Source organism: Panthera onca, chromosome C2, assembly GCF_046562875.1.
Source record: "Panthera onca isolate mPanOnc1 chromosome C2, mPanOnc1 haplotype 2, whole genome shotgun sequence".
Taxonomy (NCBI): Eukaryota; Metazoa; Chordata; class Mammalia; order Carnivora; family Felidae; genus Panthera; species Panthera onca.
Window position 1 is genome coordinate 4614535 of NC_138347.1, and position 142727 is coordinate 4757261.

Sequence of the window (142727 nt, forward strand, 5' to 3'; positions counted from 1 at the left end):
CTGGTCCAGTGAGCAGAGCAGATGGCTGACCCCCCCCCTCCCCCACCGCGATGTAGCCTATTCTGAGTATACGTGACGGTCCAGCCAGAGCGGAAACGCCAGTTAGCCCTCCCAGTAGGATTCCTGCATCCACCCAACTCACCCCAATAGCAATGCAAAGTGAACATGGACTTGGGCACCCAAACAAGAGAGGGGATATTGGCTTTGAGCTGTGAACGCTTCTAACTACATCTGATCACAGCAGGCTGACTACAGAGCATGAAGGATTTCTTTCTTTTTTTTTTTTTTTTTTTGGCGAAGAAATTAGTTTATCAAATAAATGATAGCAAGAGGGAGGTTCCCCAAATAAAGATCGCACTGCACACCCACCTCGTCGCCGGAGACCGAACACGCCGAAGGAGAGCAGCGCGCAGGTCACGGATTTGTTCTCGCGGGTTCAGATGGCTACACTGGAGTCTAGGGGTTCTGCAGATGCGGACACATGGTCTGGAAGCACGGGAAAAGCCGAAGTTCCTTCAAGTCCTCCGCACATCTTGTGTCTTCCTTCCCCCTGAGTGTTGGTCACCAGGATGGGCATTCGGCCATTTCCCTACCTTCCTAAAAGGTAATAACCCAACCTACCTTCAGAGATCTGGAAAAAACAAACAACCAAGCTGGCGAAATAGGATCTGTTTTTCTCACCCAAACCCCACGTGTTAATTTTAAGTACGAGTACGCCTGTGGGATGATGGCCAGCTGGGTGACAGAACAGCACCTGTCACTCTCACCCAGCGGGGATGATGATTCTTCCAGCCGAGGGCAACAAGGGCAGCAAGCAAGCTGCCTGCGGCCCCCACCCGGGCACGGGGGGCCCCGGGCAAAGTCTCAGCCGAGGTAGCTTCTTATTTTCAGACCCACGGTACTACACAAGTACGAGCACAAAAGAGGAGGCTTCCCTTGATGGACAATACGCTTCCCGTCTTCAGAAGAGGCTGGTGAAGACCGTGGAGGGATGTTCTTCTCCCGGAGGATTCGCGCTCCCATTCAGACCACAGAGAGACCCAGAAAAGGGTTCTGTTTCCAACTCCGAAGCGGGCAGGATGGTCATATCATCAGGCCCCAGGTTGCTCCTCCTGCCGCCATATTGCAAGGCTCCCGTACACTCTGATCCAGGTTGAGGCCTGGCGCAAAATACCCTTCCATGCAATTAATATGAAAAGCTTCCCATCAGCTAGGAGGAGTTACGAACCATACGTACTCCCTTCTCCAGAGACGGGAGGAAGGGGAGAATGAGCCAAAGCGGGTCTTGGCCGCACACTTAGCCAGTCTGGCATAACCAGTCACAGAAAGCCTGAAGCCCAATTCACTCTGTTTTGGTTTAGAATGAGGTGTTTTTTATTATAATTTTTCTTGGAAGTGAGGGAGAAGAAGGAAGCTTTAAAATCAAGAATCAAAATACAGTGAATCTGGAAGGCATCTGGGAGCAGAACAGATTTAAGACTAGTGGTTACAGGAAGGAACCCTGCCTTATGACCCCGGCTGCTGCACCTGAAACGGAATTCTCCTAACAGAGAGTTCAAGGTCGCGCACGAGCTCGGACCCTGCTCTTCATTTCCAGCGATGCCGGACGAGCGAGGACTCGTCATTGACAACCTCGGGGTCCGGGGGCAGGCGCCGACACCGGAAAGGAAGTAGCAGCAGGACGATCAGGGTAAGAAGGATGATTCCACACACGCTCATGAGAGTGTAGGAGACAATCCACAAAATGGGCTCGTTCAAAGGCAGGGCGGGGACGCAGTTGCTGGCTATGTCGTCTGTTGAGAAAGGCCCAGAAATCTCAGACACTGGAGCACCGGCAATTTCTGGGGAGACAGAAAGGGGGAAAATCCACAGCTGTGAGGGGCGCAGCCCGTCTCCGCCGTGTAACGAGAGAGAGAACGCCTGCTCTGTGAGACCGCGGCCTCACGGGTCAGGAGCCAGTGGCTCAGGCAGGGGACCTCTGCGTCAGCACATTGTCACGGCGTTCAGTGCCCGCACCGGAGCACGGCACGTCCCGCGGTCTGCAGGTGCTGCACCCACGTGGGGGAGAGCGATGGGCAGAAGGGCACATCCAGAAGCCTCGGGGGCCCCGGCGAGGCCTGGCAGGGCCGCGGGGCCCGGCGGGCGAGGGTGCATCGCCCAGCGCCTGGGGAGGACGACCGAGACGGGGCGGCCGGGAGGGGAGGAGGGGAAGAAGTAGGGAGGACAGTGGTATCCACGGCGAGGAGCTCGGCAGAGCCTGCCCGAAGCTCGGGGATGTCCCCGGTGCAGTCCACCTGACTTCATGCCGCCTTCACGTCAGCCTGCCCCACACTCCCGCTGGGCTCCAAGACCAGCCGGCCAGACCGGCCTGCCCAAGAGAGTCTTCCCTGCCCCGCGTCCCCCCTGCAGCATGTGAAGGGCCCAGAATCAGGAACGGTATGTGAGTGCAACACTGAATTCGCACGACGTCAGGAGGGTTCGTTCGTTCGTTCGTTCGTTCGTTCCTTCCTTCCTCCCTCCCTCCCTTCCTTCCTCCCTTCCTCCCTCCCTTCCTTTTTCTTTTTTCTTTCTTTTTTTTTTTTTAAGTAGGCTTCATGCCCAGGGAGCCCACCCAGGTGGGCTCAGTCAGTTAAGCGACCAACTTTGGCTCAGGTCATGATCTCACGGCTCGTGAGTTCAAGCCCCGCGTCAGACCCTGTGCTGACAGCTCGGAGCCTGGAGCCTGCTTCGGATTCTGTCGCTCTCTGCCCATCCCCCGCTCGCTCGCGCACGCTCTCTCTCAAAAAATAATATAAACATTAAAAAAATTTTAGGGGCGCCTGGGTGGCTCAGCCGGTTAAGCGTCCGACTTCGGCTCAGGTCATGATCTCACGGTCCGTGAGTTCGAGCCCTGCGTCAGGCTCTGTGCTCACAGCTCGGAGCCTGGAGCCTGCTTCGGATTCGGTGTCTCTCTCTCTCTCTGACCCTCCCCTGCTCATGCTCTGTCTCTGTCTCAAAAATAAACGAACATTTAAAAAAAAAATTTTTTTTTAATTAAAACAAATTGTAGACTCCATGCCCAGAGCAGAGCCCAACACGGGGCTTAAACCCATGACCCTGAGATCAAGACCTGAGCTGAGATCAAGAGTCAGATGCTTAATGGACCGAGGTACTCAGGCGCCCCGGAGAGGATTTCTCAAAGCAAGCCTGGGGGTTATCAGTACTTCATTTCTCTACCATCAGATTTATCTGCCCCTTTCAGAAGCACAGAATTTATGTGGCACTTTATGTTTTACTTGGAAAAAAAGAAAGGTCTTGCCACCCACTTCACCCATGTTTAATCGCAGAGATGCATATTGAGGCCCCAAAAAACACTGTCACTAAGCATTTGATTTTTCTGTAACTGGAAGCCTCAAGACCCTAAGGTCTGCCACATAACATCTTTTTTTGGTGAGGAAAGAAAAAGTCAAACTAACAATGGAATGATGGCCTTAGAAGAAGGGTTTAAAATGGGGGAAGAAACAGACGTGATTGGAACATTTTCCTGCTCATGGGGATTGTGTGTGTGTGTGTGTGTGTGTGTGTGTGTGTGTGTGGACTGACAGCGTCCTCTGAGTCAGCTGGAAGAGTGCAGCAAGGGACCAGAGCCTGTGTGTACCCAGGAACACAGGGGCGCTGGCCTCCTGTCCGTCCAGACAGCAGGTGCCGCGGCTGTGGTCACCGTTTAAACAACAAACTCTTTGGCCATTTATATTTCTATTATAATTTCTGCCTTTTTCTCCTGAGCCGTAAGAATCCTTCATGTAGCAGAAACAAGTGGCAAGTGCCTTTCCAGAGCAGGTCCTCTGTCTTTTAAAAAGCGTGTTTACTTTATAAATTGGGGCTTAGCGCAGGTACCAAAACCAGCACCAGTGCAGAATGTGAGGCGACGAAAATCACCTAAAACCACTTTTGCTTCAAGATGGAGTAAGAGGGGCCGCATTTACCCCCCCACACACCTGAAACAACTAAAATACTGGACAAAATACGTGATGAAACAAAGATTCTGAAGATATTGCAAACTGCGCAAGGAGCCTAAGTCCCGACGGATAGAGGAAAGTGGCCTTGAGAACGTTTCTGGGTTGTGGTGCAGGGAGGGGGACACGGGCAGAGGTGGGCAGCCTTCTGGGCGGGGGCGGGGCAGGGCTGGGAGGTCCAGGCAGGACTGAGGGGAGGGGCAGGGCAGAGGGGCAGGGCTGCGGGGACAGGGCAGGGCTGGGAAGCAGGGCAGAAGGGCAGGGCTGGGGGTGGGGGGCAAGGCAGGGCTGGGGACTGCTGGGGTTCACAAGGGCAGTGAAGGGCAGGAGGCAGCTGTAGACAGAAATTCCACACACCTCCAGAGGGCCCCCGCTGAGCCTTCAGCAGAGAGCTGACAAAATTGAGCGGAGGGCCCAAGATCCACTTGAAAGGCCTAGAAGGAACAGGGCTTGGAGCTCCCGTGCAGAGCTGACTACTGTATCTACCGCCAACCGCTTTCTGTCTACGCCGTGTCCCAGTGGAAAAAAACCCAAACCCAACTCGCAGGGCATGAGTCAGAGTACTAAGGGTCTCTCCTCCATCACGGGGAAAGGAACCATAGACTGCACAGCGCTCTGGTCTGATCTTAGAGGCTTAAAAGCAACACGGGCCACGGGCGCCTGGGTGGCTCAGTGGGTTGAGCGTCCCACTCTTGGTTTCAGCCCAGGTCATGATCTTGTAACCGCTTTTCTAAAACGCGGGGATCGCGTTATGGCAGATGGAACCCACGATCAGGGCTGACAGCAGTCCTGGCACCTGGTTGATTAGGTCGAGAATGAAACCAAAGGAGTCTGGCTACCCGGGAGGGGCTCCTCCGCAGGAGGCCCGTTTAGACAAACATCCAACATATCCGGAGGCAGTTTATCAGCCTGATTAGTAGCCAAACACATTCTGCAAGAGGCCCTGAGATCGGGAGCCTACTTTAGGGCCATTCACAGCTGGACGCAGGGTACCTCAGTCTACCTGTTCTGTTTCCTGCAGAAGAGAGGACTTCAGTAGTCAGTAGGGGACTCTGATGAAAAATAGTAAAGGCAGAATTCCATCATGGTCCAAGCCACGTTCCGACACATATATAGTCCTTACAGACCACTTCCTAGGAAACAGTCCTTGGCTGGGTTTTAAGTCGGTCGGGTCCTAGTTTCGGCCGGCTCCCAGTGGAGGTCCCAGAGCCAGAAGCAGCCAGACCAGGGATGTGGAGGGGATCACATCAGACCAATGAGGAGGAAATCTCTTACGGCAGTCGTGAAGGTTGGCAGCCGTCCTGGTGACTTAGGTGGCCGTCCCGTGCCCAAGACAGACAACGTCGTACAAGGACAGGAATAAAGAGAGGGCATCCAGCTCCTGGGTCTTACTACCAAATCGGCCGGGGTCCTAACTTCCAGCCAAAGGGCGGGCTTTGTCCTCCCCGTGGAGCAGCCCTGGACTAGAGGATTACAGCCCGAGCGATTGACATCAAAGTGTTCCATTAGGACCAAACTTCTCAAAAAGCCCCTGAAATGAGAGTAAAGGAAGAAGAGAGAGGACTCACTTGGTTCACACCGAGGCGCAGAGCCCAGAGGATGGAAAGACTCACAGCCCCACGTAAGGGCACCGAAACGATGAAATTACGGAGTGGGGTTCGTGAGCAAACGGCTAAGAAAGAATTCTTGCGACGTCTCTGGTGCAAAAGGTGATTTTCTTCCAGCTCGGGGACAGGACCCGGGGGCAGAAAGAGCTACACCGGGCTTGTGAGGAGTGAGTGGCCATATACTTCTAAGTTAGTGGGGGTGAGGGGCGGCGTAAGTCTCTAAGGAACTTGGAAGCTAGGATTTCAGGACCTTGAGGGGCTCGCTGCTGCTAAGATGAGGTTACCTTCGGTCTTTGATAAAACAAAAACACCAAGGCAGTAAGGCAGCCAGGAGCTCCCTGAGCAAGGTCACACTCAGCACGTGTCAGTGTCAGCGGGCTGCGAGCTGTAAGGAGATTTAACTTCAGCTACATTTCTCTTGCCTTTGTTTCCCTCATCAATCTCGGGGTTCCCGAGATCAAGCCCCAGGCTATCAACACAGAGCCTGCTTGGGATTCTCTCTCCCTTTCTCTCTGCCCCTCCCCTGCTCCCGCTCTATTTTTTTTTTTAATTTTTTTTTTTTAACGTTTATTTATTTTTGAGACAGGGAGAGACACAGCATGAACAGGGGAGGGTCAGAGAGAGGGAGACACAGAATATGAAGCAGGCTCCAGGCTCTGAGCTGTCAGCACAGAGCCCGACGCGGGGCTAGAACTCGCGGACTGCAAGATCATGACCTGAGCCGAAGTCGGCTGCCTAACCGACTGAGCCACCCAGGTGCCCCTCCCGCTGTATTTTCTAAAATTAAAAAAATAAGCATTAAGGGAAAAAAAAAAAAAAAAGCAAGACAAGGCAGGACTCTAACTTAAATGTGACCCAGGAACAGATCTCAAGCATATTTGCAGGAATACAGGAGTATTCAGCACTGTTTTGGATACCTGGAGCCAATTTTAACATGCTGGGGCTTAAGTCACCAACAGGCAATTCTCACACCCCAGCTGGGTGTCCACGAATTCAACTCAATTCTGACACTGTCTACCCGGAAGCAGCATCAGATCCCACAGGTGAAGGGCTCAGTCCTACAAAGCTGTCCCCCAACCCCCGACCTTCAGACATCAGTTAAAAGCCCAGGTTGTTACCTATGCTTCTGACTGATGAACTACAGACCGGAGGTACCAACCACCCCCACCTTGAGCTTCATTCATTTGCTAGAGAGGCTCAGGGAACTCAGAGAGACTGGGTACTTACTGAATTACTGGTTTACTAGAAAAGGACAAAACTCAGGGGCAGCCAGATGGAAGAGGTGGCCAGGGCGAGGTGTGGGGGGAGGGGGAGGAGCCTCCGTGCCTGCAGGTGCCGCTCTCACCATATTTCCACACATCCACCTGCCCCGAACCCTCTCCTTTTGGATTTTCATAGTGGGTTCGCTGCACAGACCTGATGGATGAAGTCACTGGCCAGTGGAGATGGCTTCGGTGACCAGCCCCTCCCTCCCTGCAGGCCAGGGGGAGGGACGGGAAGTTCCAACACTAATCACAGGCCAGCCCCACCCTTCGATGCTTTCCAAAGTCACCTCACTAACATAACAAAAGACAACACTCCTCGTTGGAAATTCCCAGGGTTTTAAGGAGCTCTGTGCCAGAAATGGAGGCAAATACCAAACACATATTTCTTGTAACCTGTAACATCACAAGCATCCAACAAGGTGGAATTCACAATGTCTGGCCTCCAATAAAAAAAAAAAAAAAGAAAAAATCACCAAGTGTGCAAAGGAGCAGGAAAACACAATTCATAATTCACACAGAAGTAGAAAAACGCAGTTCATACCAAGGGGGGAAAGAATCAATCCTATGAAACTTGGCAAAGGAATGACACCCATGGTGGAATTCGTAGACAGGATATTGAAACAGCTACTATAACTGCGTTCCACTCAGGACGCTGGAGGGAATATCGGGCGTGAATAGAGACACAATAGCTATAATCACGTCAGACGTGTTAAACAGACAGACAGCAGCTATAAGACCTAAGTCAAATTTCTAGAGATGAAAACCGCAATGTGCAAGAGGAGAAATGCACTGCATGATATTAATGGAATATGTATCCGCAGGAGAAAAAGACCAGTCAACTCGACAACTTGACACTAACCATGAAACACAGAGAGGGCAAAATCCTGAAAACATAAACAGAGAACGTCGGTAAACTGTAGGGCCACACTCAGAGGACCCAGATGAGGGGAGGGATGGGAGGCAGAAAACATATCTGAAACAATGATACCCCAAACCTTTCCAAACTTCAAGGAACCAGCAAGGTCACAGATCCAAGAGGCTCAGAGATCCCCAAGCATAAGAAGCACGAAGCAGATTACACCAGTGAACTGCTGAAAACCGGTGACAAAGGGAAAATCTTAAAAGCATACAGAGCAAAACGAAACATTCTGTACAAAGGAACAAACAGAATTAGAGCGACTTTCATGTCAGGAGTAACACAAGCGACAAGACTGTGCGGTGACAGCTTTCAAGTGCCGGAAGGGAAAACCTTGTCAATCTAGAATTCTGTACCAAGCAACAGGGTCTTTCCAAGTGAAGATAAAGATGTTTTCTGACATACACCAGCTGCAAGAATTTATCACAAGAAGAGACACGCACAGCCTTAAGAAAGAAGGAAATTCTGGGACACCTGGGTGGCTCAGTCAGTTAAGCATCCTAACTCTTGACTTCAGCTCAGGTCATGATCTCAGGGTCATGAGAACTGAGCCCCCGCATCAGGCTCTGCACTAGCAGCAAGGAGCCTGCTTGGAATTCTCTCTCTTCCTCTCTCTCTCTCTCTCTCTGCCTGTCCCTGGCTCTCTCTCTCAAAATAAACTTCACACACACACACACACACACACACACACACACGGATAAACCTGGAGGACATTATGTTAAGTGACATAAGCCAGACAGAGAATCTGGCTGGATCTCACCTACACGTGGAATCTAAAATAGTTCAACTCAGCAGCAGAGAGTAGAATTGTGGGGGTAGATCTTAAGTGAAGGAAGGAAGGAAAGAAAGAAGAAAGGAAGAAAAGAGAAGAGAAAAGAGAAGAAGAAAAGAAGGAAGGAGGGAGGAAGAGAAGGAAAGGAAAGGAAGGGAAGGGAGGGGAGGGGAGGGGAGGGGAGGGGAGGGGAGCAGAGGGGAGCGGAGGGGAGGAGAGGAGAGGAGAGGAGAGGAGAGGAGAGGAGAGGAGAGGAGAGGAAAGGAGAGGAAAGGAGAGGAAAGGAAAGGAAAGGAAAGGAAAGGAAAGGAAAGGAAAGGAAAGGAAAGGAAAGGAAAGGAAGAAGGAAGGAAGGAGGGAGGGAGGAAAAAGGAAAGGGAAGGGAAGGGAAGGAAAGGAAGGAGGCAGTACCTTTGTGAGGTAGGTGATGGATATGTTAGCTTCCAGGGATCATTCCACAACATACACATCTATCAAAGCATCAAGGTGTATACCTTAAATGCATATAGCTTTCATCTGTCAATTATATCTCAATAAAGCTGACCAAAAAAAGGAAGAAACCATCACAGGCAACTGCACCAAAACCACGGCAAAGCCAGCCCTTCGAGCAGAAATCGGTGATGTCGGATGGAAACTGGGATCCACACAAAGGGAAGACGAGCCCAGACTCGGTGACCACACGGGCAATTATAACGTCTCTCCTTTTCATTTTAAACACTGAAGAAGATAACTGGCTGAAAGCAAAAATAACACCAGTGTAGGGGGCGGTTTCTAACACATGCCTAAGTAAAACGTGTGACAGCAACATCGGGGGACAGGATGGCGAGAGACCATGCAAGAACACTCTAGGTCCCTTTCCTACCCGAAGCGGTCCCCTGTGTCAATCAAAGCCGCAGGCTACGAACCCTGTGGCAACCACCACCACACAACAGCCACAGCTCATAAACTCGCCGAGATCAAGAGAAACAAAAATATTCAATCCAAAGGCAGCAGAAAAAGGCGGGGAAGGGAGAGAAGAGGCCAACAGAAAACAGGTAGCAACGCGGGAACAGCATTCATTCCCACATGAATCATCACATTAAATATAATCTAAGCCGGGGGTCGGCAAACACTTCTGGGAAGGATCGGATAGCAAATGTGTTAGGGATTTTGGGGCCGCCTAGGATTCCTGTCCCCTTCTGTCCTGATTATTTTCACACCCCTTTAAAAATGTAAAACCGGGTGCCCGGGTGGCTCAGTCAGTGAAGCGTCCGACTTCGGCTCAGGTCACGATCTCACGGTCCGTGGGTTCAAGCCCTGCGTCGGGCTCTGTGCTGACAGCTCGGAGCCTGGAGCCTGCTTCGGATTCTGTGTCTCCCTGTCTCTCTCTCTGACCCTCCCCCGTTCATGCTCTGTCTCTGTCTCAAAAATAAATAAAACATTAAAAAAATAAAAAAATAAATTAAAAAAATGTAAAACCATCTTCAGAGGTCGTAGAAAAGACCTCCACCCGCCAGATCCGGCCTGCAGGCTGCCATCTGCCAACCTCGGGTCTCAACGCCCCAGCGACAACGCAGACACCGTGGAATTAGATATGAAGCAAGACCCGACTACTCGCGACCCGTAAGAAGCCCACTTTAAATACAAACACTCAAATACGTTGCAAGTCACAGGGTGGAAAAAAGACGGGTCAGGCTAACGGTAATCAAGAGAAATGCAGTGGCCGTGTCAGTTATCAGACGCCACAGACTCAGAGCAAAGAGGACTGCCAGGGACGAAGGCACTCATTTCCAAAGGGTTCAGGTTCAACGCACCAACAGGGCACAGCCATACTAAGGGTTTACACGCCTCCTAAGAATTTTGAAATGTAGGAAACAAGAATAAGGAACCTGCAGAAGTTTAGGGAGACCCGCCCTTACATTCTCAGCAAGAGCGGAAGCGGGCAGGAAGTGAGTGCGGGTAGAGGCCACCCCAGCAGCACGACCCGCAAGCTTGACGCAAGCTTGACGTCACTGGCAATTACTCCGCCCACGCAGCGAATATTTTTTTTAATTTTTTTTAACATCTATTTATTTTTGAGAGAGAGGCAGAGAGCGAGCAGGGGAAGGACAGAGAGAGAGAGAGGGAGACACAGAATCCGAAGCAGGCTCCAGGCTCTGAGCCATCAGCACAGAGCCCGATGCAGGGCCCGAACCCAGGAACCGCGAGATCATGACCCGAGCTGAGGTCGGACGCTCAACCGAGCTGAGGTCGGACGCTCAACCGAGGGAGCCACCCAGGCGCCCCGAATATACCTTGCTTTCGAGAGCACATTTAACCAACACAGGCTACATTCTGGGCCACGAAACAAGTTTCAAGACATTGAAAAGAATTCAGTTCAGGGGCGCTTGGGTGGCTCAGTGGGTTAAACGTCTGACTTCAGCTCAGGTCATGATCTCACGGTTGGTGAGTTCGAGCCCCGCGTCGGAGCCTGCTTCCGATTCTGTGTCTCCCTTGCTCTCTGCCCCTCCCCCACTCATGCTCTGTCTCAAAAATAAAAACACTTAAGAAAGTTTTTTTAATAAAAAAAAAAAAAAAAGAAAGAAAAGAATTCAGTTCATACTGTGTTCTCTGACCACAGTGGAATTAAGTAAGAAGTCAGAAACAGAGGGGCGCCTGGGTGGCTCTGGCAGTTAAGTGTCCAACTCTTGACTTTGGCTCACTCGTCACGATCTCACAGTTCGTGAGTTCAAGCCCCACACGGGGCTCTGCTTGGGATTCTGTCTCTCTCTCTGCCCCTGCCCCGCTTGCGCTCTCTCTCTCTCTCTCTCTCTCTCTGTCTGAAAATAAGCCTAAAAAATTAAAGAAAGAAAAATCAAAAGAACGGGGCAGTCAAAAAAGTATGTCAACGAACAGCACACATGATATGATTTCACTTAGGTTAAAAGAGAAAACCAAACAACAACAAAACCAAAACCAAGCCCAGATCTCCTAGGTATTTTATCTGTAAAATGGGAGATGGCAATGGTACCCACAAATCAGTCTTAGTGAATGGGGACCAAGCTAATAGAAGGCACTTAGTACCTGGGGTAAGGGCAGTGCTTCCTAAGCACCACGTGTTAATATCTTGTTATTTTAAATCTTTCATCAAGATCATATACATTTTTCATTTATACACAGATACAATAAAAATACATAAAAACCCTCAACCAACTCCTATTTTCTGCCATGTACACGTATTCCTTTTTTTAATCAAAAAACATTTTTTTCAGTTTTTGGAAAAACAGCCCCAATGTAAGGCTGCCAGTCAAAATGTATCATCTGGAAACAGATGCATCCTCACGTATTCCAAGCAGCTGCTTCCCGTTAAAAGTCGGGCGCCCCTCTGGCTCAGTCAGTCTGGAAGAGACTGCAGCTCTTGATCTCGAGGTTGTGAGCTGGAGCCCCACGCTACGTATGGAGATTACTTACGTAAGTCCATTTTTTGTTTTTAAATGAAGGGACGGGGCACCAGGGTGACGCGGTCGGTTAAGGGTCTGATTCTGGATTTCCGCTCAGGTCACGATCTCATGATTCATGAGTTCAAGGCACACATCAGGCTCCGTGCTGACAGCTCGGAACCTGCTTGGGTGTCTGTCTCTCTCTCTCTCTCTCTCCCCCCCCACTCTCTGTTCCTCCCCCACTCGTGCTCTCTCACTCAAAATAAATAAATAAACTTTAAAGTAGTTTACAAAAATTAAGGGAGAGTTGATTTAAAATTACTTCTGGAGGGCATTTTCCATTCACTGGATGATCTGTACATTTCTTATATATACTAATTATTCTATGACCATGGAATAGATTTTAATTTTTTGTACCGAAATTATGAGGCCATCCTACGTACTGGTTAAGAGCATGGACCCTGGGGTCAGACTTCTGGGGTTCAAATCCTACTTCCCACGTATGAGCTGTGTCACCTTATACAACTTCCTTAACTTCTTTGCCCCTCAGTTTCCTTATCTGTAAAATGGGAGATGGCAATGGTACCCACAAATCACAGTCTTAGTGAATGGGGACCAAGCTAATGGAAGGCACTTAGTACAGTGCCTGGGGTAAGGGCAGTGCTTCCTAAGCACCACGTGTTAATATCTTGTTATTTTAAATCTTTCATCAATGTCTTGGGTTAAAATTGTAACTATGTGTTTTCTCGGTTCTATCTTCCAGAAGACCCAGTTGATAATGAGCACCTGAGGAAGATCCATCAACTTACCAACTATAAAAATTATCATGGCTGGGGTCTTTTCTGCCACGGCATGTAAAATAAAGTGATGGTACCGAGACGCCTTTCGAGCAGCCGTGGTTCACTTGAAGAACATTCTGGAGCTCCAGGACAGGCATTCTAGACCCAGGGCCATTTTGTGCTGCAACTACACGAAAACCTCTTACAAACTACCCCAGGCCTCGGTGTTCTTTTGAGACTGCATGATTCATGTCTTTGGGGCCCCTTGGCTTTGCAATCCTTTGATTATATTCTAAGTAGACGGCAGAGGCCTCGCTCTGAAACTCTGTTCTTAACAGCTAACTTTCCTATTTTTAAACATGAATATGTACCAGATGATCCACTTTCAACCTGCACAAGGAAATTCACAGCGAAACGACTGCCACAATCCATGGTACGTCTCAAGTTGTAAAAGCTCAACTCTATACAGCTCTTGGGTGTTAAATGTCTCAATCTATAAAAAGACATGAGTGGTATTTCAGAAGCTTTGGATACATTAAGAGAGATCTGTCAATCTTAACGCTCTGTTATCCTTCTAGCTCTAGGACACTTGGCCCAGCCAACACAGAGGCATCTGAAAGCGCACCGGCCTTGAACGTCCGTCTGTCTGTCTGCTGCTGACTTGTGAGACTATCTGTACACTGAAGCCCCAGGCAGGCCAGCACTATGACACGCGGTGACCACCGCCGTATTTATCCGGCTCCGATCTGAGACCAGAATAGTGATTCTTTGTAGGGGTTGGGGGGGGGGGGGTGAGGCGAGGAGAGGCAGGGCAGCACAAGAGAAGCATCTGTGGATCTTTTTCCAAAATAACCATCACCCTCCCACCTACCACCATTCTGATACACCCTGGCTGAAAAAGGAGGGGAGGGTGTGGGCCATCCTGTATTTTAAAAAGCTCCCCGGCAAAGTCCTCAAAGAGCTCCCACTCGCTGCTCTCCTTCCCACCCTGTCCCAACCCTTAGAGACAAGCCGAATCCCATGGCGGAGTGTGGTGTGACAAACACCAATTGTTACGGAAACCCAATAAAAGACATCAAGAGAAAAGGGAAGCTCCCAAAGGTTTGGGCTCCATCAAGTGCTAGCTGGCACCGAGAGAGAACGTCCTCCTCCTCCCACACAGAGAAAAGATGATAAACTCATATTTTTAAATATGTAGATGAGCCCGGAAATAGGTGCTAGGACTGGGGATCCAAAGCCCAGGGACAGGGGTGCGGAGGGGGATGGGAAAAAGACTTGACCCCGGCACCACGGAGGGGGCTGGTAGAGGCTGGCTCGCTGGGGGAGGGAGCCGGGAAATTTCTGCCAACCAGGAAGCCGGACTCTGCCCGAGGTCTGGGGGCCAGAAGGGCAAGGAAGAACCTCCTGTGAGAAGCAGAGCTTCCCTGCCACCGCCTGGAGCAGGGCTGGCATCGAAATTTACACAGCTTGGTGTAGAAATCCTGAAGTGCTCATCGCCTCACACTCAGCAGAAACAAATGCAAAATTGGTTTATGGCAACATTTTTACAACCCAAGGTGCACTGAACTCTCTCCAAAGGGAAAAAAAAAAAAAAGCTTTCCCACTAAAGATAAGCTCACAACAAGTAGTTGCAAACCAAGTGAGAAGAAAATCTGCCACGAGAGAACAGCAGACACAAAACCAAAGAGATCAGCTCTCCGTAAACGATAGGAAAACAGAATATGCTGGAGATTACACAATAGCGGTGTTTAAAAACTCACTAAAATACTACCAAGGCTTTTTAATCAGGCTGATTGAAAGGTTCATAAAGGAAAATAAAATTGAGAAAGAACAGCGGGGGGAGAGGGGGTGCGCCTGGGTGGCTCAGTCAGTTAAGCGTCTGATGCTTGATTTCGATTCAGGTCATGATCTCACCGTTCACGAGATCAAGCCCCTCATCCAGCTATCGGCGTGGAACTTGTTTGGGATTCTCGGTCGCCCTCTCTGCCCCTTCCCCACTCATGCATGTGTGAGCACATGCGCACACACTCTCTCCTGCTCTCTCAAGAGCAATAAATTTAAAAAAAAAAAATACTGTAAGATATATCGATTGAACAGAATAGAAAATCCAGACATACAGACCTATCTCCCCAAATACTTACTGGAATTTGTTATGTGATAACATTCAAATCAGTGAAGAAAATGTGGATTATTTGGAAAAACGTCATAGGAACATGGGATAATCATATGGGGGGGAGGTTTAATCCATACATACTATGTCAAGGTAAATCAAACATAGAAGTACTTGTACAAATCACGAAATAATTTCAATAAACAAGGTCATTTAAAATGTGGCTTTAAACCTAAGGGCCTTAAAGGAAAAGACTGACATATTTAAATACATGAAAGCATTTCTTCAATAAAATCCATTATCAGGGGCGCCTGGGTGGCTCAGTCGGTTAAGCGGCCAACTTCGGCTCAGGTCATGATCTCGCGGTCCGTGAGTTCGAGCCCCGCGTCGGGCTCTGTGCTGACAGCTCAGAGCCTGGAGCCTGTTTCGGATTCTGTGTCTCCCTCTCTCTCTGCCCCTCCCCCGTTCATGCTCTGTCTCTCTGTCTCAAAAATAAATAAACGTTAAAAAAAATTTTTTTAAAAATCCATTATAAGCAAAGTTTCTAAATAATGTAGAATTGAAATATGGATTATAGCTTTTTTTCCCTCCAAATAGCTAATTACTCCATTACACCACAGAGATTCTACAAATCAATAGAAAACAACTAAAAACCCGACAGGAAAGAAAAGGGGAAAGGATATGAGTGCCTAGTTCACAGAAAATGAGAAACAAATGCCCTAGACATTTACTTATAAAAATAAACTCCACCTCGCGCATACAAAGTCATACAAATTAAAAACTACACTGAGATAACCTTCATCCATCAGACTGGCAAAATTCCCAAAGGGGTGACAACACCTTGTTGGTGACGCTGACTGGAGAGTCAGGCCACAGTATACGTTGCTAGACAAACGGTACAGCCAACGCAGAAAAGAGCACAACCTCCTTAGAAGGCGATGTGACGATACCCATCAAGATGACAAAATCTTAGGGCACCTGGGGGGCTCAGTTGGCTGAGCGACTGACTTCGGCTCAGGTCACGATCTCACAGTTCGTGAGCTCGAGCCCTACCTGTATCGGGCTTGCTGCTGACAGGGCAAAGGCTGCTTCAGATCCTCCGCCCCCCCGCCCTCTCTCCCCCTCCCCTGCCTGCACACTCTCTCAAAAATAAACAAACATTAGAAAGAAAAGATTCTTATATGTTTATACCCTTTAACCCAGCAATTGTACTTTCATATGTGAGAATAAACACAGACAAATGGCATCCACTGCAACACTGTCTATAACAACAGGAGACTGGAAACAACTTCAATGTATCCATAAGGAATTGTTAAATGAATTAGAGAAGAGCGACAGAAGATTATGAGGCTCAAACAATAATGGGGAGAGGGGGCGCCTGGATGGCCCACTCGGTTAAGTGTCCGACTTCGGCTCAGGTCATGATCTCGCGGTTCAAGAGTTCGAGCCCTGCATCGAGCTCTCTGCTGTCAGTGCAAAACCCACTTTGGATCCCCTGTCCCCCTCTCTCACTGCCCCTCCCCTGCTGGTTCTCTCTCTCTCTCAAAATAAATAAACTTAAGAAAATAATGAGGGAACACTTGAAGTCTTTATAATTGCCTCTAACAGAGCGGGGCGCTATCTAACGCATTGTGATTTGAACACGATCTGGCCGTTTTCAAAAATTAAATAAAATAATGGAGATAAAGGGAATACAAGTCACAACAATATTTACAGAACAAAATTTACAGAGAAGTAAACGTGTCTATTTGAAAAAGTACACAGTGGAATTGCCAGAAATGAAAAATACAGTCGATGTAATTAAAAGCTCACTGAATAGTTTAAGTGGTCGACTGAACACAGTTGAAGAGAGAACTAGGGCACTACGGGATGTATCTGCGGAAAACCACACAGAATACAGCAAAGGTAAAGAGAAGAAAGTATGAGTGAGAGGTCAAGGGACATGGAGGAAATAAGGAGAAATCTCGAAATTTATCTCAGGAGATCCAAAAGAAGGAACTAGTAAAAATGGCTGTGAGGTAATAGTGAAGGAGGCACGAGCTGAGAATTCTCTAGGATTGGTGATAAAAAACACGAATGCTTCGATTCAGAGAGCACAATGAGTCTTGAGCAAGATGAAAAACCATCTATACCTACATACATCATGGTGAAACTCCAGAAGACTAAAAAGTTAACCTAAGTCTGAACAGCAAGCAGAGGAAACAGATGACCCCTTTTGGTACCACAACTGAAAGTGACTTTTCATCAGCAGTAATGTTGGCCAGAAGATGTTGAAATACCATCTTCAAAACACTAAGGGAAAAACGGTCACCCTAGAATTACACACATAGTTAAATTATGAGTCAAGAATTGGGGATGAATGAGGGGCATCTGGGTGGCTCAATTGGTTGAGCATCCAACGTTGGCTCAGGTCGTGATCTCACGGTTTTTGAGTTCGAGCCCCACATAGGGCTCTGTGCTGACAGCTCAGAGCCTGGAGCCTGCTTCGGGTTCTGTGTCTCCCTCTCTCTCTGCACCTGCCCTGTTCATGCTCTGTGTGTGTCTCTCTCTCAAAAGTAAATATTAAAAAAAATTTTTTTTAATTTTTATTTATTTTTGGAGGAGAGAGAGAAACAGAGCACGAGCGGGGGAGGAGCAGAGAGAGAGGGAGACACAGAATCAGAAGCAGACTCCAGGCTCTGAGCTGTCAGCACAGAGCCCAACATGGGGCTTGAACCCACAAACTGTGAGATCATGACCTGAGCCAAAGTCGGACGCTCAACCGACTGAGCCACCCAGGCGCCCCCTAGAAATTTTTTTTAACTTGGGGGAAAAATGAAATTTAAAAGAAATCCTAAATTACATTCTTCAGCATAAGGAAAACTGCTGTGTCATAATGTTTATCCATTTTCCTTTGTTGAGCTTTGAACAGTTTTTAGTTTGATGAAAATGGCGGTTTTATGTAACAATGTAATTAGTGAATGATGTGCTTTAGTTTGTTTTATGAATAAAGCTGCTTCTGGTCAGGTCTTTGGGTGGAAAGACACATTCATTTCCTCACTGCATCTACCTAAGAGTGCCGTTGCTGAGTCATAGAGTAGGAATATGTTTAACATTAGCAGAAAATGTCAAACCGTTTTTCCATTCATACTAAACAATTTCAGCAAAGTGAGAATCCCTTAACGGAGGATTAGAAGGGAACTCCAAGAGCCTACTCCATGCACCAGACTATAGGACTGCTCTCACAAAAAATCCAAGTGACTAACAACTATTTTAAAAGGAGAATTTTAGCAACGTGACTGGATAGAAGATTAATATACAAACAAACCCTGTGTTGCCCGTATACCAATCAAAATAGGTATCTAAGCAAGAGGTATATGCATAAGAACTTCTTGAAGAAAACTGCAAAAACTCTGTAGGATATAATAGAAGACCTAAACAAGTAAGACTTAGCACATTCAGGAGGAGAAGACTTGTATAATAAAGATTTGATTTTGGGGGCGCCTGGGTGGCTCAGCCAGTGAAGCATCTGACTTCTGCTCAGGTCATGATCTCGTGGTTCGTGAGTTCGAGACCCGCGTCGGGCTCTCTGCTCACAGCTCAGAGCCTGGAGCCTGCTTCAGATTCTGCCCCTCCCCTGCTCGCACTCTTGTCTCTCTCTCTCTCTCTCTCTCTCAAAAATAAATAAACATTAAAAAGTAAATAAAGATTTGATTTCTTCTCAAGTTAATCTGTACATCCAGTGCACTTGCAATCAAAATCCCAATAAGGTTCTTCAGAGATCTTGACAAGCTGAACAAAAGGACAAAAGTAGCCAGGACCATCTAAAGAAGAATAAGGAGAAGAGGTGAGCCCCTGCTGGATATTAGGTCTTATTATAACTACAGATATTAAACTATATGTTATACCACAGGGGCAGGCAGCTACACCAGTGGGATAAAAGAGAATGTTCAGAAATAAGAGATCCAGGGGCACCTGGGGAGCTCAGTTGGTGGAGCGTAAGACTCTTGGTTTCGGCTCAGGTCATGATCTCACAGTTCGTGGGTTCAAGCCCTGAGTTCAGCTCCACACTGACAGCACAGAGCCTGCACAGAATCTCTCTCTCTCTCTCTCTCTCTCTCTGCCCCTCTCCCTCTCCCACTTGTGCTCTCTCTCAAAATAAATAAACTTAAAATAAAAAAAAATAATAGATCCAGATTTATACTGGGTCTTGGTATACAACAAAGATGCTATTAAAATTATTTAATTATTTAACTTGAATCCAAACCAAGCCAAGTTTATAGAAATGTGAGGTTAAATGAACATGTTAAATGATACCATTAGTAAAAATCCAGACAAATATAAATATATCCTACAAAATAACTGGCTTTTGGGAAAAAAAAAAAAAAAAAAGAACAGCTAAGAATACCATTTTGGGGGTAACTGAGGAAATCTGAATATGGCCTAGATACTACACAATATTACAATGTAAATATTGTTAGTTTTTTAGGAGTCATAATGGTATTATGGTTATATATGAGCCTGTCCTTATTTTTAAGAGATATTTGTGGATGAGGTATTATGGAGTAAAGTATTTAGGAGCAAAATGTCATGATATCTGCAACCTATTTGCAAATGGCTCAAACAAAAACTACATATACACATATACTAATATATATCAAAATATAAAAATTATTAAATCTAGATAGTGTGTATTTAGGATGTCATTATTTTTAGTCTTTTCTGTATATTAAAATTTTTTATAAAATATTGAAAATATCAGAGGAGAAAATATATTCCATAAATGGTACTGAGAAAATTGAATGCCCTTATAAAAATCAGATTCCTACTTCACATTATGAGAAAATGGGGGGGAGGGGAAGTATACAGTATCTTTAGAAAAAAAATCTCTATTTTCTTAGATTAAAGAAAAATTTCTTAAATAAGGTACAGAGTAAAAGCCGTAAAGAAGAGATTGGTACATTTTATTTCCCTAAATGTCGATAAATGTAAGTGAAAGCTAATAAAAACAAGTAAGAGAAATCCAGAGACTAGCAGATATTTACCACACATTAGCCCCCCAGAATTAATGGATCAACTATTAAGACTGTGTAGCCATCAATAAAAAAGATGGTAGAAAAATGTCCATGGGGCGCCTGGGGGGCTCAGTCAGTTGAGCGTCCGACTTCGGCTCAGGTCACGATCTCGCGGTTCGTGAGTTCGAGCCCCGCGTCGGGCTCTGGGCTGATGGCTCAGAGCCTGGAGCCTGCTTCCGATTCTGTGTCTCCCTCTCTCTCTGCCCCTCCCCCGTTCATGCTCTGTCTCTCTCTGTCCCAAAAATAAATAAACGTTAAAAAAAATTTAAAAAAAAAGAAAAATGTCCATAAGCTATTAGAAAAATTCACCATAAGAGAGAAAGCTCAGACACCCCGAAAACATCCAAAGCTGCATCATCTCAGAAGTAATCAAACTGTGACACTATTTCACACATATAGATTGGCAAAAAGCGAAAACAAAAATAAAACAAATAGAATAGTTTGAGGAAATGAAAACTCCTGTAGAATCCTGATGGTCCAGCTACCTTGAGGACAAAGCCAACAGCAGCCAGTAACTCCAAAGACTGACATACCAAACCATCTAGAAATTCCATTTTCAGAAGATCTCATTCACAGGCAGAAAGATGTTCGCTGCAGTAGTGTTTATAACTGCAAATATTAGAAACGATCCAGATGTTAATCAAGGCAGGACTGGGTAAATAATCTGGGTATATTCATACAAGAGGATACTATTCAGCAGTCAAAATGGGTGATCTCCCATCAACACGGAAAATCTAGTAAATGTAATGCTGACCGATAAAGCAGGTGGACAAAAGATATATATTATTATATACAGTATTGTGTAGCATTCACATACATTTCATTTTATTATTTTTCAATAATTGTTTCCTTAAATTTTTTTAATGTTTATTTATTTTTGAGAGAGAGAGAGAGAGAGAGAGAGTGTGAGTAGGAGAGGGGCAGATTGAGAGGGAGACACAGAATCCGAAGCAGGCTCCAGGCTCCGAGCTGTCAGCGCAGAGCCCCACGTGGGGCTTGAACCCACAGACCGCGAGATCATGACCTGAGCCGAAGTCTGACGCTTAACTGACTGAGCCACCCAGGCGCCCCCGTATACATTTTAAAACACCAAAAACCCACCACCAACCAACCTATGTTGGTTGTTATATGGTACTTATTTACAGGTATAGGGGAGACAGCTTCTAAGGTGACGCCGACGATCCCCGCTCCCCGGTGTTTACGCTTGTGTAATCCCCCTCCCACAGTGCACCAGGGTTGTGCTGTGCAACCAACAGAATAGGGCGGAAGCGACAGTATGCCCTTTCAAAATTGGTTGGAAAAAGACTGTGGCTTCTGTCTTGGTTGCTCTATTGCCCTTCTACTCCCTGCGATCGCTTGCTCCCGGGTGACCAGACGACTGTCCTAAGTGTGCTCGGGGAAGCCTGGTGTGAGGTCCAAACGGCAAGTAAGGTCCGGTTGGCAAGGTCCAACCACAGGAGTGAGCTTCCAAGAGTCCCCTCCAGCCTCACGAGAGACCCTAGACCACGAGAGACCCTAGACCAGAACCACCAGATAAGCCACTCCTCGGCTGCTGACCTTCAGCACCTGCACAAGGTCATCAAGTACTGCTAAACTGGGGGCTAAGTTGTTACCAAGCAAGAGATGATGAATGCAAGGTACTCATACCTGTGTAGTGAAATGTTACGTGCGTAGTAATTATAAGAACGTACACCGGTTTCAAGCTAAAGGGTAATTCTCGGGAAGGCAGTGGGGTGGGGCTCTAACTCCATTTACTTTGTTTCCATGACAAATTTTTGAAGAAAATACGACAAAAACGTTAGCATTTGTTAAATCTGGGTGTTCCAAAAGTGTGTACAAAGCACATGATTTCCTGTGACTTAAATCATTTTCTTTGTTATTTAAAGCAGGTTATGAATTAAAAATAAACACTTCTAGAAAGAGAAAAAAAAAGCGGTGTCTCTCTTCCATTTATTACAGCGCCACAGACCACTGTCTGGCTCCTAATTGCAGCTTGGAGGGAAGGAATTACTTTAATGGCTAAACGGTTTGCACGGGAGAGGAGACATAGCTTCGTGTATTCCCATGGCTGGTGAAATCAAATGTTTAAGTACCAAAACCCTAAATATATATTTTTTAAATAGTAACAGAAAAACTTCTTTAAGCACACCTACCAAAGGATTCATGCTGAAACACAGGAACGAATGTTGCTTTGCCTGGAGACGCTTCATACTAAACTATTTCCAACGGCAATTCACTTAGGAGACACGGTGATTCCGCTCCCTGCGGTATTAAGTGGACGATACACGGCTGTTGCCATAGTAGCCTCTACTTTAATGGTATTTAACAAGAGAACAGAAATTGTGAGGCAAATTGCTTTCGTTCTTAGTTCTCTGGGTTATAAGCAGTAAAACATTCAGGGGCGCCTGGGTGGCTCCGTCAGTGAAGCGTCCGACTTCGGCTCAGGTCACGATCTCACGGTTCGTGAGTTCGAGCCCCGCGTCGGGCTCTGTGCTGACGGCGCGGAGCCTGGAGCCCGCTTCGGACTCTGTGTCTCTTTCTGTCTCTGTCCCTCCCCCACTTGTGCTCTCTCTGTCTCTCAAAAATAAATAAATGTAAAAAAAAAAAAGTAAAAAAAAAAAAAGAATATTCACATCCAGGAGACAGAGTAGCATCTCAGATTATACACTCCCAGGTAGTGCCCAGAGAAAGGTCTCCCCCAGGGATACCTCACAGGCTAAAAACAGTTAATGCGCTCTCAGAGATAAACATTATCTCAAGGACTCTGAGCCTGCTCACCAATAAAGTCAGAGGAATCTGCGTTAACGTTTAAGAAGGTATTTGCAACAAATATGTACGTGGTGTTGGGCATTTTCTTTTTTTTTCTTATGTTTTATTTTTGAGAGAGAGAGAGAGCAAGCGGGGAAGAGAGACGAGGGCAGGGGGGCGGACAGAAAATCCAAAGCGGGCTCCATGCTGAGAGCAGAGAGCCCACTGCGGGGCTCGAACTCACAAAGCATGAGATCATGACCGGAGCCGAGGTCGGACGCTTAACCGACTGAGCCACCCAGGTGCCCCAGGGTGGTTTTTTTTTTAGACAGCACATGAGTAGGGCCAATATTCCAGATGTAAGTTCTCCTTTCACTATTTCTCTTCACCCACTCTCCAAATTGTTTTATGTTACCCTTCGAGAACGCCAATGTGTCTAAACGAGGCTGTGATGCACCGTGACGCATCGCTGACCTGCCTTCTTAACCAGGATCCCAATGTTACGACCACGATTTGGGTAGCAAGTAAGAACTGAAACCTCCCTCTCCGGAATAGATCAGCGGAGATGGTTCGACACTCTCCCCCAAATTCTCCCGTTGGTTTTAGATCCCAGGGAAGGTCTGGTCAGGGTCGAAGCCACCAGCACAGTTAGTCAGCCTTCCTGCCCATCCTGTTGCTACGTCTAGTGCCTAAGGATGCTTTCATCTAACCCACACACCTCCACCCCTGCACTGCATGGTAGTCTTGTATTTCACCCCAGCCTCTAATTTTCTTCGGTTCCACCTCCCTGTTGCCCACTCTTTGGCTGCCTCACGTCTGCTTAGTTTTTTTCCTCTCCCTTGGCATGTTACCCACCAACTCTGAATCCAAAGTGCCAGGATTTGTGAGTTCCCTGGAATCCTACCCAGAAGCACCGTGGCACCCGGCCACTGCCTGCTCATGCGCTCTCCATGCGTCTGGGCGATTCCATCCGAAGCCACGTCCAGCCCTGGCCTTTTCCACACCAGCCTGGGCTACTGCTAGACGTACTCGACCCCCCGCCCCCACCCCGCTAAACCACGCGCTGTGCGGACACCCCATTCTAGCAAATTGTTCATCTACAGACATTCTCGAGTTTGGGGGGATTACCCACCCATCATCTTTCCTGTCCTCTCCTCGTTTCTCTGAACACCTGCCCCACTCTCTCAAGCTCAGCTCTGCAGAGCCACGCTGCTGACTCACCCTCAAACCAGCTCTCCAAAAGAATTCTAGGAGAAAAACACGCTCCTTGATCTCATTATTTTAGGATTTCAAGAAATAGCAATGATAGGCATTGACTTATTTCACAACGAAGATTTCTTGGAGGGAAAGAAAAACACACAGCTTACCCATGAATCTGCTTTATTTATTTTGATTTCACTGTCAAAAACCCTGTAATTCATCCCCAAGGCCGCGTATGTTTATTCTATGGTATGAGATACCCTTTTTTTTAATGTTTATTTATTTTTGAAAGAGAAAGAGCGAGAGTGGTGGGGGGGGGGGGGGCAGAGAGCGGGGGAGACACAGAATGTGAAACAGGCTCCAGGCTCTGAGCTGTCAGCACAGGGCCCGACGCGGGGCTCGAACCCACGAACCGTGAGATCATGACCGGAGCCGAAGTTGGAATCTCAACTGACTGAGCCAGCCAGGCGCCCCTTTGAGATACCATTCTAAATTTAACCGGAGAGACAACTATCACGCTAACATTTACAAGCACTCCCCATGTGTCAAGCACAGGACTAAACGTCTTACGTGGATTGTCTCGCTTACCCCTCTCCACAATCCTACCGTACGTCTTACTGATAAGACCGATCAGTGACGACAGGCCCGCACCGAACAATTCAGTAGCAACTGACACGCTACCAAGAATCGCTTCCAATAAAGCGCTCCGGTTAGGGTCCTCTGCCCAACGCATGCGTCGCTTACCTGCACAGGGGCTTGCTGCAAAGCCCACCCTCTTCCGAGCTCTGTCAAAGACCACGTAGAAGCCCTCCATCACGGTAGCACCGATCACCAGCGCGTTGGTGGAAGGTGAAATGCCGAATCGGTAACATTCATAGTTCAGGCCAGCCCCCATCATGGGCTGGATGTAAAGCTACATAAGAGGACAGAGCAAACAAACAAGGAGGGGCATGAATCGGGCAGCGTCGCGGAGCTGTCGAGGTCACGCCGCGTTCGGGACCCCCGCCCCCGCCTCCCAGGTGCTGTGGGGAGGTACACGGTGGGGTGGGGTGGGGAGGGGTGCGGGGGACATCACCCTGCCCTCCAGAAGCTGCGAGCACAAGCGTGGCGATAAGCATCGCTGAAAGGGACGAAGGCTCCACCTGTAACTCCACGGGGGCGCCACGGGGGCGCCACGGTGATGTCCTTCCGGCCAGCCAACCAGCCAGCTCTTACTGACAGAGCACTTGGCATGGCTTAGATACTGCCTCAGGGCCAGCACCACAGGGCTGAAGGACACCCCGTGCCTGCCCCCTTGAAGCTCCCCGTCTACGGAGGAGGCAGGAGGTAAATGTGGAGTCGGGGGGAACCGCTCCGACAGGCCCCTCCACGGCAATGTCGCCCAGCGAACTCTCCCCCTCAGACCTCTTCCTTCGCTTGGCTTCTGAGAAAGGGTTCTCTCCTCTTCCTCCCAGCTCACTGGCCGCTAATTTCTTCACTGCAAGCATCGGAGAACTCCAGGGCTCTGGCCTCTCCTTCTGGCTGTCCCCCCGGGTGACCCATGTGGCCCCGTGACCCTAAGCACACCCCTGGGCTCTATGCTGACCCCCGAATCTTGACCTCCAGGCAGATCTCTGCTGCCGTAGCCACACTCTTATGTCTTCCTGCCCATTCGCCACTCAACCGGCATCTCAAATCTAATATTAAAAAAACTGAACTGGGAACATTTCCCCCAAATGTGCCTTTTGTTTAAGGTCTTCTGTCTCAGTAAATCCGTGATTCACCCAGTTACTCAGGCCCTACAACACCGGGCCAGGATCTCTTTCCCTACATAGCAGGCCTTCCTCTGAAATGGAATCCGAATGCAATCATCGCTCCCATCCCCATGGCTACCGCCCAGTCTGGACCATCGGCATCATCTTCTCTCCCGAGCAACAGCAAAGGCTCCTAACTGGCCTAGGACACTGTCCTTGTCATCCTCTGCCAAAGGGAGCTTCCAAGGAGGCAGCAAGGCAGAAGCAGGAGGATCTATTCCCTCAGTCAAAGAGAGAGAAGCCGTCAGAGTCAGAGAGAAGATATAGCACGCCTCGTGGAAGAAGGGTCTGTCATGGCTGAGGGCCATTTCTCGCAGGGGCTGTGAAGTTCAATAAACACAAACATGGCCCTTGAGGTCCTTGGGGGGGGGCGGGCAGGGCACGGAGGGGTGGGGCACCAGTTCCAGAGGAAATGAGTCAAAACTTAAAACAATCAGAGAGCAAATCATCCTTGCATCAGTAAGAAGGCTCCCTTTGTTCTTTTAACAGCAAAGTATTCAAATGCAGGCAACCAGAGAATACAGTGGCTTAGTAACACAAAATACCAAACATTTGGAAAATAAAGCGTAAGATTACAACAGAAGTAGGAAGAAGGACCTTCTTGTGAGTACTGACCGGCCCTAAAGGGCAAAAGCAGGAGGAAAGATTTGGAGGGAAAGGTCTCGAGCCCAGGGCTTTGTTGCCAGAAGGAGTGTGTGTGGGGGGGGGGAGGTATTTTCAGAGGGTGCAGCAGGGAGGGGCTGTCCCAAGGAAGGAATGGTTTGCCTCCCGGCTACACCCCTACAGCAGGAGGCAGGACAGAGCACCAGCCACAAGGAGTGACTACACGAGAGCAGGAAAGGAAACCAGAAGTCAGGCTGCAGAGAGAGGATCTGATCAAACGGACCCCTGAGGAAGAGGAACATCACTGCCCCGGTCAGTGCAGAGAAGGCGAGAGGGAGGGCGGCTGCAAGGCAGGGAGGCGAGCAAGGACATCGCCTGCTAGACAGGGAGCGGCTGCTGCGTCCAGGAAACAGCCTTGCCCTTAGAACCCTGCCCGACTGGTCTGTCTGTCTCCAAGCCCTCCTTCAAGACAAGGACCCATTCATTCCGTTCCTCACTGTATCCTGGTGCCTAGGCTTCTAGGGTACGACAGGCACACAGGAGGACCTCAGGAGGTGTGTGCTACGTTGAGTGAGAGGGGCTAAGCATCATCAACACCAAATGGAAAGCACGACTTCCCAGGATCAACTTAAATTAGGCAAAGGCAGGGGACAGATACACTTACCTGCCGTCACAGCACCTTCACCTAAGGTTCTGTAAGCAAGCCCTAGGAAAGTACACGAACACGCACACACACACTCCCCCAACTGATTCTATAATAAAACCCAATCAATCATCACGTTGTCCTGTAACAGACGCTACCGATACAAAAACACGCAGACTGAATCTGGGATCTTTTACTCTTCCTGCGCGTCTCCCGGACGACTTCCAGTAAAGGTTCCAGACTGTAGATGCTGGAACATGCTAGGAGAGCTGCAGTATTGCTAGATCTCAGAATAAACTGTCTGCCTCACGCGAAAATAGCACCCATAGACCAATCAGGGGTAGACTGGCATTATTTACATTTTTAGGGTTCTGGGGAAAAGAAAACCAGAATTCGCCTGTGGGCTGGGGTTGGGGGCCGCTTTTGAAAACTGGCCAAAACAGATTCAGCCCATGTGCTTTTGGAAAAGAGCGCCGGAGACGGACAAAATTTCAGGGATGCCTCTGACACAACTCTTTTCTGCCCTAGCCAGCATATGCCCCTCCAGTACTGCTGTTACCAGAGGTCCTAGGCAGGGGCCCCCCATTGTAAAACTTTGGGGACAAGGAGCCCTGATGGCTGCCCTAAATGTTAGGAAGTGGGGGGCAGGAGTATTAGGAGATGCTCCCCCCCCCCACCCCCAGCGCTGACCCTGAGGGGTGTGTCAGTGGCACCCAGAGCTTGTGACATTCTCAGCAGGCGACAGTTCACAACTGCCCATCCAACCGCCTGCTGTGGACATAACAGATTTTCCGCCAAATGCCTGTTTTCTTGGTTTCTTAGGAGTCCCTGATTCTGGCAGCCAACCCCATGCCATTAATTTACCATTTCGTGCTCACCTTTGTCCTGAAGCTAGGATTCAACTTTAGTTACAAACCACGCTGATGAAATGATGCCTACCTCTCGAGGTGTGCCCAAAATGCAATCACGGCGCGCAATTATTTTAAAGACACAGAAAACACAGCACCGTATGCAGTGAAAATGTCTCTGGCAAGTATCATGAATCCTCTTTTATAGTCAAAGGGACAGACGGAGAAAGGGCGAGGCGATCTGCTCAAAGTTACAGTGTGAGTCAGGGGCAGAGCTGAGAACGTAACCGAAGCCTCGGGCTCCGGCCGCGTGCATCCTCTGTGGAGCCTTCTCCCGAGGCTTCTGGGCTCTTCCCCACTAACCCTCCATTCCTGGAAGGCACGTCCCCCCTCCCCCCATATACAGTCGAGAAGGAAAAAGGCAATATTATCACTTCCTTTTTTCCTCTGAAATGACTCTTCCTTCCTTACCCCCCCCCCCCCATCCCATCCTTTATCCCCAATTCACCAAGTCACAACAAAGGCACACTCATCCGGTCTGTTCAAAAAAGTTACTACCCACTAGCCTCCCCGGCCCAGTCATTCCTGGGAAGGAACAAGGTCTTCAGTCTCCTGGTTCTTATCTTCGAGGAATTAATGTAGCTGAGGGAGAACTGTAAGGGTGTGTGTGTGTGCTTTTAAAGAAAACAGAAGTCGAATGAAAAAGGCAGCAGCATAAAACACACCCTACAGACACGACTAAACAACATGCATTATGAGTCTGAAGGGCAGCCTCACAACGGGTTATTCTGCTCAGCGGAGGGTCAACAAAAGAGGGTTTGTCTGAGTTGGATCTTGAAGGATGGGAAGAATCTGGATATGCAGAGGGAGTGGGGAGGAGAGGGCATTTCAGGCAGGGGCTTGGCAGGAGCAAAGGTTAAGCGATTGGAGCGAGCACAGAGCCCTAGAGGACGGTGACCGGTGAGTGGTGGGTCAAGGGCGTAGCAGGGCGCAGGCTGGAGGGCGAGGAAGGGTCCAGCGAGGCCCAGAAAGCCACCGGGAATGAGGACGTCAATACGCACGGAGCGGGGACTCACTGATGGCTCACGGCAGGCAGAGCAGGCTCGGAGCGGCCACGTAGAAGATTACGTGGCAACGTTTTTAGGGGAGAAAGAAGGGGGCTGGGGTACATGGAGGGCACTTGGGAGGTTCCCGAAGGGGGACCAGAGCGAGAGCCAGAGCGAGATGGACCAGGGCACAAAATGCTGTTCGATTAGAAGCTTAGGAAGAGGAGGGGGCGCCTGGGGGGCTCAGTCGGTTGAGCGTCCGACTTCGGCTCCGGTCATGATCTCACGGTTCGAGCCCCGTGTCGGGCTCTGTGCTGACAGCTCGGAGCCCGGAGCCTGCTTCACGTTCTGTGTCTCCCTCTCTCTCTGCCCCTCCCAAGCTCATGCTCGCTCGCTCTCTGTCTCTCAATAATAAACATTACAAAAATTAAAAATAAAGTAAAAAAAAAAAAAAAAAACACCAAAAACCAAAACACGTACTGGTGCTTTGGTGGATACTGCAAAAATGTCCTCAATTCCCGACCTTCCCTTGTTGCCGGGCCCTTGCGATGGCACTGAGCTGCCCCTCCTGTTGGGAGGTGGGCGCACTTCCCCCGCCCGGGCCCCCAGGGGCAGCAGTGCAAGGGAGGTGATGGCCAGCTGTGCGCCTGCTCCGGGGGCTCCTGCGTGTCTCCCCTCTCTCTCTGAGCCCCGCCACCCCCGTGCGTCAGCCACTGGATGGTGGGAGTCATCTGGGAGCCACTAGACTCGTGAGCGAGGCCACCCTAGACCACCCAAGCGAGGCCCGGCCAAGCACGCCGGCGAGCCTGCGGAGACCAGGCAACCCGCCCAGACTCACGCTCGCGGATAGGGCTGCTGGCTTGTGCGGTCACCTGCCACACGGCATCACCGTGGCGATCGACACCCCACACAGACGTGCTATCTGCACCGGCACGTCCCGCACCAACTGCCTGACTTCCACACGGGCCGCACTCCGGGAGAAAAGCACACGGGCCGGTTCGTACCTGAGGCAGGATGGTTAGGCGGAACGATCGGCTGGAGTTCTCGTCTCTCAGGTAGATGGAGATTTTAGGGAAGTAAGACCAAGGCGTCTCAGAATTCGTCCAGCAAGCCAGCTGGGACCCAGTCCAGAAACCATCAGAGAATTCTGGAATCTGGACAGAAAGAGAGCACGTGAGAAACCATGACTCGGCTGGCGCGTCAAGAGGAAACCGCTCCCAGCTCTCCTCTTCCCCTCGCCAGATGCCCGCGGCGGTAAACAACGTTTCCTCGGGACGGCCTGGCCGAGACGGCAGTCTTCTGGAAGGCGAGCGGTGATGACGAATCCCCAGCTATTAAGATCCCGCAGGCACACGGAGTCCTAAGTATCAGGCGCTGTTCCGAGCCCCCTGCAGCAGTAATTCCTTGAATTCTCAAAAAACCCCACCAGCACAGTATCACCCCACCCCCCCCAGCACTTTGTGGACGAGGAAACCGGAGCACAGGTGAAGTAACGCGCCCAGGGTCACAGCAGTGGCCAAGGACCCTTTAGGAGAGAGAACCTTCCGAGCCTTTCGGGCATCGCCTCTCCTTTGAACTCCAAGCGCGGAACTCATCCCGGTGCGCAGCCCTGTGGGGGGCTCTCTGCTCTCCGGCGATATCGTTCTGCTCCCCCAGACGTCAGCTCAGACGCCCTCCCGTCCAGGAAACCGTCCCCACCGTGCTGCTACCCCGTCATGCAGCTCTCCCCCTCGCTCTTTCTTCCTGCGGTGGTTAGAATTTGACATTCGTTGGTGGAACTGCCGAAATTCTGTTTCCTGCACCACAGTCCGAGTCCTTTAAGGACAGAGGCCTGCTGTCTGTCCCACCTGGCAGTTCTAACACCGGGCCCCCAGGAGAGACTCAGGAAGCATTCGCGCGAAAAGCGAACAGCCAAGGCCACACAGCGCCCACCTGGGCCTCCCGCCCTGGGTCTGGACGGACAACGCCACCGGCACATGCCCACCAGTTGCCGAGTCCACAAGTCAAACGCAACTAACTCCCATCAGCTCACCAGGGCTAGCGTAGGTTCCGGAGGACATCTACCCGCACCTGCCAGCTCAAAGAGGGAAGAACCGTGCTGGGTGTGTCTCTTCGAAAACGGCCGGCAGAGCGAGGGCCCAGCTCAGGTCAGAACGAGAGAAGTGTGCGACAGAAAGAGCTCTAGGAGTGTATGTGACAGGAACAGATCTAGGAGAGCCTGGGACAGGGGCACGGCTGGGACTGAGTGCGATGGAGCAAAGGCAGGAAAGCAAGGGAGGGGGCGGAGCCAGGAGGCATGGGAAGGGGCGGGGCCAGGAGGGCAAGGGAGGGGGCGGAGCCAGGAGGGCATGGGAGGGGGCGGAGCCAGGAGGGCATGGGAGGGGGTGAAGCTAGGAGAGCACCGACTTGGAGTAACAGGTGACTGTCAAGAGAGCATCTCCAAGAACCTGAGCTGAGCTAAGGGCGGGGGTGGGGGGCCAGCACGAGATGTGTCTGAGGGAGGGAGGACGCGCAGAGAAGCTGCCTCAATGGGTAAAACCGAGGTCAGCAGTGGAGGCTGGTGGGGCGGATCGGAAGGAACAGAGGGGAGACAAAGGAAATGATAGTGCCCTGGCATCTTCACCAGAGGCCATTAAGAGAGATCTGAGCTTTGTGGCAAGCCAGTAAGGGGTCCAAGTGGGATTTGCACAGGCCACTGGTTCTCGAGTCTCAACTCCAGGGGGCGGGCCTGGCTAGAGTCACTGATGGGTGGTGATGCGGCGTAGGTGGAATCCCTCCGAGAGAACACAGGGAGAAGGGAGGGGCCTAGGACCCACCCTGGATCAGGCTGGCAAAGGAGACCCCATGAAGAGGGTGCAGGGACCAGAAGTCCAGGAGGAGGGTGTTATGGAAGCAGAGAGGAGGTAAAACAGGTAAGCAGGGATGGTGTGCAGGCCAATCGGGGCAAGAACTGAGAAAACTGGGTGTTGCTGCACGAACCCTGAGTGCCGTGTACTATAGGACCACACCCGGCAGGTGCAAGCCCCCCTCCACCCCATTCTGGGCCACACAATGGGGAGAAAATGCCCCAAAGTTTTTCGTCCTCCCACGGAACATCCATCACGAAACTTAGTGACTGATCTGTAAAATTTCTAATGTTGGCGTTAATATATTTTCACCTTTTATAAAAGTTAAGTCGAGTGGAACTGTGTATCAGAGGGCAGAATCCCCTGCCAGTGCAGCTGAGAAGGGTGGGGCTGTCATCTGGTGGACCCAGGGATGAGCGAAGACAAGGGCGGCCGGGCCTGCACCCAGGGAAGGGGGCCCCACGTCAGTGCTGGGAGCAGCTCCGATGTGCAGACGGAGGGATCAGGCCCAGGGGCGTGCCCAGTAACTCACCTAAGGGGTATAGCTCTGAATCGGATGGGGGACCATCTACCTCCAAAGAGGTGTCTGTGAGTCCGAGGGCCTCCCGGAAGGCTAAGCTACGTGTCCTCGGGGGACAGTTTTGACCCTCAGATCACAGAGTTTGGGGTCAGAAGTCATCCAAAAGCAGGTGTCGTCCCGCTTCTGGATTTTACAGATGGGGAAGCGCTGGGCAGAACACAACGGCACTTCACCTAGGAGGACGGGGAGCCCAGGTCTCTGCCATACACGGAACTCCCCATGAGGCTCCTCTCAAATTACAGACCTATAAACCACACATTCCTAAAATCCCAGCTGAACAATCCAGGCCACGAGCCCAACATCTGCACTGCGTCTAACTCCCCAAAGCCGGCCATTTCCTGGGGCGCCTGGGTGGCTCAGTCGGGTAAGCATCCGACTTCAGCTGAGGTCATGATCTCGCGGTTTGTGGGTTCGAGCCCCACGTCGGGCTCCGCACCGATGGTGTGGAGCCTGCTTGGGCTTCTCTCTCTCTGCCCCTCCCCCACTTGTTACACACACTCTCTCTCTCAAAAATAAATAAACTTAAAAAAAAAAAAAAGAAGTCAAGGAGTTAGCAACAGGGAGGGCCGCGGGCTTGGCTGTAGTTGTGGGGGAGGAAGTGGCCAGCTCAGGGAAAAAAAAAAAAAAAAAAAAGAAGTCAGCCATCCCCTCAACTGGAAAGAAACCCTACGCCACGACAGGCGAGAACACTGGCCACCTGTGGTCCACGTGCGCTGACCCAGGGACCCCGTCTGCCCTCCCTGGACTTTCTCGGCCCAAGACAGAGAGCCTGCCCGGGTCCTCCCCTCCCTGACACAGGCTCTGAGGTCACAGGGTAATTTTAGACACGGCAAACACATTCTGTAATCTCATTCCTTCTACCTCCTGCTTTTCTCACAAAGTCCGTCGCCGCTGAACGGGGGCTGTGACGCCGTCTGGGGTCCCAGCGCCTGGCAGGCATGGCTTGCTCTCTCCCCGCGGGGCTCACACAGGGGCTGGGGTCGTGGGCCCCGCGCAGGTCGGGGCTGGCCACAGGCTGGCTGGGGTCACACGTACACACGCATCGAGCATTTCTGCAGGATAAGCCCGAACACATTTACGGCCCAGAATACTCCGTCTGAAGAGGCTCATGTCAGGTCTGCTGAGGACATTTTCACTACTGAAGAAAATCAGCATATGGCTCCTTATTTTAAGCATGGTCTGATTTTCAGCCAGCGTTCTGAATTTAGGGCACTAAAAACTTTACTTGCCACTTTTTTCTGATTCAGCAGATACGAGACAAGAGAGGAGCTTTACTCTGGCTTTTTGACCGCTGCTGCCTGGAAATCCTCTCAAGCTCAAAAAGGGCCTCGGCCCGACGTCTGTTTCACGGCCCCTCTTCGTCCTCTCGGATCACCTGCCGCTCTTCCCATGACGGTCTCGGACTCTTGAAGTCTGGTTCAGGACAACCAAAAGCCCCGTGCTCCTCCCCATGCTTCTGCGAGAAGCTGTCACAAAGCAACTGCTACGCATGTTCCGATCACTGGTTCTTCGAATCCGGCCACTGGAGCAGTGGGACGGTCGGGCCGGCATTCGTACCAGGAGAAAGACTCTGGGTGGGAGACGCGCGCTTTTGGTGACCTTGCGAGCGTGGCCCTGTGCAGACAGAGGCTTAGGAAAACACCCAAGAAGCTGAGGGAAACGTTTGGCACGCGTCCGAACAAGGAGCAGCAGCGGCACCGTGGTTTGAACATGAAACAGAGGCTTCCTCTCCCCGAGCATCACCGTGTGGGGGCTTTCTACCTCGGCCCTCACGACAGCCCGGCGACGAGGGCACGGAGACTCCGAGGGCCCGAATCCCACCCCGGGCACCTAGCTACGTTCAAGCGCATCAGACCCCTGAAGCTGTGCTCTTCCCCAGTCAATGCCTTTGGTCCATCCCGTTGCCCCGAACCAACTGGAAAGTTGGAGCCATACTGGAACACCCGTCAGCCAGTTCTCCAAAATGCATGCCGCCCTTGGCCGTGGTTTTAATCATGATTATGCGGGCTTGATTTTGATTGACCTTCGTCTTCTGTGAATCACATTCTTTTACAGAAGTAAGGAATTAAAATTCCAGCACAGCTTGGATGAAGGCCAAAAAAAAAAAAAAAAAAAGAGTACAATTTTTGGTTTATTTGTTTTGTTTTACAGGCTGCAAATATATCCTTGGTCTACCGTGTACTTTAATACAGAGTATTACCAAGTGGATTTTTTTTTCTTAGATTAAAAAAAAAAAGTCCTACACCCACCACACTATTATTTGAAACACTAAACAGCATTGCACCTTCAAATCCAAGTCCTCTGAGGTTAAAGTGAAGAAATTCTTTGCTGGTTAAGAGTAAGACTGTGAATTCAATAAGTCATAGTTTAAAAAAAAAAAAAAAAAACCCAGCCCCTCAAAATCCTCGGATGACGACTATTGGGAGTACAAAGCAGTACCCCTCAGCACGTGGTCATGACCTGGCGGTCCCCGAGATTTATCAGCGCCCCGAGGACTCACCAGAGACGTGCGGGCCACGGCTTCAACGACCGCATCAAACACCTTCTGGGGCAGGCGCAGAAGTGTGGTGCCGCTATCCACGATGGCTTTGTCTGCATTGTACTAGAACAGAGGAGAGTTGGCGGGGAAAAGGCACAGACATGAAACTCCATAATCGATGCGTGGCTGCAGCCTGCTATTGCTGTCATTGCTACATACAGATCCAGGCAGCCGTGGTCCCTCACTGGTGGCTAAATTCCTTTCCTATTCTTGGAACTTGGACACTAGCCCAAATGCTCACTTCCCGGATAAGGAAACTGAGGCCAGGAAAAGGAAGTGACGTGACGGCCGTCCACAGCTCTCTCCATGCAGAAATTCCCCCATTTGGGGGCGCTCAAATGTCCTCGGAGGAGCCCCCGAGGGCAAAGACCCACTTGTCTTTCCAGACGGGCGCGACATGTTAATTACCACGTATACAAATCCTACAGTCAAGTGTTATCCCACAAATGGAGAAAGAGAAGGACAGACAGTCTTTATTTAACAGACACCTGCTACCTGCATTTGACGGAAGCACAGCCACGTTCAGGAAAAGGCTCTCACACCCACACGTGGAAGTTGTATTTTATTGTAGGCCCTCCCATTTGGTTCTACCGCCGGATTCTTTGGACGGCAGATAAGGGTCTCTGGCGACAAACCCGGCTTTGGGGCCTATCGCAGTGCAAGGGAGCACCGCTTTATCGAGCTCTGACGGGCGTGCGTTTGGGAACTGGTGGCGGAAGGCACGGACCGTAAGGAAGCGATGGCAGGTGGGGATTTAATGAAGTGCTGTGGTTTTTATGAACCATCCTGAAAGCTCGTTTGGTTTTGTATTTTTCATCCTGAACATTCTACAAACCAGGCCCACCTCGTCACGTTGTCCTCCTCATAATGCCATCGTGGCCACAAAGGAGCCAAACGCAGACAGGGTGTGAATACGGCTCATATGTGACTTGGTGCCCCAGCTCTACACGTGTGCCTCCCGCGAGGACAGGCGAGGTGCGCCCCCTCGAGTGACAGCTGAGCGCTGGGGGGGGGGGGGGGGGGGGGGGGGGGTTGGCGAATGGAGGATTAAGCTGATGATCTGAGTTTCATTTTGCTTATTTCTAGCCCCCACCCGCCCCCCCGCCGCCTTTCCCCGTCGCACTGACGAAACCTGCTTATTCCATTCTCTTCCAACACAGTCCAGTCACCATCAGGCCCAGATGAACAGTGAAAGCCGTGGCCCCTGGACACTCCTCCGCACACACCATTTTATGCTAATTTTCCCCTGCGAAGCCAAGTGACTGGAAGGAAACAAATTTTCTGGAAGGAGGAGTTCATTATCATACAAAAAGGCCCTGTGACTTTTAATGTAATGAATCTTTGATTTATCTTTTAATGTAACGGACCTTCTATTTTTCTCTTCGGGTCCCAGCGGTAGTATTTAAGCGACCCAGCCACACAAGGGTAGACACAAAGAGATCACGGTGCAAATACCTCTCTGCAGTCCAGATTAAGGCTCTGGCCTCCAATTTCCAATTTCAGAATTTCTATCTGGTAATACCACTCCTCCTTAATAGGGGTATACCAGATGTCTCCTTTGTACAAACTTGGTTCAATTCCACCCAGGACCTGAGAAGAAAAATATTTACGGGGGTAAGGAAAAATAAGTAGGCATAGCAACACGTTACACAGAGAAAGCATGCGATCAGAAGGTGAATCCTCACTGGGCTCAGTACCTTCACATTATTGTGATGTTACAAAACAGATAGCTATGCTTGAAAATTAAACCGGGAACGTTTGGGGGCCATGTATCCAAAGGTCCAACAATATCATACCCTAGTCTAATCGAGATGCTCTGGGGGTTTCCATTATGTAAAGGAAGTACACACAATTTAGCCTTATGGTCTCGAGACTTCGCTTCCTCCAAACACGTGAAGCGAAATAGTTAACTGCGTTGATTGACGGGAATTTAGTTCCTCAGAGGACTTAGACTTACTGTCTTACAATTGTGCGTGGAAAGCAGAACAGAAGAGCTTCCCTACCCCAAACTGCGTGCTGTCAAACTATGAAACATCGCCCCATGAATCCTAGGCTGCCCTCTATCCAGAAAAGGGGCTACATAAGGTATTAAGATCGTGTGTACTCGGGGCGCCTGGGTGGCTCAGTCGGTTGGGCGTCCGACTTCGGCTCAGGTCATGATGTCACGGCCCGTGAGTTCGAGCCCCACGTCGGGCTCTGTGCTGACAGCTCGGAGCCTGGAGCCTGCTTCGGATTCTGTGTCTCCCTCTCTCTCTGCCCTTCCCCCACTCACGCTCTGTCTCTATCAAAAAATGAATAAACGTTAAAAAAAAAAAAAAGACTGTGTGTACTGTTAGCAAACGAAAGCAACTGGGCTTGCTTCGATTAGAGGGGTTGTGGGCACGTGCTCTGAGGTGCCCTTCTTGTACATCGTCCCTGTCACCTCCTGCTTTAGACATCGGGGTGCAGGGCTCATTGAGGGGACGCCCAGGCCACAGCATATCCACAGCGCTGATGACTTTGATCTGTCTGTGTAATAGAAAGCTTTCCGTTGTGCGCGCACACGTGCGCACAGAGAGACAAAGGATATACAGGTGTGCCTGTCTCACCACCGCACTGATGACATCACCAGCATTTCCCTCTGCTTCCCCAAGGCAGAGAAAAGCCCGCTCACCGCACCCCCTACGGTTCCTCACCTGCCCCTCCCCAACCCGCCAAAAACTGTTACCCTTCAAAGAAAAAAAATTTTTTAAGAAGCTTTAATGGATTTGGGGGAAGCAATGACAATCATCAGCTTTTGGATGGCAAGGTAATTAGGAAAGATAAAAATAATTCCCAATTGTATCCGTTTTCTAAAGCTTCTAGAACAAAGGTTATCAAAATTCCACAGGACTTCTGCATGCGCCCACGTCTCCTATTCCTATCAGGGTGTCAATAAAACAGAAAAAACTGCCCGATTGATTTGTGATTTTTCCCCCCCTTTAAGACTAAAAGATACCCACAAGACTACCTCCGTTGGTACCGGATCCAGCGACGGGCAGTCCCGCCCCACACATCTGCATGGAGAACACGTTGGGGATTCTCGCTTGTGCCACCAGAGAATCAAAGAATGTCTCCAGGGAACTTGACGGCTGTAGGAGGGAAAACGGCGACAGAACAGATGAGTGACCCAAAGCAGACACCACGCGTGACGTACAAACTGTTTTCCTAATTTGTCTCATGCTAAACAACAAACAAGCTGCAGTAATTCAGAAAAACCTACAACAGACTTCCCACCAGGCGGCATTTTCCCCGCTGGAGCGGCTCTGTTGTAAAAATAAGACAGTATTTCTAAAATTGGAGCGATACAGTAGATTGGCGAGGCCCCTGCGCGGGGACGGCACGCAAAAAGAAGAGGGTATTTGTAGAGCAAGCACGACACCGTCTCATTTGTCACCACGACTTTCCGGGAGGCAGGGGTAAGACGTGGAAGTAGGTCGCCGAGATGGGTGGTGAACTCTAATCATGGCCATCTCAGAGTAACAAGAGAACGGTCTCCAGGTGCGGCCTTTGTGGCTTCAGAAAACGTCACTCACTCCTTTCAGCCACGGTCGTCTGGCGCCACGAGACATCTCTGATCACAGCACCCACTGAACGCCGGGGAGCAGGAAAGCAGCAGGGAAGGGACAGTCCTGGGATCCTCAGGTTGAAAAGCCCCTATTCCCTGCTGGGCCCAAGCGGCCCGTGCCTCCCTTCCCGTGGAGCTGGCAGTCACTTGGGCACCCCCAAGTCTCCAGGACTCAGAGGAAGAGGCACGGTGTGCGAGCAGCTCTGAGCTGGGGGTGGGCCTCCCCCTGGCGGTCTCAGGGCAGGTCAGGGACCTCCGGGCAGATTTTTGACAACTGGGAGATACCAATCACTTGGAGTTGTTAGTTTCTTAAGTTTATTTCTTTTGAGAGAGAGAGAGAGAGAGAGAGAGAGAGAGCGAGCTGGGGAAGGGCAGAGAGAGAGGGAGAATCTCAAGCAGGCTCCATGGGGGTCAGCACAGAGCCCGACGCGGGGCTCGAACCCACAAACCGTGAGATCATGACCTGAGCCGAAACCAAGAGGCAGGCGCTCAACCGACCGAGTCACCCAGGCGCCCCTCGGACTTGTTGGTTCTTGACGGAAACTCACCCGTGGTGGCACAGGTGCCATTGGCACATTCTGACCACTGACGGTCACCGTCAGAACTATTTGCTACCTGTAAGAATTAAAACTGAAATTCTGGAGGGAGTAGGAGAAGAGCCCGCTGGCAAAGAGAAATCTTCCCACGTATTTAACTCTGTTGTCTCTGGCCTCCTAGTCCTGCTTCCACGACTCTCTGCCAGGAGTCGGCACAATCTCTGTACGCGAGGTGGGCAGAGGACTTGGCATCTGGGTCGATGACGGAGAGACAAAGTCCCCTCCTGCAGGAGGCCGGGTGTGGTGCTGACCCAGGCCGCCGTGCCTCCGGTCACCCGCATGGGAGGCAGCGAAGTAAATAAACGCTGCCTGGAACTAAATTCTGGCTCCATCCCTTGCCAGCCGTGTGACTTGTTCCTTTGTTTCTTTATCTGGAAAATGGGAAAATAATAGCCTCCTAGAGCTGTCGTGGGACTCAAATGGGTCCATACGCACAAAGGACTTGGAATAGTGCCTGGTGCCCGGCAAGGGATCCATTGTTACTCTGTCGAGTCACTTTTCAGGAGGACGGTGCCTCGGGATCCCTCTTGAGGTTTAAAAACACACAGGGGCCAGGATCAACCAAGAGAACCAGATTCAGGAGGCGTGTAGGGGGACCGAGACACCACACGCTGTGGTGGCCGCTGAGTGGCTCGGCCAGTCTCTTCCAGACCCCAATCCAGACTGCGCCGCCTGGCACGGGTCTCCCGCCACGCGCCTCGCCCCACCCATCCCGCGACTGTCTCCCCCAGGCTGGGACGGGACCCCATCGCTGGTAATCTCGGAATTTCACGCACGAAAAGGTCACGTGGGGAGTCCGGACACCCCAAGGGACCCCGGAGTCATTACTTCCCAGGAAGTTTATTATCAACATTATCAAATTCCGGGAAATTCAGCTTCATTCTACCATCCTCCAAATAATCCGCCGTGACACCAACCGGGCACACCTTTCGCGGTCAATGTCAGGTAAACACGGAATGGTTTGTCCTTGGTCACGCTGTCAGGGAAATCGCATTTAGGAAGGTAGGTGATTGGGGCGCCTGGGTGGCTCAGTCGGTTGTGTGTAGGACTCTTGATCTCGTCGTGGTTCATAGGATCGGGCCCCGTGTGGGGCTCTGTGCTGACAGCTGGGAGCCTGCTTAGGATCTTCTCTTTCTCTCTGCTCCTCCCCTTCCTCTCTACCTCTCAAAATCAATAAAAATAAACTTAACAAAAAGGAATGTAGGTCAAGAGTCTGCAGATTTCCCATTAAGCTCGCCACACAGTAGTGAGAGGAAAAGGGGGCTCCAGAACCCCCCCGGGGTCTGTAGACGGGCTCTGGGCAAGGAAGGTAAGCTTCTCTGACCCTCAGTCTGCACAGCCATAAAATGGGAGAACACGGCCTTCCAAAGTTGGCCTCATGGGGAGGTCTCGAGATTCAAGGGAACCAACATCCTGTGATGTGCCTCACGGGCTGTCTCTCCTTGAGAAGCCACAGGGTTGGGAACCTCCCCCGACCCCTCCCTGCTGCCCCCTCCCCGCCTGGCCCCCCTGCACCGTTTACTAGCGGGCTTGGGCTGGAATAAACGTCCTTGCAGGGAGAGAAAACAGGCCTCCCCTCCTGGGCCCTCACGGACCACGGGGGGCTCCGCCGTTACTGGGTGGGTAGGTCCTACATGCGTGTGCCTTGTGGTTTCACACTCCGCTCTGGCTCCAAGCCTGGCACCGAACAATGAGCAGGGCAAGGTGTGGTGCCCACTGCAGACTAGGTGGGGTGACCTCCCGCTTTGCTCAGGTGTGCACAGCCCGAGCCCCGGGCACACCCTGGGTCCTAATCTGCTGGCCTCTGGCTCCCTTCCTGATGGAAATCCCCCGGCCTGTGAGCAAGCCCGCCCCCCCACACTCCTGCACACCAACGTCCCTTCCTTTGGGCCGGCCTGAGTCCAAATGTTTGGAGAACATTCAATTCTGTCTTTCCCATTTTGTGCAGGTTCTGATGCTGAAGAGAGCGAGGGTTCCACGCTTTCCCCCTGCACCTCCCGGGCCACTGGCTGGCGGTCCCTAGGACGTGCGTTCAGGCCCCACTTGGGCTCCAGGGCGGTGTGGGGGGGGCTCCGCAGGGGTGTCTGCAGCCACAGCAAGAAAGCACGACGCTCTCCTCCGTGGTGGGGAGCCTCCCGGCTGAGGTTCAGGACCTCCTGCAGGCTCCGTGTCTCCACGCAAAGGTGCGAGTTTAATAAATGTCTTTTTGGGGCGCCGGGGTGGCTCAGTTGGGTGGGCATCCGACTTCGGCTCAGGTCATGATCTTGCACTCCGTGAGCTCGAGCCCCGCATCGGGCTCTGTGCCGACAGCTCAGAGCCTGGAGCCTGTTTCAGATTCTGTGTCTCCCTCTCTCTGACCCTCCCCCGTTCATGCTCTGTCTCTCTCTGTCTCAAAAGTAAATAAACGTTAAAAAAAACAATGTGTTTTCTTTTGACCCTACCCGAAGAAAAACCCCTCACCACCATAATTCAAGTGATTCAGGTTCTGTTAACATTTTTACACGGCAGAAGTAAAATAAGCAGAACTAAGACAAATGAGGGAAAGTGATGCTTGGGGTGTATCTTGGCAGGAAAGTTCGAGGAACTGCACCGTTTACCTTAAGCTTCTAAGATGCCCAGAAACACGATGCACTGTGTGACCACGGTCTGCCTCCACCACGGGAGTCTCACGGACCGCCTGCGCCCCGCGGCCCGGACCCACCTGCCGCCCGTCCGAGCACTGGCCCCAGACGCGTCCCACCTCTGACGCACTCAGGCCCACGCTGGCCTTACCTTGGCCAGGGCAGCATACGCGAGTCCCAGAATCCCGTTCCATTTGACGCCGGGCAGAAAGAAGTTCTCTGACTCGAAGATAGTGGCAATGTTGACAAGAAATGAGCTATTGAAGCCTTTCGGGATGGTGACCACGTCCTCCCCCACGAAGCCGGTCCAGCTCCCTTGCGTGTACTTCACGGTGACGTCAAAGCCCTTGGAGCGGTACGTGCTGGACCTGGCGGAACACGAGGGAAGGCATCGTATTCGTCTGTGAACCCGCGTGCTGACCGGTCACCGTGGCGGAGACCGCTGTGCTAAGCGCCGGGGGGGTTTTACGGTCAACTCTTCAGGACTAACAGTGGCCCTGCTGACGAAGTGGCATTTCCCACAAGACACGATCACTAGCATTTGGGTAGCAGTGGTTCCGTGCCACGTGTGAGGGAGGTACCGGGGTCGACATCTGCCCCTGTGAAGCCAGTAAGTCAGGGGCTTTACTTAACTGGATGAGCCTTTGAAGGCAGAAATCAAACCTGGGCATCTGCCTGGCCCTCTGGCTTCACAGGGGCCCTGCAGTGGCTTCTCTGTGACACAGGGAGGGGCCGCGGGCTGTGGCCCGGGGTTCAGATTCACATGTACAATCAGTGTGAAAATACCAAGTGATCCCCTCCACCTCCACGGCCTTCCTCCTGATGTCACAGGCTCCTTCTCCAGGTTGTCCCCAAGGCTCCAAAGCTTATTATACTCATACCAAAATATGGGGGATACCAAAACATGAAGGGATTCAGACGATGGTCAGGGCAGAGGAGAATCCTGCCCTTGGGGAGACCGACAGTAAACAAACGAATCCACAAAATTCCAAGTGGTGATAAAGAGTGTTAAGGACTCTCCAGAGAATAAATCGGTGGGGGGAGGGGGGGTTGGCAGTGACGTGGAGGTGACCCAGGCGTCTGCAAAGCAACCACATGTGTGTGAGACACGCACAAAGCCAACGAGCCGCATAGGAAGGACTTTCGGGAGGGAGGACAGCAGGTGTCATGGCCCTGTGGTGTCCCAACCTGTAAAGTAATTCTCTTACCCCGCTGAGTTTAAAAACTCTGCTGATTTACAGCAAAGGACCCAAAGAAGGTCTCTAGGCAAATATCTGAGCATTCACACCACACTCACCCTAGGAAAACTGTCCACTTCCTCAGAGAAGTGTCAAATCACCAAACAGATCAGTGGAAAGTGCCCCCATTTGCCTGTGGTTTTTATTTCGCTGATTTATCACTGAACACTCAGTCCTTGTTGTAGGATTACAGGGACTAATGCAGTCTTGCCTGAGGTCAGGAAGGAAGTTAAATCGGAGATGATATGACCTCTTTTGGGTGGGGGGTGGGGTGGGGTGTGGTGCGCACATCTCTTAAGCTTTAAATATATTTGACAGTTTTTAATTCGGTAATCACGCTTCTGAGAATTTGATCCTAAGGAAACGCCCATGATGCAGGCGGAGACTCAGGTACAAAGACAGCCATTATGTTTTATCTATAATAGCAAATGTTTGGAAACAACCTAAGCCCCAGTAAAAAGGAAACAGTTTAGCAAACCATATCTCTATGATGGAATATTACATAAAACCGAAACAGACTAAGTCATTTTCAACGACACAGGAATAAGGTACAAGAAAAATGTCGGTGGCTCCCTTGGGTGGTGGGGTGTGTAGGGGAGACTCCCCTCGTTTTTTAGGCCCATCTACAATTTCTGCATACTTAACTTCCACAATCAGAAAAAAAAAGAGTTATTTTTAAAATGTCTGGCAGACATGGGGCACCTGGGTGGCTCAGTCAGTTAAGCATCTGACTCTGGATTTCCGCTCAGGTCATGATCTCGCACTTTGCGGGTTTGAGCCCCGCGTCAGGCTCCATGCTGACAGTGTGGAGCCTGCTTGGGATTCCCTCTCTCCCTCTCTCTCTGCCCCTCCCCTGCTGGCATGCGTCGGAGTGCCCTCTCTCCCTCAAATAATAAACTTTACAAACTGGCAGAAGATTTTTGGAGAAATTTGATCTACGTTAGCTTCGTAATGGGATACAAACTGTACAGAACGGCTGCTTTTAACATTTGCCGTCTTAGATCGCTCTGCCATGACCTCTAAGGGGCGGCAGCATTAAGTGACTCGTGTGCACCTGTCTCCTGACAAGGGAGAGCACAGAAGAGTGAGGGTGGAGGGGTCCACGCACGCGGAGAACTAGGGGACCCATCAGAAGTCGCACGTGTCAGGCAGTCAGGTCGCTGAGACGCGGGCACCCGAGGGTCGCTGTGACGCCCAGTTTACCGCGAGCACTAACTCAGGGGTGCCTGGTGTGTGGCAGGGGCTGCACGCAGAGACGGTGACCCGCAACGAAACCACGGAATTATTCGGGCCCTGCTGACAATCTCGGGTCATTCCTCGAGTCCGCAAATCCACCACTGCTAACAAGAGCGGCTACCTAGGATCCACTCCAGGGTCAGCACACTGTTTCTGGAAAGGGCTAGGAAGCAAGTGCTTTACCTTTGGCGGGTCATGTGATCTGTTCCAACTCCCCAGCTATGCAAATCTAATGAGGACGGAGGCCACAGACGGTACATCAACAAGGCCCGCTGTTGTATTCTAATAACGTTTTATGAACAGAAACACAACAGCAGGTTGGGTCGTAGCCTGCGGGTCCTGGTTTGCCAACTTCCGATCTGAAAGATTAATTATCTCGGGCGCCTGGGTGGCTCAGTTAAGCGTCTGACTTCGGCTCAGGTCAAGATCTCGCGGGTTCACGAGATCGAGCCCCGAGTCGGGCTCTCCGCACTGTCAGGGCAGAACCTGCTTGGGATTCTCTTCTTCCCTCTCTTCTCTCTCTGCTCTTCTGCTGCTCACGCTCTCTCTCTCTCAAAATAAATAAAAAAATAAAAATTTAGAAATAAGATAAAAAGTCTGCCTTAATAAATGTTAAATGATTAGTTATCTCCCCAAAACCACCTGAAGTACCACAACTGTCCTTTGAGAAGTTGTTTTATTTCTACTGTGCCCAGAGTATAGAACACTCATTAGAATTTGCTAATATCGTCGGAGTCTGAACCAGCCTCTTACATGTATTTGGCATGTTTTCTACACTATCCTGACCAGCTTGCTACTCCCCTCATGGGGGAGGCATTCTGGATATTTCAGTGCCACCCGCAGAGCTGAGGCAGGTGATGTCACGCTGACTGCGTTCAACCGCTTATTAGCTGTGTGATACGGGCCAGGTTGCTTAACCTCTCTGTGCCTCTGGCCGAAAGGAGACAACATAGCACCACACCTCGTGCGGTGGTTTAAGTTTGAGGAACAAGAGTTAATACTGGAAAGCGTTTAGAACAAAATCCCTGGGACACAGCAGGTACGCAACAAAAATAGCTGCCATTATGATAATTATCTAATCACTTGCTATCTTTATTCAATCTAGGAACTACTATTAGAAGAGGTAAGAATTTTTTTCCCTGAAAACGCTCCTACAGAGTTACTCTTACTGAATACCCAAAACGGTCTCGTTTGGAAGTCCAGCCACCCCTCGGAAAGGGGGTTAGTCTGTCGAACGGCTTGGTTAAGGTGGTCAGGAGCGGCGGAGGGGGCTTGGTGTCTAAAGGCAGAGTTCTCCTGAGTCCTAGAGGGGTGCGGTCCAACAGAACTGGCCGCAGATCGGTGCTGTCCAACATGGTAACCGTAGGGGCCACTGAGCGGTAAAATACGATTACAGATTACAGGGTGACTGAAGAGGTAAACTGGTTTCACCTAACGTTGCGTATTTTCAACAGCCACATGCGGCTAGCAGTCACCCCTGTAGAAAGCACAGCTGTGGATAACGCGAGAAAAAAGTAAATGCACGCTGTCCGAGCTCCCCGAAACGAACCTCAAAGGGCAAACACCTCAGGGATGAATGGTAAGCAACGCTGAGGGTTATGGACGTATAGTTTCCAGGACTGAATTAAAAAAGAAAAGTCTTCCTCTGCCTTCATGCTCTAACATCCTACTCGTTGGCACTAAAATGCTGTGGCTCTCAAGGGCTCCGCTCACTAATTAGCGACACTGAGAGAGAACCCCACATTGGCTCCTCCCGTGGCGTCCATTCTGGGCGCTCAGAAACCCCAATCCATCAACGATGCAGGCAGCCAGGAAAAAGTCTGCTCACGGCAATAAAACCCACTTGGAACCGGGGGCGCCTGGGTGGCTCAGTTGGTTGGGCGACCGACTTCAGCTCAGGTCGTGATCTCACAACTCGTGAGTTCGAGCCCCGCATCAGGCTCTGCGCTGACAGCTCAGAGCCCGGAGCCTGCTTCGGATTCTAGGTCTCCCTCTCTCTCTGCCCCTCCCCCACTCACGCTCTGCCCCCCTCTCTCTGTCAAAAATAAATACATTAAAAAAAAACCCACTTGGGACCCAGTTCAGGAGGCATTCTGCCTCTGAGTGTTGCCTGAACACAGGAGTGGAAAGTGAAATCAACGAGCAGAGGAGAAAAGAGCCACAGAACATTGTAGTGTTTTGAAAGAAACCCCCTGGCGTTTTCAGAGGACATAAAAAGAGAAGGTGTAAGGGCAGAATTGAAGAGTGGGGTCCTGAGGTCTGACCTGGTTCTCTTAAACCACCGCACCCCGGGAACGTGGAACCTCCGGAAGAATGCAGCCAGGGGCTCTTCTGCCTGTTTGGGGGTTTGGAACCTACCTTTGGGGTTGCTGGGCTGGCCCAAGTGACCAGATACTCCCTCCCCTTCTCTGCTCGCTCTGGGAGTGACCGGACCAGAGTGGGTGGGGCCACTGATGGCCCTTGGGGCTGCTCAGCTAGCCTGTCTATCCTGGAGACTCGTCAACACCCTCAACAGTGGCCAAAGCTCATGGGCTCCAACAGTCCCGTCTGGGACAGGCAAACAATGGGTGGGCTTGAGAAATGATCTAAATCATCGAATGTCCGCATCGTCGCACACGGAGACATGAGGCATTTCTTGGGGGCATCAGGGGTCCAGCTCAGCCTCCTTCAGTTGGTCACCGGTAGTCCCCTAACATCCTAATTCTACCGACAGGCATCGACTGCTCCTTTGCCACGACTACCCTGAGGGCTTCGCCCCCCGCATGGAGTATGGGAGGAGGAGACATTTTAATGGAAAGATGTTTAATTTCCCGAAGAGATTAGTAGAAGGTCAGGGGAATGAGTATGTTGGCTCTTTAATCAAGCCAATTGGCCGGAGGCTATTTTATTGGCTAAAAAAGAAGTACATCTAAAGAAATACACAATCTTCTTTTTGCCATGTAGAAATTCATCGGAACGTTTGCCACCATGAAAGGCGGGCTTCTGATGGGAAAAAGCTACACAAATGATTAATGGTAGTCTGACAGCTCATTCCATAAATCAAAGAACTCTTGTCAAAGAACCCCAAGCCAAAGCTCCAATTACTGGGAAATGTTTCAGGAAGCATTAAACCTGAATATCCAAAGACTGGGGGACTTGAATCAGAGGCTGACAAACCCAACCAGGAACCTTATTATAACTGAGGGAGATCAGAGGGACAGGCAAACACAGAAACATCATAGAGCAGGCAGCTACATCTCAGAAAAGAACCCTTTGTCAGAAACTAAGAAGGGAAGGGAGAACGTTCTCTTGGCATCCATCAAATACAATGGGGGAAAGCATACCGTAGGCCAACTGTAAAGTCAGCTCAAAGCAACAGGCAAATTAGTAATACATAATTTACACAGAAAACGCTCCTATCTTTCCAATATTAAATCTGCATCAAAGAGAAGCCTGGGAGAAACATGGCGGGGCGGGGGGTGGGGGGCACAGAGGAAGGGAGAGAAAAGAACGTTGGCGTAAATCTGAGCGAGTGCTTAACCTGCAGACGCCCGCTGTTAGTAGGGGCGCCACTGACTGAGCAGAACCGGCCCCAAACTCAGAAATGTGATGCTTCACGGAACAGTCCTCTTAAAAGGCCGGCCAGAGGCCCAAAATGTGGGTGATGTCTTCTGGGTACTGAGAACTTTTCAGCATCACCTGTGAACCAAGAAGGTGGGCTCAGGTCTGGGCGACAGAGCCAGGGGCGTCCCCCGCCCGCTGGTAGGTTCTGTTATCTCTGCTCGTCCACGTGTGGATAGCCCAGGAGACCCTTGAGGGCCCCAAAAGCTGGCAGGGAGCCCTCAGCCCTCCTGTGCGAGTTAGCGGGAGGGAAGGCTTGGCCATCGGGGGAGCTACAGACGTTCTCACGAGTTTCACCTTAAACGGGGCTCAACACCTAAATATGAAAAACAGAAACATCTGCCGCCTGACCACAAACCCGGCCGGCAAGGTTAGCGGCGAGGTTAGAAAGACGTGGCCTCCCGAAGCCTGAGACGGGACCACCGTACGGCCAAACCGTGAACAAAGCAAAAGGTAAACGAGAAAAGACCCCCGCAGGCTACGGTCGGGTAAATACCGTACATGGTTATTTGTAACGTTGCCTGCGACCTACCCCGGTTTCAATAACCGCATCTGCGCGGCAGAAGGGACTGGCTTGCAAAGTGCTCTTTTGGCCTTTATTGATCCCTGGCTGCGGGCGCTTGCCCGAGCACTACCGTCTACCCACTGGGAAGGGAACACTCATCCACAGGGTTAAATCTGCACACTTGAGGGGCTCCTGGGTGGCTCAGTGGGTTGAGCGTCCGACTCTTGATTCCAGCTCGGGTCATGATCTCACGGTTCGTGGGTTCGAGCCCCGCGTCGGGCTCTGTGCCGACAGCTCGGAGCCTGGAGCCTGCTGCGGATTCTGTGTCTCCCTCTCTGCCCCTCCCCTGCTCGTGCTCTCTCTCTCTGTCTTTCAAAAATAAATAAACATTAAAAAAAACTTTTTTTAAAAATTGCATCCTGGAATCTAATGTGAGTACACACGTCTCTCAAATGTTGGCTTCACTCTGTTGAACTTTCTCCTACTGTCTCTCATGTCTGCAAATCCGTGATGAAAACCAGAACTACCCCAGGGGAGGAAAGCCACTAAAGACACAGCTGAGCCTCGAATACGAGGTTCAGAGCACAGGGAGTGTGCTGCACACGCGTGTTCTGAGCACAGGGTAGGTGTGGGGACACCAGGTACGTGTCGCGACTACAGCCTGCAGTGTGAAGAAGACGGAGGGCTAAGGTTGCTATGCCACCCAGATACATTTTTTTACATATTTTTAATACGCATTTGCACTTTCCAGAAATGCGAGTCAACCCGGGGAAGGTGACACTTTTGGGGGAGGGACAACTTTACCAAGATTCTTCGCCTGTTTGTTAAATCATGTCACCAACCCAAGCCGCTCTGGGGGTCCGAGTCCACTTCAACCCCCCTTCTCCCCGTCTGCACTGGCTGCTGCAAGGCCCCCGGGGATGCTCACAGCCTTGTGTGCCCCCACCTCCCAGCCCTCCCCCTGCAGCCGACCCAGAGTGTGCACAGACCAAGGTACCGACCACCTCTGTCCACATGACCGCTTTCCATCCTCCCCGTACGGTCCCGGGGCGTCTAGACTCAACACATGCAGGTAAGCGATACTGCCTTTCCAATTCATTCAGGGCATTCCCAAATACTTGCTAGAAAAAGGGGGTGTGCCAGGGCTGAAGGTTCAGGAACTGTTGACCTAGAAGCTTGATCTTGGACAAGTCTCTTGGCCTCCTGGGCCTCCTGTGCTACGTGAATAAAATCAAGGTCTGGACCAAGTCCAAGTCCTGCTCTAGGACGAAACAGTCCAGACTGAGCAGCTGGGGGCAGAGGATGTGGATGGACGGCCCGTCAGAAGGGGAAAGGGCAGAGGGTAGCCCCCAGCCCCGTGCACACGCGCACGTGCACACACATACGCCCCCCTGCTGCACATCTGTGGCTATAGCAAAAGCTCTGGGCCACCCACAAGTCTTCTTCTGTCATAAACAGTCACTGGCTGGGAAGTTCGCCCCGGAATTTCAGTAATGACAGGTTCTCGGTGCACGGGGTCACACACTAAGCCACAGGCTCTTCGAAGGACGGGCCCACGGGGTATCTGGTGGCCCCACGAGGCCTGCCTAGCACCTGCCACCACTGCTCTCCAGCTGTGCCTACAGAGGACCACATCTCTTGTGCCACCAAAATGGAGACCGAGCTGTGGCATCGGGAGAAGACAGGCGGGCACTTCTCCCACACGGGGCGACGTCTCCTGCCTTACTATCGACGCCCACAGTTTTCTGAAGCTTCCCAATTGTTATTTTCCCTCAACCAAAGTTGGGGGAACAGAGACTGTGGACGAGGAAAGTGAGCAGGGAGGCATGTAGAGGACGGGCAGCAGGGCACTGAATGTGGAAGCTCAGGGTCTGGCAACGCCTCACCAGCCCGAAGAGCCAACCGCATTCCCCTTATTTGTTTTCTCTGTTTAAGGTTAAATTTTAGGGTCACAAAAAGAGATGTGAAATCGAAATGTGCATGGCATTTGGGCAGCAACGGCACCCAGAAGACGGCGACTCTGACCCCGTGGGCTCTTCTGGGGCCCAACGCTGCCACGAGGCCCCGGGGGCCGTCCCGGGAGCCCAGCGGGGGCTGCCCGATGCCATCCAGGCTCCACACTGTTCTCAGGTGCCTGCCCCACAACGGCAGGCTTGGAGCCCTGTCCTCAGACCGAATGTTCTGTGCTCCTTTCTAAGCGAGTCACAGAAGTGGTCCCAGTGAACCACACCTTGACCACCATTGAACTTCGGGACAGCAAAGGTGGATCTCCGAGCAAGCCCAGGCCGCTGCCCAGAACAGCCTCACGCTGACGCCTAACGCTCCCCTCCCGGCTCGAGCCCCTGCCACATCAGGGCTAGAGGGGCTCGAGGACCGTCAGAGGACGGTGTGCTGTCTGCAAACCGGGTGTGACTACAAAAAGGCCAGCTGACTCAGATTTTTATCAAGTCGATGCCAGGAGAAGGCACCACAGCTGGTAGGAGAATCCTCCTGTGGATTCCCCTGGCAGGAGTTCATACCTGTGTGTACACGCATACCCAGACAAGTACACGACTCACAGGAAAACACACAACCATATACTCACAGCGAGATCGACACATACACAACCGTATACACATATGCAAATATCTACATACACACAGATGTCTACACATGCACACAAGGGACCCACAACCATATGCATGTATGCAAATATCTACATACACAGATGTCTACACATGCACACAAAGGACCCACAACCATATGCACGTATGCAAATATCTACATACACTCAGATGTCTACAAACACACACACAACCATATACACAAATACATACACAACCATACAAACATATGCAGGTATCTACACATAACACAAAAACATATGCATACACATAAATATACAATAATCATAGACACATACAGATATGTACATATACACAGATGTCTACACATACACAATGATACACAGTCATATAGACACATGAATATACACACAACCATATATACATATGCACAGATATCTATACATATACACAAATATATACATATACATACAACCATACACACATATGAATATACACACAACTATTTACACATATGCACAGATATCTGCGCATATACACAAAGACAATCATATACACATACACAGATATCTACACATCTATATACCCACAGATATATACACAACCATATACACATACACACGAATATACAATCATATGCACAACTATACACACGTATGTAGCTATCTACATATACAAATAAATATTTACATACACATAAATATACACACATACATACACAGATATCTATACATATACACAAATATATACATACACAGATATACACACACCATATGCTCAAATATACATACAACCATATACACATATGCACAGATATCTACACACGTACAACCATATACACTTACACAGGTATCTGTGCATCTATATACACACAGATATACACACAACCACATACACATACCCACAGATATATACACAACTATATACACATATACGCATATATAGAACCATACACACATACGCAGATATCTACACACACAAATATTTAGATACATATAAATATACACACAATCGTACACACACGATATCTACATACACACATGTCTACACATACACACAACCATATATGCATGCACAGATATCTACAAATACACACACAAATGGACATGCAACCATATACGTATACACACAAATAGATACACAACCATACACACGTATGCAAGTATCTACACATACACACAAATACGCACACGATTATATACAAATATCTACATATACAGATGTCTACAAATACAAATACACACAACCACACACACAGACGAGTACATACAGAACCATATACAGATATCTACACCTACACAAATATATACACACAAATACACACAACCATACAAATGTCTATACATACACAGAAATATGTACACACACACACAAATATACACACAGCCATACACACAAATGTCTACACAAATAGATGCATGCACACAGGTCTACATATACACAGATATCTAGGCATACAAATATACACGCAGATGTCTACACCGACACACGAATACATACATACACAGACCCCCTCCTTTAAACAACACAGCCTTTCGGCTTCTCTTATGCCAGTGTCTGCTCAGTATTCACGCGGTGCCCCGAAACCCTGCCGCGCCCAGCCACGCGCCCGTCACTCACCTCTCCGTGTCAAAGTACGAGTCTATGTAAGAATGCGGGGCACCTGCCACGGCGAAGTTGCTGCTTCCAGTGTCCACGAGAATCTGCAGCTTTTATTTTGAAGGGGAAAAAATAGAAACTATCAGGTTACTGGAAGAAGGCAATGCTTGAAGAATTCTTTCTGAAACTAAGCACCAAGAACAAGGTATTGCTTGGAAAAAAACTTGTATCAATGAGAAATTTGTGTTAAAAGTCGTTATGAAATTGAAATCTGAACAGTCCATTAAGAAGCTAACAGCAGGGAGGGGCACCTGGGGGGCTCAGTCGGTTAAGTGTCCGACTTTGGCTCAGGTCATGATCTCACAGTTTGTGGGTTCAAGCCCCGTGTCGGGCTCTGTGCTGACGTCTCAGAGCCCGGAGCCTGCTTTGGATTCTGTGTCTCCCTCTCTTTCTGACCCTCCCCTACTCACACTCTGTGTGTGTGTGTCTCTCTCTCTCTCGAAAATAAACATTAAAAAAGATTTTTTTAATACACAAACCTTAAAAAAAAAAAAACTGCTAAGAAACATAAGCTATTGATGAGATAACCCAGGTGGGTAAGTATTTACCTAGAATTCTCTCAACACTTACACAGCTGCTCTGGGAAAAACCCTCAGTTTTGCCAAATCCAGTGCTTTCCACGCTTCTCTCACTTGACCCCCTCCCTCAGCAGAATCTTGCCCAGTCAGCCACTCTGTCCTGGAAATACGGTCTCCGTTCTGGGTTCCGGGACTCTACGCTCCCAGTTTTCCTCCGACTTCCTGCCTGCCCACTTCAGTCTCGCTGCTGGGTGCCTCTCCTCTGCCCCGTGTGCGGGAGTCCCCCACAGGTTGGCCCTGCGACCGCCAGGCACCAGCCACACTCGCCCCGTGGCAGCGACCTCATCAGTCTCACGGCTTTGCCCTCCACACGCCCGTGACTCCCCTACATCTCCCACGCGGGCACCCCCAGGCCTTCCCCGCTCAACACCTCCACTTGGATGCCCAACAGCCATCCGTTAGGGGTTGAAATGTGTCCCCCAGAAAGTCACACCACGGTCCTAACCCCCCAGAACCTGTGACTGTGACCTGACTTGGAAATAGGGTCTTTGCGGATGCCATTAAGATGAGGTCATTAGGGTGGCCGTCATCCGACAGGACTGCGGTCCTTACAAGAGGAAAACACCATGTGAAGATACAGACACACAGGAAGAAGGCCAGGGGACAGGGGCAGAGACTGGACAGAGGCAGGTGCAGCCAAGGGGCACCAGAGACTAACGGCCATCACCGGCAACCAGCAGACGCAAAGAAGGACTCGACCCAGAGTCCCAGAGGGAGGGCGGGCCGGCCGCCACCTTGACCTCAGACTTCTGGCCTCCAGACTGTGAGAGGAGACATTTCTGTGTCAGACCACCCGGTCTGTGCTTCACTATGGCTGCCCCAGGAAACAAACACACTGTCTCACGTCTGACGTGTCCAGAACCGAGCCCCCGGCACCCCCAGGCCTGCCGCGTCCATAGACTTTGTTGCCATTTTGTTAACGGTGGCTCCGTCGCGTTAGCTCAGGCCAGACAGCGTGGCGACACCTTCACCGCTTCTCTCCCCCAGGCCCCACATCCAGACCCCCTCCTCCGGGCTGTATTCCATGCCTGCCCGTCTCTCATCACCTCTGCTGGGACCAACGTGGCCAGTGGCGTGACCGTCTCCCGCCTTTCCCAACCAGCGTCCCCGTCTCCTCCCTCGGTCCACTCCCCCCAGTGGCCACCGTGACGCTACAAAAGTGTAAGTCAGAGTGCACCACCCCCTGCCCTCCCTCGGCTCGACAGCCTCAGTCCTCACACCGGCTGCCAAGTCCCCGGCGCCCCGACTTCACTCCACCCCCACCATGCTGTTCCGTGGACATTCCAGACTGGGGCCGTCCCTGCCCCCCGACCCGCTGCCTGTGCCGAAGTGGACTGCCCTCCCGGGGGGACCCAGGACGTGGCGTGCCCTCCCGGGAGGACCCGGGTCACGGAGTGCCCTCCCAGGGAAGCCACAGTGCACATCCCCCCATGTCTTCCAAGGCCTTACTCAACGGGCACCTCTCAATGTACCCTTCTGAATGGCAACTCCCTGCCTCTGCTGGGCACCCCCTTCCCTTCCTCCCTCTGCTCCCATGACGCTCATGCCCTCCTGGGGTAACAACAGCAATGGCAGGCATCTAGCAGCACCTACTATGTGCCAAGGACTCAGCACCTACTATGTGCCAGGGACTCCTTACAGTGCTGCATAGACACTAACGTGTTGAACCCTCACAAGGGCCTTCTGAGGGCAGCGTCGACACCCTTATTCACAGATAGGGCAAGCAGGTGCAGAGGGGCTGACCAACCTGGTCACACGCGGGTGTGTGCGTGGCAGGGCCGGGTCTGAACCCACGCCGTCTTACTCCAAACACATTATTTTAACCCGCCTACCCACTTCCTGGCTCTAGGAGCTGCCCATTTCCCCTTCACCCCATTAGCGTGTGAGCTCTCAGGCAGGGATATGTGCTATTTTGTTCGCTGCTCTGTCCCCGTGCCCGGAACGGGGCCAGACACAGAGTAGACGCTCAAATATGTGTTGAGTGAACAGCTAAATGATTCTCAAAGGTTAAAAAAAAAAAAATCAAAGACACCAACTTTTCCTTTGAAAGACAATACAGATTCGGGAAAAAATAAACAAGGTACAGTTGGGGCGCCTGAACGTGCTGTGGGCAGGCTCCGCGGAGGCCCTGTTTTAGGCTGCCAGGCAGACAGCAATTCTGGCTCCCGCTTCGCCGATCGAAGTGCCCTGGCCTTCCCCTGCAGGAGGCTGTGGAAATGGCCGGGAGTAACGACCCGTCCTGGGAGCACCTGCCCTGGAGCCGTGGGCACAGCGAATGCACTGCCCACGTTTTCCCAAACAAGAGCCAATTCTGTGACCTCAGAGGGTGCCCTTCCCAGCACTGAAGATCCCATCCATGACACTTGGCGGAATGGCGGGCAGATCTGGGGCCTGAGGCCTGACGTGACTCTAAAACGTACTGAATAAAGAGATGATAAAAATCACTCGATACGCCTTAACTTCAGGAAGTGAATTCTGCCCTTCGTCTGCATCTACTAACACGGAGTCACTGGAAAAGGTGCAAAATCTCACTCCCCTACAGAGAGGAGATGTCAGACAGCCTGCAGTTTGAATAAAAATCATCTGGTTCCCCGTTCAAGCAAGTGATGCCCAACAGCCCCGAGGCTGTCGCCAAGTCTGCGTGTACTTGGGCTGGACCGGAAAGGAGCTGCAGAGACCTCGCGTGCCTCCAGCAGTCAGGGCAGGTGTGCCCCGGGGGGAGGAGTTCGTGCGCAGGTCAGCCGGGAGGGCCGGATATTCCTACAGGGCAGAGCTCTCCGCTCCCACTCTCAGTGTCAGTGACTCAACACAACATGATCCTCAAAGCAGGCTTATCAGAATCTCTGTGCAGGTTTTTAAAAAGTCCCTTCACATTGGGGCACCTGGGTGGCTCAGTCAGTTAAGCGTCCGACTCCGGCTCAGGTCATGATCTCCAGGCTCCTGTGCGGACAGCTCGGAGCCTGGAGCCTGCTTCCGATTCTGTCTCCCTCTCTCTCTGCCCCTCCCCCACTCATGCTCGTGCTCTCTCTCTCTCTCTCTCTCTCTCAAAAATAAACGTAAAAAAATTTTAAAAAATAAAATAAAAATAATAAATAAATAAACGTAAAAGCAATCCCCTCAAAATCAGTTCTTTTAAGACAGGAACCCATCCCACATACGTCCAACTCAATACATTTTTCCTAATCCTATGGCTTCCCATGTCCCATTTCCATTTTGATCCTGTAGTTTACGTTTTCATGGAGGCCTCACACTCAGGATGGCTGATGAAATCGTCGGCCGCTGATGACTGGGTCAACCTCCAGCCCGTCTGCCCTCCCGAGGTGAGCCTGAACTCCAACTCTCCTCCCAGGTAGGTTCCCCATCCCAAGAGCAAGCTCATTAACGTCACTCAGGTGTGGGCGGACGGGGGCTTGCTCTGAATAGCAGTCCTATCCCTGGGGGAGCTCCTCGGGTTTCAGGAGCTCTGCCAGGAACTGGACAAAGATCAAACATAGATTTCTTCTAGTAAGTCGCAGTATCACATATGGCCAACGTGAAAACAGCAAAGGATGGCACCTTTACCCATCCTGGGAACGAACTGCCAAAATGCAACCTGTCAAGCACCAAGGCTTTTGTCCCAGCAGCAGACACTGGGTCCAAGCTGACACACGCTCAGCCGTGCAACACACAGGATCCCGCTTCCAGATTTAAATGGTTCCGGAGGACAAGAAGAGCTTCTCAAGTTGCTTGGAGGAAAGCAGCAGAGAAACAAAGGAGAAGGGTAAAACCCCAGGACTCCTTCATGAGGCCAATCGGGGAATTCGACACCTTTAAAAACAGAGAGTGAGGGGCGCCTGGGTGGCTCGGTCAGTGAAGCATCCGACTCTTGATTTCAGCTCAGATCATGATCTCGTGGTTCACGGGTTCGAGCCCCACGTCGGGCTGTGCGCTGACAGCGCGGACCCTGCTTGGATTCTCTCTCGGCCTCTCTCTCTGCCCCTCCCATGCTCATGCTCTCGCGCCCTCTCAAATAAATAAAAGAAGAAAGTGTGGCAAGACCTATCAATCACCCGAAAAATAAAACAAAACAACAAAAAACAATTTCACAACAGTGAGGAATACTTCATCTGTCATTAAATCACAGACGAGAAAACTCTAGAATCCTGAACATGAGCATCCTCCCTGCCCACACTCATGGTCGGTCAGGAAAAGCGTGCCACCTTTACGAGCGCTTCCGGGTCTCCACGCACCCAGCCACCCAGCAGGAAAGGCCGGCTGCCCGGGGGCATCCCACCTCCACACCGAGTGCTTTTTCACAACAAGCGTGGTCAGAGGCACAATCACCTAGGAGAATTTCTGGGTAGACATCCACCCCCCAACAGCCTCCGCATCTTACCAGAACTTTCACACACCCCTGCGCTTACGGCTACCCCAACAAACAAAGCCCCGTTTTGCAGAGGCAGGGGGACACGAAAGCAGAGAAAGCTGCACCAGAATACAGACTCCGTTCTTTTACGCAGCCGACTCCTAACCGTCCAGGCATCTGGTACGACCCTCTCTTTCCCAGCGAGTTCAGCAGGGCTCAGCTTGCAAGAAAACTCAATTCGAGTCATGGCTCGGCAAAGCCGGCCACCTCAGTCGTTCCTGGAGCAAAGGATCTGAGGAGAGAAATCACCCCAATAAATGAGGCAGTCCAAAGTCAGGCAAGGGACGGATGTCCAGGGAAACCACCGTGGGTTTGTGTTGCAAGTAACGTCTCTGCACAGCAGCAAGCCGACACTTTTTTCTGTGCGACGATGCTGGAGACAGACGTCGTGTGTGCTGACGTCCCGCCAGAGCTCCCCTTTTGGGAGGAATCCAAGCCACAAGGGAAAAAAGGTAGTGCCACCTGCCCCGTGCCTCTGCTCTGCAACAAGCTGAACCTCCGAGGCTCAGGGTACCGGTTTCTGAGCCTCACTTCACGCATTCACACTGCCTTCTGCGGCATCCTTCATCCTGAACTTCCAAAAGCATTTTCTGCCTCCTTGGGTTCAAGTCCACACACCCATGATGGTCTAAACCCCAGGACGCTCAGCCCCATCAAGGGACGTTGAAGATGCAGACAGATTAACATTTAAAAAAAAAAAAAAAAGGTCCAGAACTGCAGGAATTAACAGGACAAATTTTTTGTCACTCCATAAAAGCAATAAAAACTCCAAACACTCCCTGGAGCCACTGCCCTGTGCCTCCCAGCACGGCCAGGCATCACTGAGCTAAACTTCCGTCTCGATTACAAGCGTGTAAGCAGCACAGGCAACTACTGACCAGTGCCCCTGGAAGCTCCAGAAATATTACCTTCCTAGTTTTCCCACCACAGCCCTCCTTTCTCATCCCCCCTGCAGATACTTCCCTCCTCTGTGCTCTTGGAAACGCCGTACACGTTGTTCCTAGGAATTGTGTCCCCAGCCCCTGGTGCACCATTTCCACACTGGACGGCGCCCCCACGGTCTTCTCCAGGGGACATCCCAGCACGGGGCACCCTGCAGGGGAGCAGGGCCTGGGTGGGATTCGCCGCTTCGGCCCCAGTACCTTGGACAGCACCCAGGGCATCTTGGCCGCTGGAAAGCCGTGAACAAGTCGCTGCGTATTCTGGGCAAAAGAAACTTGTTTATTCATTTATAAGGCAAGTCTGTATTCCACACCCACCAATAATACGCAAAATATCAAGAAGGCAAAAGATCTGAGACCGTCTATTCTAGAAGATGAGAGAGAAGACGTAGGAGACTCCTACTACCCCTAAAGCAAACACTTTCCCCTTTGGCGTGTACTTCTTCAACGATATTCTCCAAGCCCAGCAGCCCCAGCTAAACCCGCGCGATGCCATTCTACAAAATAATCCTGAAGCAAGGACACCATTCGGCACACTGGTGGGTGAGGACTGGACAGGTTTCGAAATGTGAACGGCCAGTGTCTTCATGACAACGTGCTTCTGAGCCACTTTGCTGAGCGGTGACAGAGCCCTGGATCCAAGGGGCCCCACCTCTCACAAGCCTGCGTCTGGGCAGGACCCCACCTCGCTGCCTGTGCCTCGCTGCTCCCTGGTGCATACTCTCAGTGAGCCAGCAATACCTGCTTGTGCCAATTACACATGCAACTCTCTGCATGTCAGTCCTCAGTGGCCACCACCACAAACTCCAGGACATCCCAAGGGACCTCTGGCCAAGGGCTGGTTCCAGAGCAGTTTGAATCTAACGGGTTCTTCAGGACGTTCCCTTTAGGAGTGTCCTTGGGGACAGTCAGGACTTTATCCTCACGCCCTGGCCTGCCTAGACAAAGCTCACTCACTTTTCAAATGGCACCTGCTGTGGGGTTTTATTTTCCTCATTGTGTGTTGGTGCGAGTCCGGCCTGTCTGGGTCTTTACTGGCCTTCCTTTTCTCCAAGTAGCTTTCCTTTCAAAGAGCTTGAAAGTTGCTTGAGGGCAAAACAGATTTTCCTGTCTCCTTTTGTCATTCCCCACAATGACTACCTCAGGCATCTGCTAATCAGCTGACCTGTAGGGGTAAGAACACACCTGGGAGAAGGTGCACCTGCCAAGAAGCTGGAGGGAGATCGAGATCAAACTCCTGATATGTGTGCGCAAAGTATCTAGGTTTTCTAGAAATGGCTAGGGTGGGCTCACTTCATGTCCCAGGTGCTCTACAAAATAACCACACATTTAGCTCTTAAATATCCAAGGATAACCAATGTTAGAATCAAGATGATGGGGGCACCTGGGTGGCTCAGTCGGTTAAGCATCTGACTTCGGCTCAGGTCATAGATATCACGGTTCATGGGTTCGAGCCCCGCGACGGGCTCTGGGCTGACAGCTCGGAGCCTGGAGCCTGCTTCTGATTCTGTGTCTCCCTCTCTCTCTGCCCCTCCCCTGCTCGCACTCTCTCTCAAAAATAAATAAACATTAAAACATTTTTAAAGGAATTCAGACAACAGCAGAGGTTCTGGTGCCCACCCATGTGCCCTGGTATTTACTGGAGCTTCCGGTACATTCTCTAGCTGCAGCAGCAAAGACCCTTCAAGCATCCAGGGCGGCATGAAGTGCCAGGAAGTGAACACAGCATCGGATGGCCTGAGACCTCCACCTGCCGGCTCCTCACCTGGACAGCTGGACAGCGCGCTCTGCCGCCTCCCAGAAGTCCGGGCAGCCCCAGACCCAGCTGTTCCCTGCAGTCACGGGCTCGTCCCTGCCTCACTGCCTTGCCCCCACCAGTGTCTCAGGGCAGGGAGAAACGCGAGAAGGGTGACTCCGGCAAACCTTGCCTTATGTGCCCCAGAGACCAAATATGCTTAAACTCAGAGACCCTGAACGGAACGAAAGCCAAGTGTGGTCAGGAAAGCGAAGAGCCCTCCAAGACGATGACCCACCTGACCGTTCTACCACCAGCCGAAACCTACATCCAGACTGTGCGTGTCTCCCACTGTCTGTCCCTCCTTAATCTTCTGCTGATGCATGGGGCAATCACCTTGCAGAAAGTCATTTGCTCGTCACTGCAGGAGGGCAAAACATCGCGTTAAAGGAAAGAACTGGGTGACGCGTCCAGTTAGCGATTAGCAGCTGGAGATCTCTCAGATATCACTGTCTCTTTTTCAGCAGGTTAATAGATAGGAAAATGAGCAGATCGTTTAAATAATGGCTCATTGAACACAACGATCCCTAATTACATTAGCCGCCCATCTGCTGAAGTCGGCCGGCAAGCAGAACCCGCAAGCAGCGGCATTTTCCGGCCCAGCTACGCGGGCTGTTTGCCCACAGTTATTAGGCGTGATTATAGGCGCTGATCTTGTTAACCAGGTTCTTTCTCTGCTTCGGTTCTGGAGATGAATCTCATTTACTTAAACACATCTTGTTGAAGAAAGCAAAAATAATTGCCACGCGCCATTTCTCCACAATCTAAAATTAAGGTTGTTTTATAAAGAACGGGGTGGGGGGGGGGGGAATCACTTTCAAAGGGCTCCACTTAACACAAACAGATGTTACCGAACTCAGCTAAGAGGAGCTTGATTATACGATTTATTCAGGCTCCGCGCTCACGCACGCTTGGGCTTTCACTGCTGCAACGAGGCTCCTACTAGAAAAACACACGTCAAGGGCCACATGGATTCCTCAACTCCTTTTGGAGGAAAAAAGAAACAAAAAAAAAAAACAGCAGTGAAGGTTTTCCACAGGGTGCTCAGGGCTTGGCAGGTTAATTCTGGCCGTACAGGTGGAGGTTAGGAGCGCGGGATCTGGGGTGCGGGAGGGTTGATGCGGGGGTCCCTGTCTTAAGAACCGGAGTGAACCCCAGATCAGACACGGCTGATCTCCTTCCGGACACAGGAGTTGTGGCTCCCTCTGCAGTGAAAACCCATCCCCGGGGTGGTTTTACCGCAGGGAGGGAGGGTCCCTGAGTTTTGAAACTTTCCAGACACAACCCCCGCCCCGGTAACAAGACTGGAGAGGCGAAGGGTGGGGGAGATTTCATCACACATCCAGAGCCCGGGCCCTTAATGGTGTCCATTCATAGGCTGCTGGCTTCAGGTTCATTTTCCGCCAACGGTCCCAGGATACGGTCCCAGGATACGGTCCCAGGATACGGTCCCAGGATACGCTCTGCACCTTCTCTAAAGCAGAGCAGCATGACAATACAGTGGCTTCAGGGTCTGTGACGCCTGGATTTGGGCGCCGGCTTAGCCTCCTACTGGCTGGCTGTGGGAGCTCAGGTAAATGACACACCCTCTCCGGGCGTTGGCGTCCTCATCCACCCGTGAAGCGGAAGGCTAAAGGCTGCTGTTCTGAGGGGCACCTGAGATCGTTCACGTGTGGTGCGCCCAGAATTGTGCCCTGCTCACCGGGATGTTTTAACTTCTCAAAGGGGTTGGAGCGACTCTGTCCGCCCTCGTCTGCGGGCTGACTTGCATCGCGGTGTATCAGCGCCAGAACTGGCACGGGGTCCCCAGCAGCCCTCCCCGGGGGGGGGCACTGCGGCCACTCCCCTGTAGCAGGCGGTGCCCGCGTGAACGTGGCCATGTGCCGAAACACCGGGGTGCTGGCCCGGGCGCCAGGAGCACCCACACTCGGCTCAGACTCTAAACCCCAGGGCCAGCGAGGCCGCTTCACTCCACCAGTCCTTCTTCCACACTCGGTCCCCTGGGGGACTGGGACCCTCCACCTCCTTTCCTCTTCCCTCTGCCTCCATTTCCACGAGTCTCTGTGTCCCGTATGTTCCACGCGCCGGACCTTTCCTCAAGCTGTTCCGCTTCCTCTGCCTCCTTGGGTCACCCCAGCGGCTTCGATGCACTAGCCCTGAGCACAGAGCTCAATAAAGGTTTGCTGAGTCAATGAATGAGTGGTGCCGTCTGTACTCAGAGCTGGAGTCAGTTAACTTCCGCCCTCCAGATGGGTTTTCCTAGGGTCTGATTCCCTCAGGGCTTCGGGGGTTCCACTGGGCTCCCGGTTTCTCTCCCACGGCGCCTCTCGTGGCCGTCCTTACCCTCTGGGGCCACCGCGGAGTGGAACTCACACTTGGGTGATGGGTGATGGGTGACGGGGGAGGGGGGCTGTGGCAGGACCCACCGGGCCCGTGCCCCACCCTCAGCAGCCTAACCGCCCTTCGCACCTCAAGGCTAACCAGCAAAGGTGATGTTGGTGAACAAGATCCTGGTGAACAGCCTGCACAACTCTGAAGCTCTGAGTTCTTGCACACGCTTCTCCCAGCCAGCCCCCGGGAGCGCAGGAGGGCGGCAGAGAGATGGGCTTTCCCTGCTGATGGGAAGTCCACGTGACCTGGCCCCGCCCCCACAAGGCAAAAGAACCCTCTAAGCACCTAGGGTCTCAAATACCCTTTTGTCCCCCGTGGAAGACGCAATGGCGGTAGAGCGTGCGGGCGCTGCCCGGATTCCCCACTGCCCGGCTGCGAGAGGTCACCTGGCCTCTTCCCCCAAGGTCACGCCCTTCCTGGGGACAGCCACAGATAATGACGAGTGACACTGGATAACAAAGGCCTGGCCACGTCCGCCCAACTCGGGAGGGCTCTGCAGGGCCCTCCTAGTGCCCGAGTGCCCCGGGGCGGGGCAGTTGAGGCCCTTTGGGCTTCATCGGACCCTCTGCCCACTCCTGCTTCCTCGGCCCCTCGTGGATCCTAAGAGCACTACCATGAATGCCCCGCAGCTACACTCTGCTCAGAGCCTGCTCCTCGGAGCCCAGCCCACACCGGCCCTCTCGGCTGGACAAGTGCTCCAGGAGCACTTCTCCAAGGGCTTCCCTCTGAACAGAACCTCAGTAGGTACCTAAGCCTGGTTCGTAAATGGGGAGTCTCCAAAGCAGAGGCCTGGGCCTGTCTCCCAAAGCAGACAGAGCCAGATGCCTCCCCAAGCGTCAAAGGCCAGGGACAGAGGCCCCCCCAGTGAAGCGGTGAGATCTGGTCTCCACTTGGCCACTAGCTGGCTGTACAGTCACTTTTAAGTTCTATGTAGTTAAGTAATCGCTACACCCGACGTGGGGCTCCAATTCACGAGCCTGAGATCAAGAGTCGGAAGCAATTCCAGCTGAACCAGCCAGGCGCCCCGGGGAACAGTCCTCTTTGGCCCTGAGTTTGCTCATCTGTAAAACGGGAGGGAATAGTTTCAGCCTTCGAAATCTGTGCGCCTAAGTCTAGCTGTTGCCCACAGAATTCAGACAAGGAAGGACATTTGGAGCCTGGGTCTCCCCCTGCACACTGGGTGTGCCCCTGCACACCCCACAAGGCTGGGCTTCCTCCGGGCAGAGTTGGCCTAAGGCTCAGCCCCCGGCAGCCCGGACAGGGCATCAGCCTCCCGGGTCCAAGGACAGTTTTCATTGTGAGTAGCAACGGCCTCAGAGCGCACTTGGAAAGAGGCAACAGAACCCTCTAAACCCACCTCCAAGCCCTGAGGAAGCTGTGTCTGTGGGTTTCCGGCTCTTGCTCTCAGCCTCACCTATGAACGTGGTGTTCTAGGCCTCCGCCTGTGCTTTAGGCGGCAGAGACTGGAGACAACATCGACACGCCAAGTCCTGGGAGTGGTCAGGCACACAGGGCTGCCCTGACCGGTGACCAGCAGCGCCAGGGCCAGGATCAGGAGCCCATGTGTCACTGGGCTCACCGTAGCCGGTGTCAAGCCCGAAGAAGGGTGGGCTGTTGGCTACATCTTCGAGAATCAAAACAGTCCGGGGGTCTGGTTCTCTGCCCCTTGGACACAGAAGTCAAGCACAGACTCCTGGGGGCACTGCCATAAGCAGCCTCACATCGACCAAGCTTCTGGAAGAGCAGTTGGAAGCCACAACGCTCGCTTGTTTGCAAAGGGATATTCCGTGACAGGTGGGCTGGATGATTCCATTTGCTTGCCCGGCCCCTCCCTCTTGTAGGTAAACTGGGGAGGGGGCTGGGGAGGTGGAGGCCTCTCTTCTATGGAGATGTCACAGCCCTGGACACCTCCCAGGCTGGAGTCTCCCTTGGCCTCTGGGCTTATGTAAGCTACCTGTTGTCAGGATGCAATTACACTGACAGAGGAAGGCGGATATTTAAGCAGTCATGTGTCAGAGTTACAAGGCTAGACCTCGTTTACTGAGGCCAATGATAATAATGATTCTCTTTGTCATGGAGAAGAAAATTCACGCTAAATGGCGCTTTTTAAAGAAAGCACTATTAAAAAGTTCAAAAGCAGTGGCTGGCTCAGTGACTTTGGCTCAGGTTATGACCTCACGGTTCGTGGGTTCAAGCCGCGCATCAGGCTCTGTGCCGACAGCTCAGAGCTGGAGCCTGCTTCAGATTCTGTGTCTCCCTCTCTCTCTGCTCCCTTCCCTACTCACTCTCTATCTGTCTCTCTCAAAACTACACATTAAAAAAATTTTTTTAAAGAAAATCATTAAACAAAATAAAATAAATAAAAAGCTCAAAAGCAGGTATGTCCCATATTCGGGTGACTGTGGAGGGAGGGAAACTTCTACTTCCAGAAGGCAAGGTAGCCTCTTCCTTCCCAAAGAGACAACTAACCGCTCAGTCCCCAAAATCCGTTATAGGTTTCCAGGGATCTTAGGAGACATCGTTTTAGCTTAAAATCAGCCCTTTCTGCACATTTTCTGAAGGAGTTTAAGCAGACTCTCATCAAAGGTATGACGTCTTAACTCTCAAGATATTTCCGGAGTTTCACTAAATGCTCCCTTGTGCTCAAGAGTTGGTAACCGCAACTGAGAAGCCATTTCAGATCTAAACTTTCCGAAAAGAGACACGGGATTAACTTCGCCCAGGTCCCCACGTTCAAGTACTGCCAGTTTTTAGTCAACGTTAGGAAGAAAGACAAAGCATTTACACTTTTACTGCAGCAACGGGCAAGACCGTCAAGTTACCGTTATTATAAAACGGCTACTTTTGGCCATTATTCTAGACAGTAAGAGTCATGTTCTTAATCGTGGTGAAATACCCATAACGTTTGCCCTCTTAACCATTCTGGAGTCTGCAGGTCAGCGCTGTTACGTCCATTCCCACCGTTGTAACAGCCACCCCCCGCCGTCCACCTCCAGAACTTACTCATCTTCCCCAAATTGAAACCCTGTCCGCTGGAAACACTAACGCCTCATTCCCTCCTCCAGCCCCCACCACCCTACCTGCCGACGCTGGGACTCTGACTCTCTAGTGGGATCCCACAGTTTTTCTCTGTGTCTGTCAGGTTTCGCTCAGCATCATGTCCCCGAGGTTCATCCACGCTGTAACCGGTGTCAGAATGTCCAGAACGTCCTTCCTTTTTAGGGCCGAATAATAATCCACCGTATGGATATATCACATTGTGGTTATCACTCGTCCGCCAACAGACACCCACGCTGCTTGCACCTGTTGGCTATGGCGCTAAGGCTGCTGAGAACACGGGTGTGCAAATATCTCTTCGAAATTCTGTTTCAAGTCTTTGGGGAAGATTGTTTTTTCCGATAAATATTTAGTGAGCAGCTACCATGTGCCCGGGGCCACGGTGACAAAGAAGATTGGGTGTTGGTTGAGTGTCCCACTTTAGTTCAGGTCATTGTCTCATGGTTCGTGAGCTCGAGCCCCGCATCGGGCTCTGTGCTGACAGCTCGGAGCCTGGAGCCTGCTTCCGATTCTGTGTCTTCCTGTCTCTCTGCCCCTCCCCCACTCACGCTCTGTCTCCCTCACTCTCAAAAATAAACAAACATTAAAAAAAATTGTCTTTTAAAAACAGCTTTCTCTTTTATGATGGCCTTCAGTCTCTGCTGAATCAACTGTAGGACGGGAAATGAATGAAGCACACACAATCAGAGATTAATTACTTGAGGTTTGTCCAATGAATTAAAAGTTTAATGTCTAAGTCCTTTCCCCTGCTACACAACACACTTAAGAAAAATAACTCCCTCTGTTTTATGATGCTGTTTGTCAAAGGTACTGTAGTCAATGTTAAGTGTGTGAAACACAAAAGAATGAGACTAGGGACGTGAAATGCCGACTGCACAACCTGTTACTGTACTGTGAATAAACAGCGCTGAACTCGAGTTAAAACTCACCGGCCATGGGAATGCAAGCTGGTGCAGCCACTCTGGGAAACAGTATGCAGGTTCCTCAAAAAACTAAAACTAGAACTACCCTACGACCCAGCAATTGCACGACTAGGCATTTATCCACAGGATACAGGTGTGCTGTTTCGAAGGGATACAGGCACCCCCCGTGTTTATAGCAGCACTATCGACAATAGCCAAAGGATGGAAAGAGCCCAAATGTCCATCGATGGGTGAATGGATAAAGAAGATGTGGTATATATATTCAATGGAGTATTACTCGGCAATCCAAAAGAATAAAATCTTGCCATTTGCAACTACGTGGATGGAACTGGAGGGTATTATGCTAAGCGAAATTAGAGAAAGACAAAAATCATATGACTTCACTCATATGAGGACTTTAAGAGACAAAACAGATGAACATAAGGGAAGGGAAACAAAAATAATACGAAAACAGGGAGGGAGACAAAACAGAAGAGACTCCTAAATATGGAGAACAAACGGAGGGTTACTAGAGGGGTTGTGGGAGGGGGGATAGGCTAGATGGGGGAGGGGCACTAAGGAATCTACTCCTGAAATCATTGTTGCACTAGATGCTAACTAACTTGGATGTAAATTTTTAAAAAATAAAAAAAATAAAATTGAAACAAAAAGCAATAAATATAAAGATCCAAAAAAAACACAAAAAACCCTCACTGGCCAAACGGACTTGCCAGGTTAGCCTCACACAGTTTTATGAAAATACACGTTCAATACGATCATGGAAGTGCTTTGGAAGCAGACAGTGTGACTTAAACCCCAAGCGTCGCAAAGGCACGAAAGCCATCTAGCGACACTGATGCGTCTACGTGATGAGGGGCAGGGTAAGAATCCTCGTACTCAGCTTACCGTGGAACGGGACCGAGCCTCTGCAACGACACCTTCTCAAAATCGAAAGCATTAAGTCCGTTTTGCATCATGTCTTTGCACTGCTGTCTGATGGGCCCAAACCGGGAAGGTGTCACCCAGAAAGGCCATTGTTTTGGGTTTGCTGGCCTTTGCTAATTTCAGGCCAGCCATTTAAGAAACAGGCTACTTCTATGTGATTTGTAAAAGGCTTTGATGGTCTTTTCTTGTGAAACCCACGAGGGGAAAAAAGTGTTTTAATAGGCATATGGCGATCAAAGAGATCATTCTCCGCTAAAAAGATTTTTTAAAGCCCTTCCAAGTAAATTCCTCTCAGGAAAGACATTAAATCTCCATTGATCTCCACATTTTTACGGTGTCCAGATATTTTGAAAGAATGCTAACCCAAAAGAGAAGTGACAGATGCCTCCCTCTTTTGTCTCCACGCCAGTGAAATACAGATATTTCCCTAATTAGGGTACAGAACAGCCGCACACAAATCTTCCAGAACATTCTAGAGGCAGGAAAAACTAAGACTTGGCTAAAAAAGAATGCAACATACTAACCTCGGCAAGATCTCCGACATACGTGTGAGAGAACCCTTCTGTATGACATCTAAATGCCCTTGATGCAGCAAAGGTAGAGACAGATCCCACCCACCCCTCCCAACTCCCACCCACCCCTCCCAACAGCCACCACCACCCACTCAGGATGGCACAGCACTGATGCCCCAGACTCTCTTCCACATCGTCAGCACATCCCCCCAGGATCGCTCCCACCTGCTTACAAACTGGCTGTTCCATTTCCCATCTGGACAAACGCAACAACCCACAACTGTCTTCGCCTGAGAGCTTCCTACAACCGTGGCCCCTGTGCACCTGTAGGGAAACCCCTTGCAAGAGGTGACTGTGCTTGGGGCGCCTGGGGGGCTCGGTGGGGTAAGCGTAGGACTCTTGGTTTTGGCTCAGGTCACGATCTCAGGGTTCGTGGGTTCAAGCCCCACGTGGGGCTCTGTGCTGATGGCGCGGAGCCTGCTTGGGATTCTCTCTCTCTGTTCCTCCCCTCCTCTCTGTCTCTCTCAAAAATAAATAAACTTAAAACATTTCAAAGAAAGAGGTAACTGTACTTATTCACGGCTTCAAAGCCCTCTGCTTCCTTCTCTCTTGAACCACTGGGGACAGCTCTTACCCACATCACACGCCAAGACCAACCACTAGACCTCCCGCCCCTTGGCCATCAGGGCATTTGGACCTTTCCTGAGTCCCCACCTTCCCCCCCCGCCCCGACACGACCACTTTCCTGTTCCCCTCCCATCCCCCTACTGCTCCTCCTCGGGCCCCCAGACTATTCCTCCTCACCTCCCCAGCCTCCAAGTTCTGGGGTGTCTCAGGGCCCGTCCTCGGACCTCACCTCTGCATCCAGGCTCACGCCGCGGGAAACCACGTCTAATCTCACGGCTTCACAAGGCTGCTCTCACGGTGACACTCTTGTGGAACCCCACGTGCATATTCAGCTGCCACTGAAGGGATCTCAATTTAGCATTTCCAAGACTAATCTCCTAATTTTACCTTCTTGACCACGTAGCTGCCAGCCACCTCTCCTCTTACTGACACACCGGCGTGCTCCACATGGGGCCTCCTGGGGGCACCTCCAACACGCAAGCACACATCCTCCTCAGGGCCTTTGTCCTGGCTGTTCGCTCCGCCTGGAACACCCTTCCCCACATACCTCACTCTCTCGGTCTTCAGGCCTCTGCTCCAGGGCTGCCTCATTGAAGACCCCTCCCCTGACCACCCCGCAGCACCCAAGAACACCCCCCCACGCCCAGCATGCCTTTGTCTGCGTTTCAATCCACCTTCCAAGTAGCAGCGTATTTACTGGATCGGTCTCTTCTCCCTAAATGTAACACTAGATGTACTGTGGCTGTGGCTCACTGCTGTACCCTCCGTGCCGGGGGGGGGGGGGGGGGGGGCGCGCACCTCCCGGGGGGGGGGGGGGTCACATGACCACTGACATGTGTCGATGCGCATCAAATATCTGCTGAGTGTGCTTTGTGACAAGCGAGTTAGAGTAACTGCCTTACCAGTTAACCAAACTCGGACACCAGGCTGCATTTTATTGAGAAACATAAAAACAGAAGAACTGAATCTAAGGGGTCATCGTTTTGTCCACTGGAATCATCCCAGGAACCACTATATATAATCTCCAACCCAGAGAACAGAACTTGGAATCCATACCATTCTTTGAACGCTTATTTATTTTTAGGAGACAGTGCACGAGTGGGGTGGGGGGCAGAGAGAGAGGGAGACACAGGATCCGAAGCGGGCTCCGGGCTCCGAGCCGTCAGCCCGAAGCCCGACGCGGGGCTCGAACCCACGGACCGCGAGATCACGACCTGAGCCGAAGTCGGACGCTTAGCCAACTGGGCCCCCCCAGGCGCCCCTGAAGTGTTCCTTCTCTTTAATACAGGAAGGATGCAGAGGACACTCATCATCATGGGCCCTGAGTGACGTACCAAATGGCTGCATCACTCTACGGCACGCCGGAACCTAACGTAACACTGTGTTAACTATACTTCAGTAAAGAGCACGTGACTCTCGACTACGACCCACGTCCGCCGAACACCCGTGCCACGATACACACAACACTGGATGACAGTCCCCCCCCCCACTTATCACAAACGCCTGCGCAAACAATTCACAGTCAAAGTCGTCTTACGTGATTTCACCATTCCTTACGACATTAAAAACCACCTGAAAGCCAACGTCAGCCCAAGACCGGATTTGTGCCTGATAAAGACCCGCACACTCCCAAGCACGCTGTCCTGTGCGGAGCACGGAACTGTTAGCATCCCCCGCAGGTTTTAAAACAATCAACTTTTAGGGGCGCCTGGGTGGCTCAGCCGGTTAAGGGTCGGACTCTGGGTTTCAGCTCAGGGCGTGAGGTCACGGTGTCGTGGGTTCGAGTCCCGCGTCAGGCTCCGGGCTGACAGTGTGGGGCCTGCTCGGGACTCTCTCCCTCTCTCTCTGCCCCTTTTCCCTGCTCACGCTCTCTCCCTCAAAAATGAAGAAATAGGGGCGCCTGGGTGGCGCAGTCGGTTAAGCGTCCGACTTCAGCCAGGTCACGATCTCGCGGTCCGTGAGTTCGAGCCCCGCGTCAGGCTCTGGGCTGATGGCTCGGAGCCTGGAGCTTGCTTCCGATTCTGTGTCTCCCTCTCTCTCTGCCCCTCCCCCGTTCATGCTCTGTCTCTCTCTGTCCCAAAAATAAATAAAAAACGTTGAAAAAAAAAAATTTAAAAAAAAAAAAAAAAAAAATGAAGAAATAAACTTAAACAATCAACTTTTGGCGTTAATCACTAACAACAGGCCTAAAGGATGCCGGGAGAATATGGATTACATGCTTGCGATTGCAGAAACTGACACTGTTTCTCCTCCGCTGTCAGAATGGCTAGGCCTCAGAGACGAGTGTGAACACACACTTGGGAAAAGCATGCCACCTCCCGATCTCCTGCTCTGATTTACACGGGAGCCCGCGGCCGTGGCCCACAGCTCCTACCCGGCACCCAGGCACGCCTCGCAGCTCCCGCACAAAGTGGACGTTCGCACCGGCCGTTCTGTCTTAAATCTCCTCTCCCCGGAGGATGCCTCTGCCAGGTTTGAGATCAATGAGCTGCGAGACAGGCGAGACGGTAAGAGTCCAAGCTGAAAGCCTCACACGCTTAAGTGCCAGGCCTCGTACAAAACATTCCAGTCCTTCTGGTTTCAACTGCTCAGAAAGGCAGGTGGCTGGCTGGCCCCGGCCCCCGGGTCACTGGCCATAAAAGAAGCCATAATTTTCTGATGCACCTGAATGTCACAATTTCTCCCAAGTGGATGTGTCTTGATTCGCGAAAAATAAATAAGCTTAACTCTATTAAATGTGCTTCTCCTGGGCGCCAGGGGCGGCTCAGTCATTAGCATCTGACTTTGGCTCAGGTTGTAATCTCACAGTTTGTGAGTTCGAGCCCGCATGGGTGAGCCCTTGCCCCACGAGCGGTGAGCTTGTGCCCTGGGTGAGACCAAATCTCTCCTTCCCTCTCTCTCTGCCCATCGGGGGATACTTCCTCTCGCTCTCTCTCTGACCCTCGCTCACCTGCACCCTCTCTCTCAAAAAATGTTTCTCTTAATTCTGCCATTAGTGCAGTAAGAACACAGTCGTTTGACCTGCAGCGTGCTATCTTAGCATTCGCTGATTGAAGAATAAAAGACTTAATAAGAGCTGGGGTTTTTTATTTGTTATTTTGAGGGAGAAAGAGAGAACACCAGCAGGGGAGGAGCAGAGAAAAGGAGACAAAGAATCCCAAGCTGGCTCCGCACCATCAGCACAGAGCCCCATGCGGGGCTCGAACTCTCGAACCACAAGATCATGACCTGAGCCAAGAATGAGAGTCGATGTTTAACCGATGGAACCACCAGGTGCCCCAGACCTGTTTTTTATGGTCCAGAAAATAAAGCCTGATGGGATATCACAGCAAAAGAACATTTCTATCAGGGAAGGCCCGCCCCCCGTCCTCCTTCCTTGCCCGGTGACCAAGGGCAGTGTGGGAAAAGCGGGGAGACCTCCGGACGGCCACGTGCGCTAGGACCCCATCCTGCGCTGGGACGGAGGCAGGGCGCGTCAGTTGGCTCAGACTAGTGTCTTAACAGAAATTCATCTCCTCATAGCTCTGGAGGCTGGAAGTCCAAGGTCAAGGAGTCAGCGGGGCCGGTTTCCTCTGCAGCCTCTCTCCTGGGTCCGTGGATGGCCACCTTCCTGCTGCCTCTCCAGGTGGCTGGTCCTCTGTGCCCGTGCACCCTGCCACCGGTGCCCTCACCTCTCAGAAGGTCACGGGGCAAAGAGAACTAGGGCCTGACAGCCTCTTTTATGCAGGCACCTCTCAAAGGCCCTACCTCCAAATACAGTCACATTCGGAGGTACTGGGTTTAGGGGGGGCACGCAGGGGAGACACAGAATGCAGCCCTAACAGAGGCCAGGCCCACACAGCGCTGGGACACGGCCCGAAGATCACACGGTTTCAGTCCAAGTCCCCATGCGCAAGCATGCACAGACATCCAAACCCAGAGTAAGACGGGAAGGACAGATGGGATGACCCTTGTCTTCTCTGCTTCCCGGAGCTTCTGCAGCTCAGGACACTTGCCAGAGACCAACTGAGGCACGCGGTGCCTGAATTTAAAGTTCCAAAGATTTGCCTTTTGTTGTTCCTTTTTTTTTTTTTTGAAGTAGGCTCCACGACCAAAGTGGGGTTTGAACTCACAACCCTGAGATCGAGGGTTGCACACTCTACCGACTGAGCCATCCAGGCGCCCCTAGAGTTCCACAGATTTGGACAGACTCACGCAGTAAGCAAAGTGCTTCGCGTGTCCCCCTCACCAGCTGCAGGAAGCTGAGCACACATAGCAGGAGAGGGGATTCTACTCAGGGTTCACAAGAGGAGGCTGTCTGCAGGGGTGTGGGGGGTAGGGAGAGACTGTCCACAGGGGTGTGGAGGGGGGAGGGGCCGTCCACAGGGTATGAAGATGGGAGGGGCTGTCTGCAGGGATGTGGGGGGTTGTCCACAGGGGGAGGGGAGGCTGTCAGCAGAGGTGGCTGGGGAGGGCTATCTGCTGGGGTGTAGGGGGTAGGGAGGGGCTGTCCACAGGAGTGGGGAGGTGGGAGGGGCTGTCTGCAGGGATGTGGGGGGGGTGTGCGCAGGGGGTGGGGGCTGTCTGTAGGAGTGGGGGGGAGGGGCTGTCTGCTGGGGTGTGGGGGGGTAGGGAGGGGCTGTCTGCAGGGGTATGGAGGGGGGAGGGGCTGCCCACAGGGGTGTGGAGGTGGGAAGGGCTGTCTGCAGGGATGTGGGGGGGTGTCCGCAGGGGGGGAGGGGTGCTGTCTGCAGGGGTGGTGGGGGAGAGGCTGTCTGCTGGGGTGTGGAGGGGGGGAGGGGGGGTGGGGGGGGAGGGGCTGTCGGCAGGGGTGTGGGAAGGGGTAGGATCACAGAGCCAGGTGTCCAGGGGCCTGCGGCCCAGGGAGGAGGGGCAGGGTGGGCCGGGTCCTGGAAGAGGTCAGGGCTCGACAGTCACCGTGCTGGAGGGAAGCCCAGCCACCCTGAACCCGGAGGGGAGAGGGGGTGGGATTTCCACACCAGCTTCTCTCACCCCTCATCCCAAGCCAAGGGAAAAGGGAGCCTGAGCGGTGCAGTTCATAGAAGCTGGCCCCCAGACCGCGTCCCAGGAAAACCAGCTCCTCCTTGGGGCCCCCCGTGTGGTGCCATGTGCACTCGGTCACCCAGATCAGATGCCACCCGCACAGGCGTCCCTAGCACCTTGCTCCTAGCCGGCCTCCTCCCCCTCCTCCCCTTTCCAGCAGCATCCACCAGAAGGAGGCAGGGAGGCGGGCAGGAGTGAGAACCAGAGGGAGGACGGAGGGGAGCCAGCAGGCTGGGGGGGGGGGGGTGCCCACACGCCTCCCCACCTATGCAGGTGGGAAAAGTCAAGCAAATCCAAGCCGCACCCTGACTTCTGCGGCTGCCCGTAAAAAAGCGGACAGCGCCACAACTCAGGTAAGTGACACCCGCCGATGGGAAAGGGGAGACACCACACGCAGGCTCTGCCCGGCCATCGCTCCTGGAAGTTGATATTTATGGTTTAGATAAAGCTTCCGACCGCCCGGCGCTATCCTGGGGCTGCTCCGGGAGAGGCGCTTATTAAACAAGGCAGCCCGCACATCTTCCAGAAGGCCGGGCGTCCGAACAGGCTGGCGGATGAACCAATGAATGCCTCTTTCCTGGGCGTCTATGCTATTCCAAGACACCCACGAACTCAGCTCATCGATGAGCAGTTTCTCTTGTATCGAACCAGCCCCACCCCCCCTTACAGGGCACCCGAATTCTCACAGACTAGTGACTCTGAAAATTGGTGGAGAAGTTAGTCCGTCAAGAAAAATATTCTTGGGGCGCCTGGGTGGCTCAGTCGGTTGAAGGTCCGACTTCAGCTCAGGTCACGATCTCGCGGTCCGTGAGTTCGAGCCCCGCGTCAGGCTCTGTGCTGACGGCTCAGAGCCTGGAGCCTGCTTCCGATTCTGTGTCTCCCTCTCTCTCTGCCCCTCCCCCGCTTGCACTCGGTCCCTCTCTGTCTCTCTCAAAAATAAACATTAGAAACAGTTTTTTAAAAAAGAAAAAGAGTTTTGAGTACTCAGCCCCATGCATGTATACATCTAGGACTTACATGCTAAGAGCAAGTTTAGCAGTGGTTCAGGGCACAAGATCGGGGCCCAGACCAGCTGTTTTCAAATCCTGGCTCTGCTCGCCCACCAGCTATGCCTCAGGCTCCTCATCTGTGAAATGGGGATGATGAATCCTAAACTTTCACCTTCCCTAATGTCAATCAGTAGTTCTAGCAAACTAACCAGAAGGCGCTACTTCTCTCTATGTGGTTGGTTTTTTGTTTTTTTTTTTTTTTCCTTAAGTAATTAAAATTCTTTGGAAGATTTCTACACAGGTAATAAATGGTCTCCAAGGGTTCAAAAGTGTTTATGTACATAGCAAACATACCATTTCTGGTGGCAGAAGTTAAACAATGATGGAAACATTTAAAGAGATCATCTTTGGGGGTGTGCCTGAGTGGCTCAGTCAGTTAAGCGTCTGACTCTTGATTTTGGCTCAGGTCATGATCCCAGGGTCATGCGACTGAGCCCCACATCGGGCTCCACACACAGCATGGAGTCTGCTTGGGTTTCTCTCTTTCCCTCCCCTTCTCCCCTGTTCATGTTCCCACTCTCTCTAAAAAATTAAATTAAAATAAGTAAAGATACCATCTTCCAGAGACTTCTCTCCTTAGGAGTTTCTTACAAAAAAGCCGTTTCTAATGCAGTGTGAAAGTATCACCTTAAAAAGGGACCTGTTTTAATTGCTTATTATTTTTTGTCAGCATCTGCTAAGTAGCAAACCACTGCCAGTCACCCTGTAATCACAATAAAAGCCAGCCAGTCTGCAACGGTGGCTTTCTGGGAAGTGAAAGCACGTAACTTTATCTTGAGAGGTCTTGATCTTTCCAACATACCAGACGGATAATGTGCTGGAGCCTGCAGAATGTTCTGCGGGCTGTCAGCAGAGAACAGGTGACGGAACAAAGGCAGTGCTCTCGGGGCCTCTGTCCCGCACCATCAAGGGGGGTGGGGGGAGGGGAGACAGGCGCCTACACACGCCTACCTGCTTTTCTAGACGCATGCTACCCTCTTTTCTCCATCTGGCTTTCCTGACTTGAAGATGTTTTGTTGTGGTTGTTGTTGTTTAGCTTATTTATTTATGTTGAGAGAGAAAGTAAGCACAAGCAGGGGAGGGGCAGAGACAGAGGGAGAGGGAGAATCCAAAGCAGCCTTGCACTGCCAGCACGGAGCCTGGTGTGGGTCTCGAACTCATGAACCGGGGAGATCACGACCTGGGCCGAAATCAAGGGTCTTAACGGACTGAGTCACCCAGGAGCCCCTCCTCACTTGAAGTTTTGAACGACAGTCCTCACTCACAGCTGCATCGCGTCCCACAGTGTAGACCAACACTTCCCTCCAGGAGTCAACTTTCCACAAACATCCGGGTTGTCTCCAATGGTTTGCGGCTGCAGGTGACATCACCAGAGCCTTGGGGGATGCTTTTCATGCCCTCCCCCCATAACCTGTGTAAACCCACAGAAGCAAATTTGTGAGCCAAAGGGCAAATGCGTACATAATTCTGAGACATTTCCCAACCCCCCTCCATAGCCTTTGTATGATGGCGTCATATTTTGGTAGAATGTTGTTGTCACACGACTGCCTTCAAACACGCTCTGAAACTTGCTCTTCCCCATCCTTGAATGAAGTCTTGGGCAAAGGCTGCATTCTTCCAAAAGCTTTGTGGGAATTCATTCATTTTCGGGCATGATCGGCCGAGCCCTGTCTAAGGTCAAAACTCAAGCTCGTCCAGTATGGTAGGCCCGCCTTAGGCTCAGAAACCCACCCTGGGGAAGGGGAGGCATGACTGGATTTACTTCTGTTTCCCCACCTGGTTCACAATAATGCCTGTGATCTCCCCAGGACTGGAGCCAAAGGAAAGGGGGGGTTGAGGGAAGAACACGTTCACCTGACTTCGCGACTGGTACATCCTGGAGGTGGCCGATGTCTACACCCTCAACCCTCATCCTGCGGGGTATTCGGTGGGTTCCTCAGAGAGCCGGGAGCTCCCCCGCCCCCATGCCCACCACAGAGAGCTCCCACCTGCCGGTGTGAGCAAAACCACCGCCAGCCAGCTGGCCACCTAGGCCCGCTCATCTCAACTCTGCCACTGTAGGGTGAGACGACTTACAACACATAACCATCATCCATATGGCTGCATTCCAATAAAACTTTACAGAAACAGGCAGATTTGGCCCATGGGCCTTAGTCTGCTCGCCCTCTCACTCCTCCTGGTGGTCCTAAGCGTCTGGCCAATAGCAGCAATGAAGACATTAAGGAGAAGACTTTTTTAGACTTGTCCTCCTCTTCTTGGGAGAGGTTAAGAAGAATGACAAATTGCATTAAGTAATTTTTTAATTTTTACCTTAGAGAGCATACAAGCAAGCGAGAGGAGCAGAGGGAGGGAGGGAGGGAGGGAGGGAGGGAGGGAGAGAGAGAGAGAGAATATCTTAAGCAGGCTCCATGCTTGGCGTGGAGCCCAAAGCACGGCTTGATCCCACAACCCTGGGATCATGACCTGAGCTGAAATCAAGAGTCGGGACACAACCCGCTGAGCCACCCAGGGGCCTCTCAAGTATTTCTTTTTTTAATTAGTAAGCTACTTTTTTCCCAAAAACTTCTGATGGCACAACATTTGGAACATTTTTGGCTGCAAGTAAAAACCAGATTTCAAGCGGCTCAAACAAGTGGGGATTATTCTCCACGTCCAGAAGTGTCTAGAGAGAATTGGTATTAGATCAACACCTCACAGAAAACCAGCGTCAAATCTCTGCTGCTCCCCCCAAACCTGTCTCTCAAGGTCAGATGCTGGCTACCTGTTGACAGGCTTTCACCTTCATCAATGGCAGGAAGGAGCAGAAATTATAATCCCAGCCACATCCATTGTTTCGATCAGGAGAAGCTTCCCAGAAATCCTCCAGGAGACCCCAATTTACGTCCCACCGTCCACCGCTATGGGCTGAGTCACACAGGCCGCCGCAGGCCAGAGAGGAGAGGATTGGGAAGGTGTTCTGATCTGACCACCCAAGTGGAAGTATCGCTCACTGGTCAGGTAACAGGGTCACTGTCACCGCCATGTTTCAAAACCTAGGCACGCATGTAAATAACAAAAACTCACTCTATACGTGGTCCACACACACAGCCTTCCTCTTGGTCTTTTAACGCTTCCCTTTAATTGATTTACTTTAATTTTTTTTTTTAATCTTTATTTTTGAGAGAGAGAGAGAGAGAAACAGAGTGTGAGCAGGGGAGGGGCAGAGAGAGACAGGGAGACACAGAATCCGAAGCAGGCTCCAGGCCCTGAGCTCTCGGCACAGAGCCTGACACGGGGCTCAAACCCACGAACCAGGAGATCATGACCTGAGCCCGATTCGGACGCTCAACCGACTGAGCCCCCCAGGCGCCCCTACGTGATTTACTTTTTTAAAGTAGGCTGCATGCCCAGCGTGGGGCTTGAACTCCCAACCCTGAGACCGTGAGTCACATGCTCTACCGACTGAGCCAGGCACTCCCAACACTTGCCTTTTAAATATGAACAGTCAGCCACTAATCCCCGGACATCTGAGGAAAGAAAGTCTGTGGCGTGTGACACAGACCAGACCAGGCCCCTAAGGGCAGGATTCAGGGGCAGCAGAGAAAAGGCAGGAAGCGGGAAGAAAATTTCCAAAAAAAAAAAAAAAAAAGAAAGAAAATCGCAAGTAATTTCCTCAGAGAAATAGCAGATATGCAGTTTTGGGACAAGAATAAAGTACAAGCATGAAACGGAACATTCAGAGGAACAAGAAAGCGCTCTCGAAAGTGAACGTGAAGGTGGCAGCCGAGAATCTGCCATAGAAGCAAAGACCAAGGGATGGGGACAGGAGACCGAACCAGAAGTTCAACATCTGGGCAACTCTTTTTGGTCCCCCAAAAAGAGAGCGGACATTTTAACTAGAAAATCCCTCAGAACTGAACACCCTGAGCTTCTAGACCGAAAAGACGGCGTGCCCAACATTAAAAAACCAACCAACCAACAAAAACAGCCATTCGAAGGCACACTGCCATGAAATTTCAGACAACCAGACCTCAGAACGCCGCTTTTCCGGTATCTCCCTTAGCTCACTATCTCACACTTGGTTCGCTTACAACGAATCAGACACCAGAGTGCCGGTGGGGGGGGGGGGGGGGGGGGGGGAGGGGCTCAGTCGGTTGACGGTCCAACTTCGGCTCAGGTCATGATCTCACGGTTCGTGGGTTCGAGCTCCGCGTCGGGCTCTGTGCTGACAGCTCGGAGCTTGGAGCCCTGCCTCCGAGTCTGTGTCTCCCTCTCTCTCTGCCCCTCCCCTGCTCGTGCTCTGTCCCTCTCTCTCTCTCTGTCCAAAATAAATAAACATTCAAAGAAAGAAAAACAAAGAATCACAAACCACAGCTGCAACAGCGTCCGTGTGGAAGGCAAGGTGACCCTGCAGGTTGCGGAGGGATGCTGTCTGTCCGGCTGGAGGGGCCAGAACGGCTGGGTCTGTATTCACTCCTGGGGCGGGGGGCAGAGGGGACCTGAGGTGGGGCCGGCCCCCAGGCAGCCACAGGAAATGTGTGCCGCTGACTGGGAGCCCCACGCACGGCACTGGCAGAGCTGGGGTGGAGCGTGAGGCTGAGATTGGGGGCTGGGCAGGCCCCCGCCTCCCTGGAGGCCTGAACACAAACACTAGGATGTTTCACTTGTCCGGCCAGCGGCATGGCTCACAAACCCAGGACTGGGATGAACAGGTCCCCTAGTGAGTGAGCTAGTGAGTGAGCCAGCGAGGCACCAGCTCAGAGGTGGAGGGGAAGGTGGGGATGGTCTCCGCCCTCTATAAAGAGCCCAGCACGAGGCCTGCAACCCCACCCACCCAAAGACCACCAGTCTCTCCCATTTGGGTGGGGCAGATGGGGTCACAGAAACTACCGGGTCCCACGCAGGGGTAAGGGGCCAAAATGCACATATGTCTACAGACTTTAGGGCGACAGAACATATCTTAGGTATTTCTGAAATGAGCGTACATTCAAGGACTGGTGTCAGACAGGGTGCCTGGGTGGCTCAGTGGAGCCCGACTCTTGATTTCAGCTCGGGTCATGAGCTCACAGTTTGTGGGTTCGAGCCCCGCGTCGGGCTCTGCACTGGCAGCGCGGAGCCTGCTTGGGATTCTCTCTCTGCCCCTCCCCTGCTTGCCCGCCTCCCCCACCCCTCAAAATAAATAAATAAACTTAAAAAAAAAAAAAAGAAAAGAAAAAAGAATTGGTGGTGGGGCACCCGGGTGGCTCAGTTGGTTAAGAGTCTGACTTCAGCTCAGGTCATGATCTCACCGTTCATGAGTTCAAGCCCCGCATCAGGCCCTGTTCTGAAAAGCTCAGAGCCTGGAGCCTGCTTTGGAATCTGTGTCTCCCTCTCTCTCTGCCCCTTCTCTGCTCGAGCTCTGTCTCTGTCTCTCAACACTGAATAAACGTTAAGAAAAAATTTTTTAATTGGTGTTATATACGCTATACGTGCACAGCTGGATGATAAATCGTTAGGCTTCGGTAAGCTTGTGGATTTCACGAGAGTGTCAGGGTGTCTGGGACCTGACCCTGTCCTGTACCCCTTGCTTCACTGCCTTCAGACATCGCAAGGCACCTGGCAGGCAAAAGTGTTGAAGTCTCGGGTTCAGAGCACTCGACCTTCAAAGGAGGTTTTGTGGTTGTTTTTAACCTCAAAACATCATCTCCCTTTGCCCTCCCCCCCACCAAGCATTCTCCCTTGCTCAGTGCCCACACATCACATCCTCCTCTTCTGGAAAAAAGTTCAAAGTACGCGTCTCAATGAGAAGCACACTCTGGACTGACTCACAGAGGCTTCCGTGAGTTAGATTCTAGAGCGCTTTAGGAAGTTAGGATTTTAAAGCAGCGTTTCCAAACTGCTTTGTGAAAGGCCGAAATGATGCCCTCAAGTACATTCAGTGACGGAACCGTATTCCTTCTTTCCTTGCCCAGATATTGGCCTAACCGGTGCCAGCCACAGCTCCAGTGGGAGGGCTGCAGCGGCCGCAGCAAACCCCGTGCTGAGCCAACAGTTCCGTGCATCTGACCCTCAAAGCCCCAAGTGCGCGGCCCCTGTGACCGCCTGGAGGCCTGCTCTAACCAGCTGTAGGACCACAAATGCCAAAGGTTAGCCATTAGTTCGCCCACTCTGGAGCAGCCTTGGGCACACACCTGCAGGAGCAGGGGTGGGGGTGGGGGGAGGGGGAGCCCAGCGCCCTTGCCCTTCACCTGGGACCCCCAGTCCGTTGGGCATCCTCTCAGAGACCCTCAGGGGGCTCGTGTACCGCTGCCCACACCTGCAACCTCTCCCCGCACGCTCCCCTTCCCTTCTCCCCTCCCCCACCCTCTACACACGAATCCCGGGACCACCCGCCAAATACAGCACCCATCCACACGCTTAGCTCCATCTGTCCCTGGGGAACCTGACCGAAGGCACTGTTAGAAAACAAGCAACGGTCGTCTGGCGTCCCACCTCCCTTGGGCACGCTGAGCGTCATTTTGCTTTCTTTTTCTTAATTTTTTTTTCTAAGTTTTATTTATTTATTTTGAGGGAGAGCATACAAGCAGGGGAGGGGCAGAGGGAGAGAGAGAGAGGGAGGAGAGGGGGGGATCCCAAGCAGGCTCCGTGCTGTCAGCGCAGAGCCGGACGCGGGGCTCCCCGCGAACCGTGAGATCATGACCTGCGCTGAAATCAAGAGTCGGACGCGTAACTGACCAAGCCACCGAGGCGCCCCCATAATTTTCTTTTTTAATTCAGAAATTCCTGGCTAACCATGGTTAGCTCGCCCCACCCACTCTTCACTCCCTACGCTCGTGCACACACACGCACACGCATGCATATACACACACACACACACACACACACACACACACACACACACACACACTGACTCTCTAAGGACTCTGTTCTAATAAAATCTAACCCCAAAGCGCAATTTTAAAATAGAGGAAAGACAGGGGTGCCTGGGTGGCTCAGTCGATTAAGTGCCGGACTTCGGCTCAGGTCATGATCTCACAGTTCGTGGGTTTGAGCCCCGCGTCAGGCTCTGACAGCTCGGAGCCTGGAGTCTGCTTCGGATTCTGTGTCTCCCTCTCTCTCTGCCCCACCCCCACTCATGCTCTGTCTGTCTCTCTCTCAAAAATAAACCAACATTAAAAAAATTTAAAAAAAGGGGCGCCTGGGTGGCTCAGTCGGTTGAGCGGCCGACTTCGACTCAGGTCATGATCTCGCAGTCTGTGAGTTCGAGCCCCGCGTCGGGCTCTGTGCTGACAGCTCGGAGCCTGGAGCCTGTTTCAGATTCTGTGTCTCTTTCTCTTTGACCCTCCCCCGTTCATGCTCTGTCTCAAAAATAAATAAACGTTAAAAAAATTAAAAAAAAAAATTAAAAAAAGAAAATAGAGGAAAGATGAGCTACTCCCAAGGCCGATGCATCCGTCGGCAGCACCCAGGGCCCACGTGCATTCACGGTGAGGGACCCTGCCCAGTGCACAGCCCTTGCCTTCGCCTGCCTGGCCTCACCTGGTTCCCTCCACGTCTTCCCACGCTGCTGGCCACAGCCAAACTGCACTCCACACCCCCCCCCCCCCCCCCCCCCGGAGAACAGGGCCTGGCACACAGTAGTCACTCAATAAATGTGCCCAAGGAGGAGACCCGCAGTGCTGGAACAAGACAGGGCTTTGAAGATCAGGGGAGGTCCACGGGCGTCATGAGCAGCCACTGTTGGCTCGTGCCCACAGCAGATGCTTCTCGTGGGCATTCTCCCCTCACTGCTCCCAGGCCGGCGCGGGTGGCAGGCCGAGTTACCAGGATTTCTCACCCTTGGCATCGGTGACAGTTCAGACCAGACCATCACCTGCCATGGGGAGCCGTCCCGTGCCTCCCTTGCAGGATGTTCAACAGCGTCCCTGGCTTCCACTGGATGCCAGTGGCAACACCCAAGTTGTAACAACCAAAAAACATCTCAAGACAGTGCCCAATGTCCCCGAGAAGCCACAACATCCTGGGATAGAAAACCTCTGGGTTAGACCTATTTGCTGCCGGGTGTAAAAGCTCTCTTCCCACCCCCACTGGAGAGGGGCTGGGAAGCACAGAAACCAGCACCACCATATTCCCTTTCCACTTTAGCAAAAATAACCACCGTCCCACTAAAGGGAGGGACAGCAAAACAAAATCAGTGGCTGGAACCACTTCTAATAACTTCTGACTTGCCCCACGTCTTACAGAGCAAGCTTTCTAGAACACGTGTTATCAGTGAGAAGTCTGGCCTCCCCAGACTGCCCGATCCACAAGCCCAACAGTTAGGGCTGATCGGCAACGAGGTAGCCACAGGATGGGAGAGGAAGCCTTGAAACAGACATCAGCCCAACCAGGAAACCGGATGTCTGCTGCACCCAGGAACTGAAAAAGGAGGGCTTGTATTTACGCACTTTTTAATTTCCATTTTGTTCTCCTACTAACTCATTTTTATCGCTTTACAAATTATTGCCCCATGACAGACTGAAAAGTTAAAAAGGACACCGTCAGCACACGCGCCGTGAGAGCACGGTCCCTGGAGAAAACGCTCTCCTCATTTCCAACCTGCCAAACACAAGGAAGCTTCTGGAAGGCAGTCTGCTTGAGGTTGCTGAACCCGCAGAGGAGACACTGACCAAATAACATTTAGGAAGATGAAAAAAGCGACTCATTCCAGGTTCCACGCAGACAACCACCACGCAGAGGAGAAGCTGGCCTCTGTCCCGCTCGCAAACAGCGTCCCCGGGCTGGGGCCGAGTGCCTACTTAAGGGGGACCAGGGGAACAGGGCAAAATGCAGAGGACTCAACCATGACACGGGGGCTGGGTCCTGGGAAACCACTTCGACCCAGCCCTACCAGGCACTCTTAGTCCCTCCCGGCCAGCTGTGACCTGTGACCCGTGCCCTCCCCTCCCCCCAGGGTGCGGAGCCAGATTCTGCTTTTTAACAGATGCCCGGGTGACTGCACACAGCTGAATATTACAGCTTTCGCGAGCGCTCAGAACTGAAACAGATTGTAAACGTTGCGTGTTAGAGCCTCTGAAGGGATCTCAAGTCACCAGGTCGAATTTACAGATGAAGAAACTGAGGCTCTGAGAGGTTCTCCCACACCAGCACTTGGCAAGCAGCACCTCTACGGTCAGCACCCAAACACCTGCTTCCCAAATGACTGCACAGCTCCTGCCGGCTCCCCAGCGGCCTGTCTCGCTGAAAAAAGCTTATGGTTTCCGGGCGCGGCCTGATGTAGTGGAAAGGGCTCTGGATGCCCACGGAGGCTTCTGGAATCCACACCTACCTTCCCCGAGGAGCGTGTCTTCTCACCAGGGTCCTGGCTGTCCTAACCTCTCTGCTCCCGGGAAAACTTTTTGATTCGGTACCTTCCCCCGTTTTCCTCCACGGCACCACTTTCTGAGGGCCTGGCTTGTGGGCTGACTTTTTGTTTGTTTCTGGGGTGGGTTGCAGGGCTGGCAAACTGAAGCAGTCCCCCCACATACCGCCAATAAGGCCACTTATTCAGCGCGCGTGCGCTTTGGAGGCGCTCCTGGCACCGGGGAGCGCGAGCCTGGCCTTAGCGAGGCCAGGTATAAATCGTGGTGCTGGAAGGAGAGAAGTTTCCCACCGCCCTTAACGGCTCCCTGGAATGATGAAGCTGGCCCAGGGCAGCACCGTTTTACTCTTCGGACAGTGCTCTCTATCTTCCTAAAACGGCAGTGCTGAGATTGTGTATTACCAGGTACAGGTATATGACGTGCCATATAATAAAGATCCCAAAACGTCCAACCTGTGACCGGTGCTGGCTGGTGTGCACAAACTCATAAACAAACCTCCTAGTTGAGTGTCTTGAATGTGGCTACACCAGCAAGCCAGGAGCATTTTGTCCTCTTTGGGGATCCCAGGGGCGAAAAAAGCTACCGAACAGCAATGGGCAAAAAATAAATAATTAAGTAAATAATCAAATCGTCCGTTTGGGCCAGAAGAGGACCCCCAAGGGGTGGCCAGTCCAGCCATGCATCACACACCAGTTCTCCACGGCTCGGGAAAGGAGCTCAGAATACCGGCACACACCCTTACACTCTACCTGTAAATACGGGTAGACGTAAATACACACGATGTCACAGAAGCTAAGCGGGGCCATCCACCTGCCTCACAGCCATTCTGTTTCCAGGTAGTATCCACGGTCACTAGCATACGGTGAGCCCCGCTGTCAACATCGAACCCAGGCTGGGCAAGCAAAACAGAGTGAGAGGAATCCATGGCATATGGCAATGGAGCCAAGTGTGAGTAGAGGCCTCACTGCTGGTCATACAAGGAGGCTCTTGGGTTGGAGACAGAAGTGCCCATCGTTGTGAGAAGGGAGAGGATTCATTGTTAGAAATACCGACCCCCGGGTGGCTCAGTCGGTTAAGCATCTCCTGACTCTTGATTTCTGCTCGGGTCATGATCTCACGGTTTGTGAGTTCAAGCCCTGCATTGGGTTTAGCACTGACAGTGTAGAACCTGCTTGGGATTCTCTCTCTCACTCTCTCACTGCCCCTTGCCCAGTCTCTCTCTTATCTCTCTAAATAAATAAACTTAAAAATTTTTTTAAAGAAATACCAAATAAACGCCGTGCTGTCTAGTTAAATAGTAGGTTTATAACCTATTGGAAATATGTACAACCCCCCTTCCCCACAATGGAGTCCCAAACCCTTAGACATTTCACTTCTGGTTCTTCTTCCCCCCTCTGTCTCACGGGCTTATTTTCGGGGGCTTTGCAATGAGCATGCACCAAAGAACAAAGGGAGGAGGGACTGAAAGTCTCTGTGTCACCTCAGGGAATGTACGTTTGTTCCAACCAGACCACTTTTGGCTTTCCGTGGGCATAGGCGACTTCCCGGTAAGGCTGCAACCCCTCTCCCCCCCCCCCCCCCCCCCCCCCCGCAGTGCTCAGCCAATGAGGAACCAGGGGAGGGCCTCACCTCTGTAGTGCTCAGCCAATGAGGAACCAGGGGAGGGACTTGCACGCGAGGAGATAAATTGTCTGCTGTAACTGCCCTGAGCGTGCCTGTCCATCAGACACCTGCTCTTGCAAGAACGTTGATTAAAGCCTCGCTTCACTGTGCTTGAGTCTCCGCATCCCTCCTTTGATTGGGTCGGTGGGTTTATTTCTAACATCATCGCAATGGATGCACCAGCTACTCCTGCTGCACTCTGCCTGGGGCTGGGGCAAAAGTCAGCGCCCACCAACCCCCACGCTCAGCCTAGGTGGACCCGGAAACCCGGGCCAAAGGCTTGACCTGCTCATACCGTGTCTGTGATATAAAATAAACCCAAGGGCTGCCAGGCGCCACAGGGAAGGGAAAAAGCCACCGCCTTGAAACTCCTGTCCTCGGGTTCAACACAGCACGGACTACCACCGTGGAGAAATCACTCATCTCGCCAGCTAACCTTAAACCTCCCCTTTTCAAGTTTTAGTTAGGAGACGCCAGCAATCATTCCAGGAAGAAGCAGGAAGCCCAAAGGAGGTTAAGCCCACCTATCTGCAACAAAGGAAGTCAGAAGTTGAGAAAGGGCTAGATATGACAGGTAGGAGTACTACAAGTGAAAGGTGTGTATTCTGTATCTAATATGTTCAATAAAGACGGGTGACAGATGCCTTATAGTCTTTAAAACATGAAATACAAGCTTTCAAGCCTTTTACATCTTTGTTGTTCCCAACATGAGTATTTCTTAGTCATAGGTATTTAAAATACCAGCGATCCGAGCTTACACAAATGGACTTTGCTCAAGTTAGGCAATGATTCTGGCAACTCGAGAATTTGTGCAACGTGACAAGAAATGTTTAAAAAATATGTTGAGTCCTGGGGCACCTGGGTGGCTCAGTCAGTTGGGCCTCAGACTTCGGCTCAGGTCATGATCTCATAGTTCCAGAGTTCGAGCCCCGCGTCGGGCTCTGTGCTGGCAGCTCAGAGCCCAGAGTCTGCTTCGGATTCTGTGTCTCCCTCTCTCTCTGCCCCTGCCCCGCTTACACTCTGTCTCTCTCTCAAAACTAAATGAACATTTAAAAATAAATAAATACATAAAAATAAAATTATTGGCAACTGAAACATGGGATAGAATGAAAGAAAATACACAGAATGACAAACTCAGAATGAACTTCTGGATTAAAACTCGTGTCCCGCTGGGGCGCCTGGGTGGCTCAGTCGGTTTCCCCCACAAAAATTATGTAGAAATCCTAACCCCTGGCGCCTGTCTTTACAGATGTGAAGACACTAAGATGAGGTCAGACCGGATCAGGGTGAACCCTAATGCAATGACCGGTGTCATTCTAAGAAGCAGCAAATTTGGACACAGAGACATACACAGCGGGGGATTTCCTGTGAAGACGGAGGCAGAGGCTGGCTGCTGGGGGAGGCAGGAGAGGGAACGGGATCCTGGCGACACCTTGATTCCGGATGGCCGCCCTCCAGAGCAGTGAGCGAATGTATTTCTGCTGTTTAAAGTCACCTAGTTTGCGGCCATTTGTCACAGCAGCTGCAGGAAACTAAGAACTCAAAAAGATCGCCAACCGATAAGAGCAGGGCAGCACAGGGCGGCCGATCGCCTGTCCTCGGTCACGAGTGTGTGATGCCACAGCGTCCTGGAGGCTCCCCGCAAAACCCAGGTCACCCACGGGTAAATTAAAATGGGTATTTTTTTTGAAAGTCCAGATGCAAAAGAGGGGTAGTGGCCCGGGGAGCTGGGCAGACCCCACGGATCGATACCCCAGCTGGGCCTCTCACCAGTGGGACCACGGACAGATTGCTGGGCCTCTCGGGATCTCGCTCTCTCCATCTGAAAACTACTAAGTCAAGTCACTTACCCGCCCTTCGCAGGGCTGTTTGCAGGATTAGAGGAGGTGACCTGTGCAAAATGCTTAGCGTGGGGCCCAACATCCAGTGAGCCTGAAATAAAGGTTGGCTATTAATATTAACAGTTGCTAGCGACTTCTCAGACGGTCCCTCTAAGGTGCTTTGCGCAGATGTCTCGGCCTGGCCTTTCCATCTTCCGCAGGAGGACTTGGATCATAATTCTTTCTCTAGAGCTCAGGAGCTGGCACCTTTCACTCACAGAAGCTGGTGGGAACCTAGCCTTGACTTTCTTGTTCTTTTAACCCCAGACACGTCATTGTCCGTAATATTTACCATCTCATTGTGTTCCAGCAAATGTATTCTCGGGGGACGCCGGGGCGGCTCAGTGGGTTAAGCGTCCGACTCTTCATTTCGGCTCAGGTCATGATCTCCCGGTTTGTGGGTTTGAACCCCGCATCAGGCTCTATGCTGACAGCTCAGAGCCTGCTTGGATTTCTGTCTCTCTCTCTCTCTCTTTGCCCTATTCTCTGCACGCACAAACACATGCTCTCTCGCTCTCTCTCTCTAAAAAATAAACATTAAAAAAAACAACAACACTTATTCTCGGTGCCCATCCCTTTTTCCAGCCTTGCCTGCAGTGAGGCTTAATGTAATTCAGGGACACTGGATTGCTTGTTCTAAAAAAGACAAACTCCTAAATTGCATATCCTTGGCACATATTTTCAATCCAAAGTCTTCCAAACAATTGTGTACTAAGAAGTGATAAGCCAACATGCCGTGATTAAAATGGGAGTCCCCAAAATAATTTTGTAGCTCTTTACATTCGAATGGTTAAGTATGAAGATCGTATTTCTGTCTGTTTCATCCCTATTGGTGGAGAGAGGACAGAACAATCCTTCAACAGAAACCCCGGAGGCCTTTTGAGGCCATTACCAGGTACAGAGCTGCAGACCCCCTAGCATCTCCAGTGGGTTTATCGTGTCAGCATGGAAGCCTTTTTTTTGTTTAAATAATGGAAATTGCTATAATTATCATCATTTTAGCATGCCATTATTATTAATACGACCAAACCGTATGGTTCAAGCAGAGGCGGGTTCTCTACTGTTCAAACGAGGTCACATGATGGTATCCAACACCTGGCCCGCATCCCCATGCCCACGTGGTCCTGCTCTCCCACGGGCTTCGGGGCAGATGCCCGTGATGTCTTGAAGAGTGTCAGGCAGAACGACAGACCCCCCCCCCCCCCAGTTCTTGATTAAGGCATGCGGGGACCAAGCACGTGTGCACGTGTCCAACAGTTGGCTCTCCCTTGGGAGAGCAGGGACCTGCGTGGCTCTGGTTCCTGTTGACCTGTGGCTCTCCCCCAGGCACACCTGGGTCCAACTCTTCATCATGTCGCCCTGAAGGAAGGGAAAGGACGAAGGGGCCGCGGGGGTTGGAGTCCCTCGTTGGTCACGTTATTAAGTCCCTGACACCTTGGGGTTTAAGGTCCAGGGAGCTCTGGCTGGACAGGGAGGGTACTTGGAGGCCAAATTTTTCTTTTTAAAGGGAAACGGAGGGGTGCCTGGGTGCCTCTGTTGAGCGTCTGGCTCTTGCTTTTTCGGCTCAGGTCAGGATCTCACGGTTTGTGAGTTTGAGCCCCGAGTTGTGCTGTCAGCACAGAGCCCTCTTGGGATTCTCTCTGTCTCTCTCTCTCTCTGTCTCTCTCTCTGTCTCTGTGTCTCTCTCTCTCTCTCTCTCCCTCCCTCTTTGCCCCTCCCCTGCTCTCTCTCAAAAATAAACAAACTTTAAAAAGGGAAAAGTAAAATAAAGGAGGCGGGAAGGAAAGGGAGCAGGTAGGCAGGGGCCCAGTGGTTCGGAACTCGGCTTCTGGACTCCAGCCACCTGGGCCCGATTTCTGGCTCTCTTTCTTGTCCCGTCCCCTGGGCCAGCCATTCAACTTCCTCAGGTTTGTTGTCCCATCCCCTAAATGGGCATCAGGACTGGGAGGTGGTTGAGAACCCCCAGGGAGAGCACCCGTGAGACACGCAGCAGGCTGCTTGCCACGAGGGGAGCCCTCCAAACGATCTGCGACTGTTACTTCTCCAAAAATTCTTGGTTATTTAATGCTTGAATTTACAATTTCATTTTTCTCTCCACCTAAGCAAGTTTTATTTTAGGCTTAGGAGAATCAGCAGAGAATAAATGCATAACTCTTGGCCATTAACAGAGCAGGAAACCTCACTCCAAGTTCAGAAGTCACCCCAGGGCCTGCTGCAAACACCCTGCTGGTGGCCAGAGACATTTCGGGAGGAGACAGGGAAGAAATGAATCCCAGTGCACTTGTCACTAACACCTATAGTAGGCATTTGGAAAGATCGTACACACGGATGTTGCTATAAAACAGCTTATTACTAAATCAGGCCAAGAAGGAGGAACAGAATATTTCATTCCCCGTCAAATGTAAAAATTAAATCTGGATTGTTAAAAACAGCCTTCCCTGGAAACATGCTAATCTTTAACTGAGACATAACCTTGAATGAACTACTCCCTTGGCCAAGGTAAGGATACAAACACGAGGCATTCAATACATTCCTGTTATTTAAACTTCATCATTTTAAAGTAAAGGTCACTGGGGCGCCTGGCTGGCTCAGCCTGTAGAGCATGCGACTCTTGATCTCGGGGTTGTGAGTGCAAGGCTCACGTTGGACCCAGAGCTTACTTAAAAAAATAATAAAATAAAGGAAAGGTCACTGCATTAATTAATAAAGAAAAGCTATCATTTATGAAAGTTTTTGTTGTGAGAGCCCCAGAGAAAAGTTTTTTTTGTTTTTTTTTTTTTAAGCTTTTCTTGAGACTTTTTTTTCCCCCATCCCCTTTCTAGTCCCCGGAGGCAGACTTCAAACCCCCTTTTTTTTTTTTTTTCCTTTTTTTTTTTTTAAATTTTTTTTTCAACGTTTTTTTTTATTTATTTTTGGGACAGAGAGAGACAGAGCATGAATGGGGGAGGGGCAGAGAGAGAGGGAGACACAGAATCGGAAACAGGCTCCAGGCTCCGAGCCATCGGCCCAGAGCCCGACGCGGGGCTCGAACTCACGGACTGCGAGATCGTGACCTGGCTGAAGTCGGACGCTTAACCGACTGCGCCACCCAGGCGCCCCTCAAACCCCCTTTTATCACAGCACCCAAACTGCCCTCATTTTTTCTTCAGTACAAAGAATTCCTTTCCACTCAAAAAATTAACAGGAGCTCTTGCCCTCAAGGCACACATTCCCAAGGGGAGAGTCATTTCCGGTCCCAAAACATCATCCTTAGGCCACAAAAGAGGTTGATCGTCAATATCTTGAGAAATCTTGGGAAGGCAGAAAAGTACAAAGTTCCCACTACCAGCTGGAGTATTCACGTGGTGGCTTTGACCAGCACCAGCCTCTGCGGTCAAGTTAAGCTTCCTCAGCTGACTCCTACCCCCTCCTCCCTCCCCACCATCCACCCCGGGAGCCACCACTTAGACGAAAGGCAAAAAGCAAAGTTTTGAGCTGAACACATTTCTGAAGGGTTTTGGTTTTTTTTTTTTTAAACTAATTAAGCAAGTATAGAAGTTATTCTGCAGAGCTTCTTTTTTTAAAAGAATTAGCATGGCGCATCTTTCCTCTTCAGAAAAGTCTTGAATAATTTAATTAGAATTACACCCAAGTCATGAGTATGTTCTATTTATGGGGGAATCATAGCTGAATTAAAACCCAAATGACAACGTTAAAAATAAAAATAAAGTATCTTGAGACTGTACTCAATTGATAAGAAAAACCTGACTTCACATCACACTTGGATTAGGTAATGTGTTAGGAGGAGGAGAGCCAACTCGACTCCTGAAATTTTCCTGTTCTTCAGATTGCCGAGCCTGGGGCCACTGGGTTCTCGTTACAAAGAAAAAAAAAAGTGCTAATAAATGAAAATCAGATTAAGAGAAAAAGAATGCCGCTTGGTTTTATTTTTATTTTGTCCTCGGGAGGCCACTCGGTCCCCGGCAGCCTGGCTCAGCCCCCGTTTGCTCCGCAGGCGCCGGACTGCGCTTTCATACATTCGGCAGCCACGTGTGCGGCCGCCGGGCTCGGTGCAGAGAGGCTGGGCGGCCGGACCGGCGAGAGCACGCCGACGCGCCAACTCCGGGAGAGGGACGCGGCCACGCGGCCCCCTCCGCCGGGCGCACGCACACAGCCTTCTCCCCGGGCGCTGCGCCGCCGGGGCCGGCCACGGGCTCCCGTGGCCATGAGACAGCATGGGGGTGGGGGGATCGTGGGGACCAGAAGAGGAACCCGAAGCGAGCCCCTTGGCGGCCTCGGCATCGCGCCCGAGGCCCACGGCGCCGGCTGCCCGCTCGCCAGGAGGGCTGCCCCTTAGAGGCGCTCGCCGCCCGGCGGCTCGGGGCGGAGGACGCACAAGTTCTGAAACACTCGCGCACGCCCTCGGCAGCGCCCCGGGGCAGGACGCCCGGCCGCCCCGCGTCCCCAGGGCGCGCGCCCCGCTCCCGGCCCGGCGGGGGCCCCTCGGCGTCCCGCCCCGCCCCCCAGCTCTGCCCTGCCGGCGTGTGGTCGGGGGCGACGCTAAGCCGCGCGCGGGCACCGCCGGGCGCCCCCCGCCCCACCCCCCCCCACGGGCCCCCCGGGAAACCCGCGGCTGCAGCCTGGGGGACCGCAGGGGCGGTGGGGAGCGGGCGAGCGCCCACCAACCTACCTTCTGCGGGGGGGTCCCGATCAGCATCTCCAGGTAGTAGCCGCGGCCGGAGTCCCCCTGCAGGTTGTCCACCATGGCCAAGAAGTTGGCCGCGCCGCCGGCGGGCTCCAGGGCGAGCGCCAGGCCGTCGGCTCCGGGCGCGGCGCGGGGCGCGGCGGGGGTCCCGGGCCCGGGGGTGGGCGCGGCCACGCGGAGGGGCAGCGTGAGGGGTGCGGGGGCCGGCGCCGGGGCTGCGCGCAGGAGCCAGTGGGCCAGCAGCGGCAGCAGCAGCGCCCGGGCCTGCGCGCCCATGCCCGCGGCGGGGCCCGGGGGGCGCGCGCGGCCCGGCCCGTCCCGTCCGGCGGTGGCGGCGGCGGCGGCGGCTCGGAGGTTCGGCGCGGGGCTGCGGGCAGGGCCGGGCGCGCACGGGGCGGGCGGGCGGCGGCGGCGGCGGCGGCGGCGGCGGCGGCTGGGAGGAGCACCGCGGGAGGAGGACTGCAGGAGCGGGAGGAGGCGCCGGAGCCGGAGCCGCCCCAGCCCGCGCCGCCAACTTGAGCAAGTTGGTCGCCGCTGCCCCCTCTGGCGGGCGGCGGCTGCCCCGCAGGGGCCGGGCCCCTCCCCCGCGGCCAAGGTCACGGCGGAGCGCGGGGTCCGCGGGAGCGCCCCGGACGCGCCCCGCCCGCCCTCGCTCGTCTCGGGCCGCGCCTCTTCCCCGGGAAACTCGAGTCCCGAATTTCCTCGGAACGCGCCCCGCTGCTACGGCCAACGGATGTGACGAGGCTCATCTGATACCAGGGGGAAAGTTTCGGGAACCCTTAAAGGGGCAGCAAGGGCCTGAACTGGCCCCGGGACCCCGCGCGCGAGGGGGCCCCGCAGGGGCGGGGGGGGGGGGTGAGTGGAGGGTCAGAGAGGAGAGTGGGGAATCGTCAAAGAGCCGCGAGCGTCACCAGGAGTCAGCGCCTCCCCTCGCCAAGTTCCTCCCCGCAGCACTTCAGCCCGGCGGAGTCTGGCTGCCTCTCTGGGCATTTTCCGTGCGCTGAACACCCACCCCCATCCCCACCCCCATGCCTGCTCACTCCCGCTTCCTTGTCCCCACTTCGGCCCCCCGGCAGATTTGGAAGAAATCTGAGTGGAGGCGGGGGTGGGGGAGGCAGGGAGGACGCGAGAGCTTTGGAGACTTCTCCCTAGGAATCTTGGGGGTGGAGGGGATGGGGCTTGGATGCCTCTGCTGGCTGCCCGAGCCTCGGCTCCCCCTGGCGCCCACCGTCACCGCCCGGGAGGTGGTGTCCGCTTCTGGCTTTGAGCTTGGGCTTCTCCGCCCCACGCTTGTCCGTAATGCAGATGGGAAGCTGGCGGGAGCTGCTCCCTCACCTCCCCCAGGACTCCCTCAGTCCACCAAGCGAGTTGCAGTCACGATGCAAAAATCAGGGCCGCCAAGGCTGCACGTTGCCTTTCAACCCTCCGCTTCCCCCTCCGCCAGCTCCCGGCGGATTATCTAATTAATACTTGTTTAGCCGCAGACACCAAGACCAAAGAAGGGGCTCAGCAGTGCCAGCAACGAGGGTTATTTTATTTTAGGTACTAAACGCGGGGGGGGGGGGGGGGGGGCGGGTAACAGTTACACAAACTAAGGTCCATTGATTTCCACTGAAACAAGGAGCAGGCGAATCTTTTCTACCTCCTCCAGCTGAAATATGCCGGCTGTTTTAAAAAACAAACAAGCCCGTCTTCAAACAGTGGGAAGGTTGGAGCAAAGCTTCGCTCCTCGCTGTAATTTCCAGCTACTTCTAGCCAAGATTTGATTTTTATTCCTGTCTTCTCGATTTTAGAATCAGGTCTCGCTCTGCAAGAGACCCATATGTCAGAGATCTTCGGTTGTGCGTATAAAAAATCACATTTTCCCCAGACTGTATCCCAACTTTAACAAATCCCCAGCCTCAAAAAAGAAAGGCCTAGTAGGGCCTGTGATATAACCTAAATTGATATCCCCATAAATCTGCATAGTAATTCCAGAGCTATTACATTCATATATTCACATTTCGAATTCAAGGTTGTAGACGAAGTATAATTTTTAAAGAATGATTATTTATACTCCTTGGTGTCCAGTCTTGAGGGGGTCCAAACAGAAGTGCAGACAGTTGTCGGAAGAACACAACCTTGGGGGGGAAAAAAAAAAAACACATGCAATTTATTAAGGACGTTGGCATAGGGGCTACCTGACTGGAAGTTCAACATCAGAGACATCTCATAATTAAAAACCACCAGGGAAAATTTTGAAAATCAAGTCTAATTAAGGTGTGTCCTTTGTGGGACTCCAGCCCCCGCCTAGTGTGAGCATTCATGAGCTTTTCACTTTGAAAACGCCAGTTTAAGTTTACGGGGAAACAGACGCATTAAGATCTGGTCACAGGGGACCTCATGTAGTTTTCATGGACGCTGGAGCGGTCTTCTCAGAAACGAATAGGGCTGAAGTGACGGCATCTGATGACTGTCCCCATGGCCGTCTCTGTTACGAATGGTCTCGCAGTTCTGGACCCGACCCCTACTCACAACGAGGGTGCAGCCTGGGTCTGGGAAACAATAGTTTTACCTCCCAGGTGTTCTCCCTGGAACCTTATGTGGCAGGCCTGTCATTCCGGAGCTAATTAGGGGTTCTTTACGCACTCCCCGAAGCCCTTCTCTAAGAAAGAAGCTGTGTCCCAAAGCATTGGTGAGCGGCAGGGAGAAGGTGGACCCCTCACACCCCTGCAGCACCCCAGCATTCCCCAAGAATCTCTGTAAGAGCCACCATTTCAGCCACACTTTCTGGGTGGGGCAACCGAGGCCTACGAGTGAGACTGGCCCACCCCTCCTTGCAAAGAGCAAACGTCCTCACCCAGAAATGCCTGGCACAGCTGAGGGTGAGAAAGGGTCTTGCCCTCCTGCCCAAGGAGCCCACCAAGGATTCCTTCCAGGAATACGTGTTGCTTGGTCACGAAGATTGTCACCGATGTGTTTGTTGACGTTCATTGGTTCTTAGCACTAACTCTGAGCTCCTTCTATACCAACAATTCTCACACTTTTGGGTCTGAGGACCCTCTTACTCCCTTAAAAACTAAGGACCCTAGGGGCGCCTGGCTGGCTCAGTCAGTGGAGCATACGACTCTTGACCTGGGGGTTGTGAGTTCGAGCCCCACACTGGGTGTAGAGATTGCTTAAAAATAAAATCTTTTAAGATTTTCTTTTTATTTTTAAGTAATCTCTAGACCATCTCGAGTTGTGGGGCTCGAACTCACAACCTGGAGATCAGGAGTGGCACGCTCCCCGGACTGAGCCAGGCAGGCGCCCCAGGAACTTTTGTTTATGTAGATCATACCTATCAATAATTACCAAATTAGGAATTAAAACAAATGTTAACAATATGCAATAATGCACTTAAAAAATAATGTAACAAACCCATTATACAACAACATAAAATAACATTTTAATTTTTTTTTTATATTTATTTTTGAGAGAGAGAGAGAGAGACAGTGTGAGCAGGGGAGGGACAGAGAGAGAGGGAGACACAGAATCCGAAGCGGGCTCCAGGCTCCGAGCTGTCAGCACAGAGCCCCACGTGGGGCTCGAACCCACGGACTCTGAGATCATGACCTGAGCCGAAGTCGGACACTTTTACCGACGGAACCACCCAAGGTGCCCCCATCAAATACCATTTTAACGAAAACTAACTTTTTCAAAAAGTGAGAAGAATGATTATTTTGCATTTTTGCAAGTCTCTTTATCTGGCTTAACGGGAGGCAGCTGGATTCTCATATACGCTTCTGCGTTCTGTCCATTCGGAAACCTCTGGAAAATTCCACCCAGCCCGCAGAACCGAAGGAAAGTGAAAAAGACGAGTAACACTTTACCATCATCATGAAAATAGCGTTGAGCTAAAGGGCCCTCTGAAAGGGTCAGACCATACTCGGAGAATCAAAGGGCTCTTTCCTGTGTCTCTCCCAGGGCCTCCCAGACGGAGCAAGACGCCAACCCCCTACGGCCCAGGGGAATCTTATCAGCTCATCTCTTTAGTATCGTGTGGTTTCCTTTTCTGTCTGCCTCATGGTTCCTTCTCAGAAACTTACAAACATGCAGACAGCCCCCACTTCCCTTTTGGTAAAACCCATCTTGACCCCACTTGTGAAGGCTGCTGGCTTATCTCCTTCCCCGTGCAGCCACCCTTCTGGAAGGTGCTGTCTGCCTCCTTATCTCTACTTCTACCTCCTTGCACTCCTCACCCTAACAGAGCTTCACTCCTGGATGGACGGGCTTGTAGACAGGTCTCCAGCTTTATTCCTACCCAGCCCCTGGGCGGCCCAGAGCACTGGTTCCTGGGCACCAAGCCTGGCTGCTCCGTGAGGCACCTGTGGGATCCCACCTGGCAGTAGGTTTGGGGCCGGCCTCCGGAACGGCTGGTTTTAAATTTTTTTTTTTTTAACGTTTATTTATTTTTGAGACAAAGAGAGACAGAGCATGAACGGGGGAGGGTCAGAGAGAGGGAGACACAGAATCTGAGACAGGCTCCGGGCTCTGAGCTGTCAGCACAGAGCCCGACGCGGGGCTCGAACTCACGGACCGCGAGATCATGACCTGAGCCGAAGTCGGCTGCTTAACTGACTGAGCCACCCAGGCGCCCCTAGGAACGGCTGGTTTTAAAAGCTCCCCAGGTGAACCAGGAAATAGAGCAAGGGAGAAAGGGAATAAGGTGTCCGACTGAAGAGATCTGGAGACTTGTGGTCCTGAATTGATTTGGAAATTCCAGTAGGTACTCCTGAGGTCGTTCTTACTTAAAAAAAAGTAAATAAATAAACCTTGGGGTACCTGGGTGGCTCAGTTATTAAGCATCTGACTTCCGCTCAGGTCACGATCTCATGGTTCGTGAATTCGAGCCCTGCATCGGCCTCTGTGCTGACCGTGTGGAGCCTGCTTGGGACTCTCTCTCTCTCTCTATCTGCCCCTCCCTTGCTCACACTTTCTCTCTCTCTCAAAATAAGTAGATAAAACTTAAAAAAAAAAAAAAAAAAGAAGAAGCCTTGCTGTGTCTACTGGAAACGCCTACATACGATGAACATCTGTAGTGCCTACATTAGGGCTTCTGAATATCACATCCCCCACCCTCTCCCCGTAAAGCAAAAGGTGGCTCCCCAGAGAAGGCTGATCCCAGGTCTGGGGACGAAACTGAGCATCGTGACCCTGGAGCGTCTTGTCTTACCAGGAAGCAAGGCTGTAATCAACGGCTCTGGAGGCTCTGTCCAGAGCTAAGGCAGAGCCTGGACGATTCAAACAGCATCCGAAGTGGTAACTGCAATGGCTCAAAACACTTCAATTATCTTGAAACCTATTCGATCACAATGTTCTTTGAAAAAGTACATTGATTATTTTGGAAGCATGCTAAGGAACCCAATGCGTTATTTTCAAAAACTGGCAGAGAGGGGCTCCTGGGTGGCTCAGTCGGTTGAGCATCCAACTCCTTTATTTTTTTGGGGGGGGGGGGGATTTTTTTTTAAGTTTATTTATTTATTTTGAGAGAGAAAGCACAAGCAGGGGAAGGGGGAGAGAGAGAGAGAGATAATCCCAAGGAGGCTATGCACTGTCCACGCAGAGCCTGATGCAGGGCTCAAACCCAGGGACCACGAGATCATGACCTGAGCCGAAGCCGAGAGTTGGACTCTTAACTGACTGAGCCACCCAGGCGCCCTGCATCTGACTCTTGATTTTGGCTCAGGCCATGACCTCAGGGTTCATGGGACCAAGCCCTGGGTCGGGCTCTGTGCTGACAGCATGGAGCCTGCTTGGGATTCTTTTTCTCCCTCTCTCTCTGCCTCTCTCTCAATCTCTCTCCTCTCTCTCTCTCTCTCAAAAAAAATAAATAAATAAGCTAAAAAAAAAAAAAAAAACCGGCAGAGAGGGAAAAGAATCACGCATCTATTGTCTTGACTTTCCTGTACAAACTACACCTCAGTATAACCAAATAATTGATGAGGGGAAACTTCTCTTCACAGAAGGTTTGCAGCTGATGCACGAAGAAGAAAGATGATGGGCTTGGAACACTGTCACTGAGCAGCCCTTAAGGGGGTAACGGATCTGGGCACTGAGCATCCCTGGCTGAGAACTTCACAGACAAAGCAGAGGGACCACCCAGCATTCCGTGCTTCCTTGTGGAAGTCCACAATGCTACCAGTGAAATGTTCTCGCCGGAAAATCGAACCCGAATCTGATTAAGCCTCTACGTCGCGGGTTGGCACATGACATCGGGGGACCAATTCAGCCCCGCTGCCTGTTTTTGTGAATAAAGCTTTATTGAAACGTAGCCGTGTCTGTTTCAGTAGTTGCTACAGGGACCATGTGGCTTCGAAGGCTAACATGTTTACCGTCTAACCCTTTGCAGAAAGTCTGCCAAGTCTTGTTACAGATCAAAAGAGTCCCGAGACCCTTATCAGTCATTTGCAGCACAGGGATCTTCTTTGGCTCATGACTAAACAAAAAGGAAAAGTTACTTGTAAGACAATTAGAGAAATTTGAACACTGGTTGGATGATGTTATGGAACTATTATTGATATTTTTAGAGTATTTTAGAGTAATATTTTTAGAGTAATGGCATTGAGAGTGTGTGTGTGTGTGTTTAACAGATATTATTTAGATCAGACATGCTGCAATATTTATGAATGAAACGAGATTTATTTCAAAATAGTATCGGTTGGCAGAAAACATGCCAGTCCTCTCAGTGAAATATATACTCCTAATAATAAGTGTTAGCAGGCACCATGATCATTCTCATTTTACAAATGAGATATGGAGGCAGAGATGATATGTTTTTTGTGTGGGTTTTTTTCTTTTTCTTTCTTTCTTTCTTTTTTTTTTTTTATTTTTTTATTTATTTATTTTTTTTTTTTTTGAGGGATCGTGCGAGCAGAGGAGAGGGGCAGAGGGAGAGAGAAAATCTAAAGCAGGCTCCGGGCCCAGCGCAGAGCCCAACACGGGGCTCCAACCCACGCCCCTGGGATGGTGACCTGAGCCAAAATCAAGAGTCAGCAGCTCAACCAACTGAGCCTCCCAGGCGCCCCTGGAGTTGATATTTGACTGCTGAGTGGTGGGACTGGGATTCAGATTCTGGAGACCTCACAGCCTGTGCTCCTTATCATGTGACCTTTCTGAGAGACCACAGGATGGTCCAGCTGGAGAGGACCCCAGAACACGGGCCCGGGGAGCGTACAGAAGGTGAGGAGGGCCAGGTGATCCTGCAGAAGGCATCCCCGTGGCTCGTTTAACAGACATGCTGAGCCGTCCTTTGTGCCACTGACCACATCAGAGCTGGAGCCACCTGGGACAAATAGCCCCTTCCATCAGAGATGACAGGTTAGCAAGGTCACACCACAAATCCATTTTCTTTTTGGAAACACGACTCCAGCTCAGGTGGAGGAGAGATGGGTGGTGGTGAGCCCAGAGACAGGAGGACCGATTAGAAGGCTGCTGCAAGAATCCATGAGGAGGGGACAAGGGGCACAGAGAGGGAGCAGTTAGCATTTAGCGTGGAGAGGGTAGGACTCACCAGCGCTGTCCAGACAGGTGCACAGCGGCTCCTTCCGTGTGCTCAGTGCCCACTCACTGCCGCTAAGTTTTCGCAGCGATGTGACTCTTGCACAGTGACAAGCAGGCAGGGCAGATGTCCCCGTTTCGGAGGGACAGCGAAGGACAGCGGCGCTGAGGTCCCGCCGCGTCCTGGGCGCTGACTGCGTCCTCTGTCGCTCCGGGGCAGGCGTCCCGTGTCCGTGCCGCGGTGGGGGGCGCTGAGGATCTGCCTCAGATCCCAGCAGACAACGATGAGCTGGATCTGAAGCCTTCGCCAGCCGCCGAAGCCTGGGTTCTTCTACCTGGACGAGGTTCCCTTCTCAAAGGGACGAATCAGGCACATTTTAGCACAGGAGGAAATAAGACTCACGTCAGGCTTCCCTTTAAATACCAACTATCCTGGGGCGCCTGGGTGGCTCGGTAGGTCAAGTGTCTGACTCTCGGTTTCGGCTCAGGTGATGATCTCACGGTTCGTGAGTTCGAGCCCTGCGTCGGGCTGTGTGCTGACAGCGTGGAGCCTGCTTGGGATTCTCTGTCTCTCTCTGTCTCTCTCTGTCTCTCTCTCTGCCCCTCCCCTGCTCAAGCTCTTTCTCTCTCTCTCCCAAAATAAGTGAATAAACATTTAAAAATTTAAAGAAAGGAATAACTCACCAGTCTATTTCACCTATATTTTATGTTCACACAGGAATGGCCAAGTAGGACTATAAACCTCTTTCAAAGATACAAAACAAAACCCCTAAGTGATAAGAAAGCCTCATGTCATGGGGTAATGGTAACATATCTTTTTCTTTGTGGTTCACGAAATGATGGTTCTTTCTGCTCAGGTGTGTATTTGACCATCGTGAGAGTCAACGGCACAGAACAACCTATGTGGGCGTACTCGCTAGGTAGGGATCAGTCAACGTTTACCTTCCCCGAAAATGTCTTGGATGTTAAGACTTGCCCCTGGGCTGTGTGTTTCTGGGATCTGGGGGGTGCCTACCCGAGCTGTCAGCCTTCCTCAGCTCCAGGGCTTGGTCAGAATGGCCTCGTTCCCTCTCTGTAACCACGGGGCTCCGTCCTTCCCATTGTTCTGGGAACCGCTTCCAGTCCTCATTCTGGAGACTGGGGTTTGGTTGGGATCCCACAGGTGATGCTGGGTGGGGGGACAGATGCCACAGAACATCCTTCCGGAGTTCACAGCTCTCCTGCGTACTTGGAATTTTACATCATCACGATTCATTGATATTAACACCAAGGCAGGCGGAGTCCCTGAGTGGCGGAATCAGAAGCGGGTTGGTGGCCACAGACGACGTCTTCTTTACTGTGTCGTATTTGTTTTGGTCAGCTTCTGAAAGCCGCTTTGCGTCCCTTTCCCAGTGAAAGTCTGGAGGAAGACAAATTCGAGCATCTGTTTGGACAGGGGCCATTTGGAGAACGGGACTGTCCTCTGTGTGGATTTATGAGTTTGTCGGAGCACAGAATAGGGGTGCAGAAGGGAGGCAGTGGAGGAGACAAACAAGGAAGAAGGTGCGGAGAAGAGGCAGGCGAGTCTCTGCACCCCTCCCCCCCTGCTCCCAGTGTCAGTCAGATCTGGGTCATCTCCGCTGGAAGGAGAAGTAATGTGGCCTGGAAACCACCCCCTCAAGGTCGGGGTACAGAACCCCATCCCCAACCAACAAGCTCAGGGTATGACGGCCCACGGTGGGTGGTCCGGGCAGGGTTGGAGGAGAAGGCAGGTGGTCCCCTAGACCACAAAGAGGCAGGGCCCTCCCTGTACCTAAAGTAGCCAAGCCTAACATCTGACCTGCTTGCCCCTGTGGGCTGCCTGCTGGGGGATGGGGGTACAACTCCTGGCCTGGCAGGTCCCTTAGTGAACAGCCAGGACCCAGAGGGGAGAGGACAGGGCTGCAGGTCACATGGGGATCCCATAACAAAAAGGAGGGGGAGGGAGGCTGGGGCAGCCCCGAAAGGCCCAAGCTTGTCTGGCCCCTGCCAAGAGCTTCTCTGGTGTTTCCCTGTGACCTCTTAGAGACATGCCTGGAGTCCCATCAGCAGAGGGAGGCTGGAAGGGTGGGTGGGCAGATCTGGAGCAGCTATGGGAGCACTCAGTAGAAACATCAGAAGTCCCATCGGAGTGCTGCGCACAGGGTGGCCGGCAGCCTTTGCCTGCAGAGTCAAGGGCTCAGGACCACCGGCTGGGCTCAAAATGGCAGCCGCTCTTAGCCATTGCCCACCTGTCTCCATGCTGTCTCTGCACCATTTCCAAGGAGAAGCATGTCAGCTCACCCCACCCCCAGGTTCATTCTCCGCCCTCCCCTGGAGACCCCCACTGGTTACAGAGAGAGTCCAGGCTAGCCCCCCAGATGCATCGGTCTTAGCGTTTGCTTACGTGCGCAGACAATGAGAAGCTCCCAGACTCACGAGGAGAGTCTGGCTGAAAGAGGGCCATCGAGCCAATACTTCCTGAGCTAACTTTGAGCTAACATTGTTTCCCCCTCAGGGAAGTCTCAGAACCTATTACATGAAGGAAAGAAGAGATTTTACTGTGTTTATTATTTTTTTTGTTATTTTTTAAAAATTTCTTTTAATGTTTATTTTTGAGAGACAGAGCATGAGCAGGGGAGGGGCGGAGAGAGAGGGAGACACAGAATGTGAAGCAGGCTCGAGGCTCTGAGCCGTCAGCACAGAGCCCGACGCGGGGCACGAGCTCAAGAACTGCGAGATCGTGACCCGAGCCGAAGTCGGACGCTCAACCGACTGAGCCACCCAGGCGCCCCGAGATTTTACTGTTTTGAAAAGAATGGGCACTTGGAGCTCCAAGAAGAGTTTTTCGGAGAAAGAGGCATAATGTTTGAGAAGAAATGAAAAGCTGAGTAGGGACAGCAGCAGGCAGAAAGGAGAGAGCTGAAGCCCGTTGTGCTAGATCAGCCGGTCAACATAACTCTCGTAACTTGGGGAATTGTTACAACCCCAGAGCAAAAGGGCCGGGGAGGGAGAGCCACGAAAGGCAGTATTTACGACCGAGGGAAACCCACCAGATCTTGTCTTTGACTTTGCAGAAGTCCAGGGAGAAGGAAGCTGGCGGAGGTGAAGACACCTACGAGAGTTCCTTGAGCTGCAGACGTCAGACCACAAGGGTTCCCCAACGTCTGGGTGGGGTGATTTCAAAAGGCACTTGGGAATTCCAAAGATACACAGGAAATTGTTTGCACTGTGTGCCCCACGACAGGGGCTCCTCTCTCGAATACCGAGTGGCGGGAGACAGGCGCAGAACGCACCCAAGGTAAAAAGAGATCGGTCCCAGATTCTGTCCTTCCCGCGGGAGGGAGGGGAGGACAGCACGGGGTGCGGGGAGGGGAGGTGTACAAGCGAGAGTGACCTAGGGTAGCGTTGAGCTTGCGGTTGAATCTGGACAGCTTCAGTGAGTCGTGTGTCGTGTGGACGTGTGGACGTGTGGACTCACGTGTGGACGTGAGTCGTGTGACGGTTGAGAAAGAATTCTTGAAACAGAAGAGGCTGGTGGAGAACCAAACTGCTGGAAGTTTCACCTAGCTCTCCTAATTGGGCGGGAGGGGGGTGGGAAATGGGGGAAGGAGGAGGAAGAGGCCTAAGTCTGGCCTGGGTGGGGCGGGGCCGGGTGGGGCTGGTGGCCCGGAGGGTGGGGAAGGTTATCTGAAGAGGGAGGGACACCACCCTGGTCACACTGGGACTGAATTCTGAATCTGTTTTGCCTCCTGACTCGGCCTTCCCCGTCTGCGAGGGGGGAGATAAAGCCTATTTCGTTGGACCCTGAGAAATTAAGACACAACACATGCCAATCATCTCACACAGGGCTGGCACATTTTAAGCACTTTAGCTATTATTTTATTTTGTTTATTTAAAAAAAATTTTTAACTTTTTTTTTTATTTTAGAGAGACAGAGTATGAGCAGGGGAGGGGCAGAGAGAGAGAGAGGGAGACACAGAATCCGAAGCAGGCTCCAGGCTCTGAGGTGTCAGCACAGAGCCCGACGCGGGGCTCGAACTCACAAGCAGTGAGATCACGACCTGAGCCGAAGTCACACGCGTACCCAACGGAGCCACCCGAGCGCCCCGTTACAGTTGTTGTTATTGATGGTGATAGGAAAACATAGGCCAAACCATATTTTAAAAATTTTTTTTAATTTAAAAACCTAGGATTTCAGTGATGTCATTATGAAAAATTACCAGAAACTTGGGGAGCCCGCTGGCTCAGTCGGTAGAGCATACAACTCTTGGCCTCGGGGTCATGAGTTCAGGCCCCATGTTGGGCATAGAGCTTACTTTAAAAAAAAAAAAAAAAAAAAAAAAGGTTACCAGAAACTCTTTCAATGTACCCTTCTGGGCGTGTGCGGGCCTGGTCCTGTGGAAGGAGCCACCTTCCGGAAGCCCTGGGAGAAGAGGGTGGGGTTGGAGCCTGGCTGACCAGGGCTGGGTTGGGTCAGTTATGGTGGGTGGGGTTCGTTTGCTGTTTTTCTGGAAGGTTGGGGCTCTTTCCCCTCAGGTGGGTGGGGGCCGAGTCCAGAGCCAACAAGAAAGTCACAGGAAAGTTATGCTTCCTGCAAAGAGCAGGATGGAGGCCTGTTTACACAGCGGGACGGCAAGTATTCGTTTTTATTTTTTTTAATTTTTTTTATTTTTTTAACGTTTATTTATTTTTGAGACAGAGAGAGACAGAGCATGAACGGGGGAGGGTCAGAGAGAGAGGGAGACACAGAATCGGAAGCAGGCTCCAGGCTCTGAGCCATCAGCCCAGAGCCCGACGCAGGGCTCGAACTCACGGACCGCGAGATCGTGACCTGAGCCGAAGTCGGACGCTTAACCGACTGAGCCACCCAGGTGCCCCAAGTATTCGTTTTTAAACCATAGTCACAGGATTTGAATGACAAGCCAACGAGGTACACAGCTGCTCCCTTCAGCCATCCAATCTCCAGCAAAGGCCCACCCATACTCTTGCCTGATGCGGAGAAAGGGGCCAGAGTGGCCGCTCCCAGAGACCCGGGCACCTGGGGCTCTCACCTGGACATCCCTCCCTTGGGTCACTTGGGACAGTGGGGGTTTGGTTTTGAAAGAAAATCCTCTAATGCATCTGTACTTTACAAGGGCAGGGAACAGTAGCGTTCCAGTCACGAAATGGAAACAATCTTGCCCTACTGGTTCTGGAAGGCTGGAGGCTGGCTGCTTTCTATTTCCGAATGTCGCCATTGGGTGGTGAACTCGCCTTTCCGGCAAGTGACGGCTGCAGTGTTTTTATTTTTCCAGCTCTTGGTGATAACCTTGGGCCGGGGCATTTTGTACTTGAAGGTGGAGGCTAAATAACTAAGTTCCTATCCTTGAGGACCCGTTTGTCACCACATGGGACATTGAGCCTGATGGAGTCCCTTGATGGAAACCACGTGTGGACCCTGGGGATGGGCTTGCACAACCCAGGGAAGGACAGTCAAGGTTATGAAAATCATTTTTGGCTCGGCGCCCCAGAATGGAGTCTGGGGGCTCCCGCCTGACCTGAGCCCTCGGTAGCATTTGATCCAGGGCTGACCATCCCGCCTCCCGTCTCTTTTCTCCTGACTGTCTGCCACCCCTGCCCCAGTTTCCCTCTGTCCTGGGGCCTCAAGACCAGGAGATGCCGGCTCCAAGCGGTACTTGGTCCGCCCTGTGGGGCTCTCCCAGAACCTTGAAGAAGGTGGCCTTGAAGTATCCCATCAGTGAGCAGGGGTCACCAGCTCAGCCCAGCCGTCTCTGCCTCAGCTCCCAACACGGAGACCCTGCGGCCGCTGCCCCCAATGGGACACCTCCAATTCAACATGGCGGTCACAGTGGGGACTTCTTCCGCTCCCTCTGGACCTGCCCCTGTGACGACCCCCACACGTCACCCCCTCACTTCCCACAGGCCCTGCTCAGAGGTTGCCCCTCTCTTTTCCAGTCCCAGCCAGCCAGCCCCCTCCCCACCCTGCCCAGGGGCCCCCAGACCCTGAGGCTCCCCTGCCATTTTGTGTGGCAACCTCCCTTCCCAACTTCCTCAATTTACCCCCTCCCTCCCTCTCCCTACTCCCCCTACTTCCTCCTCCCCACCCCTGCCCCTCACCCCTCTCCCTTCCTACTTACTCTCCCTCTCCCTCCCCCTTCCTTTACTTCCTCTAACCCTTTCCCTCCCTCCTCACTCTCCCCTACCCCCTCCTATTATCCCCTGTCCCTCCCTCCTTTCCTTCCCTCTTCCTTTCCCTCCACAGCACTTACACTTTATAATAAACCATACAGATGAGTCCCTCATTCTCTTTGCAATCCACAGTCCCCTGTCTCTCTCTGGGGCACACCTCCCTCCCGCGGCACATAAGGTCCACGCGGGCAGCAGTCTTTGCCTGTTCTGTGTACAACGCATCCCAAAGGCCCAGGACAGAGGTTGGCACGCTGAGGTGCTCAGCGCATATTTATTGAACTAGTGAAGGAAGGAAGGAATTACAGGGGCCCCCAGATCCCCCCAGGTCTTCTCCTGCTTCCTGGAGTCCCAGCATATCCTGTTCCCCGGGTGGTCCTTAGAAGTCCTCTTGGCCCCTGTGGGCTGTGCTGGGTGCACCACCGGCTGCTCTCGGGAGTGGGAGGCCGCATCCCTCCTGGTGGGGTGCGAGGCCCTCTACTCTAGAACGAGGCAGAACCTTGGACCCAGCACCTGTGGTTGGAACCTGTTCTTCATCTTCTGGCAGGAGAACAAAAGAAAAGACTATCAAGAAAAGGCTAGAAGCACAAGCTGAGGACACCTTGCTGAGGGAGCCTTGCTCCCTTCCTTCCTGCAGATGTTAACAAGAATATCCTGGTAAATAAAACTTTTATTAAACATAACGTCTTGGGGGGGGGAGGGCACCTGGGGGGCTCTGCCAGTTGAGCGTCAGACTCTTGATTTGGGCTGGGGTCATGATCCCAGGGTCACGGGATCGAGTCCCGCCCGAGTGGGGCTCCGCACTGAGCGTGGTCCAGGCTTGAAGTTCTCTCTCTGTCCCTCTGACCCTCTCCCTCACTTGTACTCTCCTGTGCTCTCTCTCTCTCTCTCTCAAAATAAATAAATAACTAACGCCATAGGAGTTTAAGTGATTTGCTTTTAAATATTTCTTTATTTGCTTATTTTAAATGTTTATTTGAGAGAGAGTGGGCGATAGTGGGAGTGGGAGAGGGGCAGAGAGAGGAGGAGAGAGAGAATCCCAAGCAGGCTCCACACTGTCAGCACGGAGCCAGACTCAGGGCTCAAACCCACAAACCGTGAGATCCTGACCTGAGCCGGAATCGAGAATTGGACACATAGCCAACTGAGCCACCCAGGCGCCCTTAAGTGATTTTCAAGTGAGTGGGCGTGGAAAGTTAATTTTGGGGGGAAGAGTGATACAATCTTTCACCACTTTCTCACTAAATATTAAGGGTATTCTCTAGCTCCTCTCTTACACGTTCCTACAAATGCGATTGATTCACAGGTTCTGTATGGGAAACACTTTTCCTTTTTTTTTTAAATGTGTCCTTATTTTGAGAGAGAGAGAGGTAGGCCAACAGGGGAAGGACAGAGATAGAGGGGGACAGAGGATCCCAAGCAGGCTCCAGGCTGTCAGCACAGAGCCCAATGGGGGGCTCGAACTCACGAACCGTGAGATCATGACCTGAACCAAAGTCATATATTTAACTGACCAAGCCACCCAGGCGGCCCAGGAAACACTTTTCTAAGGCATGGTTCTTTTAAGTCTATTTATTTCTCACTCTGACAATTTCTCATATGATATACATTTGTCTTATACACTTTAAGTATACTTTATATACTTTAAAAAATCTTTTAAAAGTCCTTGGGACCCCTCGGTGGCTCAGTTGGTTGAGCGTCCGACTTCAGCTCAGATCATGATCTCGAGGTCCATGGGTTCGAGCCCCGCGTCGGGCTCTGTGCTGACGGCTCGGAGCCTGGATCCTGCTTCGGATTCTGTGTCTCCCTCTCTCTCTGCCCCTCCCCTGCTCGCATTCTCTCTCTCTTGCTCTCAGAAATACACATTAAAAAAAATAAAAAGTCCTTATGTTCTTTTGGAATTAAGATACGCAAGCTCTGTGAGGGGGTCTGGTCATGGAATCTCCGGGTACGAGGTTTTCGACTGTACCTGCCGCGGGAGAGAACACAGGAAGATGCTACGTGTACCCAGAGTGCCGCGTGCCTGGAAATCCTGCCGGGAAGGAAGCAGAAGGGGAAAACAGAGACGCACTACATTGCATATGGGCCCATTCCCAGTCTGTTTATCTGTCCCGTACGTGGCCCAGCTGTCTTCTTCGCTTTTCACTCCTTGGCACGTTCTGAGGCTCGAGCGGGTATCTTCTATCAACCAGGCCAACCGGCCCTACGTGCAAACATCTGAAGTAAAGCCAAGAACCCGTGCGACGGAGGCGGGCTTGGGAGGCTGGCCAGCGTTTACTGGAGGGCCTCGCCTTTACCGCGTCATTTACAAACCATCGACCCGGTGTCCCAGAAGAGGAAATTATGGGGCAGAGGGGTTAAGTCGGTAACCCCTGGGGAGGCACCTGGTGCGGGGTGATCTCGTGCCGAGAGCCTTTTGCACAATGTAACATCCTACACCCATTTAAGGAAGGCACCGGGGCTCCGGTATCTGTGCGTATGTAGAGGACAGGAAGAATAAATTACTCCAATGCCCGAATAAAATATTCTACTGCATGAGTATTCTACGATATCTAAAAAACAATATTGCGAGGCATGGTGAACAGTATCGTTAAGGGCTTCGCTAGTGACCGTGGAGCTCTTACTCTGTAAGAGGAGCTGCCTATGTGTCCCCACTGTCACAAGAGGCCCAAGGTCCCCGCACCATCGCCCTACAGGTGAGGAGACCCCGTGCTGGGCCCCGGTCACCTCTGCAGAGGTATCCTCGGCTCCTGCCGGCCAGGACTACCTCTGTCTACATCTCCCAGAGAGCAGCGCCAGCCCGGCTCGCTCTCTCCCCTCCTGAGAAGCACGGCCGAGTCCGGCCGTTACCCGAAGCCGGGTTCGCCTCCTCAAGCCAGAAGGCACAACAACCAAGCCCAGGAATAGGACAAGGAAGGCCGTTCCTGGAACAAGCGAAGGAGAACACGGGGGAACTGTCCCAGAGCAGTGTCTCCTCAAACGACAAACGGGGGCACGTGCTCAGCTAAGGATGATGCATGTGCAGGAAGGGGCTTGCCCCATGGGGTGTGCGGCCAGGAATTGGGGCAAAGGCCATCGTAAGGTGACAGAGTCCAGGTCCCCATGATGGAAGCCCTGGGCTGGCCAGGGTGTGGGGCCATCAGCCCACTGGCTCCCGCTGGTCTGGGATCTGAGCGCTCGAGGGGGGTTAGATCCTGCACTGGTAACTCAAGAACGTGTGGGGCCAGTCTGCACGTTGGAACCAGCTCGGAGGCTGATGGATTGTCCCTGATGCCATTAAGGCAACCTCCTGGCCTGATGGTGGCTGCTCGTTCTTGCCTTCTTTTCTTCCCTGGACATGGTTAACTGCTGGGGGCTGTTCTGGAGTTCCAACATATCCCAGGAGGCTCTGCGAAAATGTGCTTGGGGCAAATAGAGCCCGTGAGGCATGTGGTGTGTGTCTCCGTGGACGGGGGTCCCCAGATGTGGGGTGACAGTCGGGTGGAAGCCGGTTTGCCCAGGGGGTCGTAGGTTCACCTGAGGTAGAACCAAGGAGACAGAAGTTTACTGAACACACCGCAAGGGATTGGGGGGCAGGACAGAAGAGGAGGGAGCGCAAGGGATTGGGGGGCAGGACAGCAGAGGGGGGACCACAAGGGATTGGGGGGCAGGACAGCAGAGGGGGGACCGCAAGGGATTGGGGGGCAGGACAGCAGAGGAGGGATGGCAGGGGGTTGGGGGGCAGGACAGCAGAGGAGGGACCGCAAGGGATTGGGGGGCAGGACAGCAGAGGAGGGACCGTATTTAAAGGGGGAAGATGAGGAACTTTGGGGACAAGAAGGATCTTCCCTTTATGGCAACTATGCCTGGGTATAAGTAGCCCATCGGTCAGGTAGGGCTTATGGATACTTTGAGGTCGGTGGCCGGATGGGCCCGGTTGTATTTAGCCGGGTGTTCACCGTGGCCATTCACCGTGGCCCTCTCCACATTCTGGCGCTCAAGCCTGTCGCCTAAAGGTGGCCTCTCCCAGGGATAGACCGCACGGTGGCCGCAGCCTAAAATAACTGTTCTTACGTCTCGTCTTTCTCTTTCTGCTCAACACCAATGCCCTCGGGAAGGCTTCTCAACCCCCAGTCCACAGCAACCTCTGCCCTCCTTCGTCACATACACACCACGCACACACACACCCGACACAGGAGCAGACGATCTGCTGATTGATTGTAAGCCATGGGCCCCTTGACGCTGACTCTCAATGGGCTCTGACGGGGCAGATGCTTCTCGATCGCAGAAAAGCAAGTCTGCCCAAAGCAGAACCAGCAGAGACGCGTTGGTCTGACTCTCTCTGGACGCGTGGGGTCACGATCTGGAACTCTCAGGGGACACCGCAGGGACACGGTGGTGTCCTCCCTGACAAGCTGCACCCTTTGCCCCGCAGTGGAAGGGCTCAGCTGCCCCCCTGCCGTCCACCGCTGCCCCCAGGCCCACCTTTCACACGCCCCCGGCTCACCATCAGCAGGCCTGGCGCTGAGCTCACCGGAAATGCTGCATTTGAGGAAACCTTAGTGTTCGTGAGCTCAAGATGCATCTACCCAGGGCAGGACCCCGTGTCGTCTGCAAGTGTTGCTGCCCCTTTCCAATCTCTTAATGGGCAGGCTTGCGGGGGCCAGGTCTCCAGGCCCGGTACTTTCTCTCCTGCGGGTCTGCTCGCCTGGAGGGGCCAGCCGGGTGTTGTCTGCATTCCGCCTTCGGAACTGCAGAAACAGCACAAATGAGCTGCAGTGACACGAGGGCCCATTCCCGGAAATCGCTTTAGTGGTGGCTGTTCCCTTTCTCCAGGGGTCCTTCCTGGGGCCGCCAGGGTGCTTATGCATGAGGCTCCCCCTTTTTTCTAAATTTTTAAAAATGTTTTTTATTTTAGAGAGAGACAGAGAGAGAGACGGAGCAAGCAGGGGAGAGGCAGAGAGAGAGGGAGACACAGAATCAGAGGCAGGCTCCCGGCTCTGAGCTGTCAGCACAGAGCCCGACACGGGGCCCGAACCCACGAGCAGCGAGATCATGACCTGAGCCGAAATCAGACACCCAACCGACTGAACCCCTAGGCGCCCCCACTGCAGCATCGTTTTATTTTTATTTTTTAACGTTTATTTAGAGACAGAGCATGAACGGGGGAGGGTCAGAGAGAGGGAGACACAGAATCCGAAGCAGGCTCCAGGCTCTGACCCGTCAGCACAGAGCCTGACGCAGGGCTCGAACTCACGGACCGCGACATCATGACCTGAGCCGAAGTCGGACGCCCAACTGACTGAGCCCCCCAGGTGCCCCACATGAGGTTCCTTTTTAAAATATGGATGTGGCTATCAGATCGGTTTGAGTAAGTTCAGTCCCCAACTGGTTTTTCCTCTCCTGAGGTAAACTTTTTCTTCCAGATAAAATATATTTATCTTCCAGATAAAAAATATATTTAAAAAAAAGGAGGCGTGCACTGGTCTGTGTCTGTGTGCGTCTCTTTCAGAAGGGTCGATGAATCCTTCTTTGTTCGTGGCTACAAGCCCGGGCGTTTTTGTCCCCCGTGGCTGTGTCCATGTGAAGCACTGTACCAGGTAATGAAAGGATTTTTCTAATGTTTCCGTGCTTTGTTTTCAAGGAACAACGGAGAGGGGGTATTTCTAGGCAAGTGAGTAAGTTCCCAGAAGCAAGTGGCCAAGGACCTTGAATCCTGGAGAGCAGGGCTGAGTTGAAGAAACCGAGTTCCACATTTCCTAGGAAGCTGCTTATTTTCTTTCGTCCCCAAAGAGAGACCTCCCGCTCTCGTCACTAGCAGGCGTCCACGGGGTCGTTCTCCACCCTGAGCGACTGGAGGCCAGAGGAGCCAAACTTGGAGACCCCCCTTTGGATGGAGTCCGGTGGCCCTGGATAGCCTGGGGTGCAATTTCCCTGGGAAAGGGGGCACTTGGGCCATTGCAGTGCACGCCCCACCCCTCAGAGGGGTCTCGTTGGCTTTAAAGCCTGGCTCTGAGCCATATAGAAATACCAGCTTATCATGCTAATTGGGTTAATGACCCATCGGCCTTTTGGGGCGGGATTTGACCTCCCCGCTGTGCACTGACGTCCCCCCAGGAGACCCCCAGCAGCCCATCCTGCCTCCACCCCCAGGAAATTGTCCAAAAGTCATTAGCTCCCAGGGGGACTGTCATCTGACCCTGCAACCCTCTCAGGTGTCACCTGCTTCATTATTCCCTCCTGGCAGGTGTTCCAGGATGCAAAGGTGACACCATAATTGCATTCATCTAGCGGAGTGGGATCCGTGAAAACAATAGTGAGAGGTGACAAGGTTTGGCAGTTGCTGGCTCACAGATCAGGGCAGAAGGTAGGCAAATAGCTACTCCTAGGACTTTGAGCCTAAAGGTGTGACAGATGTTCACTGAGGTAGGACAGGTGTCTCAGAACTTGTCCTGCTTCCAGACCTTCGCCGAGCCAGGGGCTCTGGATACTCCTGTCCTCTGTCCAGGGAAGTCCCCAGCTCAGGGGCGTCTGGGGGTCCAGTCTTTGGAGGATAATGGTATCCATCAGGGCCCAGGGGACTCTGCTGTGTCCCCTGCGTGCTCGTCCACCTTACCCCCTCTCCTGGTTATTACCCCATCCCCATCCCATCTCCCCATAGCCTCTAGTGGCATTCCTGACCTCACCTGGCGGCTCCTGGACAGCACGGTGGCCTCCCCCTGGCCTCCACCCCTGAGGCCAGACCTGACTGGTCTTCAGAGGTCACAGAAGGTTCCAGCCCCATGGCATTCTTTGTCACAAGAGCCACGTAGAAATAGGTAGACTCTGGATAGTGTCTATAGACACATTTATGAGCGTTTATTTAATAAACGCTTTGCTTTTCTCAGACATCCCGTATTTGAAAAAAGATGTGTGGTTGCCATTGATCGATAGACGAGAAGCTCTCTCTGGGGGGTTGGGCAGTCATCCACACGACATCATCACGGTCACAAAACCCAGCACTAGACGGGGGCTCTAGGTACACCCATCCCTCCGAGTCTCCCTTTACCTCAGGGCGAGAAAAAGAGACCCTGCATGCTCACAGTGCTTTAGATTCAACAACATCAAAAAAGAGCCCATATTCAATTCACAATAATTGGATTGTCTTCACAAGCTTGGGAGGGAAGGAGAGCAAAAATGATCATCTCTGGTTTCCGCACTGGGCAAACGGAGTCTTACGTAAGCCTCAGCGATCCGTTTGGACTCACAAATAACTAGTAGATGGCACAGCTAGAATTTGTAGATTTTCTGGCTCTTTCTACCAAAGACCCAGTCTCTGGTCTAAAATCACGGATTCTGGATGTAGTTACGTGCCCTACTACACCCCCCCCCCCCCAGCCCCCGGGGCTGTACAAAATTCAGCTAAGTACATTTGAAGAGCTAATTGGCTTTATTAAGCGATTCGAGAATTCGGCAGCAATTAGTTACAAAATGGAAGGGTTTTCTGGGGGGTGGGGTGGAAGTTATTAGCAAAAGAAAAGAAAGGATCGTTCCCGGCAAGGTCACTGGCCCTGGGGTCTTAGCTCCCTTGGGTGGGAGGGATGGAGAGGACCTAGGAGACCGGTTACCTCAGCGATGGGGACTGAAAATTCCTGACTGGCTGGTTAAGGCTATGCTTCTGGAAGGGGCCGGAAGTGCAGTTAGGTTAGGTATGAAGCCTTGGTTTGGTGGCTTGGCCCAAGTGCCCCCGTTTTCGGCCTGTGGTTGTCTTTCTAACACACGGAAGCCAATACGCTGATTGATACACACACAGCCTCGGGTGGCCCCAGTCTCCCGGGCATGGCCCCCGAGGACGGAGCTGTGACCCCAAAGGTGGCAGAGTGTGGCCTGGCTGGACTCACCTTTAGGAGCTGGAAGTGGAGCCTTTCTGGACAATCTTTATGGAGAACAAATGAGAACAGCTGTGTAATTGGGGCATTTAAGGAAATCCTTGTCCCAGCTTTTCCCTACTGGAGGCACGGAGGTGGGGGCAGGGTCGTGTCAGCAGCATGACGAGCCTCGTACCGGACAGTGACCAGGGGTCCACGCTGAGTGCCACGGTCCTGTGTGCCGGGAGCTCCTGGAGGAGGGATGGGGTGCCCGCCCTGTGCTCAGCAGTCACGGGGCACCAGGGACCCCAGGAGCCCATGTGGGCTCCCGGAGAGACGGCAGGGTTAGCGCAGGAAGGAACGCAAGCGAGGAGCAGGGCTGCTGGACCAGAGACACCCCAGGGACCAGGAAGGAGGGGAGAAGGATGGACAGTCAGGACGGGGCTTTAGCAAGAGCCTTGGCAGAGGACCGGCTGGTGGCCAGGGGTTAGCCTGTGGACGATCAGTCCCAGCTGAGTGAGGAGGCCTGTTTTGTCCCCAGGGCCACCGATCACACTCTGAGATAGTGAGAAAATGCCAGAAAAACCGGTTTTGTGACTGGATGTGCTACTTTCTTCTTGTCGCACTTTTTCAACTGAGTTCTGAATGCTTTGCTGCGGGAAACATCTGTCACCTCGGCTCCTGGCACAAAGCCGCAGGCCCTCTGCGTCCTCCTGGTCATAGTCCCAGTTGTTCCAAACTGGACACACTGGGATTTCTTTTAACTCAGGCTTCCTCTCTTGTTTCCTTTTCTTTCTTTCTTTCTTTCTTTCTTTCCTTCCTTTTTTCTCTTTCTTTTTCTCTTCCTTCCTTTGCTTTTTTCTTCTTTCTTTCTTTCTTTCTTTCTTTCTTCCTTTGCTTTTTTCTTTCTCTTTTTCTTTCTTTTCTTCTTTCTTTCTTTCTTTCTTTCTTTGTTTCTTTCAAGTTTTATTTGTTTAAATTATCTCTGCATCCAACGTGGGGCTCCAACCCACGACCCCGAGATCAAGAGTCACGTGTTTTTCCAATGAGCAGGCCAGGCACCCCTCCCGTTTCCTTTTCCATGAGACAACCCCACAGTCGCGTTTGTAAGGGGAGAATTCACTTCCCTTCATCACGATTCCCCACATGCATTTGCTTCCTGCTCTTGACTCTTTGGCCTTGAGTAGTGACACTGGCTTTGGGAGGCTCCTCTGACTTGCTGTGTCCCTTTCTCTAAGGGTGTGGAGGCGAGAATGTGCTCGGCACCAGGTTATAAACGGTTATAAATGGCTGTTTGGGGTCTAGGAAGGGCGCAGACTTGGAAGGCGACCACGACTTAGGTCATCCTGGTGCCAGCCTCTCTAGGCCTCGGTTTCTTCCTCTGTGAGTTGGGACAATCGTACCCCCTCCATGGGACAGGCAGACGCGGTGTGCTGTCCCATAAAAGCTGGCACACGGGGCCTGGCACGCGGGGCTCCTCCAATGTGCCCTTGCTTCCCTGGCCCTCTTCCTACCACATTAGCCCCGGGACTAAGGGCACCGGGAAAACGCACAATTTATTCTGTGAATCATTTACAAAATTGTCCGTAAGAATACGCCTGAAATCAGGACACGGGTCTGCTCCGTGAGGCTTGTGTGCAGAAAGAAAAACTCAGAAAACCTTCCCTTGTAGACGGAAAGCCCAGGTGCCTCATAGACCGCGGTTGTGGGCATGGTTAAAGGCGAGGAGAAAAGTCTGGAGGTTTGCTTAGACATCTGATTGGATTCTTCTCCCAAGTGCCAGGCTGTCAGCGCGGGGAGGCTGCTGGGGCTTCGGGTCCCGGCACCCGGGGGAATCGGCCCCGTTGGGCGAGGTTTTTCCACCGCCTACTGGCCGCTGCCTGTTTCTGCTGACCCAGGGCACACGGGGCCCTCTGTTCTGGTGAAGTCAGGTTCACCAGATGATGGCGCAGTGTGACTCCCAGTTTTGTGACTTGACAACAATTTCAGGACACACGGTGGGCTCCCCGGGTCCCCGGGCAGTCAACGAACACCCGAGCGTTGCTAACTCACACAGCCAGGACCTTCCGGTCACCCATGTGTTTGTACGGCCTGCCAGACTGTGCTATTTATTCTAACGTTTTCTGCTTTTGTTTTTTGATCTGTTTTAGAAAGAGAGAGTGTGTGGGTGAGGGGCAAAGAGAGAAGGAGACGTAGGCCCCAAAGCGGGCTCTGTGCTGACGGCAGAGAACCCGACGTGGGACTCGAACTTACGAACCGTGAGATCGTGACCTAAGCCAAAGCCGGACGCTCAACCCCTGAGCCACCCGGACGCCCCGACACTGTGCTACTCATGGAAGCCACTGCTCACACAGAAAGTGTGCGATTTGGGGCCGACGTGGCAAAAGCTAGGCAAAGCCCTTGAGCTGAGTACCAGGGAGGTCATCAGACTCCCTTACTCAGGGGCCGGGAGGCAAGGTCTGTGGTGGGGCTGCCCCCGGGGTGGGGGGTGCCGCTGCCTGCTGGAATCTGCAGCGGGAGTCGGGGGTGGAGGCCTGTGGGGGGGGAAGGCTGCCCCGGGATGAGCAGGGAGGGGGTCCCCCACCCCGGAGGAGCCCAGTGAGGCCTCCGTGCTCCAGAGGCTGGTGACATCCTCCACAGATGCTTCAACAGGAGAAGCCTGACCGACAAACGAAGTCCTCCAGGGGCCCCTGGGCCCGTGGAGGTTTACGTGGCTCTGGGCGGGAGGCCCGGGTTATTCCACAGCAGGACGCCTCAGGCAGACGGCAGGGTGGCGCGTCTCTAGTCAAGGGGTCCCCCGAGACTGCCGGCAAAACCCCAGAAGCTGGGGGAGAGCTGGAGTAGATGCTTCCTCCCTGCCCTCAGAGGGACCTAGCCCTGCTGACCCCTTGAGCTCAGACTTCTGGCCTCCTGAACTGAGAGACCATAAATTTCTGTCATTTTAAGCCGCTCGACTCGTGGTTGGCTTTATTAAGGCAGCCCCAGGACCTTTGTACAAGAATCCTGCCTGGGGGTTGGTTCTGGGCCGTCGTCTCCAACCCAGGGACAGGCACTACCACTGTCTTGGGGCTGGGGCACCCTGGCCTTGTCTCGTGTGCGACACGGTCCTGCCCCTTTGACCAACTGACCCCAGCATCAGGGTGGGGCAGGGGCTCCTGAGCTGTGGGGACAGAAAAGACCCCCAGCCCCCATATGGCAGAGGCTGGAGGCCGGGGGGTGGCTTCTGGTCCTGAAACTTCCAGCTCAGCCAGGAAAATCCCTCCTGCTGCTGGCTTCTGAGTCAGATGTCCGGAAGGAAACGTTCTGTGGGGAAAAGTTGCACGCAGTCGATTTAAGCCGTTCCTCTCTTCCTAGGGGCTGCGACTTGCCCTGGGCACCCTGCCACCTTTGTCCTCCCCCCAGGGCTGTCTCTGTCCTGTCCCATGCAGCCCCTCGCCCTGGCAGGCAGGAGTCCGTTCTTACTTGCAAGATTGGGAACTCTCGTTGTCGCCCCTTTCCTCCCTTTCTGCCTTGGACGCGTCTGTCCTACTTGTTCCCCTCCTCTTTTCTCCAAATGAAGACCATTTTCCCTGGCTTGCTTTTCCATATCAAGCTCCAAGTGGTTTTAAGGTCACAGTGCTCTGGGCCGGACAGCTAGCTATGTGGGAAACCGATAGGCCTTTATAACCAAATAAATGCCGAAATTATCCACAAAGCAAATGTAAATGGTGACCAACAGCAATGAAACCAAGGACATTGGAAACTGTGGCTTCCTGAGGGTTCCTACAGGATCGATTGCCAAACTTTAGAGTCTCAAGTGCACGTGAGTAACTCTCCCCCCTCCCAAACATGCAGTGCCTGCCCCCCCCCCCCCCCCAGCCTTGTCTGTCAAATGGTCCTCTGAAGGAAGCAAGGACAAAAGCTCTGTCGTAGATTTTCTAGAACGACGAGTGTGGTCACTCTACGCATGACACAGGGGCCCCGGGGTGCATGTGTGGTGGTCGAAAGTAGTCAGAAAAATCTCCTTCTGGGAGCCCTGCCCCTCAGCATGAAGGACAAATGGCCCCCAATGATGCAGATGCTTCTGGAGACTATCTTTTCACTCCCTCGCTATGGCAGAGGGGCGATCAGACCAACGCCTTGACCACTGTAGGCTCTGGAGGGATGAGATCGGGCCGGTCCAGCTCAAGGTTGAAAGTGCTCCAGTGCTGGTGGAATTAAGCAGATGGAGCAGAGCAGAGGCCCCCGGCTCTGCGTGGGGTCTCAGGCAAGCTCCTGAACGCGAGCCTCCGTGTCCTCATCTGTCAAATGGGTATAATAATAATATCAACCTCACCGTTTGTACAGTGGCAATTCGAACAGGCTGACTGTAAGTCCTAAACACAAATGCCTGTGGGGTGAACGTACAAAGCAAGCAGCTGGCTGTGGGCGGCCGGGGGCAGAGGGCCGGCTGCCTGGGGCCACTGGGCGACAGGACAGGCGCTTGGGGAGAGGTGCCCACAAGGGAACGCTGGACGAACTTTCCCTGCTTCACAGTCTTTCTTTCCTACCCTGCTTCTCCCGATCAGAATGAGAATGTCATGTCAGACTCACACCGCGGATCCCTTTTCCTGCCAAAACGCCTCTTCTAAGCAGCGAGCAAGAAAGTCGTTTGAGCGAATCAAGCCAAAAGCCCATTTGGCAAGAATGCTGTTTTGGAAAATGATCAGCCGTGTGGGTTGGGATGAGGTTTTCTGTGCCTTTTCCATTATTTCTTCAGCTTCACGTAACCCTGACTGAGCAGTGTTCAGCTGAGTGAAGCCCGGCCGGGCAGCAGACGGACAGAGATTTTGCCCAAACTGTGCTGAGCCGATTTCAAAATACACAGAGAAGAAAAAAAAAAAAAAAAAAAAAAAAAACACAAAAAAACCATCAACCCTTCTTTCACCTTTTCAGTGTTGAGAGGTATCACAGGCAGACACAATTTTAAACTTCCCAATGAGATGTTGGGAGTGGTAATGCAGAAATGGGAAGGAATTGGTATTTACTGACGAGTTTCTCACCCCAAAGCCCAAACCCTTCCTGTACTTTTCACTGCCCAGAATTCAAGAAGTGGGTGGGTGGGGTTTTTGCTGAAGAGTGTGTGTGTGTGTGTGTGTGTGTGTGTGCATGTGGGAGACATATTATGCAGGGATGTTCAAAATGACGGCAGGGAGCACCCGTTTGGATTAATTCTGTGAGAGTAAATAGACACTGTCAGGGTTTTTTCGTCAGCTCAGTTCTTGGCCCGTCTGGGTCAGCCACCCAGTGACTGACTGATGGAGTCATTCCAGTACTTACTGAGTGCCCACGGTAGCCAGACAGGAGTTGAGGCCCTGGGAATCCAGGAATAAACAAAGCAGGAGAAAAGCGTGGCTGTGTAGACCCGGCCTTCTTGGGCAGGGGTGGGGAGCGGTGGCCAGGAGATATCCTATCGCAAGCAGCCATAAACACGGGCCACAACCCATGGCAGGGGGCCAGGGACCTGTTTGGGACTCTCCTCGTCGTGCTTCCAACTTCCTCGCCGTGTCTGTCTCTGGCTGCACACCCTGGCTCCCCGTGCAGATGAACCCCGCCCCCCGCCGCCCCCCACCGCCTTCTTCTGGGACTTAGATGCAGCTGGGTTCAAAGTGGGGCCGTGCCACTAACCAGTGGTGGCGCTGGGCCAGTTCAGTCCCCTGTCTGAGACTCAGTTTCCACGTATGTAAGAGGGAGGCGACGCCTTTGCAGAGAGACGGCTTGAGAATAGAGACCGAATGCCCAGATGGGGGCTGGGGCACGGTTAATGGCCAGGAAGTGCCCGTTGGGCTTGTGATTGATTCTCCCTGGCGTTGTAGACCTGAGGAGTTCCGAGGGCGGACTCCGGCTCCTGGGGGCTGCGAGACCCTCCCTCTCCAGGATGCCTGGCAAGGTCCTGGGTGCACGGGATCTATCATTTGCCTGGAACCCAGAAACAGAGGGATGGAACTGCGGCCACTGTCCGCCCTCGGGGGAGGGTGGCAACAGGGCAGTGAGGGGCTGCGCCCAGATCCCACAGCTGAAGGGGCTACCCACCCCTTCTCTCTGGCCGGGAGAAGTCAGGGCGAGGAGCGAGGAACCTTCAGAGCTCTCTCAGCCAGCTAGATGGTGGACACCCTTCTTTTCTTGGACACGACATCTGTGCCCGGTGTCTGTGTCCGCTTATCCCAGGGGTCTCCATGGTCCCGCTGCCCCTACCGCACTGGGGAGGGCCAAGCCCTCCCGAGCGGCCAGAAGCACCGAGGTCCACTTTCTCCGACCAGGGCAGAGCCAGTGCGCGAAGGGGAACCGGCCTGCACCTGCCAGCGCTCGGACTCGGCGCGGGGCCGGCCTCCGCGGGGCCTGCCGGGGATGTTACACAGGTGGGAGGGCCGGCCCGCCTTCCCGGACTGATTGTTTACGGGGACACCACGGGCTGACCCGGGCTGGGTACCGCCTTCTCGCCGCTTCTCTCCTGAAAAGGGTCCGGGAGCACCCTTTGGGTTGCTCCCCAGCTCAGGGGACCGGCGACTCGGGCCATAGCCACTTGCAGACCGCCGTTCAGCTGCCTAGTATGGGGAGAAGCCATTGACCCCCACCCGCACCTCCAACAGCAGAGCTCCTGGCCTGCCACCGGGAGCCCCAAATTCCCGTGACCGGAAGGGTCTGTGCCAAGGGGAATCAGACAGAGCTGGTAGCCAGGGGAACAGAGCTGCTTAGCAGACTGGAGTCTTCCCGGGGCGGGGAGGACGCTCCTGCGGGCACGCTCCTTGGCCCAGATGTCCTCACACAGCCCGGCTCGGTCCCCGCCTCTGTCGCCTGTGTCCCTGACTCCATCACCTCTTGCCTGCAGGCGGTACTCTCCGTGAGCCAGCAGGCCCACGGGCAGTGTGTGGGGCGTTGCCACCTGCCAGGTATGAAGGTGGAGACGAGGTGACGGGCCCAGTGTGGCCTGAACACGGTGTTCTGTGCCATCAGCTCGGAGGCAGGAGGTAGGGCTCTGTCACCAGCAGCCGACGCTGCACGCAGATGCCCAACGCAGCCCGGCTGCCCTTAAAGGGTGGCGGGCGCTCCGGGTGACCGGGGAGGTCCGTGCACAGGCGGGCTCGGGAGATGGGCAGCGCGGGCCATCGCCTTACAGACCTCCGGGCTGAGAGAGGGTTTCTGCTGATAGTCTCCCGAGTTTCCACAAGGCACCATCCCCGGTCCTGAGTTAGAGCCCCTACGTGGTGGTCCTCACTTTTGAATGTACTTAAGGATCCACCAGGGTGACCGCAGGGGGTCAGATGCCCAGCCCTGATCGCAGGGAGCCCGATTCTGAGCTCCAGCTTCTGGAACCCAGAGTTCCGCACCTGGACCCCCGCCTCACGGGACTCTGCTGCAGGTGGTTCAAGAGCACCTTCCAGAAGTTCTCCCAGCCCACTCTCTGAGAGGGATTATTGGGGCAATGGCCGGAGAGGGACACACACAGCCGAAACGTCAATGACTAAGGCAGGTGATGGCCGGCTTGTTTTCTGTGGCGTGCCACATTGAGAGTATTTTCTTTAAGGTGATGAATATGGATAAAAAAAATCATAAACCCTGTGCCCCCTTCTGCCACCCTTCGTACGCCCCCTGCTGAACACCAAAGAGCTGAGGCTCTGTAGATGATTTGTGAGAATAAAGTAAATAGGTAAGTTTGTGGGAGGTTCCCATCCGTCTATTTCTTCCACTGTGGCTGCTCCCAGGACAGTGCTCAATGACCAGCGTCGGTCAGACCCGTTGTAAGTAGCAGCATTCAATTGGAGACATAGCTGCTGGAGAGATTGATATGCATCTTGATCAAAGCCTTAAAAATGGGGGGCGCCTGGGCGGCTCAGTCGGCTGAGCGTCTGACTTCGGCTCAGGTCATGATCTCACGGTTCGTGGGTTCGAGCCCCATCTCGGGATCTATGCTGACAGCTCAGAGCCTGGAGCCTGCTTCGGATTCTGTGTCTGTCTCTCTCTCTCTGCCCCTCCCCTGCTCATGTTCTCTCTCTCTCTCTCTGTCTCTCTCTCCCTCCCTCTCTCTCAAAACTAAACATTTAAAAAATAAAAAAAAATTAAAAACAGGAAATCTTCTGGGTCTAAGGGGAAGAGTTTTCAGACTTGCCACCGAAAATCACATCCATCAAAGGAAAAATTGTTAGAGGTGAAAATTGTTAGAGGAAAAATTGGCTGAGATCATGATCTCGTGGTTCGTGGGTTCGAGCCCCACGTCGGGCCCTGTGCTGACAGCTCGGAGCCTGGAGCCTGCTTTGGATTCTGTGTGTCTCCCTCCCTCTCTCTCTCTCTCTGCCCCTCCCCCTGCTCATGCTCTGTTTTTCTCAAAAATAAATAAACCTTAAAAACATTTAAAAAGAAGCCTTAAAAATGGAATAAAAACTGAGTTCAGCATACTCAGGGAAAACAACGCTGCGTCTTTCTTCATTTTGAGGAGCTGTTACCACCCACGACCTCGCAGTGGCCGCCAGACATCAGTATAATGTAGGTGTCGCAGCTGCCTCTGGGCGGTGGGAACTGCTTCAAGAAAACCTGCCCTCAGACATCGAAGGCCCTGAGAATAAAGGACTGGCCTAGATCTGCAAAATCATGGCAAAATCTGATATTCCTGCCTTTGCCGTAGCGTGAGCAAGTGTTTGGGGGGAAATTGCTGCCTATTTTAAACAAAACGCAAGAGCTATTCAAAGGACTGAAGAAAATAGCAACAATTTACCTATATCGACCTCATTTGAAGGTCTTAACATAAATATACGGTTAAGAAAAGGCAAAGGAATCTGACATATGATATTCCAGAACCTTCTAGAAATAGGTCTGTGGCTATAAATGGTGTCCATAGCATATTGTTGATATTTTTACAAAATAGGTTAAATTAACATGTGAAATGTAATCCTTTAGAAAATGCACGTTCTCTACATTTTAGTTTAAAAAAATAAAAATATTTTCTTTTGTACCAAAATGAAGTTGGTAAAGAAAAGACTGTGCGGCTTCTCTCACACAAAGTTACACACAGGGAAACCTTTTTAAACTTTGTGTGGTGACAGGAGTTTCAGGCTGTCCTTCTGTCTTGGTGACCATCTCTCTCTGCGGCCAGAACGGGGGTAGACCAGGTGGCCCGTTTATACCTGGTCTCATATTTCTTGACCTTAGATTTTTCTAGCCCAGCACAAAAGGAACACATACTTGAGAAAGGTTAGCTGAGGAAGATCTAATCACGCCCCAGAGGAACTTACACCCAGCGGGGAATACGTCACTCACACAAATAATCCTGATAAATATGGTTAATGTTCCTTTGCCTGCGATGCTCTGCTCCCTCCTCCTTCTTACCTGAATGACCTAGGCTTATGCACTAACATCTCCAGGAAGGCTTCCTGAGCTCCTTATGTCACCTAAAGGCAGCATTCACTCTTGCACCTGCTTCTCTGTCCCAGGGCTTTGCACAGCCAGAGCACAGGGCTATCTGAATGTGCCGGGTATAGGCGTGTGCGGAGCGGCCCCTCGTCAGTGGTGGATGGGAGATGGTGATAAATACCCAGCTCCTAACCCCTTGGCAGGACACCCTGGGGGCACGTACTACACAGTCACCCAGACAGCCCTGGCGGGAAGGAGCTGGATGTTCACCGTGGCAACCAAGCACCATGCAAGGGCTCCTTTCCTTCTCTATCTTGTCTCTCTGTCCCCCCCACCAGTGCTTCGTGGGACCACCTCCCAACTGAACGGTTAGATCAAATTCTTGTCTCGAGGTTTGCCTCTGGAGGAATCAAGCCTACAACAGGGAACGTCCCTGTCCTAGCACATACAAACCGCATTAGATATACCTGTTTTCTGCTGTGGGTCTCTCCCCACCCCAGGCTATGAGCTCTAAGAGAACGATGGCCGTGTCTAGGTCCAGCTCTGTCTCTGGAATGTAACAGTCTCCCAATAATTTTTTATTGACCCCTTGAGTCTCTCCAGAACTCAATTATTGGCTTGAAAGAAGGGGAGCTTGGGACGCCTGGGTGACTCAGTCGGTTAAGCGTCCGACTTCGGCTCAGGTCATGATCTCACAGTTTGTGGGTTCGAGCCCCGCATTGGACTCTGTGCTGATGGCTTAGAGCCCGGAGCCTGCTTCGGATTCTGTGTCTCCCTCTCTCTCTGCCCCTCCTCTCATGCTCTGGCTCTGTCTCTGTCTCTCTCTCGAAAATAAATAAATGTTAAAAAAAAGTCATTTTTAATAAATAACTTAAAAGAAGGAAGGGGAGTTAGCGTGTCGCAGACATTTCTTTGCCTACTAATTGGAGGATAGTTTTGCTCAAAAGCTACTCCTGAGCAGAAGAGGCCAACGGATTTGTTTCAATCTGTGACCAGTGAGAACTGTTTTCTTTTTTTTTAATGTTTATTTATTTATCTTATATTAAATATAATTTATTGTCAAATTGGTTTCCATACAGCACCCAGTGCTCATTCCAACAAGTGCCCTCTTCAGTGCCTATCACCCACTTTCCCCAAAGTTTGTTTTTGAAAGAGAGAGAGAGAGCACACAAGCAGGGGAGGGGCGGGGCCGGGGGGGGGGCACAGAATCTGGAGCAGGTTCCGGGCTCTGAGCTGTCAGCACAGGGCCCCATGCGGAGCTTGAACCCACGAACCACAAGATCATGACCTGAGCCAAAGTCAGACGCTCAACCGACAGCCACTCAGGCGCCCCGTTTTCTTTTTTTCTTGGTCCATCCCATCCAAAATCCTCTCTTCTGGGTTTGGGCACTGACACCCCCCAAAAAAAAACACACCTGCCTGGGATGCCCCCTCCCCTACTCCTCCCTTCCCTGCCCTTGACTCCTACTCATCCTTCCCAACCAGAGTGCCACTTTCTCTGAGAAGCTCTCTCTGATGCACAGGTAGATGTTTCTCTGCAGTTTCCGCACACGCTGGCTGTGTCTGATGCACAGCATGAACGACAGCACCCTAGCTCTGCGAGGAGAGCCCCGTGACCTAATGGCTAAGAGTGTGAGCCTTGACCTTGGAGCCAGACTGCCTAGGTCCTAATCTCAGCTCCCTCACCCACCGGCTGCAAGACTCGGGCAAGCTACCGAACCTCCCCAGGCCACAGTTTCTTTCTTTAGGATTGGAGACAATAATAGTACCCACCCACAGAGCAGTCGTGGGCTGTCGCGGGGATGAAATCAAAGTCACGGTGCACGTGAAACACAGGGGTGCGGAACCTAGCACATGAGGCCCTCGATATGCACCTGCTAGGACGTCACTGCTTCATTATGTGAGGATTTTTGTCAGTTTCCCCATCTAGCTGAAAACTGGGGATTCTGGGGGGACAGGAAAGAGGGTAGAGGGAAGAGACCGAGCTCCATGAAGGGAAGACATGTTGACCGAAAAGTTAAATGAAAGTGGGTGAACGTTTGTAACGCACACACACACACACACTTAGTACACACTTAAATTATGCACATTTTTTCCTTTTATTTTTAAGTAAACTCTTCTCCCAACGTGGGGCTCGAACTCATGACCCCGAGATCAAGAGCAGCTGACTCCACCCATAGAGCCAGCCAGGCGTGCTCAAAATGTGCACAGTTTTTCGCATGAATGCTTCCGCCCATATTCTTGGGCCCTTTGCACATGCTGTTCCTTCTGCGTGGAGCTGTCCCCAGGCGGTCTCCCCCGTTCCTGTCACCCATCCCGGCTGACTTCTCCTTCAAGACTTGGCTTGCGCACCTTCTCTGAAAATGCTCTGTTAATACCCAGGTCTGCAGCAGCCAGCCCACCTCAGGCGGCCTTCTCCCGCGGTGAGGGGGCTCTGTTTCCGACCTTGACCTTGACGCCTCATGTTAACCGCCAGCTTCCTTTCTCCTTGGGGGTAATTCCTCCTGCACCGTAGCGGCTGGCATTTACTCCATGGGTTTGACTTCTTCAAATGTTACAAACCCCACAGTTAGAACTGTTGCTTTCCACAGATATTTAAAAAAGAGAGAGAGAGAAAAAAATATTCCATACCTACCTCATTTTTTAAAGTGTTTATTTAAAAATTGTTAAGTTTATTTATTTATTTTGAGAGAGAGAGAGAGAATCTCAAGCAGGCTGGGTACCATCAGCACAGAGCCCGACCCCAGGCTCTAATTCACAAACTGTGAGAACATGACCTGAGCCAAAATCAAACGTCGGACGCTTAACCGACTGAGTCACCCAGGGGCACCAACCCACCCTCATTTTTGACGCGCTTTTCCTCTTCTGGAATTCTGTATTTCCTCCAAGCACATCTACTTCCACCTGGTACCATTTCATTCTCTGACAAACTTCTGTGATATTTCTAGTTGTACAGGTGTGCTGGTGACAAACTCTCTCAGCTTTTGTTTGCCTGAACAGACTCTTATTTCATTTTTCTCAATGGTATATTTTCTCTGGATATGAAATCCTAGGTTGATGGATTCTTTTCCTGTTTTTTTGTTAATGTTGTTGTTCCATTAACATATGGCCTCCTTTTTTTGTGATGAGAAAGAGAGACTGTTCATATATCTTATCATTGCTTTCCCTTATGTGATGGATCTTTTTTTTTCTGGCTGCTTTTATTTATTATTATTATTATTTTTTGAAGTTTATTTATTTTGAGAGAGAGAGTGCATAAGCAGGGGAGGGGCAGAGAGAGAGGGAGAAAGAATCCCAAGCAGGCTCCATGCTGTCAGTGCAGAGCCTGATGTAGGGGTTTCATCCCAGGAACCCTGAGGTCATGACTTGAGTCAAAATCAAGAGTCAGATGTTCGGGGCGCCTGGGTGGCTCAGTCGGTTAAGTGTCCGACTTCAGCTCAGGTCACTATCTCGCGGTCACAATCTTGAGCCCCGCGTTGGGGTCTGGGCTGATGGCTCAGAGCCTGGAGCCTGCTTCGGATTCTGTGTCTCCCTCTCTCTCTGCCCCTCCCCCATTCATGCTCTGTCTGGCTCTGTCTCAAAAAGAAATAAAACGTTAAAAAAAATTAAAAAAAAAAAGTCAGATGTTCAACCTACTGAGTCACCCAGGTACCCTCTCTGGCTGCTTTTAAGATGATCTATTTATCACTGGTTGTCAGCAATCTGATATCAGGTGCCTTTGGGGTGAATGTTTGTGTTTATTCTCTCTGAAGGTTTGTGGGTTTCTGTTTTCATCAAATCTGGAAATAGTTTGGCCATTATTTCTTTTCTTTTTTTTCTTATTGAAATCTAATTAACGTACAGCGCTATATTACTTTCATGGGTACAATATGATTCAGCAATTCTATATAGTACTCGGTGCTCATCACGATAACTATACTCTTAATTTCTTTTATTTATTTTACCCCCACACCTCCCCTCTGGTAACCTCCAGCTTCTTCTCTGTAGTTAAGAGTGTGGACTTTTTTTTTTTTTTTTTTGCTTTTTTGTAAGATTTTATTGTTAAGTAATCTCTACACCCAACGTGGGGCTTGAACTCACAACCTCTAGTTTAAGAGTCACATGCTCCACCAACTGAGCCAGCCAGGCGCCCCTAAGAGTCTGTTTTTTGGTTTGTCTCTTCGCTTGTTTGCTTCATAAATTCCACATATCAGCAAAAACATGTGATATTTCTCTTTCGCTGACTTATTTCCCTTAGCGCAATACCTTCTAGGTCCATTTCCACTGGAAATGGCAAGATCTCACTCTTTTTCATGGCTGAGCATTTGGCCATTATTTCTTCAAAAAATTTTTATGCTCTAATATCTCTTTTCTCTTCTTCAGAGACTCCAATTATTTGTGTATTAGATCACTTTAGGCCATGGAGGCCCTCTTCAGTTTCCTTCGGCCAGGCCCAGCCAATGAGTATTTTATTTTACACACTATTTTTCTGTTCTAAAATTTCCACTGTGTTCTTTTTTAAAATAGTTTCCTCTTGTTTATTGAGATGCCTCATATGTTCATCATTATGCTCATGTTTTTGCTTTAAGTCTGTGACCATAATGACAACAGTGGTTTTATTTTTTATTTATTTAAACATTTTTTAAGTTTATTTATTTATTTTTGAGAGAGAAAAAGAGAGATGGAGAGGGGGAGGGGCAGAGAGAGAGAGACAGAGACAGAGACAGACAGAGTCCCAAGCAGGTTCCACACTGTCAGCGTAGAGTCTGACACGGGGCTCGAACCCACCAACCATGAGATCATGACCTGAGTCGAGATCAAAAGCCGGACGTTTAACCGACAGGGCCACCCAGGTGTTCCTGATCTTAGTCTTCTGACTCCTGGGACTGTAGGAATAAATTTGTGTTGTTTTGAACCATAAAGTTGTGGTCCTTTGTTACAGCAACAATAGGAAACTAACTTAGCGCCTTATAAATATGTGTTGGACGGACTTAAGTGGAAAAAGTCCTGAGGAAATTGAGGTCATATGACACGAATGCGTTGGTGATAACTGGCTAACAATCCACTGTGGTTTGCAATTAAATTTTTTTTTTTTCTAAATGTTCATTCAGCTTTTGAGAGAGACAGAGACAGAGTGTGAGTGAGGGAGGGGCAGAGAGAGAGGGAGACACAGGATCGAGCAGGCTCTGTCTCTTTGGGCATCCACTCCTCTGTTCCTCTGCAAGGAGCTGCATACTCAACCCGGCAATGGAATCAAAGAAAAGAGGCCTTCGTGCCCTCTCCAGGCTCACCTCTCTCTGCCAAGAGTAGCTGGTGGTTTGCTGCCGAAAGCCTGGCCCCACACAATTCCCGGAGGAGGTGTGTCCCTTTGTGCGAGGTGACCCTCTGCCCTGTGGTCTGTGGGTGGTGTGGGCTTCTTTGCCTGTAACTGGCAGCTGCCCGTTTACATGTCAGTCCCTGAGCCACAGATTCATCCTGGTCCACAATTACTCGATTCCCCAGCCTCAGTGTGATTATAAATAGCTCTGTCTGTCTCAGGACGAGTAATTCAAGACTCACGCTCTGGTCGCCGTTTGATTGTAATTACATAGCCCTGTCTGTATGCACTGCATGAGTTAAAAAAAAAAATTGTTTTAACCTTTTTATTCATTTTTAAGAGACGGAGAGAGACAGAGTGCGAGCGAGGGAGGGGCAGAGAGAAAGGGAGACACAGACTCCGAAGCGGGCTCCAGGCTCCAAGACGGCAGCACAGAGCCCGAGGCGGGGCTCAAACTCACGAACCGCGAGATCACGACCTGAGCCGAAGTCGGACGCTCAACTGACTGAGCCCCCCAGGCATCCCAATGCACCGCATGAGTCTGAAAGGAAACTGATAGATATTAGCTTCTGACACTCAAGATTGGGACCTTGGCTAAGGCGACTGTTTCTTCTCATCCCCAAGAAACTGATATCAGGCCAGATGTTCAGCAATTATGGAACGTTGTCCATAGGGTTCAAACCGCCGCTTGGAAAAGCTAGAAAAGACCTCTCGGGATATCGGAAGTCGATCTTTTCTGATGTAACTGAAGCCATGAGAGGGAGAGAAAGGACTGGGGAATATTTCCCGTCAGGCCACGCAGAAAAAATTAGTGCTGGGTGTGGCTTGCTGTGCTGATGCGGCCCTAACTTTAGAAAGCTCGTCATGTGCTTTGTCTGCGGACGGTAATTTTAATACTCCTATGTGCTTGACTTGTACATGTTTCACTGAAGATTTTATTAAGGGCATCTTATGGGGACACATATTAATTAAGGGCCCGCTCCAGCAACAGGTGCTGTGAGGTCCTAGGGCCTATTTCTGACTCAAGGGCAAAGCCAACAGCCCCGTCTCTCAGATGCTCATCCTTGCTTGAGGTATGCCAATTTCTCGTCAGCATCGGAAATCGATTCCTTGCGTTGATTCGGTATTAAATATCGGGTACCCTCCGAAGGGCGGGGAAACGAACGAGAAGCAGCTTATTCGAACACCTGATGGACTCATTCCCGACAGGATTGTAAAAACACGTGGTCTTTAAAAGACGTAATTTCAAAATTGGAAAAAGGCAAGGCACTTGCCTCAGATGGATGAGCCCAAATGTGGGTTTTTCCTTATCCACGTGGACAGCTACGTCCACCCGCTCTTGGAGGGTGCGCCTCATGGCGGGTCTTCGACCACCCCATCCGGCGTGAGCTCCCGGGGGGGGGGGGTTGCTCCTGGAGCTCTAGTTCATTCATTCGGTAAATAGTAAGCCTACTGCGCGCCAACCTGTGTTCTAGATAGCTCCCGACCACGTGGAGCTCACATCCTACCCGTTCTGCTTTTATAAGAGCGAAGAGATGTCCTGCACTACTTGGTCAAGGCCAGGCTGCTTCCCGCCACACGGTCTCTGGGTTGTAGTCAAGCACGCGTCATCCCTGTCACCGCCGTCTCGAACCGCGGGCATGTGTTGCACGCTGGCCCACGCACATAGGGTTGGGCCGATCACAGCCATCACCGCATGCGTGGTAACTGTGCACACGCGTTTGAAAGCCCCTTCTCTCACTGTTTTTTATTTGTTAATGTGTTCATTTCTCTCTTGTCTTCACCCCCCATCTCCATTTGCCCCGTCTCCATAGTCGATCATGTTCAAGTGATGTGCTTAACGGGATTATTTAATTGAGGGCGATCTTTTAAAAAGGTATACTCTTGTCTTACGGGCACACGTTTTGATTTTCCGTAATGATGAAGAACGCGGCCTCTTGAGCCCCACGGCTTACATTCAGACCCAAGCTCTGCCATGAGCCATCTGTCGACCTGGATGTAGTTACACGACCTCTCTGGGCCTCTGTTTCGTCGTCTATAAAATGGAGCTGATCATGGTAACCCGCATCCCTGGATCGCTGTGATGGTTAAACGAGTTAATACAAGTACGGTCCTAGAGGGGAATCCGGTAGGGAGTCACCTCCCCAATGCCCCCTAAGGGTCAGCTACTGTCATGACTAGTCTGTTTTTAAAGACAGGCCGATTGGGGCACCTGGATGGCTCAGTCAGTTGGGTGTCCGCCCCTTGATTTCGGCTCAGGTCGTGATCCCAGGGTCGTGGGCTGGAGCCCCCCTCGAGGCGTGGAGCTGGACGTAGGGCCTGCTTAAGACCGTCTCTCTCTCCCTCCTCCCCCAAATAAAAAAATTAATAAAGACGGGCCGATGTTTGTATTCCCCACCAAATGCTGGAGAGAGACAAGGATTATTTTAGTTGATTGACACTTGTTAATCAGGCCATTCGTTGTCTTCCACCAGCTGACCTGTGGCCCAGTGTGGGGTCAGCCGCTCTGCCCTGAGGCCAAATGCGTGCCCCCCTCTGGGCAGAGAACAATTTAACATTCCCTGAGCAGAGCTTTGGGGCAGGACCTTTGTGGTTAGAAATCTGAGTCCAGTGAAGCGACAGAAGTCACCTGGTGGGCAAAACAGGGCACAGTTAATAGAAAGGACACTGGCCCTGTGATAAGACAGTGAGTCTGAGTCACCAGGAAACACCACGGAAGGACAGACTCAGGAGTTCAGATCTGGCAGGAGAAGGGGCAGTTCGGCCAGCGGGCAGCAGGAAGGTTCCTGGTCTGGCCAGGCCAGAGCCGCCAGAGCTGCTGGGCGAGCGTAGGTCACCCCCAGGGGGCACCAGTCCCGGGGTGTGGCGGACGTCCCCACACCGCCCAGACCGCTTGGAGGCTGGAAGCAGCGGGAAGCCTCTTCCTTCTCCGTGGCCCTCCAGCTCCCTCTACTGAGAAAGCTTAACACAGCGCTGCCTGTAAGGAGCCGCTTGAAGCCATCCGGCCAAGGTCCCAGAACTTAATACACAGGAGGGGGAGTTCGTCTCCGAGGGGCAAGGCATTGTCGCCGGTAGCCACGCCCACGCCACGCTCCGCAGAAAACGCTGTCGGGCTGAGACGTGGGGCATCCACCCATCTGCAGCGGCACTTGGCCCTTCTGGAAAATTGCTAGACTGTGTCCAATATATTTTGAGTGTTGGCACCCTTCTGCTGCTGAGGGGGCCAGCGGTAGAGATGGGCAAGAGGCTTGTGCTCACGGGCAGCACATTCTAGAAGGAAGGAGATAAACTAATATACAAGAAGATACTGGGTAAGGGTCAGTGCGTGTGGAGTACAAGGGGTTGGTGGGCAGTTAAGGAAGTACTTTCTGAGGGGTGAGCTTGAACTTGAGGTGTAAAAGTCAGGAACGGACTGGGGGGGTGGGGGGTGGAAGGGGTGAGTGGGGGGAGGTGTGGAGGAAAGGCATCCCAGGGCAGGAGATCAGCCAGAAATGCTAAAATGCACCCCAGAATCACAAATATCCGTAACGAACCAGCCCTTCCCGTTTTGTAGATAAGAAAATTATAGGGGCACCTGGGTGGCTCTGTCGGTTAAGTGTCCGACTTTGGCTCAGGTCACGATCTCACGGTTCGTGGGTTCGAGCCCTGCATCGAACTGACAGCTCAGAGCCTGGAGCCTGCTTCGGATTCTGTGTCTCCCCCTCTTTCTCTGCCCCTCCCCTGCTGCTAGTGCTCTCTCTCAAAAACAAAACAAAAATTAAAAAAAAAAAAGAAAACTATGTGTGAGTTGATAACTGAATATATTACTTTACATATATTTATGTTTTATTTTGATGTAGGTTAAAACTTACATCAAACCCTCGTGCCATGTTGCTGTATTTCCTTGGAGACTCTTAGATTTTCCGGGGGCGGAGAAATTTATTTGTGGCTCAGTTGCTGGCTCTTTCCACATGAGGGTATGGGGTAAGAAGTGAGGAAGGGCTTAGAGGATGTGCCCCCGCCCCACCCCTGGCTTCTCAGAGGCAGGCAGTACCCCCTGCCTTCTTTCTCTAGCACCTTCCTTCCTAGCCTTCCTGGGAGAACCTGTGTTGGAGGAAACCTGTGTTCTTGGGCTGCGTTGCCACAGGTCTCCATTAAGTACTTTTCTCCTAAGAAGAGCGCCAGGGCGAAAAACTCTCCCTCACCCTCCCTTCCGTCTCTGCCGTCCGATCTCTTGTGTAATCCATCACCACTTCTCAGACACCGTCGCAGACAGCACTGGGGCTGATGCGCTCTCTGTGCCGCCATTTAGATGACCAGATACTTTAATGTGTTACTTAGTCCCAGGCGCATCAGGAACGGAAAGAGAACTTTCTACAGCGATGCCTTTGGCATCAGCTGCAGACGGATGGAGGAGACAATTGTGGACCCGGGTAGGGGGTTTTTCCCTTGCCTGTGTGCTCAAGCCTGGTCCAAAATAAAGGAACGAGGCCGCTTTTGTGTCTTGCACATGCGTGTGTGATCCAACGATCTCATTTTATTTTCTGTTCCCACTGGGCTTACTTGCTGATGCAACAAATGAACAGCAGCCGAGGAACGGATAAGTGAAATGCGGTGTTTACCTACAGCGGGGTATTTTCAGCCTTAAAAGAGAGGGAAATGGTGCCACCTGCCACCATGTGAATGAACCTTGAAGCCATTGCACGGAGCGAATCAGCCAGCCGCGAAAGACGAAGACTGTGCGATTGCACCTGGATGAGGTCTCTGGTGATCGTCAGACCCCTAGAGACAGAGAGTAAAATCGGAGGTGCTGGGGGCTGGGGGATGAGGGGCTGGGAATTAGGGTTTCGGGGGACAGAGCTTCAGTTTGGGGAAGAGGGAAAAGTTCTGGACGCGGACGGTGGTGATGGACAGTTCACCACAGTGTGAATTACTTAAGGCTACCGGTAAATTTTATGTTATGCATATTTGATCGCAGTCAGAATAAAGCGGGAAGGACACGCGTCCTGAGGCTGCAGGGCTCTGCTGGTTTCAGCGGGAAGAAGAGGGCAAGAATAGCATGTATTTATTCCCGACAGCCGGCGGGGACAACCTGGGGCTCTCTGGGGCAGCTGGTCGTCCGCGGAGGAAGCACCGTTCCTCTCTCGTCCGCTTGGCCAGCGTTGTTTTTGCAAACAGCTTCCCTCACATCCTAATGCCCTCCCAGCACCTCTTCTGCTGGGAAGAGGGGTGGCCTTCAATCCCAGCCCGGATTCTGGCGGAGCGGGGGAGCCGGACCCTTGGCGGGGAGAGCCTTGCCTCCTGGACGGTTACTGTCGTTGAGGAAGGAGAGCCCCACCCCGACGAGCAGAGCACGCGGGGGCACTGCCTTCGTTATTCACGCTTCCGGAGAACGTTTTGCAAACTAAGTGGCGGTTTTTGACAGATTGTACCTCTTATCGAATGCGTCTCGGGGCTGTGATTTGGCCGAGTCCCCAGAATGTTACAATATGCCTTCCCCCCAGCAGACTTTTCCTGGGCTTCTGCCACTTCCCAGAACGGGTATAACGAGATGACTGTTCCCTATAATGACATCCCGCTCCGACGGAAGGAACGCACGCTTTCCAATTAGCGAGCCACAGATGGGTGGCCAAATCTCGACTGAAACCATTCCAAAGATCGGGTTTCACCAGGCCACGGATTACCATTCCCTCTGATACCGGTAGGTTATTTCGTATTTGTTCCGTGGAGATGTATAGAAGGAGGAAAAATAGCTAGGATTTGGAATCCTGGCACATCTGGAGAAAGACACGGCCCCAAGTCGCAAGGCTTTGATGCTGGAACATTGCTGTGGCGACTGAAGGAGCGCAGCGAACCTAAAGCGCGTCAGTGACTCCGGTCGCACAGCATCCCCAGCGCCAGTGTGGACGTGCTGTGGAAAATCAGGTGCACAGCCGGTGCGTTTCATTAGTTCCAGCTCGGTCCGGTTAGAGAGCGTCGGGTCGCGCTGTAAACGAGCAGCTGGGTTACTGTCGTTTGCAGGGCGTGGGTCGCACGCTTTCTTCTGACCTGTTCTTTATTTTTAAGAAGGTTTACAGAACAAAACCCCCCCGAAAGCATCGCTCGTCCTTCCGATGCGGCGCAACCTGTCGGGCTTGGAGTCAGCCCTTCGGTTTGGATGTCACCTGCCGAAGAGGCCGCGTCAGAACCCGCCTGCATCACCCCTCTCGTTGGCGGGGTGTTGGCACATGGCTCTAGGCTCTGGGACAGCGTTTTCGGAGGGTCTAGCGGGGGGGCAGGTCCTGAGCTAGGATTTGTTCCTTGCAGTGGAGTCATGCTTCCCCGCCCCCAGCAGGGCGGCTCAGGATGCGATTTGTTCTCCCAAGCTTGCGTCCTGAATCTGGTGAGAACAGCCAGATACGCTCCTACATTTATTTCTTGCTTCCCCCAGTCAGAGGGCGATGTGCTGTGTGTGCAACCGACCCCTGACTGATCCAATATCGTGGCCGCACGCACGTGATCAGGAAACATTAAAAGACCCGTTGGAAAAACGCACGCCCAAGTCACAGCGGTGCTTGCTTCTGGGGAGGGAGGGAGGGAAAAGAATGGAGTCAGGGTTGGTAAGAAGCAGACTTCCGTTCCATTTGGCTCTTTTGTTCTTCCTACTAAACATCAAAGCAAATATGAGGGGCGCCTGGGCGGCTCATTCGGTTAAGCGTCCGACTTCGGCGCAGGTCATGATCTCAGAGTTCGTTGAGTTCGAGCCCCGCGTCGGGCTCTGCGCTGACAGCTCGGAGCCCGGAGCCTGCTTCGGATTCTGTGTCTCCTCTCTCTGTGCCCCTCCCCTGCTCGTGCTCTGTCTCTCTCTTTCTCTCTCAAAAATAAATAAACATTAAAAAAATTACAAAAACTTAAAACAAATATGATAAATATTATTTAAATCTTGGCGAGAGACTATGGAAGAATTTGTTCTATTATACAGTTTTTACTGTGAATTAAAAACTATCCATGGAACCGCGACGCAAAAAACCCAACAACACCCTGGAACAAGAGAGGCACAAAACATCGTCGGTGGCTGTGGGTGGTGATGGGTGGTGATGGGAGGGGAGGCAATAGTGAACAGGTATCAGCGCGTGCCTTGTGCAGTCTACCACGCATGTGCCCTAGATGTGCAGTGCGAAACCTGCACAACTGCATTTGGCAGCTCTGGGTTGGCCAGTTGGCTATAGGAAAGGATCCTTGTGCACAGGTTGTGGGAGATAACGTTCAAATGTCAGACCGCCATTGGGTTGTGGAGCTGTGAACACCACGTCAAGATGTTGGAGATTTTCTAGGGGAGGGAATGACTCCATCTAAAAAGTGGATGTTTGGAGAATGAGTCAGCATCTGCCGACCGGACAATTGTGGGCAGGGAATAGGAGCTGGGACACCAGTTAGATGTCGCATTGACTGGTGGCGGGGCCTGGAAAGCCACATTACCCCAGTTAGGAATCAGAGGCTCAGGTTTGAGTGTCGGTGATCGTCAAATCAGAAAGCCTGTCCCCGGCCAGTGGCCCCTGTCCCGCTCTCTCTCTGAGAGACCCACACTCACAGACCTGGTAGCTGCTTCCGGAACATCACACACCCAGTGAATGTCTGCTCTGACCCTTGCACGTCAGGCTCTTTCCTAAATGCTAGTTCCCCTGCCGTGTCTCAGACAAGGCCTGACACAAAGCTTTTGCTCCAAAGGCTCCTTCTTTTTAAGTTTATTTATCTATTTTGAGAGAGAGAGAGAGAGAGAGAATGCATGAGCACGAGAAAGGGACAGAAGGAGAGGGAAGAGAGAGAGAGAATCCCAAGCAGGCTCCGTGATATCAGTGCAGAGCCTGACGTAGGGCTCGATCCCACAAACCGCGAGATCACGCCCTGAGCCCAAATCAACAGTCGGACGCTCAACCTCCCGAGCCCCCCGGGCGCCCTCCGGAGGCTCCTCCCGCTGACTCACGTCTCAGCTCCGAAGGCACGAACCTCCCGGGCAGCGAGGAGCGAGGTTGGTGGGATGGTGCTTTCCCATTTCACTGGTGAGGGGATTGAATCCGGAAGGACAACGGCTGCGGCCCGGACTCACGGTGAAGCAGCAACGAAACCGTCACCGAAGTGTGAGACTGCTGTCCCCGGCGGTGACTTAGAAGTCACGTGATGTCACTAACTCCCGGGATTGCCCGAGCCCCAGAGGCCGGGACGGAGGCAGGGCGCGGATTCCCCCCCCCCTCCGGCCACCCGCAGGAACCAACACCTTGCCCTCGGACGTGTGTCCTCCAGAGCTGTGACGGAGCAACGGCCCGTGGCCTTCAGCCCCCGGATGGTGGAAACTCTTTGGTGGCAGCCGTGGGAAGCTGACCCGAGTGAGACGCGAGTCTCATGTGATTTTATGATAAAACCAAAGTCCTCCGAGGAAACGTGGGCTGTGGTGCTTGCGTGGACGGCTGGGAGTAACTTTCATTCTCCGGCCGTGGAGATTCCTCCGTGGAAATGCGGAAGCCCTTCCTGATCCCATCTGGTGCCCTCGGCGGAGGAGATTCAGAAGGCTCCTGGGAGTCCACTGCTCTGGGTTCGTGTGGGTCGCCGTCGGTGCCCTCCTCCCTCCCGACCTGCCCGTCCGGCCCTCGGGATCCGGTCCGCGTTCACTCCGTGTACCCGTTACTCCGCGTCCACTCTCCCTCTGCCAGGAGTCGTGCCCCTCTCGGCCCCGCCGGGACCTGCTTCTGGCTGAGGCCAAGTGTCCCACAAGTGTCCCCCCGACCACAGGGCAGGGGAGTGGGCCACACGGTCCACGCCGGTCCCAGCCGCAGGCCCCGGCGCTGAGGGTGCGGGCCTCCCCGAATGGCCGTCCTTCGTCGCTTCTCCAGCCATCCCCTGCTCTCCTCCCACTCTGACGCCTCCCGTCCTCACTCACGCCCCGGCTTCCTACCCTCCCCCCTTGGTGGTCTCCCTCTCACCCCACACCAGCCTTCCTTCTCAGAGGTTGTCATTGCCAGAACCCTCCCCCGTTCTCCACAGCGAAACCTGGGGAAAAGTCACCTACGCCCATGGTTTCCATCCATCCCCAGCCCTCTGTCACCGGGCATCCGCCCTGTAGCGGCTGCTAACTCCGGTGAATCCGGGCCCGTCCTTGTCTCAGCTCCCTGCCCTGCAGCCTGGGCCTCTGTGGACCTCACTCTCCTCAGAAGATGCTCGTCCCAGGTCTCTGGCGCTTCACGCCTGCTTGCTCTCTGTCTCCCTCCCCCCCCTGCCCTTCCACGTGCTTGTGACCGCATCCTCCTGCCTGGGATGTTGAGGCCGGTCCAAGGACCTCTGTGCCATTCACACAAACTCCCGAGCCACCTGTCGTGTCTATAACATAACAACCCATCCTGATGACACCCCAAAAGGCATCAACGTCTCAGACCTCTCCTGAGCTCCTGCCCCGGTGAGCCACCTTCACCCACGGGGCAACTCCACGTGGTGGCTCCTCAGTTTCTCTGACTCAGACGTGTTCCAAGTGAAAATGGACTCCCTGTTATCTAAAGCTATCTTACCTTCCAGAATTTCTGTCTCTGGGAACACAGTAACATCCTCTATCAAGTTGCCCAACTTGATAGTTTTCCTTGACTGTTCCTTGCGTTTTCCTTGACTGTTCCTTGCGTTTTCCTTGACTGTTCTCTCTCTCCCTCACCAACCACATCCAATCCTTCACCTCATATTGTTTCTAGAAGAATCTCGAGAAGCATCCAGTTCTCTTCATGTCCTCAGCAACTACCCTCTTCCGCCCTCTTGGATCTGGATGATGCGACGGCTCCTCACTGTGCTTCCAGACATGAGCCTCCCCAATGCACTCCAAACTGCATCCAGAATGATCTATCGATAATGCACATATGACCATGTCTCAGTTTGCTTAAACCCTTCACAGGCTCCCCATGTACTCGTTCATGCTGTAGGGTGCCTTCCTCTCCAATGCCCCCTCTTGGGTCTAGAACCCTGAGCCCTCTCATGGCATACTGCTCACGGTGCACGGGCATGGTAGCCATTCGTGTTCTCTTCCTCTCCTTGTCTAACTGCTAAGCTAAGTCCTTAGTTTCCCCCCTGCTGGGCAATCTGGCTCTCCCTCTGCCTCCATTCCTTGTTGACCAAGCCAACTCTTATCATCCACCCATCCGGACTGACTTCACCCTCTCTCCGGAATGATTCCCAATTCCTCAGGTGACACGATCCCACTTAGCTCGTTGTAACCCTTGCGTGTACTTTATGATGCCTCCTCACCTGTTGTGGTCCCCTCCAATCTGTAAGCGCTAATCTGCACCCCTGCTTTGTCCACTGTTCTGTCCTTGGTGATCAGTATGTCATTGGTGTTTAGTGAGTATCTGTTCAATGGATGAATAAGTGTAAGTTGAATGGGTTAGATACTGTGTGGAGCTCACATCTAGCTCATCCAAAGACAGCGAGAGGGGCACCTGGGCGGCTCAGTTGGTTAAGCATCTGACTTTGGCTCAGGTCATGATCTCATGTTTCCTGAGTTCAAGCCCCACATCGGGCTCTGTGCTGACGGCTCAGAGCCTGGCGTCTGCTTCGGATTCTGTGTCTCCCTCTCTTTCTGCTTCTCCCCTGCTGGCTCTCTGTCTCTCTCTTTCTCTCAAAAATAAACATTAAAAAAACCCAAGACAGAGAGAAAGACCATTTTGGATTCGTCGTCGTCTAAGTGGGATCATGTAATATTTGTCCTTCTGTGTCTGGCTTATTTTGCTCACCATAAACAGCCTCCAGGCTCACCCATTTTGTCACATACGGCAGGATTTATTTCCTTCTTTCTTAAAGCTGAAAGTGGAGGGGGAGGTTACAGGGTCTGGGGGGCTAGGGTCTGTTTAGTTAAAGGTACAAAGTTTTAGTTCTACAAGTCTACAACACATCCATTCTGCAGCGTAGTGCCTGCGGTGAGTGTTTTCGTACCTCGAAATACAGTATACAAATTTGGTAAGGGGGCAGGTCTTAGGTTAAGTGTTCTTACACGCAAAAAGGAAGAGGGCAGGAGGAAACTTTTGGAAGTGAGGCATAGGTCCATGGCATCGATTATGGTGACGGGTTTGTGGGTATATGCGAATCTCCAAACATTAAGGTATGTAACAAATACATACAGGCATTTGTAAGTCGGTCATAACTCAGTCAAGGGGTTTTAAGAAATAAAAACCCAGATGGATGGTGTCGTTACTGAGTGACGATGCTGAGCCTGCACCCACAGAGGTCAGTGCACCCGCGCGACAGCACTCAGGGGGCACGTGAAGGTCGCGTCAGGACTCTGCCTGGGGGCCGCCGTTCCAGGGTCAGGGTGAGCGCCTGCAGTGGTTCAGTCGCCTGAAGAAACGGTTCAAGTCATAGCTGGATGCGTTTCCCGTCCCTCCTGGGAAACGTCACTTTGCCTCAGTGCTCGTGCCAGCCATTGCACAGGCTTGGTGCCCTGCAGCATGAGTGCTGGGAAGGGGCTGGGTCATCAGAGAAGACATGGTCATGGCCCCAGGGAAGGGCTGACCTTGTCACCTTCAGATGGTGCTGTGGTCCGCGGGAGCTACTCAGGATCACTTTTAGGGAATTTAAGGACACGGGTAAGCGTTTTTAGGTCATTGTTTAACAGTGCCCCACCTTGCTGTTTGGTTCTCTGATCTTAGACGGATTTCTTACATTGTGTCATGCTCAGTTTCCTCATCTCTCAGGTGGGACAATTTTTATTCATCTCAGAAGGGCGCTGTCTAGAGTACAGGGCATGGAAGGACACATCGTGCCCCATGCTGACTTGTGTTGGGTGCTTAGTTCTCTCCTAGGAACTGCAGACCATCTCAGCATTGGGGATGGAGTCCACATTGGGTGCATGGAATCCCAGGCGGTACCTAGGACCGGTCCTTGATTGTGTGGGGCACTGGGCCACACGCCTCTTCGATATGCAGGGTATCTTAGCTTGTGGTTAGGGTAACAAAAGGAAGCGTGAGACAGGATGAAGCCCAGCTTGTACCCAGGCTGTTGAGTTAATTGGCCATAAGCAGATTTTCCCACGAGTAAGGAGGCAGGTTGCAGACCCCGGAATCAGGAGGCGGAGGCTCTGAGACCCTCGGCCCCTTCCCACTGTGGTCAAGCAGTGGGGAGTGGCTTCTTTATCTGCAAACTGGGAAGGTAATAATTTTGACCCCATGGGGTAGCTGTGAGGCTTAATGAACTCATATACGGAGGGCTCTTGGAGCACCGACTGGCTGAGGATTAGCACATGGTGGATGCTCGCTATCATCATCATCCGCCTCACCATCATCAGGGTCATCTCTATCCTCACCATCACCACGATGGCCTTCCTCATCATTACCATCATCATCATCACCACCGTCATCATCGAAAGAGCGAGAAAATCCAGCTTCGACGCAACTGTGATTTTCCTACAACGACAGGACCGTCTACGTTGTGACTCTTTCCTCGGGAGTCAAAGGGAGGTTGATAAATCACGGAAGAGCAGAGTGACGATTTAAAGGTCTCTGTGATCAGTCGCAAGAGATAAGTACCGACTGAAATGTTGAGTGGGAGGAGGCACCATGCCTGCAAGTCCAGCAGTAAAAGAGCAGGAGACACGTAGGCAAATCTTGTCCACGAAACCCAAGCGTCAGGATTTGGAGTTGTGGCCTCTGTTGCATTTGGGAACACTCAGCTCTCGTAACTCTGGGAAAGCAACGCTATACCCTGGAAGAAGCAGACATGCTTTTGAATACAGGTGTTCACCTGGATGCTGAAATTCTACGTTCCGGTAGTTTTCCTTTTCCTTTTTTTTTTTTTTAATGTTTATTTATTTATTTTTTTTTTTAATTTTTTTTCAACGTTTTTTATTTATTTTTGGGACAGAGAGAGACAGAGCATGAACGGGGGAGGGGCAGAGAGAGAGGGAGACACAGAATCGGAAACAGGCTCCAGGCTCCGAGCCATCAGCCCAGAGCCTGACGCGGGGCTCAAACTCACGGACCGCGAGATCGTGACCTGGCTGAAGTCGGACGCTCAACCGACTGCGCCACCCAGGCGCCCCTTTAATGTTTATTTTTGAGATAAAGAAAGAGAGACAGAGCGTGAGCGAGGGAGGGGGAGAGAGAGACAGAGACACAGAATCCGAAGCGGGCTCCAGGCTCCGAGCGGTCAGCACAGAGCCCAACGTGGGGCTCGAACCCACGAACTGTGAGATCGTGACCTGCGCCGAAGTCGGACGCTCAACCGATTGAGCCACCCAGGCACCCCCGGTGGTTGTTTTTCGTACTCAAAGTGGTAGTTGTTTTACTCACATAAATGTGGCCTCGTGTTTTCTTACGGCCAAAGTATGTTGCAAAAAATTTGCCTTGGAGGTAGGTCATTACGTGAAAGCCACCCATTTGTATCAGAGCTTTAGAGACAGCTTCTCCCCTCTCCCCTACGTCTTTGCTTTTATTTTCCTTCATTCCTTTACTCTGACGGAACAAAAAATTAATTACTTTTTAAGTTAGATACATAACAAAAATATAGATATATAAATTCAATACATGACTGTTCTAACAAACCCAAACAGCTGTTCTAATGAATTCAAACTAATTCACATTTGGGGCGCCTGGGTGTCTCCGTCGGTTAAGCGTCCGACTTCAGCTCAGGTCACGATCTCGCAGTCCGTGAGTTCGAGCCCCGCGTCGGGCTCTGTGCTGACGGCTCAGAGCCTGGAGCCTGTTTCGGATTCTGTGTCTCCCTCTCTCTCTGCCCCTCCGCCATTCATGCTCTGTCTGTCTCTGTCTCAAAAGTAAATAAACGTTAAGAAAAAAAAAAAAAACACAACTAATTCACATTTAAGTAAAATGTGAGTTTTCCACCACATCCTAAACCACTTCCATTTAGTCTCTGATTTCTCAACTCCCTCATGGGCCTTCGTTCCCCACGGCCATGACACTTTTACACCTCCCTCTCTCTCTCTCCCCCACTCGTCCTCCTCCTCACCACTTACCTACGTACTCACTCATCCGTCATGACAATTTTCGTTCATCAATAAGATATTGTAATCTGCCAACATTACCGCATACACATCATTTTGAAAACAATTGTATTTCTGTTCCTGGTACAAACGCAGATGATTCCCATCATCAGTACTCGTATTCACTGCCGCAATCAAAGCTGCCACGAGTGAACTTTGCACCTTATCTGGGCTCCCTTGGGCTGCTACTTCCTTAGGATACAAACGGCGTTGCTCCGGCAGAATGTGTACGTGTTTAAAATTTTGGAACTGACACATTTTGTCCCCTCTATAACGTTCGTATCTGTTTATACTTTCACGAGTAATACGCGAGAAAGATAATTTCCTTAGAGCGTCGCAAACAGCAGTGTTTTCAGTCTTTAAATTTCATGTCAATCTCATGGGCAAAAAAAAAAAAAATTCATCTCAGGATTGCTTTC

The 142727-nt window shown here is 52.0% G+C and overlaps 1 protein-coding gene and 1 long non-coding RNA gene across 5 annotated transcripts; one reads left to right on the plus strand and one right to left on the minus strand.

The window, feature by feature from the left end:
- Positions 1 to 1350: 1350 nt before the first annotated feature.
- Positions 1351 to 92866, minus strand: BACE2 (beta-secretase 2). 4 transcript variants are annotated; one of them, XM_060640497.3, is made up of 9 exons: positions 92124 to 92860; positions 52309 to 52397; positions 41697 to 41913; positions 37724 to 37852; positions 36198 to 36332; positions 34704 to 34805; positions 29782 to 29931; positions 24589 to 24757; positions 1351 to 1841 (listed from the first exon to the last, which is right to left on the minus strand). In XM_060640497.3, exons 1-9 carry the CDS (start codon positions 92412 to 92414, stop codon positions 1588 to 1590), a joined length of 1536 nt encoding a protein of 511 aa, XP_060496480.1. In that variant the 5' UTR covers positions 92415 to 92860; the 3' UTR covers positions 1351 to 1587. The 4 variants fall into 4 exon arrangements, with proteins under 4 accessions (XP_060496480.1, XP_060496481.2, XP_060496482.1 ...); XM_060640498.2 differs by lacking the exon at positions 92124 to 92860 and adding an exon at positions 75858 to 75974; XM_060640499.1 differs by lacking the exon at positions 92124 to 92860 and adding an exon at positions 60335 to 60406.
- A 9866-nt stretch (positions 92867 to 102732) lies between these two features.
- Positions 102733 to 107834, plus strand: LOC132684001 (uncharacterized). Its single transcript, XR_009612515.2, has 3 exons — positions 102733 to 102954; positions 106390 to 106499; positions 107749 to 107834. It is a non-coding gene; the product is annotated as an uncharacterized LOC132684001 (long non-coding RNA).
- Positions 107835 to 142727: the final 34893 nt, after the last annotated feature.

Coding starts and splice junctions, on each gene's coding strand:
- BACE2 (XM_060640497.3), bottom strand. CDS start 92,414: ATGGGCGCGCAGGCCCGGGCGCTGCTGCTGCCGCTGCTGGCCCACTGG. Junction 52,398..92,123: donor TCGGGACCCCCCCGCAGAAG/GTAGGTTGGTGG, acceptor TCAAAATAAAAG/CTGCAGATTCTCGTGGACAC. Junction 29,932..34,703: donor CCGTGGCCCGCACGTCTCTG/GTGAGTCCTCGG, acceptor CTTTCTGTCCAG/ATTCCAGAATTCTCTGATGG.